Here is a 139,973-nt window from a genome sequence, read left to right on the forward strand (position 1 = left end):
CTCTATTACTTCTTTCTTTGCATTTATGGAAGTATTATATTAGGGTTACAAAAGAAAAGTCATTGATTTGACCAGGAAATATGCAAACGTCTATCTGAGAGAACATGAGCGGTTGAGTCAGCCACGCGCAGGGCACACCGACTCTGAGGCGCCGGCCGGGGCGGGGTGAGGAGAGCTCCGTGCTCAAGTGGACCTGGCGTTCGGTCACTTTCTAGCCTTGTGATTTGGGGGAATTACATAATCCCATCTTGGCTTCTCCTCCTTCAAATGATTCCTTTTGCCAAAGTCAGCATATTTCAAAGACTTTAAGTAACAAAACTTTGTTTTTATTAAAGGCAAATTTTTTTAGATATTTGCAATGAAAATAGCCAGCAGGTCTCAAGAGAAAGGTTCTACACGTCATAATGGGGGAAAATACAGCAACACTGTCTTAACACCTTTCATACAGAAATCCGATGCCTTCACTGTGGAGGAAAAGATGATCACATGTACCGTGTGCAAAGCACTCCTCTGAAGGGCCAGTTTGTCCCTGGAAGTCAACCTCCCAAGGCGTTCCCAGTACACAGTCAGGAAGCAGAGCAAGCCCTTGAGAAAAAAGCAAAAATGCCAAAATCTTCTCCAACCACAATTACTTTTAATCTACGACAACAGAATTTCTGTACAAGATAGGCCATTTCAGAGGGTGGCATGTACCAGGACGTGCTCTGCTGTCCGGGACTGCAATCAGAGGGAAGTGGGCCGGCTACTGTTTCAGAGTTGAAGAAGTACCATCATTAAGACAGGGGGGAGAAGGACTTGTACCCGCCCTTCGGGGACAGGGAAGGGGAGAGCGCGGTCTCACAGCTGGAGAACCTGGGGACGCTGCTGGAGGAGCCTGAGATGCGCTCTAGCAGGCGCGTGATCCCTCTTCCCCGAACACTGCTGTTAGGGCCTGAAATCTTCACCCCAGAAGGGTAGTCACCTAAGACGTTGAAAATGCAAGAAAGAAAAGGCACTTTACAGTTTTATCACAGGGAGATCCCTCCACCGCCTCACACTGCAGTGCAGGCTCCCTGGGCCTGGCGGGCTGGGGATGCCTGAGAGCCCAGTGGAGGCAGAGGCTCAACAGTGCCACCTGTTTGTTTTCAGCCCTGGAAACCGAGACGGAAGCTCTCCGGGCACCACCTGAACTTCACTAGGTATTTAACTTTCCCATGTCCCAAAGCCACCATTATATCAAAACTAGAAAACTACAGCTGCCACAGAACAACGGGCTTTATTCTGAATGCCCTGAACAAGTCTGAAGGATGAGTTCAAGTGTCTGAGTGATACAAAACACACCATCCCAACTGCCTCAGGCGCTAGTGGCTAATCAAACTCCCAGCTCATCCAGCCCCTGTGCCCTAAAGCCCAGGCCGAGCACATTTCAGCGCCACACGCCAGGCTCTCTAACAAACTGAGGCCCCCAGCCCTCCATATACATTCCTATCAAATACAACATGCTTACCAGTGGGTGTGTTTGATCTTGGTTCCTGATTAGAATAGTTGAAATGAGAGAATCCCGAGTTCTCAAACCTTAGCTTCTATAAAAACAGAAAGAAAAAAAATACCAGCGGGAGTGGGTAATTCTTATCAAATATTGCATCTACTACAATTTCAAATTACTCTTTAAAAAAGACAACTAACCTCCATTTTCCCAATGTCTGACCAACTTTTAAAGAGAAATGCTGTGGAGGGGAGTGTTTGGAGGGGAACTGGGCCTGCAGGGAGCACAGCCTGGAACGGAACGGGAATCCCAGCCGCAGTCCTGACAGCTGTGCTCCAGCTGAGCCGGCCTCCTTGTGAGCAAGGATGCAGCAGGGGGCAGGGAGATTAGACAGCCTTTAATCAAACCCTGACTCCAGCATCAGACATCTTTGAAGTAAAGATTTTAAATAGCTACTAGCATATTACCTACATTCAGATATGTAAGTTTGGAATACATGTTTGGACGTGGTTTGTATAATTTTAATTTTCTTAACACACTGTCAATGAGAGTGGGAAATGTACCAGGAAGGCAAAGGGTTTGTGCAGGAGCCACCTGAGTGAGAACGGCTCCACACGCCATGGAGATTTTAGGAACTTGAACGGGAGAGAGACCCAAAGGCCTGACCTGCTGCTGGCCAGGACCACACCGAGGACATGAGAAGAGACAGGCGCTCCAAAGTCAGCCCTTACCTGGTACCGCCCTGCATCCAATATGACCATTTTGGGTGTCACCCTGTTGCTGGCCTCATAATCCTGCAAGGGCACGTGGGCCTCTGTGAGCTGGATTCCAAAGAGCGTGGCCAGAGAATTGCTGATGCAGTACCTTCAGAGGGAAGGAAAGGTCACCACCAGGTCTTGCCCAGCCCCCCTTACAAGCACTCACCCTTCAAACATCTATATAATAAAGAGGTATTATGCTAATTGGTCCTGATGGTGTCCCAGTCACGACCGGTCAACAGGCTGCACGTGCACAGAGCTGGTGGGCGGGGACAGGGGCGGGGACTTCCGCCCCCAGCGGAGGTGCATGCAGTGGAGGCGCACGCAGGCTCCAGCACTAACATCACGCTGCCTCGGAGGCGGAGGCCACTCCTGACGGAGGCATGCGCAGGCCTGCCGTGCCGCCGGCCCGGAGGCAGGCATCAGGACGGGCCGCAGTGGCCCCCCAGCAGAGGTGCACGCAGGCCTGCCCAGCACTAATGTCACGCTGCCTCTGAGGTGGAGGCCGCTCCCAACGGAGGCACGTGCAGGCCCGCCGCACCGCCGGCCTGGAGGGGGGCATCGGGACGGGCCGCGGCAACCCCCCAGCGGAGGTGCACGCAGGTGTGCTGTGCCGCGGGCCTGGAGGGGGAGTGTGGGGGGGGGGGGCCTCGGCGGAGAGTTTTCAGCACTCCTGCCCCGGGGTCTGAAGGCGTGGAGAGGAAGGGAGAGCAGATGGGCAGTTAGGGGGTTTAGGCCAGGAGGGAACAGCAGATAGGCAGTTAGGGGGATCAGGCCGGCAGGGTTAAGCAGTTAGACAGTTAGGGGGATCAGGCCAGGAGGGGAGAGCAGTTAGGGGGATCAGGCCGGCAGGGTTAAGCAGTTAGGCAGTTAGGGGGATCAGGCCAGGAGGGGAGAGCAGTTAGGGGGATCAGGCCGGCAGGGTTAAGCAGTTAGGCAGTTAGGGGGATCAGGCCAGGAGGGGAGAGCAGTTAGGACCATCAGACCAGCAGAGGAGCAGTTAGGAGCATCAGGCAGGCAGGCGGGTGAACGCTTAGGAGCCAGTGGTTCTGAATAGCGAGAGGTATCCCAGATTGGAGAGGGTGCAGACCAGGCTGAGGGACCCCGCCCCATGCATGAATTTTGTGCACCGGGCCTCTAGTCTATATATATAAAAACCTAAGTGACCAAACGACCGAACGACCATTTGACCAGTGGCTATGGTGTGCACTGACCACCAGGGGGCAGACGCTCAATGCAGGAGCTGCCCCCTGATGGTCAGTGCGCTCCCACAGTGGGAGCGCCGCTCAGCTGATGAGCACCAGATGCTGGGCTCATGGCTGGCGAGCGAGCCTCTCCTGCCTCTGAGGCAGTACGCTACCAAGTGGAGGCAGCAGAGGCAGGCACAGCGGGGCCAGGCTCCTCCCCAGCCACCTGTCACTTAGCGCACTACTACATCCCTTGGGGGATGTCGGACTGCCAGTTTTGCCCCTGGGCCTGTGGGGATCGAGCCAAAACTGGCAGTCCGACATCCCCCAAGGGGTCCCAGATTGCGAGAGGGTGCAGGCCAGGCCGAGGGACCCCCACCAGTGCACGAATCCATGCACCGGGCCTCTAGTCCTATCTAGTAAAAGCCTAATATGCTAAGTGTCCAGTCGGCTGTTCAACCAATCAAAGTGTAATATGCTAATGATATGCTAAGGCCGCTCAACCACTTGCTATGATGTGCACTGACCACCAGGGGGCAGACGCTCCAACCTGTAGGTTAGCTTACTGCTGGGGTCCGGCCAATTGGGACTGAGCTAGATGGGCCAGACATGCCCTGGAGCACTCCCACAGTCACTCCCCAGCTGGCCAACCTCCCACATCTCTCCCTGGCCCCAATCGTGTACCAGTGGGGTCTCTTGGCCTGGCGTGTGCCCTCTTGCAATCTGGGACCCCTCGGGGGATGTCGGAGAGCCGGTTTCAGCCTGATCCCGCAGGCCAGGATGCAGGACCCCACTGGTGCACGAATTTGTGCACCGGGCCTCTAGTTTCTCCCATAAAACATGGCTGGCAGGGACACTGCTCTAAACTGGCAAAAAGAAATGCAGCAATTCTGAGAAGGAACAGGAATGGTAGCAACATGTATAAAACTGGCCACTACTGGTATTTTAAAGTATTTTCACCTATTTTTAACCCTCAATATTCTGATTATCAGATAAAATTTCAGGTTCATTATAAGAGAATATGAATGAGGATAAAGATCACTAGAATTCTCAAATAAGGCAAGGAGAGGGCACCAGAAACAAGGCTGCAATTTGAAAACACTCATCTCTCCTCAGATCCACCTACTTCAGTGTGCAAGGGACCCCAGAGCCCCCAGAGCTAAGAAGGAAAAGTGGGTCTGTGTTTCCAGCACCTTCACAAGGGAGCACGGCCCTCATGGCCACAGGACCTCCTCCTGCAGGAGCCTCGGGGGAAGACTCCAGTAAGTGCTGACGAAGGTTTGCCCCAATCGCTCAGGTGGTAACTATGCCAGACAAGTAGGGACGAGGGTGGAATAATAAAAGAAACAGAAAGGAAAAACCCACTTTGCTTTGAAAAAGAATTGTGGAAGTAGAGGCAAACAGCCATTCTCCCCAAATGCAACCACCAGGGCCAGCCCAACACTAAGACTTCCATGGCGAACCCACATGAGAGGAGCCTTCTTTCTCCAACTTACGCAATTTTCTTGCAAACAGCTAAAGCGCAGAAGAGAATGTCATTTTCCTCGTGCCACTTGCACCTGTATAAAAAAAAGGACTTTAATCTCCTGATCTTATGAGACAGCACCACTTCAGGGTTTTTGCATGCCAGACTTGTAATTTACCTCGTTGAAATCATTCAAGGAAAACTGACACTATTACTTAAAGATTAAGGTTCCTAATTTAACACAAAAAGTAGATTTTTAAAAAACAGATCTTTTTATGTTACCTCCTCTGATGCAAACTCATGACGCTATGCAAGCCCCTCAGAACCACAACAGGCCAATCGTACCTTGAACTCACACAAGCGCTCCAGACACACAGCAGTGCCCATGGTAAATATGCACCTGCTCAGCAAACATCTGCTGAGTGCAAACTGTTAAAAACTATGAGGGACTGACTACCACTTGGAAGACTTTCAAATGCACTAGGTGACCTAGGTACAAGGAGCCATTTCCTAGGGAAGGCCCGACGGCCACAGCTGGTCCCGGGAAAGTCAGCAAGCCCGATAAAGCGCGTTTCTCTAGAAGCAGGGCCTTCCTCCCAGAAACGCATGACCTGCACAAGAAAAACGCTCAAACAGACTTGAAAGACCCCCAAAATAGATTTGAACCAAATTTCATCAAAAGACAACTCTTGTTCTTTGGATGGAATTTAACTTTATAAAGACTTCATTCTCCCAAGTTAATTTATACATTTAATGCAATTCAAGGAGCTTTTTTTATGGAACTAGACTGAAGTGAGTGATTCTTCTGAATACACGTTTTTGTTTGAATCATGCTAGTGCACTACACTTTCAAAAGATAAAAGCAAGGATGTGAGAAAACAAGAAATAGAATAAAACTAGCAAATGGACTTAACTATATTTCAAATGAGTAATTTAACCACTCTGATAGGGAAAAAACCCCCCAAATAACTTTTGAACAAACTACTTTCTATTACCTTCAGACTGAAAAACAGCTGAAAAAAACCCCAGTCAGTGTGTCTATCTCCTGACGGGTGCCACTGAACAATCCTGGACAACTTCTAACATGCTCTAGGCATGAACACACACACAGACCCCGGAGCCAGGCTCTCCCGCAGAGAAGGGAAATGCAAAAGCAGAAGCGTGGCCACCAGGAACCCCACATGGAGGACTGCAGCTGCAGGGTTAGTACAAACTCACGGTGAGACGAGCGAGCTACGTTACACGTGTGCAGAGGTTGTGTACACGGACACGCCTGAGCTCTCCACGGAGCACACCCAGTCAGTGTGCTCCAGGAGAATGAGCACCCCTAGCACCCAGAGCCTGTTCCTAATTCTGTCCTGGCTGGCAGGCGCCGGGGCTCCAGAAGAAGCACTGACCCAAGCCGCGGCAGGGCACGTTGCAGGCAAGCCAGGCCTACAGGGGCCAGAAGGCAAAGCAGCACAGATGGCCAACCTGGACCCTACTTCGAAGGGTGCCCTGGCCATGAGAGTAGTTAACAGATCACAGGAACATCACAGCCCCTGGATAAAGGGGAGTCCATGAGTCCACACTCATGAAGTGCATTACAAATGCATGCGCAAAGGGGAAAGCACTTTCCTCCAGTGGACAATGGGATTAGAAAATCACTATTTCACAAACACAGCAGTAACAGTTTCAGGTGAAAATCATTCACAGATGCCAAAACCAATAGATTTCAGGCACAGAATCTCAAAGTCCCCCCCACAAAACATGATAAGGGGAAAAATCCAACTCTTCAGTGGAGAAATCTGGCGGACACTGTCTTAAGCAGGTGATCAGCAGTGTCATCGGTCCCTGGGCAAACACGCGTCTCCTGGTATGAGACGATGGAGACAGCGCTCTGTGCTGTTCCTCAGTCTAACGAGAAAATGCAGGCGACTCCAAGTGAGCATGTGCCTTACACCGTCACTGGCTGCACCCTCCACACGCCAAGCCATGGAAGTCACAGAGAGGGACCATCCCCGATGAAAGGAGCCTCAGGAGACACAATAACTAAACGCAACCCGTGATCCTGGAATGAACCCTAGTCTAGAAGTTGTTGTTGTTTTGCTGAAAAAGATATTATTGAACCAACCAGCAAAATGTGAGCGTGGCCTCTGGGCGGCCGTCCTGGGCCGGGCAGCCCCGCCTCTGACCATCACACCGGGGTAAGACGCAGAAATGTGCTTGTTCTCACAAAAACACTTCCCGACTGAGGGTAAAAAGGCAGCATGACCACAGCCGACTCTCAAGTGGTATATAAATGCTGAGAGACAGTTATAAAGGAAACTAGAGGCCCAGTGCATGATTGAATCATGCACGTGTAGGGTCCCCTACACGCTTTCACTTTTCGCGGGGGAGCTGAGTGCCTGTCCGCTGGTGCACCAGGCCTTTCAGAAGCCTCCGGCTCGGCGGAGGCTTCTGAAAGGCCTGGTGCCAGAGCAGACAGGCACCCAGGTCCCCCACTTTTGTTTTTTTTGTTTTTGTTTTTGTTTTTGCTGTGAAAGAGCTCATTGGGGTGGTGGACTCAGTGGATCCAAAGTGGAGAGCTGGTGAAGGGATCGGTGGCTTCCAGTTTCAAGCGCTGGTTCTCAGTCCTGTGGCACCTGTTTATGGATCGCTTCGGCGAGCCTGGGCCAGGTCAGGGCCGCACGCACTTTGGCATCCGGGCCAGGGATGCTCTCCAGGCCCCACAGGGTGAAGCGGCTGAAACTGGCGGAGGCACGAATAAAGTGGTCGAAGTCCCGCTCCAGCGCCTCCGGGGGTTCCACCAGCTCCTGCTCGTCCTTGTCGGATCCCACTGAAAAGTCCTGCTTCCCCATCGACTTCTCTTCCATCACCATCACGTATCCCAGCAGGCCAGGCGGCACCTCCACCTCCTCACCCCTCAGACTGCGGCCCCGAAACGACACTTGGAGTCCATCGGGACCCTGACGGATAGCCGGGGTGAAAAAGCGCCCCATAGGGGCAGGCCGGTTAACCCGGACTTCACAGGGCAGGAGGTGCAGCGTGTGCGCAGAGTGACGGGGCGTAGGTGGATGCGGTGCTTCTCCATGTCTTCCTCGTCGCTGCTCTCCATCCTCTGCCGGGTTTCCGTGGCTCACTGACTGAGGCCAGAGCTTGCTCCCCCACTTTTGATGGTGGCCTATCCGGCCATTGAGAGGCACGGATCCGCTGCCACTGGGGGGGGGCTACCCTGCTGTTGAGAGGCGCAGGGGGCGGGACCCCCTCACCGGCCCCGGATCTGGCCGTTGAGAGGCACAGGGGGCGGGAGTCCTGCCCCCTGCACCTCTCAACAGCAGCGTAGCCCCGCTCAGTGGCAGCGGATCCGTGCCTCTCAATGGCCGGATAGGCCACCCCGAGTCCCGCCCCCCAGCCTCCCGCCGCCCAATCGTGGGCGTAGCAGAGTGATGGTAATTTACATGGTACTCTATTATTAGATAGGATGTACTAAAACATTGAGTGAATCTGAGAAAATGGCATATATGACTTCTTTGTACTATTCTTGCATCTTTTCTCTAAACCTGAAATTACTTCAAAGAAAAAAAAATACTTCTGCCGATATATTTCCCTTACATATTTCTTACATGTAAGTATAAGAATGCTATGTAGTAAAACACTTTAATTGGCAGTTTTGGGTTGTTTTTAGTAGTAGACAAAGTAACAATGTATCTCACTATCAATGGAATCTTATATTCAAGGAAATGCAAGGATTCCAGGGTTTGATAGGAAAATATGGCCTAGAAAGGCAAAAACTAATCCTACCATATTTTCTCCGTTCAGGAAAGAAATCAAAATCACTATCATAAAACCACTAAATACCTTGTGTTGCTAGAATAATCCCACATGGCCACATCGAGGAGGCTCCGAACCCAGGTCTTGGAGGGCTCCTTGAGAAACTTTTGCTGGTAGATCCCCACTACAAGATCCTCAACAGTGAGAAGTTCCAGATTTTGCCTGATTTCTTTCATTGGTGAACAGAAAAACAGACAGGATTAGTGACTTCAGGTACGGAGAGATGCACACCAAAATGGAAACAAACGCAGCCATCACTGTCCCCGGAGCAGGGGCTCAGGGCTACTCACCTGACCCCTTCTCCATGTGCTTCAGACACCAGTTGACTCTGGCTCTATCATCAGACTGCAGGAGAGAACAAAGGACTTGTCTTTTCTCCTGCCCGAGTTACTTTTTATTAATGCTCTCCTCTCAAACTGGGCGGGGGGAGGGGGGAGGGGGCAGAAGAGGGTGGTGGGAAGGGAGGGACTGGAGAGTCTGTGTCAACTAGATGAGAACTATAGCAAAGAGCACCATGTATCAGAAAAGACCACTACTATTAATAACCAGCTATATTCATAAAATATTTTATGAAAAGCTAGTGAGACTTAGGGTAGACAAATGAAGAACCCAATGTTCAGAAAAAGATAATCTATTCATGGTTATGCTAGTAAATAGTGAGGTTAAAGCCAATTCTTCAGCTCCTAGCCTAGAAGAACTTAGACCCAGCAATGAACAAATGAACTCTAGAGAATAAGAAAGAGTGTCAAGGGATTGGTGCAGGACCATTTGATAAAACGGTAATCTTGTTTAGACGGATGGGTCTGTGGACTAAAACATCCAGCTTCAGGGTAAAAGGATATTGAAGGGATTTCAGGAGGAGGAAGTAAAAACGAGATCTATCAAAGCCGCCTTTAGTACAAGAGAAGTTTAGAAGAAAAGGCATCACACCTAATTACACTGAAAATGACTCACAGTGAGTCACACACACAGTGAGTCACACACACAGTAAGTCACACACACAGTGAGTCACACACAAGCTAACACACACACACAGCTAACACACACACAGCTAACACACACACAGCTCACACAGCTAACACACACACACAGCTAACACACACACACACACACAGCTAACACACACAGCTAACACACACACACAGCTAACACACACACACACAGCGCTCACACACACACAGCTAACACACACACACACACAGCTAACACACACACACAGCTAACACACACACACACAGCGCTCACACACACACAGCTAACACACACACACACACAGCTAACACACACACACACACAGCTAACACACACACAGCTAACACACACAGCTAACACACACACACACAGCTAACACACACACACACAGCTAACACACACACACACACAGCTAACACACAGGCAAAGGGTCTTTCTCTGGGGCCCTTCCGTGGATCTTGGTCACCTAAGGCGATGCCTTACAGAAATGCCCCCGCGGACTTTACCTTACAGTAGATGGGTGGCCACTTCCCTGGGTTCGGATGAATGAACCTATAAAGGTTTTGCAGCACAGTTGCTTGGTCACATCCAGATTCAAAGTTTGAAATAGGAATCTTGTGACTAGAATCACCTGAAGGAAATAAGGAGAAGGCAGGAGTTCAAAACTGGACTCAGACAAATGTTACGAAGCAGGCGTGAAAGCAGGAAGAAAGGAGAGCAGTGGGTGCTTGCTGAGCACTGAGCCAGCCTGGTCAGGTCAGGGACTTTAACTGTCTTACCGGCACCTTCTCAGGAGGGGATACACACAGAGAAGGGACAGCTGCGGTCACAGACGAAAGCACCACAGCGCCCCTTTACCCAGTTTGCTTTCCGCAGTTTGTTACCTGCTTCAACTGTGATCTGAAAATATTTAATTCAACATTGCCTCAAAAACAATTCTTTAAGCTTTAAACTGAGCACCATTCTGAATAGTGTTATGAAAATCACAATGTCCCTCTCTGTTCCACCCAGGACGTGAGCCATCCCTTTGTCCTGGGTCTCCATGCTGTAGACGTAACTACCTCTTCTCACTTAGTAGTCCAAGTTAGCCGATCGACGGCCCAGTGCCACAGTGCCTGTGTTCAAGTCCCTGTTCACTGAAGAACAGCCCCATAGCACAAGGGCAGTGGCGCTGCGACTCGGATCTGCCACAGAGAAGCCGGAAAGGCTTCCTTTATGTGAAAAGGTACAAGTTCCTGACTAGATAAGAAAAACAATTGTATGCTAAGGTTGCCAAGATCCTAAGAATGAATCTTCTATCCATGAAATTGCAAAGAAAAAAATCATGAAGAAGGCTAAGCCAGTACAGTAAGATATTCTGAGATAGACACATTCACATAACTTGTTTTATTATTACTGTTATTAATCTCTTAGTGTGCCTAATTGATGTTACACTTTATCCCAGGTTTGTCTGTAGAGAAGAACACAGTATCCATAGGGCTTAGGACTGCAGTTTCAGGCATCCACGGGGGGTCAGACAGGTCCCCTGTGGATAAGGGGGGACGACTGTGTTAACAGTTGGCAGTGGAGTGAGAACTGAAACACAGGTTTGTGAAGTGACTGAGCCTCAGTGTCGTCACTATTTCATTAATCTGTTTGTTAATAAGATTTAACAATAATGAATAACAATAACCACAGAACTTAACAATAATGACCACTTTTTCAAAGTTGTAAGAAGAAGAGTTCCACTTCCAGCAAAAAATGGACCAAGTAACTCAGACCATCCTTGCCACAAAAATGCAACGTGCTTGGAGACACCAAGAGCACGTCCAGTGGCAAGGAATTACCAGAGGAGGTGGAAGTGAACACAGACTCCAGGAGCAGACCCTCGCTGTGGGGCAGTGGCCCCTGGAGTCGTGTGCCAATTCCAGAAGAGGGAGGTGACTGGTGGGAAGTGCGAGTTCACTGCTTTGGGGGCCTGGCGAGCTAGTGAGGCCCCAGGAGTCTAGAAAAAGCAAACAGAAATCCTCTTCGAAGAAAAGGAACATCATTATAAGCCTCAAATTACTTTAAAATCATTTTTTCAACACTTTATACAAACTACCAAGTACACAAAGAAACAAGAATCAGAACCAAAACAGAGTGGTAGAAAGAGACCCAAAAATAATCCAGATTCTGAAGTGATTGGACAGATTTTAAACAATCATGTTTATATCTGAGATCAAATTACAAATTCAGCATAAAACTGGAAACTACAAAAAGGATACGGGAGTTCAACTTCTGATAACAGCAAAGTGGGGGAAAACTAAACCAGTAAGATACCTGCTTGAAAGCCCGGAGAGGTACAAATTGGGTGAGGAAAGACGGGCCCAAAGCCTCAGAAGAAATCCTGGAACTGAACCTGGTAACTTGGCATTTACCAATTCTGGAAGAGGAGGGTCAGAGGCTGGGAAACTGAGTTGTTGACAGACCCAGAGCTAGTAAGAATTAAAAGTAATACTCCAGTGTTACCGTGTTTATAAAGTATCCTATATAATAAAGAGCTAATATGCTAATTAGACCAAACAACCGAATGACTGTCCAGACGACCTTCCCAACAAAGCCGGGGCTGCAAGGGCCAGCTGAGGCTGCAAGGGCAGAGCCCCTTGCACGAATTCCGTGCATCGGGCCTCTAGTTTGTAATAAATATACTCAATTATCTTCTGGCTTCCATTGTTTACGCTGTAAAGTCAATTATAAATTTCACTGATGATCTTTAGATGGTAATCTGTCCACCTTCCCCCCTTTTTAGTAAAGATCAACTAGAAATAGACTGACTCTCATAAGGTCTGAACCCAGTTTTAATCCTGAAATTGGATTAAGGCCATCAGGTTAAGACCAGCCTTGGGACAGAAGCAACATCATCTTTGGGGAGAAAAAAAAAAAAAACATGATACATACTGTCCAGCACTCAATGAAAAATAACCAGACACATGAAGAGATACGATAACTTGATTGAACATCAAGGTAACCAACAGACTATTAAAATAGACCCAAAAAGAAAAAAATCTCTGTAGCATGGTTATCAGACATAAGACATTAAAATAATGAGGCTTATTATAATCAGGAAATAAAAAATAATTTCAGCAGAACCATTAACAAGAACCAAATGTGAATTCAAAGATTGGAAACACATTCCTTAGGACTAGAGAATAACCTTAAATAACAAAATCAGGTAAATTAATCTCTACCTTTAACGTGAATGTACAAAGGTCACGAATAAAACTTTCTGGTAAAGTTTTATTTTTATATCCAGTTTTTACTCCACCTGGAATCAACTTGTTTATGGCGTGAGGTAGAGATTCGGTTTATCCCCCGCCCCACCATGTGGATAATCAGTTATCTCAGCCCTCATTATTGAATAATCCATTTACTCTCAGTCATGCAGTACCACCTGTACCACACACAAGTCTTTTTGGTATTTCATTCTGCTCTCTTGGTCTGCTTGTTTTTTGGTGTTCATATCATACTGTTATTGAAAAAACTCAAAGGGCACAACCAAAAGTGAATCTAAAACACTCATTTACCTTTATAAGTATTACAAAATAGCCGATTACAGCAGATTTGAAAAACATTTTCTAATTTTAAACACTTTCAAATATAAATTTTAAAATAAATCTATTATCACAATTTTTATTCTAATCAAACAGGAACCTGGTTAAATCTAGTTTCTAGAAGAGTTCAAGAGCTGAGGTATATACAGTCATGTCCTTTGGCTGCTGAAAACTTGAAAATAAGAACCTGATTTCCTCATCTAAAAGTTAATTCAGAGCTCCTTTGTATGTTTAACACTGTCATTCTGTCGTTTTTGAAGCACCATCTTTTTTCCTGACTCTGAAAGGTCTCCCCGTAAATTCCCATAAACCTAAATAATCTGATACCTCCTAAAAGACTTATCTATATATCTGGCCAGTAAAAGCAGCCAATGTCAAAGCCAAAGGCTATGTGCAGGAAATAAAAACACAACCCCCATAACGGAAAAGAGGTATTACACTACAAAGTGTATGTAATTTTAAAGTTTTTAAGGATCATATATACATCGACCACTTCTATGAAGAGTCTACAACAGCTAACTTAGGGTTATTTTCCAACTGACATTTCATGTGTCTGGTAAAAGCAGTAAGTCTCAGCCAGGTACACACACACATTCATGTACCCCACTCTTTCATACTTACTTGCAGCCTGACAATGAAACCGAAATCCTCGTGGAATTTCACCTGTAATACAAAATGTTTTGCTGAGAGGAGCAGAAATCTGGCAGCTCTGTGGTTATCCTACAGCAATAATATTCCACATGACAACCAAGTCATAAGATAGGTGGGTAACTGTTACTGCTATGTGAAAATACAAGACAGTAAACCTATTTCATCGTGCGTTTTTTAACCAAAGGTATGATGACTATCAAAACTTTTTGTATTTTTGTCAAGCCACTTCAAAAGGCAAATTATTCCTTACCAAGAAAGAAATCTTAGGTAAAGAACACTTGGCCCTGGCCAGTATGGCTCAGTTGGTTGAGTGTCACCCTGTGCACGGGAAGGTGACTGGTTTGATTCCCAGTCAGGGCACATGCCCAGGTTCCAGGCTTGATCCCAGGTTGGGGTGTGTGTGGGAGGCAGCCAATCAATGTTTCTCTCCCCCTCTCCCTTTCCTCTCTAAAATCAATAAAAACAGATATTTTTTTAGAAAGAACACTTGTGCTAAAGGGTCTGAGCTCAGGGTCCAGGAATGGGCCTCGGGGTTCATGAGGTCCTTGACAGTTTAGGTTCTCTGAGGAAAGGTCTCCAAGCTCTAGCTTCCTCATGTTTTGCAACCATGTAAGAAAGTAGTCATTTGGCTTGTCCTGAGCAGCAACTCTCAGTATGAGCAGGATTCGGTTTTCTGTCATCTAGAAACAAGAAAACGTGCTGGGCATCTTAATGAACTTAAAAGCAACTGACAAAACCGAGGAAGTTCTTCTTTCCCCGACCTCTTCTCCTTTACACTTTCCATACAAAGAAGTTATATTTCTCCTGCTTACCTTTAAAGGTAGAGTATCCCCTATCTCAGTGGTTCCCAACCTGGGGCACACGCCCCACAGGGGGCGATTTGATTTTTAGGGGGGGGGGGGCAATTCAAGAATGAGTTATCAAAAGTGAATTTTTTGCATTTCTTATGGTTCTAGGGTCCTCATATAAAGTAAGTAAAATATAGATGGTGACATATTTATGTATTTCAGTTCTCTATTATATGTTTTAAAACTTTATTTGATATTTCTTCATATCACTTCATGTTTTTTTTTAACAATTTCTTAGTGATTTCTTCCTCAGTACTTCAACTGTCCCTTCATTCTTTTATTTTTCTCTTTCATGGATGCCATGTTGTTTGGAAGCTTGTTTAGACCAAGTTAATGGCCTTTTAGGCTTCTTCCATGTGAATAGGAGTTCACCTTTTGAATAATAAAAATTCTATGTCACGGGGGAGAGGGGACTTCAGGATTTGAGAGATGCTTAGGTGGGGCATGGTCAGTAAAAGGTTGGGAACCACTGGTCCATCCTCTTGAGAACCAAACCAAATCCCATGCCTTTGTAATGAACTGCTTTGATGAGGTGGAACAGTGAGAAGAAGAGATACTAAGAACATCTGAGAGCCTGCAACTACGAGGCTCTTTCCACACTTTCTCACTATTCCTTAGAGCCGCTCTCTAATAGGTTCAGGATGGTTAAGGACTTTGCTCAAAGTTACAAAGCAATAAATAGTTAACAACTGGTGACAGCTGTGGTGAAGGATGGTGTAAAGAAACCCTTGAGAGGAGCCACAGTATAAAAAGCTTTTAGAAAATTCCCCAGCAGGTGAATTTAGAGCAGCAGGTGAGCACAGAGCAGGTGAGCACAGAGCAGGCTACACGATTCCAGGCATTCCATCCATCCAACTCTGATGCTTACCTGAAGTTAAAAGCCTAAACCAAAAACATGTGTCAACACCTAATTCTTAACAGTTTTTCAACCAAGTATTATGAAGTCTTGTTACAGTTTAAGCACTCAGTTGCACATCAGCTTTTAAGAAAACAAATAGTGTATCAAATGAGTTCAAGATAAAACCCATACTTTTAAAGATCTAGGCCCGCTCCAACTGGCTACTCACCAGGACTGATGAAACTGTGGAAGTCCTCTATGATACCGTCTTGGAGAGAATATTTCACACAGCCTATTTCACAAGGGAGAAAGCGCTGTTCACAGTGAGGAGGCAACTCGCCATGGCTAAAAATGTTCAAAAAATAAAAAATGCCTCCAAGGAGAGCTAAAAAAAAAAAAAAAATCACAGACAACATGAACAGATGAGCATCTCAAACTTACCCTTCTACAAAAGCAAAACTCTAGAGCCATTTTCCTTTTGTTCCTATATTCTGAAAGGAGCTGGGAAAGAGAACGAATCAGCTACACGGGATAAATGAATCAAAAGCTTTCCAATGGCACTTATCACGGGGTAAAGCAGTAACCAGTCTGCATGAAGCAACAAGATAATTCAAACTTGCAGCGACTCTATATAATTTAGCAAAATATAAGCCCTGAATCTCAGGAATGACCCATAGTCAACAAGTATAAGGGTTTGGGAAATGAGTCCGAATTCGTGTAGAAAAATTCGTGTAGAATTTCTGATATAAACTATGGACGATTTAGTTCACCCTTTCCTGGTTACCAATATACACAAGACCATCTATACATTATCTTAAGGCAGAAGAAAATGTGAGGATGGTCTTATTATCAGGACTGACCACCTCTAAGACTGTTGAAAGCTTATGAATCTTCAACAAAGTCAGACCACAGTTAATAAAAACAGCCACACCAGTGGTTGAGCTTCAACCTATGAACCAGAAGGTCACAGTTCAGTTTCCGGTCAGGGCACATGCCTGATCCCCACTGTGGGGCATGCAGGGGGCAGCCAATTAATGATTCTCTCTCATCAATGATATTTCTATCTCATTCTCTTCCTCTCTGAAATCAATAAAAATAAATATATCAAAAAATAAGCCAGAAGGGAATGGCAAGGACTCTTATTAGCTCTGTTCTTTTCTGGGCTAGATCAATAATTCAACTTTACCTTTATAGCACAAATGTGTCCCTATTTACTTAAGTGTCTAGCTATCAACACTAATGTATAAAGTATGTTTGATAATACATGAACTGGTAGAAACCAAGAGAACAGATTTTTGTAAAACAAAACTCTCCAGTGTTACTTCAACAAATGCAAATTACCTGATCTCTTACCACGTTAGCGCCATCATTCGTGAACATCTGTAATCGATTACTTTAAAATGCAGGTTCAAAATAAACAGAACACGCACTTACTGACCAACATATTAGTGTCTTGAGCACCCAAATTTAACTAAACAAAACATGTTAGGATTACTCTACCTTGATCATTTTTTAGAGACAAGCTTGACATATCCGGCGGTGAAACATTCTGCTTTGGAACAAGCATGCCTGGCTTCCTCAGTGGGGTGCAAACAGGTTTCTAAAGAGGAAGAGAATGATTGACCGCATACTTACTCTTGCTTGGCACTTTATACCACAAACTTAAATTTAGCAAAATAGCTGGAAAACAGCCCACAGATTACTTCAGTAACCTCTCCAGGCCAATGAGCCCAATGGGTAAATACATACACGCTTGTCAATGACAACAAGGGGAAAGGCAGACAATGATATAAATATCCCGAATCAAAGGTGAGTGGTAAATAACTTAAATTCAATCATTGCTGAAAACTACTTGCCTATTACTGATAATCTAAACTATTCCTACTGAGTCATAATATGTGCCCGTCCAGTGGCCAAAGGGACATCATTTGAAAAATACTAATACTGTTTGCTTTTCAAAAAACTAAAATAAAGATCATGCTGACTCCCAGTGTTAATGAGATGTATAGACAATACAGCTTACTTTCTAATGGGAAACATCTTATAACACACTGTAGTAAAAAGAATGGGAGGAAATCAAGGCTCGCAAGTATAAATAAGTACAAATTGAAGTGATTAGAGCTTCTACCCAAACATAAATCCCCCAAATAAAAATCTCGCAAACCTAAAACATAGCAAAGCTCTCTGGAGTTTTAATCCAATGTTGGCAGTTGAGAGGAAGAATGGAACTATGTAAGAATGGAAAGAACACAGGAGTGGGAAACGCAATTACCCGGCACTTTGATATAAATCAAGAAAACAATCTTACTTGGTATTTTTACGTTCTCCTTACACAGAAATTTACCAAATTCACCGTCTTCAATGCTTACCTGTACGGCAGGAAACATTTGCCAACTCCTGCAGGTCTCCTTATGTCAGTATTTTACATAGGGCAGCTGGCCTGGTTCATTTAAGAAGAGATACTGGCCCAAACTACTTTAAAATATCCAAAAAAGCGTTCTTTAACCGTGAGAGGGCCCCTCAGAGGCCCGGTGGTACAGGCCCTGAATGCCACAGCTCGCACTGCTTCAGGGTCCACGGGCTGCAGGTTCCCTCAGGGGATTTCCCTGGTCTTCGCTGCCAAAGGGTACCAACCTGTGCCCCAGCAGGACAGCCTGCTGGGTCAATAACAGGCATTCTGACACCAGGGAGGAAAATTAAAACCTTCTAACCCCAACGCCCAGCCATCTGCCCTGACATGCCCCCGTTCACTCATCCAGCACCTACTCAACGGGCCCGGATGCCAGGCAGGTAGCTGCTCATCTCAGGCGACCTTTACCTGCTTCTCTGAAGGTCCCGAGTCCTTTCCCTGGGCGGCTCTCCATGCTCGAGCCATGTCTGCGTACTTCTCCTTTTCGTCCTGGCTCAGGAGCTGGGGGACATTGCAGGGAAGACACGGAGAGAAACAGCAGTGAGGCCCGAGCGCCCTGGCCCCGCAGGCGGATGCCTGGACTTCGAGGGGCTGCGGTTCAGGCGTCCGTTTGCCCGGGCGGGCGTAGGGGGTTCCCCTCCCCCTGGCACAGGGTCGCTGTCCTCCTCGAGGCCTCCTTCCCTCCGGCCTCGTCCTCCGGCCTTGCCCTCCGGCTTGCCCAACTGCCCGGCCCGCTGACCCCTCCAGCCTTACCGCCCAATCAGCAGAGCAGTGGGGGATGGCGTCCGCCACGCGAGCCACGGGCAGGCCTCGCCGCCGCAGTTCAGGGATCTTTTCCTGCACGAAGAAATAGTAGGCATTCCGGGTGGCCTTGCGGTTCGGCATGGCGAACGCGGCCAGGCTTCGAGGGACCTGAGACAGCACCAGCCACCGGCGCCCTCGCCGGGCTCCCGCCCTTAGTAACCGAGGCTGCGCCTGCGCGCCCAGCTCCACAGCTCTTGGCCAATCAGGGCGCGGCGCGCAGCCGCATTGGCCAAGCTGGTGGAAAAAGAAGTGTGAGACGTAAGATCCCTCCGCGAGCGGCGGCGGGGGCGGAGCGTGGGCGCGGGCGCGAAGCATTCTGATTGGCTGGGATGTTGTCACGGGGAAGGCACGGAGCATTCTGATTGGCGGGGTGTTGTCACGGGGAAGGCGCGGAGCAATGTCTGGGCATTATTGCGTAATATGGGTATGGAACCCAGCAGGGAGAGAAAAGAGGGCCAGCGGGTGCCCTAGTCCCCCCATGTTTTGCGACTATAAGGGCCAACTGTGCCAAGCACTGTGAAAGGTATCTGTAGGGGACGGAGTGAGTGAGGACCCTTACAACCAAAATCTTTGCCCCCAAGAAACTTACAGGGCATCGCTTCTCGGCCTTTTGGCTACGATCAAGTGTATCTGTTCTTACAGTTTAATGTCTGATACGTCCTCTTTCCGAGGACAATATATTAAGTGGATTTTTGGAGCAGGAAGGTGGAATAGGAGCTTGCTCTGTCCACTTGGCGCATCGACCCAGTATTGCAGTACCTCCGGGAACGGTACACACACGTAAAAAAGATGAAAGAAAAAAAGAAGAAATTTACAATGTAAGGGGGGAGGGGCAGAGAGAGATGACAAAACGAATATTGTTTTGTTTTTCACCTTAAGTAATGTCTATTATGTCTATTATTGTTGCAAAGAATATGTGTTTTTTTAAATGCAGCTTTTAGTAAGTGTTAGGGAGGAAAGACAGTAAGAGGCTGAGATTTAAAATAATATCCTTGAATACAGTTTTATAGATTTCCTCATAAAGGCCTGGTTCGTTTTTTTAGTTTTGTGCCTAAAGTATATTTGTTCTTAGTTTTTCATAGTATACGACTATGAACACTTTCTTGTTTCCATTATATTTTCTAATTGGTTACTGCAGGTGTGTAGAGAAGGTATTGATTTTACTGTTAATTTTGTGTATTTAGTCACCCTGCTGAACCCTTCCGCTGGTTTCCAGTAATACAGTCTATTTTGCTTCAGTCAGTGCCTATGCATACATTTTTAAGATACTTGTTTTAAAACATTTTTATAACAAGCTATGCAGGTAAGACGTATCCATACCCCACTCTTTCCAAATAGATAAGCAGCTTAGAAAATTATTGCTTCTCCACACTTGGTCTCCCAACCTGCAGCAGGCAGTTAGGTATGAGCAGAGTAGGAACCTTAGGCCAGGTGCAGAGGTTCACCAGGGTGGAGAGCCCTGGGTGATTAGCAACCAGCAAAACTACAAGCCCTTGCAGGACCACTCCCCTGTGTGTTAACCCCTGGAAGATGACATCTAGGCTTCAGCTGTGTTTCAGCTCCCATCCAAGCCCAGAGAAGCAGCAAAATCGGAGGGAGTGACACAGGGCTGACATCAGGACCAGCTGCATTGACTAATGACCCCCTGGTGCTGGCTAATCAGTAGACCACAAGGGGGGCACACCAGGGGAGCTCATGAATGTTCTACTGGGATCCTCCCTGAGGCCTCCAGATAAAAGCCCTTGGTTCAGGGACAAAGTGCAGCTCTTTCTATGGAGCACACCCTGGCCTTTCCCAACCCCCTTCTCCCAGAGGCCTTTTCCTTTCCTCTCTCTTTCTCTAAAGCTCCAAGGCCTTTCTTTTGCCTCTGGAACTTGTTGCCTGAGCCCGTTTCTTCTATGGATCACTTCTACCTCTGTGATTTTCTAAATAAACTTGCTCTTATAGTTTGAGTCTTGTCTCTGAATTCTTTCTTAGCCAAAACTCAACTACTGAGGTTGCTGAACTCCACTGAGGTCTAACACCTGGTGCTGTTCAGCCTCCCACAAACCCACTTGTCCACCACCCCACTTCCATTTCCAACATTGTTTTAGTTCCACATCGCTTTCTTATAACAGTGTTGTGACACAATTGAAGTACAATAAATTGAATATATCTAAAGCATACAATTTAAGGCTTAACATACATGTGCAACTATGAAACCATCACCCACCAAAGTTTTCTCATCACCCCCTTAGGCTTCTTGAAGTTGCCCTCAGTTTACTGATGTTCTGTTTATTTTTTCCTTCAGTCTCTTTTCTCTGTTTCATTTTACAGTTCCTATAGCTATTTTTCATGTTTACTAATCTTTCTGCCATCTCTAATCTATTAATCCCATCTAGTGTATTTTTTTGTATCAGATCATTCAATTTTCATCTCTTGAATTTCATTTTAGCCTTTTTATATCTTTCATATTTTTACTTAAATGGTCTATATTTCCTCTACTTTAACATGGTTAGAATAGTATATAACATAGTTGTAATATGGAGTAGAGTTATAATTATTCAATGTTCTTGTCTACTCATTCCACCATCTGTATAATTTCTGGGTCTGTTTCTACTGATTAATTTTTCTCCTTATTATGGGTTGTATATTGTCCAGCTTTTTTACAAGCTTGGTAATATTTGATTGGGTGACCAAAATAAAATTTACCATGTTGAGTGCTGCATATTTTTGTACTCTCCTTAGTATTCTTGTGCTTGGTTCTGTGACAGAGGTATGTTATCTAGAAACAGTCTGAGTCTGGATTTTCCTTCTTTTGTGGCTAGCTTTTATGCTTTATTGTTTGGAATCAGAGCAACCTTTAGGACTAACGTTCTCCTCTGCTGATATAGCACCCTTCTGGGTACTGTGTGTGACAACCCATAAGTTTGGAGATGTTCCTACTTTGGCTGATGGAAAAAAAAACAAAAACTACTAGTATTGATAGCCCTGGGTGAATTTCAAGGATTGTTCCTTCTAACCCTTTCAGGTTTTCTTTCCACGGCACTGTGTGGTTTCCTCCCACATATTCAGCTGGAGGTCCAGGGAAGAGCCTCCCTTGGTGTCCAGAGCGTTTTCTTTGTGCTTCTCTCTCTCTTCTGGCACCCTACCCTGCAAACGCTGGCCACTGTGGCTGCATAGACACCCAACGCCACTTCCTCATCCCAGAAAGACCTAGGAGCTCTGTCTAACTTACCCCTCTTGATGCTGCCTTCTGGATACTGTCTTCAGGTAGCAACCTGGGGCAATCGCTGGGCTCACCATTGTTTATTTCTGTTCTTTCAGGGATTCCTCACCTCTGCTACCTCATTCCCAATGTCTGAAAACATTGTTTCATATATTTTGACCCGTTTTTAGTGGTTTCAGGCTGCTGGATAAATTCATTTGAAACGGAGCTAGTCATGAGAAGAAATGAAAGAAGAGCGTATGTTAAGGACTGAGACAATAAAGAGTTGGTGTGTCCTGAGAACAGACAGAAGACTGGTTTGTGTCCAGTCAGTGGAGAATGATACGTGCTGAGGTGGAGTGATCAGCAGGTCTTTGGGCCTGGCAGTGTCAGGGGCTTAGTACATGGGTGGTCATTTAAGGGTTTTTAAAAAACACGTGCTATGGTTCACAGTTTAAGAAGATCAGTCTTGAGGCTATAGGTGCAAAGCTGCATGAATAGACATGGGGACATGAGGTAAGAAGCTCTTTCGGGAGTCCAGTGAGAGATGATGGTGACCAAACAGAGAAGAAGCAGTAGATGTGGAAAGAAGAGGGTGGCTTCAAATTGTGCTTTGTGGGAGAACAGAAGATGCTGATGGATTGGAGGTGGATGTGAGAAAAAGTAGGAATCCTAGGGTTTTGGTTTGAGTAACTTAGTGGTGCCTTTTTCTAAGAGAGTGATAACTGGGGGAGAGAGGACAGTGCTAGCGAAGAAGAGTGTCCAACACTCCCAGTGATACATACCTACGACCTGCTCCTCTCACTCTTTGATAAGACTGACTTTTTTCAGCCTTCCTTAAATAAAGTCCTCCATAAACAGAACAGTTTCCCCCTTGTTTCAGCCAGATCAGTCTTCCTGTTCAGGAATGCTGGAGGGTTGCAGGTTTTCTTTTGGTGTGCATAGCAGGAGTAGGGGGAGCGGGATCCAGAATTCACTTATGAACATGCTAATTTTGAAATACCTATTATGCAGTCCAGTGGCTATCTGTGTCTGGAGTTCTGGGCTAGAGATAGATCTTGGAAGTAAGCCATATAAAGACGGTAAAGTCGTAGAAATGGATGAGATCATGTAGGGTGAGGGTAAAGAGAGCAGGGGAAAGGATCCAAGATGGAGCCCTGAGGAACACAGCATTGAGAAGCCACTTAGAAGAGGGTTACCCAGTAAAGGTGACTAAGAAGGAATGTCTGAAGAAGCAGGGAGAGCCCGGCTGGAGGGGCTCCGTTGGTTGAACATCAACCATCATCAAAAGGTTGCCAGTTTGATTCCCAATCAGAGCACATACCTGGGTTGTGGGTTTGATCCCCAGTCAGAGCATGTGCAGAAGGCAACCAATGTCTCTCTCACATCGATTTCTCCCTCCCTCCCTCCTTCCCTCCCTCCCTCCCTCCCTTCTCCCTCTCTCTAAGTATGTCCTTGGGTGAGGATTAAAAGAAGAAGAAGAAGAAGCAGGGACAAAACCAGGAAAACAAGAGAACGGAGCGTCTCCAGGAGGCAGCACTTCCTTCATTCAATAGGTATTGATTATTAAGCGTCTACTGAGCACCAGACTCTTTTTTAGGCATAATAATAAGTTGAGTAGAACAAAACTTATAGTGTGGAAGGAAGGCAATAAAGAAATAAACAATTATGTATAGAAGACATCTGAACATCTTATTGGACAATAAGTCCAGTGAAGAAAAATGGTGCAGAATAAGGGAACAGGGACCAATGGAAGGTGTAATTGTAGGGTGGTCAGAAGTGGCCCTATTTGAGGAAATGGAATTTGAGCAAACAACAGAAGGAAGTGAGGAAGCAAAACAGGAAGATGTCAGGCAAAGAGCATGCCAGTCAGAGGGAACAGCAAGTGCAAAGACCACGGTGGGCTCGTGTCGAGTATGTTTCGGGAACAGCAAAGCATGCCTGTGGCTGGCGTGAAGCAAGTGAGGGGGAAAGTAGAGAGGATATTAGAGAGGGAGCTAGCACCAGATCATGTGGCACTTGCAAGGCCACTGTAAGGACTTAGGACTTGAATCTAAATGGGTGACAAGCCATTGGAGCTAGGATGGCTTCTGCTTTATTTATTTTTTATGAAGGCGTGATTTTCAGCTGAATGAGTGTTGTGAAAACCACCCAAGAAGACCCAGCATTGTAGGAAAACATTTTTCCTAATGCTAGTTTTTTCCTGATGCTAGTTTAAATGAAGGCCCTGACATTATTCAGAATGCGCCCTCCCACCTGAGCTGTAACCGTCATGGAACGCCACTGTGTCCGACTGCTAAATGTGGCACCAGGGTTATCATCTCTCCTCCTAACAACAAGCCCCTAGAATAGATTAATAGACACCCCCATTTTGCAGAATGCAATATTGAGACTTAGAGTGGGGAAGTGCCTTCCCTGGACCACACAGCCTGGGGGTGGCTCTTTATCGCTCTCATTCCAAACTGTTCACTAGCAATGCTCAGGGTGCTTTGCCAAAGCAAAAGGGGGGGGGGGTTTCCAAGTCCCCCACCATCTCTAGATGTGGCCTGAATGCACAACCACATCGGTGCGTGACTCAGCCTGAATCTGGTCGATTCCCCCTGCGTGCTCCGTCTACACACCTGTGGCCTCACGCCAGGTCGTGCGGATCCTGCCTCTGTGTCTCCCTTAGTGTGTCTCTCACTTGCCGTCTGCCTCCCATTCCTGCTGCTGCATCATCTAGTTTGCGTGCTTGTTCCTTCTTGTGCTCTTGTCTTGAGCTCTCACCTGGAAAAGGCCTCTACTTGCGTCTCTTCCCACCAACCTATCCTCCACCCTGTGGCCAGAATAACTTGGCTGAAACGCAGGTCTGATCTTGTTCTTCCGCTTGATATCCATATGGGTGGTCTGTTGTCTGGAGAATTAAGTCCAGACTCGGTGGCCTGGCTCCCTACAGCCTGACGTCAGCCTACCTTTCTGGCCTTGTTGCTGACTCTGCCCTTCGTGAAGCCACATTCCCGCAGAGACCCCGCTCACCTCTGCCTGCTGCCTGCTGCCTACGCATCTGCGCCACCTCTGGTCCATTTCTGCTGTTAGAAATTCTGCCCGGACCATGTTGAAGACTTAGCTCAGCAGCCACATTTTCATGAAGACATCTCTGACCAGCATTCCTGATGGGTAACTGCCCCCTCTCCCTCTGCTCCCCCACCATTCCTGGTCCATGTCCTAAGGTGACCCTGCTCCATTGTCACATTGGAAGACCACATGCCTGTCTCTCCTCCCTCACACACGTGGCTGCCACTCAACCGTACGCGCTGTGACTTACTCATCCTTAAATTCCTATTCATCTTGAATTTCTAGACAGCATAGTTTCTAAACGATAGTAGGTGTTCACTAAATATGAATAGAATGATGAATTCAGGGAAGACAGAAGAGATGATGAGGAAAAAGCAAGAATACCCTTTATATAATTTCTTGAACAGTTTGTAATTCATTAGACAAATCCCTACAGACCATCTCTGTGGGGCAGGCACCCACTCAGAACTGGGGTCGGGGTACAGAATTAGCTGGTGAGAGCCTTGCCCCTCGGCTCCAGCACAACGGCCAAGGCTGCTGTTCTTGAACTCTAGCTGGAGAGCCCACCAGACCCTTCTCCGGTTTGAGCTGCTTCCTTTCTGATGCTCCGCGTCCTGGCCCATTTTCTGGGGGTGAGGTCATCGGATGACATACTTGCTCTGGCTCACTTCCCGCCCGCCCCCCCCCCCCAAGGTTCTGTCTTTGACCTGTGCCGGGCAGAGGCCTCGAGGAGAATGCTTGGGGCTGAGATGCAATCTTCTGGCTGAATCACTCCCCTCGCACCTCAGGCCTTGACGACATGCAGGGAGACAGACCACCGTTCACCTTTCCCCTCTGGGCTGAAGGATGCGGCTTGACCCCTGGAGTCTGCTCTCTTGCTCATTTGGAGGCTGTCAGTGCTGTTCTGGTCCCCAAAGGATGCTAAGTTGAAACGAAAACAGAAACAAAAGCAAAACCTGCAGACGGGGCTCCTAAAAGAGAGGCAGGCTTACTCTTCTCTGGCCCTGTAACTCACAGTGGAATGACAGGCTGAGCCACCAGGCAGTCAGGACGCCCAGGGCTACAACTGCGCAGAAGGAACTTGATAACTGCTGACGATCAAGGCAGACGAGAGCAGGTGGCTTTGTATCTGGCTAGAGATACGGGCCTGAAAAAACACCCGTTGCCCTCTCTCCTTCCTCCAGGGGCGTCCCAGAGCACACTGTGACAGCTTCTGTCCAGCACCTTTTCCTGCATCACAGAAATATCAGAGAACGTACACAATTATAAAGAAGAAAATACGAGGGAACTGCAACCCTACCCAGCATAACCACTGCCACTCTTCCATTGTTCCTGTTGCCACTTTAGAATGCATTTCCCATCATGGAGACCCCGGTCTAAATAGAATTTGATGTTCTGCTACAATTTTATGCTCTGTTTTCTGCACAGTCTCCTTGACTGGACTGCTGTGGGGACAGCATGATCAGAGAGCTCACGAGGGGGAGGCTGCCCCTGTTGGGGAGTGGCCTCCGGGCGGACAAGCAGGCACCACGAATTCAGCACTCGGTGCCACCGCAGCTTGATCTGAAGCCTGAGACAGCAGGTACTTCAAATCTGCTTCGAGACGTGGAATTTTCAGCACAGTCTCCCAATCTTCTACTTATTATACACTTCCCACTGTTCTTGGCGGACAGCTTGGGAAATGTTTGGCATCCTATCCTTCCATTTGCATTTCCTTTCTGCAAGGCATGTTCTTAATGGAGCCTGTTCCCCAATAGGAAAAGGCTTCCAGGTTGAAAATGGCTCCAGTTCTCAGTACAGGTGCCCAGAGTCTCGATATTTTGTTGTTGTTGTTTAGTTTCTTGCTTTAATTTAAATGTTTTAAAACTTACACTTCATTTAAGGCGGTTTTGAAGATACAGGGAATGGGGAAGATAACAAACCTAGCAGGTAGCACAAGGGAAAGGAAGATGAACAAAACTTAGATAAGAAACTTAAAAAAATAACATGGTACAGAAATTCTGAACATATTTAAAACCATTGAATTGTACACTTTTAATGGGTGAATTGCATGATATGTGAATTAACCTCTTTAAAATTGAGAGAGAGAGAGAGAGAGAGAGAGAGAGAGACATTGATTTTTTTTTTTTGTTCCACTTATTCATGCATTAATTGGTTGATTCTTGTATGTGCCCTGACCAGGATCAAACCCATAATCTTGGTGTATTGGGAAAACCCTCTAACCAACTGAGCTACCCGGCCAGCGCCTCAATAAACCTTTTTCAATGGTACAGAAAGGAGGGGGAGAAACATGGTATCTGTGTTGGAGTCAAGGTCACAGAAGAGAAGAGGAAAGGCGATGTTACCTGTGTGCTTTAAGAACACCAATGTAAGCGATTCGTGTGCCTGCACGCCTGGGCCTGCAATGAAGCCATGTTTGGGAGGGCTCAGCTGGTTATATTTATAGCCATGTGGTTGCTACCGGCAGCCAGCAGGTCTCACTTCTCTTTTCTCCACGTCCTAATTCTGTTCTAAAATGCTGCTCTGATGGCAAGGCCTGTGAGTCCACGCACCTACGCGTCACAGGGGCTTCCTGGGTCTGCTCTGATCCCACACAGGCCTGTGCCCTGACCTGTCTCTGGTTGCAGCACGAAGTCTGAAGGCCTGGGGATCCAGACCCTCCCTGGCCATGAAGATTAACCTCTACTTGGGGTGGTGCTATGTTCCCGTGGGTTTCAGAAGCACTTGAGGAAGGCAGTTAAAATGCACATCTCCAGGGCACACCCAGAGCTGCTGATCTCATCGTTCCTAGCGGAGCCCGGGGATCTGCCTTTTGGGCAACCGCTGGTGCGATTCTGATGCTAAAAGTTCAAAAACCACACTTGGAAGAGCACCCCGATTCTGGTGTCACCCAGCCATCACCACCAATGCAGCAAAAGAATGCCCTGTCTTACCCTGACTGGTTTGGCTCAGAGGATAGAGCATCGGCCTGCGGACTGAAGGATCCCAGGTTTGATTCCCGTCAAGGGCATGTACCTTGGTTGCAGGCACATCCCTAGTAGGAGGTGTGCAGGAGGCAGCTGATCGATGTTTCTCTCACATCGATGTTTCTGGCTCTCTAACCCTCTCCCTTCCTCTCTGTGAAAAATCAATAAAATATATTTTTTTAAAAAAAAGAATGCCCTGTCTCCCCTCCGGTCTCCATTGCGTCTCCATCGCTTAGGCTTCATGTCCGGATTATTAGATGGACTCTGCACGTTCCCCTTAGCCAGCCTTGGCGACAGCATGTGCGCTGAGAGGGGCTCGCACTGAGACTCAGTCGGTGCAGCCGCTCCTGGGGACCGCCCACTCGGGAGGGACAGGCAGACCCACTGCACCTCCTCGCTGGAAGACACGGGTGCTCTGCAGGGACGAAGCTGATGGGGGGCAGGCCCTGGCTCCAGGGCTCCCTCTGGCACAGCTCTCCCCCGGCTCCGAGTCCTCTGTGACCCACCACAGGCACACCCTCCGAGCACAGTGTCACAGCTCGCGTCTCCTGTGGGCATCACTGCCCACTTCCTGCACAGCCAGTCCCCCATTGCCCAGCTCTTATGCCCAAGTTTTGTATAAAGTACCATTGTTATGTATGCTTAGATCCTAAAGACTTTGGTGCAGGGCACAATACCGATACATCACCATATTAACCTCTGGTCTACAGGTGCCTTTTATGATGCAAAGGGCATATGCTTCAGAGTTTAAAGACCTCAGTTCAAATCCTACCTCAGCGCCTTCCTACTTACCTGGCCTTAGGACAGTTAGTCCCGGTCCCTGGGCCTGAGTTTCCTCATTGGAATGAAAAGTGAACGCTGGTGAAGCATCTAGGACTGTGCCTGGAACCCGATAGGAAACCCACGAGTGGTAGGTAATTCTTTTAGTTTTATGTTCTATTTTTATTTTATTTTTTCGTATCTGAAAGGAAACAGGCCTCCCAATGTCTCTCACAGGGCATATTAGTCAGGCTCTTAATTGCAAGCATCAGAAGCCATCTCTGGCCTGAACCAGCGGAGAGGGGATTGATGCGAGGCGGTGGGGAGCTCACAGAGCTGCCAGGAGGCTGAGGAGCCAGTTGCAGAAAGTGGGCTGGAACCGAGAAGCTCACCCAAGACCACGGCCAGACTGCGCCTCCAGGCAGCCTGGTGCCTGACCTCCCCACCGCTGCCCTGAGCCCTGGATGCGCTGCCGCTCGAGGCAAAACCAATTCTCTGCCGACTCTGCTTCTTGCATCGCTTGCTCTGGAACTCAAAAAGCTCAGAGAGCGGGACCCAGGCCATCAGGGGCCGGGCTGTCCTCCGGCTGCAGTGGTCGGGATGGCTCTAGACGTCTTGGCTTCCATAGCTGGCATTCCTCAGAACTCAGGGCATTCATCCAGAGGTCAGGCAGCCGGACAAGACCACTGTGCATAGCGGATGCTCACCTCCTCTGGTGCTCAGATCTCATCCGCATTTCACACACAGTCATTCTTCAGTTCCCAGGGCACTTTCTCCATATCTCCAGGATCGCATCTGCCCTGTTTTCCTACCAATGAGTGATGTGTTTAAAGGACCACGGTGGGCCCTTGACCGCGGGAAGTCTGTCTCGCTCATCCTTGTAGCCCAGGTTCTTAGCACCTAGTAGATGCTTAATTATCTTTAGGAACATGCCTTTCTGCGTTGTGTCTCAACACACGGGCTCTTTCCCTACACACACACACACACACACACACACACGACACAGATCTGTTTACAACATGGAAATAAGCCGTGTGAATGTGTCCTGCATACTATGAAGTGTTGGGCAAATGCGCCTGATCTTAGCCGAAAGGCTGAGAAGCGGTAAATGTTGGGACAAATGAAAGCCGTCATATTGTTTATTTCATTCTCCTTTGACTTTCTGGTGAAGAGCTGCGTGCCCTCAGTAATGTTTCAACAGGAGGAAGTTAGGGCGCGGGATTCCCGTCCACCTTTTCCAATTCTGCGGAGCATCTTGGCTCACTGCGCGTCAGAAAGCGACCCAGCCCGGCCCCAGCACCCCCTGGCCCGGGGGACTTGCTGAAAAGCTGCCCCAAGTGCTGGCGGGTCCGACCTGGCCGCCCCGCCCCTCTCCCGCAGCGCAGGTTGGCAGGGGCCACACGCACGCACCGCCGCCCCCGCGCGCCCTCCCCGGCTCCCCTGGTGCACTTGGCCGCTGGGTGCTGCCCGCGGGGCCAGCACGTGACCCAGAAACTTTGGAGGCCTCGGGGCGGGCCGCGGGCGGCGCTGCGGGGCGGGGGATCGCCGCCGGGAGCCTGGCGTGCGGGAGCGGGAGCGGGAGCGGGAGCGGGAGCGGAGCGGAGTCGGAGCCGAGCGGCAGCGCGCCGGGGCAGTCCGCGCTGTCCGCCCGGGGAGGCGCCCGGGGACGCGGACACCCGCTCGCGCCCGCCGCCGCCTCTGCCTCTGGTCGCGCAGACAGAGCCCGCGCCCGCGCCGCTCCCCACTTGGCTGCTCCCTCCCTCCCCTGGATGGGAAGTTGGGGGAGATGGACAGGGTCTCGCTGGCGTGGATGGCTCTCTTCGGGCTGACAGGTAAGCGGCGTTTGCCACCGACGCGGGGAACTTTATATATATTCTTGCAGTGGGGGTTCATCCGTCCGCCACCCCACGCCCCGGTTGTGCTTAAGCTGTGAGCAGGCTGGGTACGTGGGGGAGGGGCTGCGTGTTAGGTTGATGGGGTGGGGGAGACCTCCGAGTGCAAGTGAGCCGATGGAGAGGCAGGTGTCTGACCCACTCGTGGCGAGATTGTTCTGTGGAGCCGGCATTCCCCTTCCAGACAGCCTTCTGCCTGTGGTACCCCGAGGGCAATGCTGGGGGGAGCCTGGCGGGACGAAGCGGGAAGCTCCGAGGAGGCTGATTAATTAAGGAAACGCGTTCTGGGGATGGGGTGGGGGTGGAGGAGTGTCTCCTTAATTCCTTCCCTGGAGAAGCGGGACCCAGGGGCATTCTCAGGCAGGGGGTGAGGAGGGAGGGGTGGAGGTTCCATTGGTTGTGGAATTTAGGGCCCTGCTGTCTCTTGTACCTTTTGGGGAGTGGTCCCACCGAGAGAGAGGACCCTTCCTCTCCCTGCAAGTAAACAGGTCCCGTCCCCCCAGTAAAGATAATCGGCAGAGATGCTCAGAAGGTAGGGCTTCTCCCAGCGTGCCACTTCCTCCAGGTGGGCCCTCCAGGCTTCCCTTCCTTTCCCTGAACTTCTCCCACCCTCCTGGGGCCTGCAGAGGCTTTTGTTTCGGACACTTTACACCCCCACCCCCATGACTCTGTGTGTTTGAGGGACAGGTGGCCAGGCAGGGTGGCCAGCCCAGTCACACAGTAGCCCTGCTTGGGGCAGGGTGCTCGGAAAGTTGGGGGGTTTGGACAGGTCTGAGGCAATGACCGTGGAGACCGAGTGATGGAGGAAAGGAACAGGGATCAGAAAGGTTGTGAGGATAGAATGTGGCAGGGAAAGGCAGGAGAGAAAATGCACAGTAGCACCCCAAAATGAAGTCTTGTCCGCTCCAGGGGCACCAACCAGAAGGCTTGGGAGAATGAAGTCCGTGGGAAAGGGGAACACATTTAACTCACGGCAAGTAGGTGAGAGGGTAAACTACACGTAAGAAAGGCGGCCCCTGCCCCTCCGCTTCAGAGTGAGAGTCCTGACTCCTCGGCTTCGTCCTGTTCCCAGGGAAGGGCCCTAACTGGCTCCTGAGCCCCATGGTCCCGGTGGGGGCACGGCGCTGAGTTAGCCTCTCCTGCCTGCTCTGAGTGTCTCCCTCCCACACTGTTCAAATGTGAATCATCTGTAATTTCAGGGTTTGGCTGATCCATGCCTCCCCCTCCCCTGGCCTGCCACCTCTCCCCGCCCCCCTCGCTGATCCTCAATGTCCTCAATTTGCCTCCTCTTCTCTGTTATCTTGTCCTGGGAACTTGGGCTCTGAGCCTGCATCGCACCCTCCCTGAAGTCAGCTGGGCACCTGGGAGGGTCCCTGAGTCAGAGTGCCCGGAGCCGGAGCAAGGGAGACACCCTGGCCGGGGGGCTCACGGCTTCTGTGGCAATGGAATCAGGTCGCTGGCAGGGGCCCAGGCAGCCTCGGCCGTGACAGAAAGGAGGCCCACAGGACAAGCACCAGCAAATGTGCGATGGAGCAGAGACTGGAGCCCAGTGCTCTCAAACCAGCGCCCGGGGGCTGGCTCTCTCCTAAGCTGCCTCTGAGGTTCTCATTGTAGGGTTTTGTTTTGTTTGTGCTGGGAAGGGTGGGCTGCTTTCTTCCTTCTGCCCCCAGAGAGGCTGCCCTCGCCCGGAAGCAGGCAACAGGTTAGTGAGCAGGGCCCTCGCTCTCAGAGCCGGGCCTCTGTGCTCTGCAGGTGAGGCCTGGGTCCCCTGAGCACCTGCTGGCATCCCCTGATCCCAGCTTCACTCCGGCCTCGCCCCCCAGTGCCTGACAAGCTGCTCTCACCCTGAGCAAGGTGGAGGCGACCATGGCGGAGGGGGAGGGAGGGGAGAAGAGCAGTGACGGGGACGTGGATCCAGGCTCATCCTTCACAGGGAAGCCAGGGGAGGAGAGGTAAGACAGTGCAGTCCGGCCCAATCAATGGATTCTCTCTTGAGGGGGTGGTGGGAGCGAGGGAGGAAGGGAGGAAAGGACAGATTAGAAATGAGTCAGAGCGCCAGGAAAAAACACTCACTGTCCTCTCCCCCACTCCCCCTCTCCCCCTGCTTTTCTCTCTCCCCTCCCCTCCCCTCCCCCGTTTCTGTAACGCAGGCTGAGCAATTTCTAATCAACACGCCACTGTTTTGCTGGGGCTCCAGCAGCTCCGTGCTTGTCTTTCTTTCTGGATCCGCACAGCTGTAGATGGAGCCTGGTGGCTTCTTATTGTCGCTGGAATGTCGCTTCCTGTCATAGATTGTGTTCTGTTGTTGTCCTCGTTTCAAACAAAACAAAATGCTCAGGGCTGGGCTGCAGCAACAGGTGCCACAGCAGGAAGCCTGGAGGCTTCGCTCTTTGTTCCCAAATGTGGATGTGGATGTGGATGTGGATGGCGTGGCTGGGGGTCCTCTCCTGCGGCCTGCGGGGCGGGGCTGGGGAGAGGGGGGACGGCGGGGTGGGGGGGGACGACACTCTGGAGACTGGGGTTTCTGTCATGAAGACTGCTTGCTCTGATAGCGTTTCTTTTGGTTCCCCTTTGGTTTGGTTCATTCACTTGTTCATTCATTCTACAAGCGTGTGTTCAATTCCTGGGTGTGTAAGTATTGTGATAGGTGCTGAGAATAAAGAGACAAAGATAGTCCTTGTGCCCTGGCTGGTGAGTTCAGTGGTTAGAGCGTCGGCCCGCACACCGAGGACTGGAGGGTTTGATTCCTGGTCAAGGGCACGTACCTGGGTTTCAGGTTCGCTCCCGGGCCTTGGTCAGGGCGCATGCAGGAGGCAACCAGTCGATGTGTCTCTCTCATATCCATGCTTCTCTCTCTCTCTCTCTCCCCCTCCCTCCCTCCCGTCCACTCTCTCTGTAAAGCAATGGGGAAAAATATCCTCAGGTGAGAATTAACAACAACAAAAGACAGTCCCTGCCCTCAAAGAGTTGTCAGCCTACACAGTGACTCAAATGAGTCTTCGGGGCATTTTGATAAGGAGAGAGCACACGTGTGACGGAGCGTGGGGGAGGCATGTCCAGCCCGAACCCGGGGTTGGGCGGAGCAGCTCTGAGGTGGCCGCAGAGGAGGTGATGGCCCAGGTGAGACATTTATGCCCACCGTCAGCTGCTGAGTTCTGCCGTGTCCAGGCGTGTGTAGGGTCAGCGGACGAAGAGGCACAGCCCCTGCCTCAGGGAGCGCTCGGCCTGGAAGCGGCACGCAGCGATGGGATGACAGAAGCAGTGGGGCCTGCACCAGGCGCCGTGGGCTTCCCGGCTCCTGGCCCAGCCTGAGCGGGAAGGGCGGTCTCCAGGTTGTTGCCTGGTCTGGTTGGCATTCGGGTGGATGCCTGGTGACCGTGGGAGGACAGGCCTGGGTGTGGAGAGGTCAAGTGCATGCGGCTTGGAGAAGGAAGGGCCGCGTTGAGAGACTGCTGACCCCTCCCTTCCGTGAGCTCCTTTCCTGTCCTGCTTGCCTTTCCTCTTCTCTCCCTGCTCCTGTCCCCTGGGAGACACCGTATTCACCCCAGAGCACCTTCTTTCCACTCCCCACAGCTCTCCCTCCCTCCTTCCCCCCCCTCCCCCCCCCGCCCACCAGCTGATGCTTCTCTCTGGACCGGGAGAGGGACTTCTTTCCGTCTCCCCATCACTCCTTAGGTTCTAGGCTCACGTGACTCTGCAGGCTGGCCAGTGCGCACAGACCCGGGGAGCAGCCATGGGTCTTACTGCGGGCGGTGAGCGTCCTGGTGCAGGTCCTTCGTGCCCGTCCAGTGTTCACAGTATCAGTGCCAGGACGTGCTTAGTGGAAGGGACCCCGGCTGGGAGCTGACGCTCTGCCCTCATCTCCTCGACAGATGAACTGCCCAGCCATGGGATCTGGCTCTTAGAATCTGTTGAATGAGATGGTTTCTAAGGTCCCTTTCAGCTCTAAGAGTCTGGTTCTGAACTTTTCTCCAATTTGGGGGGAGTTAGAAATCAGAGCCACTTTCCTCCAATTTGGGGGGAGTTAGAAATCAGAGCCACTTTTCTCCAATTTGGGGGGAGTTATGACTCCCGCAGTGAGGAGCCAGTGCCCTGCAGCCTTGCCCTGGCCGGGAACGACTGGCAGGAGAAACGCCAGCTGGGAAGGGAGAGCTCTTGTTAGGTCTCTCGGAGGGACAGACAGGGTAGCACCCAGTGCTTGGCGGACAGAGCAGGGTCAGTTGGAACGATAGAACGTGTTCGTGTCCAGGACTGGTGGAGTGAGCGGGGCAAGCTTTGGCCCAGGCAGGACTCTGACCAGCATGGCCCTAGAATGCCCCTGCCAGTCTAACGTTCTCTTCCTGGACTCACCTCTTCATCCTTCCAACTGCGTTAGCTCTTAAGTCTCTCTGTCCCGAGTCAGGACTATAAAGGAAGGTACGACGTGGCGGTTGTTCTTGCGCATTTCTGTGCCCTAGTGCTTTTCTCTGTTAACTGGCTCGCATGTGCATTATCCCTCTGATCCCTCTAAGAGGGCGTGGCTGGTGTCACCTCCAGTGCTTGAGAAAACCAAGGCTCAGAGGTGGCTCACCTGAGGCCGGGATATCTCATTGATGAAAAGGATATGAAACGGCGTCACCGGCTTAATAAGGCTTGTTTCAAGGGCCTGGGTCCAAAGGAAACAGTCTTCCCCGGGCACACCTGGTGTCTATTATGGGCCTTGGGGAGTGAGGCTCGGCGTCCAGAGCACCCAGGGAAACGCTGCCAGGACAGTGAGAAAGAAAAGCATTTAGCATTTCAGACCAAACCCTGAGAGGTACAGAGAAGGAGGGGAGCAGCACGGGAGAGCAGAGGTGACCCGTGACAGAGGCGCTGCTGCGTGTCAGAGCCCCTGGGGACGGGCTGGCGCTGTGTGCCCAGGAGGCCCACAGGGTGTAGCTGTGGCATCTATACCCTCGAGGTCTTAGTCTTCAAGATAATTTGGCTCTTTGAAAAGGAAAGAAGACATTTTGGATCGCTAGGGTTCTTTATTGGCCAGGAGACAAGGAGGACCCCAGAACAGGGCGCCTCCCGCCTCCATACCGTCCGTGGCATCGGGGCCCCGCAGGGCTGTTGCCCATTCAGCTTGGGGTCCTGCCCTCCCCCTCCATGCGCGTGGCTCATCTGGAGGCGGCCTGAGAGGCAGTGGGAGACAGGGGTTAGGCTCCAGCTGACCTTTGACTACTAGCTTAATATTTTACCTTAATTTCTTTGGCTTTAAAATGAGAGGGTTGTTGTGATCGTTGAAATTATGTGAAACTCCTAGCACCACCTTTGGCACATAGTAGGCCCTCATACTCCTTAGAAACCCCAAACAGGCATGTTATTCAGCACTTTGATGAAGCAACAAGCAACTCCCAAATCGGAACAGCTCACCGCAGCGAACATTTAGGGCGGCGTGGCTGCCGGTCAGCCGGGACTTGGCCGGAATTGGTGGACCGGGCTCAGTTCTGAATGTCTTCCTACTCCAAGACCCAGGCGGAGGGAGCAGCCGCTATCTGGGCATGCTGTTCTCTTACCGCGGAGGGCTCAAGGGAACCTGGGAAAGGGGTGGAACCAAACCATGCGAATGTCTTTCCAACTTCTGCTTGGACATGCCTCCTGGCACATGAGCTCACATCTGATTGGCCAAAGCAAGACACAGGGTCAAGCCCACAGTCTGTGAGGTGGTTAGTGTACTCCACCCACAGGGAACATACAAGAGAGGGGAGGGAAAAATAATTGGGAACAAATAATGTAATCCACCAGGTCAGATTGTTGACAAATGTTTCGAGTACCTACTATGCAGTAGAGTCTTACAAAAAGATGGAAGGGGGAGTTTGTTATCAATGGAGGAGACAGGTGACCAAATAGGTGATGTGGTTCTGTAGAGCACGATGACCACAGTAAGAGCAAGAAGCAGCCTCTAAAGGAAGTGATAGCTGAGCAAGTCCGGAAGCATCAGTAGAAGTTACGAGGGGAGCGGGATAGAGGAAGGGACATTTACAGAGGGAGCAGCATACGCAAGGACCAAGAATCAGGGAGGACATGATGTTTTCTGAAATTCATAAATATTTCAGTGTGGTGGGAGAATTTACTGCTTCAGGGGGATGGAGGAGAGCGGCCCCATCTGGAACGAGTCCCTATGCTCCCGAAGTGGCCAGAGGGTCAGAGCCAGGGCCGCCACAGTCAGATGTGCATTTCTGGAATATCAGTTGGGCCTCAGTGTGGGGAGTGTGTTAGATGTGGTGAGACGTGCAGCAGAAACCCACTAGGAGACCCTGCAGAGAGAAGCGGGACATGCGATCCTGAGCTCACCTGGGGCAGCGGGGATGCGAGAAGTGGACAGAGGCGCAGAGAGAGAGAGGACAAGGCACGGGCTTGGTTGGATGTGGAGGTGGGAGGGGAGGGAATGTTAAAGGTGCCTCCAGGCTTCTGGCTTGGGGTTGCCGGGGATGCCACCCATGGACATGAACGAGTATAGGAGGAGAAACATCTTAACCCTTTGCACTTGCTTGCTTTTTTCTCGATTCCTTTATTCTAATGCTAACTGTGTCGAGTCACATTCGACATCCGAGTGCAAAAGGTTCAGGGTGGTAAAGCTTCAAGCTTTTGCGTTATAGTAAAGTACTACAGTCTAAGCTACTGTCACAAAGAAATCCTAAAGTATAGTAACTCACACAAAATAATTTTCTTCTCTCCTGTAACTATCCAGACCCAGTAGGGGTGAGTCTCCCATTCCAAACATACGGCTCCCAAGAGCATGTCCCAGCCAGCAGGAGCGAAGGACACAGAGGGCCAGGGCAGGCAGCCCACCTTTAGAGAGGGGACCCAGAAGTCGCACATGTCACTTGTCCTCACATACCTTTGTCCTCACCTAGTCATGCGGCCACAATTAGCTGCAAGAGAGTCTAGTACTTGGCTGGCCGGATTAAAACCTGGGAAGTTCTGTTCCTAACAGAAGGGGACAGTTAGCATCTCCTTCCATAGAGTGATGCGTTTGGAGTGCTTGTGTAACATCCAGATAGAGAATAAAAAGAAGTCATGTGCTGGGGTCTGGAGCTCAGGTGAGAAAGCTAGCCTGGAAACACCGCTAAGTTGATAAAGATCGATGAGAGCTTTCTTACTGGAGTTTTCTCTGTGCAAGTGGCTGGTGCATCCTAGAAAGCGGCCCCCTGAATGAACCCGGGGTTCCTGTGAGGTGGACGCTGCCCTCTTTAGTGTGGCTTTGGTCCCATTGGAACAGCAGGTAAGCCCTCCAGGCACTAGCTCACTTCAGATGTCTGGAGACGAGGCAAATGAGACAGGAAGGAGACAGGCTCCTGGCTCTCATCCTCACTGTGGTGACAAGAACAGGACAGCATGGCTCCACTGGACACACGGAGCATGTGCTTAACGAGTGGCACTCTCTGTGTGCAGAGTGCCAGTGCTGGCAGCAAATTCTAATCAGGCCATGAGCCAAGCCCACGTGGGCAAGGGCAGGACTGGTGTTTACCACAGCCCCATGGAGAGGGGGAGAGACTGCGGCCTTTGGGGACTTTTGGGGAGAAGACATAAAAGAAGGCTTTCATGGTTTCTTAAATCTCAACATGGTACATCTGGTCGCTCTCATCCTGAAATGGATCAAGCAATCAGGTATCATGGTAGCAAACAGGAGAACTTAAGCAGGAAAGGAATTTATTGGAAGTTGATTAACTCACAGAACCAATGGGGCAGCTGGAGAATCAGGTTTAGATATTAGGCAGACACTAAGGGGATGGCTACTATTCTTTGTCAACTCTTTTTTACTTCATTTTATTTTATAATTTTGTTGTTGTTAATCCTCACCTAAGGATATTATTTTCATTGAATTTTAGAGAGAGGGAAAGCGAGGGAGGGAAGGAGAGAGAAACATCAATTGGTTGCCTCCCACATGTGCCTCCCTCCCCCAACCAGGGCTGGAGATCGAATCTGCACCCCAGGTACGTGCCCTTGACCAGGAATTGAATCAAACCCGAGACCCTTCAATCCCCAGGCCGACACTGTAATCACCTAGCAACACCAGCCAGGGTCCTTTTTTATTTTATTTTTTTTAGCCCATGTATATAGCAAGAAGATGAATGGTTCTATTTGGGGAGGGATTCAAGCTGCATTTTCTTTGCCTTAAAATCTTGATCCTAGAGGTCAACATCCCTTTGCTCCTTCCCTGCACAATGCTGCCAAGGGATGGACAGCTTTCTCTCCTTGTTTGGACTCTGGACAAACCTGGAGCAGATGTTTGGACACACCTTACTCATCTGACACGTAGAAAACCTGCCCCTCAGTGTCCCTACAACAGTCTTGGGAAATTGGGACACATTGCAAATGTGAAGACAGAAGATGAATCTCTTAAAGAAGATGTAACTCGGAGGCAGGAAAGGAAGGTTTGTGTTGTCATAGTGTACAGAGGAAAATCTTAGACGGCGAAGGCCGAGGCATGCTGGGGTGGGGCAGTTCTGAGGTCAGATCCTACTTCTGGGGCTTGAAGAGTTCGGGCTGGGTGAGCTGCAGATAGTTTCTGAAGACGCCTGTCGCTAACAGTGCTAATTTTCCGTGACCTTTTCCAGCAAGCGCTGCCTCTCTACAGCGGGGCTGGGCTCACAGATCTGCCTCACAAAGATGCTGCCAGGAATAGCTTACTACTCGCGGGGAAAAGGAACTTGCTTTGAAAAAAATGAAAGCGCTAAAATAAGAACAGCCTTGCTTCAGACCCCGCTTTTGTTAATCTCTCAAGTACATAGTCCTTTTCCGTGTGAGAATTGGGCCAGGGCCTTATTTTGCCCTCCGGGGAGGCACTGTCTTCGCCGGGAGCTGATCTTCCCGGCCTGGTGAGGAGGTGCCTGGGGTGGCTCGCTGAGATGGGGCTGCTGCTCGGAGCCGCCACTCACCCCTTTCCGAGGCAGCCTTCCCAGGCACTGGCCAGAATGCATTTTCTGCACTGGGGCCTGCTGAGAAAGGCCCTTCAGATCAGCCCTCACTGGTTCTGTCATTCACTGATGCACCCCACATCGCGTGAGCTTCAGCGACTCTGCGGCTGGGCTGTGTACTGAGTACTGTCAACCAAATCCTGGTCCCTGCCCTCGGGGACCATAGAGTTAGAAACCAAGTTTATCTTGAATTTCTCAAGATCAAGGGCTGGTCTTTTAGACCTTCTTGGACCCAGAGCCCCGCAGCGTGCACACACCTACTCGTGTGCGTGCACGACTATGCTCAGGGCTTCTCTCCATCTGTGCCAGGAACTCCTCCAGTTACACGTCACTGCGTCCCCCGCGGGAAGGAATAAGTATTTATAGTTGAAGAGTGAGAAATATCTTCGTATGCCCAGAGCGTGCCTGGAGCCGGATGGTGGGGAAGACCTTATGTGCCATGTCCAGGCATTTGAGTTTCATCCTGAAGGAATGGGGACCGAACGGAGGCCTGAAAGCAGGGAACAAGGGTTAGCTGTGTCTGGGGAGAGGAAACGTGGAGAGCATATCAGGCGGGAAGTAGGGCCTCACGGAAGAGGCTGCTATAGAACCGGACAGCGTGAGGTCCTGTGGGACGTGGTGGTTAGGAACTGTGGAGCCAGTCAGCCTGGGTTCAAGCTGACCATCACTTGCTAACTCTGAGATGTTGGGAAGATACTGACATTCTCTAAGAATCAGTTTTTTCATCCATAAAATGGGGTATAATAATAATAATAATAATAACAACAACAATAATAATATCCACTCTATAGGGTTTTTGAGAGAATTCACTAAGGTACTACATGACTAGTGTTGGACACAATTTCTCACGTGGGAAGCATTTTGTAACTATTTTGGAGTAACAGTGATAGATATCTGACTTAGGGGATGACAGTGGGAATGGAGAAGGGTCAAATTTGAGAGCTTAGCCTTAGCGACCAACCGAGTGTAGTCAGGGCCAGAGAGGAGATTACCGGAATTATGATTTCTTTCTGAGGCAGTAGGTTGGGGGTAGACTGGCAAAGAGCTGGGAGAGGAAGAACCAGCAAAGGGTAGAAGCAGAGGCGATGAGAGATGAGGTGTAGACAGACTTCATTTGAAGTACCTGTTAAACATGCAGATGAGGCTTGAGGGAGGTGAGGCCTTAAGTAGTTGGAACTAAGGGAGAGAGTGACCCTTAGCTTGGATGCACAGATGAATAAATACTGCAAGAGGCTGAGAGGTCTGCACTTAGCTACCTGGCATTCAAAGACGTTCTGCTTTGCCCGTGTAGACTCCAGCACAACAAGGGTAGAGCTTGGATTCTAGTTTAGGACTGACTACAAGATCCACGCCTTAGCTATCCGGCTGTAACAAGGCAGATGATTCCGAGAATGTTTTCCTTCTCTGGGGCAGGAGTTTATGTCCATGTCATAGCAGGAGCTGAGAACTGAGTGACCCCTGTTAATAATTACAGGGGCCCAACAGCTTGGTCTCTCTTTCTGAGCGAACAGAGCGGGGAAGGAGGTTATTCTTAGTAATCATCTGATGAACAGACGCCATACCTGACACTCTGATAAAACAACCCCCAACGCTCCTGGCTGCACCTGCTCCTTTGCTGGTTTTATTTATGCGAGAAAGGCTAGGAAATGTGATTCCCCAAGTTCGCCTGAATAGGTAGCAGAGCCGACAGTGGTGGGGTCAAGTACACAGCCCGTGCAGGAAACTGTGCCCATCCCTGGTTACCCAACTGTGGCCACGGCTAACTGAAGTCACTTCACCCCTCTGTCCCATTTGGGGTACCTGGAAAATTGGGAGGTGAATAGGACTGGAAGAAGAATCATGCGGTTAGAGCAGTGCAGTGGAATTTAAGGAGGAACTGTAAAGAATGTTCCTAATCCAGCTGTGTGAGTCAGGGAGAAGGGTATTAGCCCATCAGCACCGGGAGTGGGGGAGGCGGGGGGAGGGCAGCAGTGGAGCCTGGGAGCTGGGGCTCTCAGGTGAACTCCCGGGTGGGAACTCTTCGCACCTGGATGGAGCTGGTCTACACAGTCCGGCTGTAGTCAGACCTACTGATGCTGGGTGGTCATCAAGATGTGGGAACCTCAGAATTGCAGGAAGGGAAGGATGAGTATTTGAGAACTACCCTCTATAGGCCATGGTCACAGGGCTCTGCATGGTCCGCTCTCTGCAGGGGACCCAGGAGGTGACAATGGTTAACAGCCCAGTGAGTGGGAATTCTGAGGCTCATTTTACAGGTAGGGATTGCCCGGGGCCTTACCGCTACTCTACGGCCAGATAAGGTTCCAAGCCCTGTCTTTTGGTGCCAATGCTATGTTGCTGGACCATGCATGCCATCCAGGGCTCATTTAAGCAGTTTCCCCTGCAGAGTCCTAGGAATTCCCATGTGAATCCTCATTCACTTGCTCTTCCAGCTCTTCAGTTATCCCATCGGCAGCTGTTAAGCGCTTGGTAGGTTCAAAGCACTTGAAGATTTCCTAAATCCCAAGTACTGTGTTGTGTCCACTTCCCAGTTCCAAGGAGAGCAGAGCCCCTTTCTCCTCACAGGGATTAGAAGCTAGTGTCTCCCGTGCATTCACATAGGCCCTCCTGGATGGAGATCTGGAGACATCGGCCCAAATGCCATATCTTGCCCTCGTCAAAGGTATTTCTATAAACACCTCCTCGATAGTGTATGGCTGAGCTGGAGAGTGGCTTTGCTTTGCAGAGTCACAGTGAACGTTGGCAGCAATAAAGGACAGAAGGCACCCGTGCGTGAAACTAGGCTTTCCTGCGTGGCTCAAGTCCACCTGTAATTCGAGGGTGAAATTGCCCCAAGCGACCGGAAGCTGATTGGCAGACTTCTGGCTTCATTTCTGAACCTCTTTCTATTCATGTCTTTGCACTAATTTTCCTTTTTTTCTGCTTCTAATCATAATTCTATATCTGCTTCTAACCTCACATTGAGCTAGAAACTCTTGATTGTCCTCCTATTCACCAGAGGAAGTGATGTCCTCTTTGCTTGGCATTTCTAGATCTTACCATTGAGTTCATAGAGGCCCTCTGCCTCCCAAACGCTCCCCTGGTCTTTCATTCACGGAAATTGCCCTCCTTCTTGGACACCAAGCCTCGGTTTTCATCTTTTCACCACTTCTCATCTGCTTTCTCCCCTCCCCCCCACCCCCACTTTGGATCATCCTTCAGAGCTTTTGAACTTAGTCTGCTGCTTCTGATCTGAAATTCTCCATTTCTCTCAAAGCCTTCGTTCCCCTTCATCTCTGACCCCTTTGCTTGGTCACTGGCTGGCAGGGAAGTCACTTCCCCCTGAAGCACACTTCCTGTCTTCACTGGCCTCCTTTATCAGAGTGTGCTGAGTGCCTATGGGCTTCACAGGCCCGGGCAGCAGGGGAAGCCTGACGGCGTGGCAGGCATGGAAACAGGTCCTTGCAAAGGAACCATAATAAATGTCTACAGGAGAGCGCGGGGGAGACTGACGGCCAGGGAGGAAGTGACCGATGCACTGAGTGGTCACAGGCGGCTTTTGAACTGGGTTTTGAAAAATGGAAGGAAGTTTCCAGGGAAAGAAGTGAGGCAAAAGCATCCCAGAAACAAGGAGAACAGGTGTGAAATGGCTCAGAGGTGCTGCAGGAAGTGAAGGAGGGAGGAGGGACTGGGTGATGGAGGGAGAGCCCAGAATGCCTTGCCAAGAATTCTGAAGGCCATGGAGGAGGAGTGAAGGGTTTTGAGGAGAACCCTACCAGTCAGATGTAAAAAGTTCACCTGAACTAAAGAGGAGGCACTGCCTGTGAGCAGCTGCAGCAGGGGACAGACAAGAGATTATTGCAATAGTACACGCAAGAGCAGAGGAGGGCATTTAAGAAGTGGGTTAGAAGGCAGGAAGGGCCCTAACCGGTTTGGCTCAGTGGATAGAGCGTCGGCCTGTGGACTCAAGGGTCCCAGGTTCGATTCCGGTCAAGGGCATGTACCTTGGTTGCGGGCACATACCCAGTAGGCAGTGTGCAGGAGGCAGCTGATCGATGTTTCTCTCTCATCGATGTTTCTAACTCTCTATCCCTTTCCCTTCCTCTCTGTAAAAAATCAATAAAATATAGTTTAAAAAAATGTTTAGAAGGCGGGAAGGGTAGTAAGGATGCTGAGATCACATTGACGTGACTCAGTGACTGGTTGGGTATTGGGAGCGATGGCAGGTTTCTGAACAAGGCGACCGGATGGAGACTGATGCCATTAACTTGAAGGAGAAAACAGGTGGGGGGTGAGGGGGTAGGGGAGGGAGGGGAGGCAGGAGGGCACGCCCACGTGCTGTGCGCGACGTTCTGCGCACGGGTGCTGTATGGACATTTCCCTCTGTGTTGCAGCCCTGGCGGGTGGTCTCCAGGTCACAGTGCCCGACAAGAAGAAGGTGGCCATGCTCTTCCAGCCCACGCTGCTCCGCTGCCACTTCTCCACGTCCTCCCGCCAGCCCGCCGTCGTGCAGTGGAAGTTCAAGTCCTACTGCCAGGATCGCATGGGGGAGTCCCTGGGCATGGCCTCTCCCCGGGCCCAGTCTCTCAGCAAGAGAAACCTGGAGTGGGACCCCTACCTGGACTGCTTGGACAGCAGGAGGACCGTTCGAGTGGTCGCTTCAAAACAGGGCTCGACCGTCACCCTGGGCGACTTCTACAGGGGCAGAGAGGTCACCATCGTCCACGGTAATCAAGCCTCTGCTTTGAATTAGGATGGGAGGGACCTTAGTTCCAGTCTCCCATGACCCAGGGATGCTGGCCTCTCAGCCTCTCAGCCCCCCAAGACTGATTTTCTGGGACAGGGGAGCAGCAAGAACCCCATTGACCTGCTTTAATGGGCTCGCGGGGGGAGCATGTGACAGCCAGAGCAGACGGAGCTGAGCTTGGGGAGCGTCCTTCCTGCCCTGCCCTCCAGTTGGAGGGCCTTGCTGTCAGAACCGAGATTAAATAGGTTCTAGCAAAAGAACTGCCTCGGTCAGACACCTTGACGTCAGTCTGCAGGGCCTTTCCTGACTCAGAAAGCAGACTCCTCCCTGGGGGAAGGGTGCACGCCTGCGGGGTCCTGAGCCAGGTGGCCTCCATGCCCACGCCCCACATGGTGTTCTCTCTCTTCCACCCTTGCTCCTGCTCCCTACAGCTTTGGACAAGAAAGGGGCCTAAGAGTCTGATTTGACCCATTGGGTTATTTGCATTTTGAAGAACTGCTGTGAAGCCAGCTCCTTTGCAGTAGTCCAGGTAATTCTAGAATGTACCTGGCTCTCAGGTCCTCTGCGCCCGCTTGGTTGCTTGGTCTTCTGTTCCTGGCCCAGACCTGGAACAAGACCGATTCTGCCGGGGCTCCCGGTCTCTGGCCTCAGGGACGCTGGGTTTTTATTTTGCATGTTTGTTTAGATAAGTCAAACACCTTGTCGGCCACCATCCAGGTAGACCGGACACTGCGGACACGCCCCAAGGGCCCCCTCAGCCCCACGTTGTTTATTGCTCTTCTCAGAGGCCAGGTGTAGGATTGGGTTCTTCTTTCTGTGATGACAGATGCAGACCTTCAAATTGGAAAACTCATGTGGGGAGACAGTGGACTCTATTACTGTATCATCACCACCCCCGATGACCTGGAGGGCAAAAACGAGGACTCGGTGGAGCTGCTGGTGTTGGGTGAGTGGAGACGCGAGCATCTTAGCTGCTGGCCAGTTCCTCCTCTCGGTCCTTGCCCCTGCACACGGCCCTTATCCTCTACACCCTGACAAAGCACTTCGGGTGTCCGGCATTTCTCCCATCTCGTTTCTTGGTGGCTATGGCCCGCTACTTAGCAATGTCCTGAATGTTTCTTTTGCTCTGTTAGGTTTTTGTTTTTTTCCTTTTCCTTCCTTTCATTTGCATCATTAACCCAGCTTTCTCTCGCTCCAAGCTTTACTTATCTTTATATGCTAACCGTGAAGGAACCGCCTGAGGCCCCTGAAGAGGGTAGAGACCCAGGAGAGCTGGGAAATCACTGGTGAGTCAGGCCTCTGAGAATCAGGAATCCTTCCCATTCATTAGCTCCACTTAGGACAATTACGGGAGAGATGGCTGAGAACCGGAGAGTTTCATGCTGAATGGTGCCATTGCAAAGAGCTTCTGGGGAATGTGGCAGCGTTTAATTGGAAGGCCAATTTCTTGAGACCTAGAAGTGTCTGAGTTCTTCTCAAAGCAAATATATATCTAATCCTTATTAATAGCAATTTCTCCATAAATGCCAACTCATTACTTTGGGTTACTGCTCCTCTTTCGTGGAGTGGAGGGATGTCAGTGGGGTGACCTCCTATGAACTTAAAATGGAGCACATATTTCGTGCTCCATAAGTGTTGGTTGAACAAGGAAATTGGAATAAAACATAGGAATGAAAAAGAGAAACTACATGAATTGTAGGGAAAAAGGTAAACACTCGATGCCAGTTTTTAAAAGAAATTATGTTTTTTTGTAGCTTTCAAGAAACCACGTGATAACAATTTGGGGGAATATTTAAGGTTTAAAGGCAAATGAGATTATAGGTTAATTTTCACCCTCCCTGGGGAACTTAGTCCCCAGGGACAACTTGAATGGGCTACTTAGGATTTCGTTTCACTCAATCATGACTGTGATTTTGGCAAATCAATGGTTCCGCTGCCTTAACTTTGTAACTTACAGAATGGATGAAGTAATAATTATTAAAAATCAACTCTTTATTGTGAATAATCAACCTTTATTGGAGGGTTGACTTAATTCAAGTGCATATACCTTGGGCCAGTGCATCATACAGCCACACTGCTGTGGTCCGGGAAGGAATGGGAGCGGATTGGAAAGGAAATAAAGGAATGAACAGCTTCTGTGGGTTTTGTGAAAGGACCCAGGGAAACCAGATGGGGGTCGGCTGGGTTTTGGTGACTCAGAAGGAGGAAGAGATAAATGTCTGCATAATCACACACCACTAGCGGCCAGGTCAGAAACCAGCAGCTCGGTGAGCCTGCAGTTAGCTGACTGGACGGTTATCTGGCCAGTGCCGCCTTCATGGGGAAGTGGTTGCCTATGCAGGGGAAGCGGCCAGGTAGAAACCACTCTCAGTAGTCCGGCCCCGGTTCCACGCGTGGGGAAGGAGAGAGGCGGTGCTGTGTGTTTGAAGGGGGTCAGAGAGCCTATAAATAACCTGGGCAAAGATGCGGTCCCCGGGACAAAAAGGTGGAGAAAGGAAGGCTCAGATGGAAAAGGTCGCCCACGATGGGCAAAAAGTTGGAGAGCAGAAATCAGTGCTACTTAAAGCGAAGCAGAAAGGAAAACAGGGGCCCTAGCCGGTTTGGCTCAGTGGATAGAGTGTCGGCCTGCAGACTGAAGGGTCCAGGGTTTGATTCCCATCAAGGGCACATGCCCGGTTGTGGACTCAATCCCCAGGAGGGGGCATGCAGGAGGCAGCCAATCAGTGATTCTCTCTCATCGTTGATGATTCTATGTCTTTCTCTCCCTTCCTCTCTGAAATCAATAAAACCATACACACACACACACACACACGCACACACACACACACACACACTGGGGAGGCCACAACCCAGCCCATCACAGCAGAGGTGGCATGTCTCGCAATTCCACTGTGTTCCACGGGAATTAGAAACATGCAGAGCCCAATACATTTGCCATGTAAACTTTTTAGGGCAACTCTAGATGTGTAGTTATCTAAAGGGGTTACTTTGACATCTACAGGAATATTCTGGGTGCCGTAAAGGACTGTATTTACTTTCCAAATGCAAAATTCTGAGTATTCGTGCCTTGACTCCCTTTATAATAGAGTTTTTCAAAATACTGTCAGTTTCTAGAAGCCCGGTTATTTGGTGCTGTACCCTGCAGGCCCATCTGTTAGGTGTTCTTTTCAGGTGAGACCAGGAGAGCATCCTGATTTGTGAGGTCGGCCTCGAGGAGCTGAAGGCCTCCGTGGGAAGGAGACAGGCCCACAATCTGCTTATTTCAGTCCCATGAGCCACCGGCTCGGGCACTGAACTTGACATGAGGAGGGGTTGGAGGACCTGGTGCAGGGGAAGAGGACGTGGAGCAGGAGCCTGGGACGTGTCTCCGGAGGGACTGGAAGCTTGCTGTGTGGCCGGATAAAATGAGAGCCAGGAGTGGACGTCACAGGCTGGGGAGTGCATTTCCGTGCAGAGCAGGAGCTGCTGACAGCTGGAGACATGGGAAGACGGACAGTCTTCTCCGGAGCAGTGACTCCCATGTCCATAGGGGGTTGGAAACTTTCTTATGAGTTACATCAAGCGTTTACGCTTAGGAAACGGTGCTTAACTAAGTTACTTCTGAGCTTTATTTCAATTCTAAAATTCTAAAATCTCACATTAAAGTGTAGATGAACGTGAGTGATGCGACTACCTTGAGAAAATGACCTCCTGGAAATTCGTGGCAGAGATGAAAGGGTTACAGGTTGGTTATAAGGACACGCAGGGTGATGCTCGTTCACAAAGAAGCCAGGGGGGATGAAGGGTGGCCTTCTGCAGACAGGCCAGGGCTAACAGCGGTGGTCCCACCGGAATGAGAAGACTCTTGATGGTGATTGAAGGAGCTGAAATGTTAGCTCTTCTTGGAGTTTATCACAAAATGGGCAGCAGAAGACTGGTTGGAATTTCAGAGGACCAATCAGTAAAGATAGGCGAATTAGAGCAAAGATCAGAAGAATTTAGTTTTCTGTTTATACTCACGAAGGTGAACATGGAGAAGTGGCTGGAGCAAGATTGTGAAGCGTCTTATACGTAGGACTGAGAAGTTTGAACTTCATCTTGAAGACCATGGGGAGCCGGTGAAGAAACTTTAGCAGAAGAATGAAACTAGATCTCAGGGTGGGAGTATTGATTAGCAGCAGGGTAGACAATGCACTGGGGACGATGTGCTGGGAGAGGGGTCAGTCAGGGGGCTGCTGGAGAGCACAGAGGGGTGGATTGACAAAAGACAGCGTAGAAACATTTCTGAGGTCACTGGACTCCTAGTTCGCTGGGTAGCCAACTGTTCCACCAACTCAGAGAGAGGACACAGGGTGGAGAGCAGGTTGGGGGGCAGGAGAATGAGTTTGGTTCTCGATGTGTTGAATATGAGAGGCCTGTGGGGCACCCAGGCGGTGTCCCAATTAGAAATATAGGCCTGGAACTCAGTGGAGAAGCGAGGATGAGAGACAATAGATTAGAGAACCATGAGTGATAGTCAGAACCATGAAAGAATAGATGAGTCAGCCAGGAAGATTATATAAAGTGAAGAGGGCCAAGGACGGAACCCATCAGGCATATGTCCTACTTTCACTTCAGGAGAGTGGTAGCCTGGCCACTGCCCATGGGCGTGTCTTGATTTCCCCACAAAGCAGGGAGCTCTCCAACAGCGTGGGCCGAGGGTCTGCAGAGGCGCGGACCACTCTCGTCTGTGTTTGCATCTGCGCTGCCTGACAGAGGGTCTGCAGTAAGGAAGCTTGAGGGCATGTTTTTTCCCTCAAATGATAAATGGGCAGAATCTGTAATTAATACTTACTTTGTTCCTCTTAAATGTTAGCGCTGAGCATTTATTTGTTAACTGATAGAGTGTCAATAAAATAAACATCTACAGTCTCCAGAGAGAGCATGCTTTAATCTCCTTAGTCCTAATTCTCCAGCTGGGTATTTACATTATTACTTGTGGTCGATCCATCGGGGACTGTGGTGGAAAGCAACAGAATTACATGCTGGGGAGCAGAAAGGAATTCATTGGAAGGAAATTGCAAGGAAGACAGGAAAGTCAGTCTCTGAAAAGGATAGTAGTACATTAGGGTAACGCTTGTTAACTTCTGTAAAAGCAATGCCCAAATCTCAATGACTTACCACCATGGAAGTTGGTTACTTCATCTGGTCATAGATAAAGGTAGGAGGCTCACCCAATCGCTCCCTTCCAGGTGGTGGTATAAGGGATCTGGCTGCTCCATTGTTCAACTCTGCTGCATGGGAGACTGTTGGTCCCAGCCGCACAGAAAGATAGAATGAGGCAGGTCGGATGGGACTTTTTAGAGACCAGGTCTGGGTCACTTCTGTTTTGTATGTGCCCAGGAAGAGAGTTAGACTGTGTAGATGAACTGCCTAATCCCTGCCCTGCCAGAGATGCCCCGGGGTCTGTGTAGCAAGAATTGGTAGGCAATGTGTTGAGGGTTCCATAGCCAGAAAAAATCAGTTCAACTGTTATATTTTCTGCTCTTGCATTTTCCCACCCAAGAATCAGTCTCAGGAGAGAGTCCCGTTGGCCCAGTTTGGACAGGTGTCCACGGCTTAGCCTTGGGTGATCAGGGGCTCCTGGGTGGCCAGTCTCTCAAGATATGAAAGAGAATTGATTTCCCAAGTAAACTTTGGAGCATGATGACAAAAAAGGAAGACAGGACATGAGATGCCCCCAAAGCAATATGTGTGCACCAAAGTGATGCCATCACTGCGTCTGTTATTACTGTTAATGTACACAGGTAATAATGTGTGGTTCATAAAACTCTCCTATGATAACCTGGTCAGGTAGGAGAGCAGGCATTATTGTCCTCATTGCCCAAGTGAAGAGCTTCATGCTCATTATCCTGGTGCACAGACACCCAAGGACGTTGGTTCCCATCCCCACCTCTTCCCACACAGGCCCGACCTGTCCATCTTAAGTGGCTGTAAAACGTGACTGTTGCTTGAGGCCCAGGGAACGATTTTTACTTGTCCCAGGTTGGCTTTGGAGTTTCATTTTATTTCTTAGTAAAACTGCCCTTAACCACTGACCGAGGCCCTCACTTCAAAGGCATAGCTGTTCTTGTCTAGGTGGCCCCTCCCCATTGCGCCTGGGTCTCCTTTCCCCAAACGTCCGAAGCATCTACAAACCTCCATGGATGCTCCTTCCGGAGGGTTCAGAAATGTCCGAAGACAGTAAGTGACTCGGGAAATGAGAGGACCTCCGCGGACTCACTGTAAGCATGACAACTGAGCCCCTTGCGTATCTCTCTGATGCTGGAGAAGGCAAAGCCGTTCTGGAGTCGGATGTGCTCATGGTGTTTGGGTGCCTCGAGTTGACACTGGCTGGTACCTTAGAAATGGTTAGACGGACGTTTGGGGTTGTGGGGCCGGACCTGCCCAGTCCCGAAAGGTGTGGGAGTGTCCAGAAGTCCACCACCTGGGATTAGACCTGGGTGTAGGGTCTCTGGCAAGGACAGGGTCTGGGACCTGGAGCCCGGCCACTGCTGGGGCAGGAACAAAGGCCGGGCAGCCCGGCTGGCAGGAAAGGACTCCGCTGGTCAGGAAGGTGCCCGCGGGGAGGCTGTTATTTAAAAATCTAAAAGCAGCTCGCTTTGCTCTGCCCGCTTCTGTGCACAATGTGAGGGCCTGGCCTCTTCCTTCTGAGGCCCCACGTGGCCGCTTGTTTGTTAAGGGCCTTCAAGCAGAAAAAGGAGGGGAGGGGCCGGGCAGAAGTAGGGCGGGATGCGTATTCGTGCCTGTGGCCGAGAACAGACCAGGAGGCCATGGACCAGGGCGTGTTCAGATGGAAGCTAGAGAAGCCTTCCCCATGGGAAAGGGCAGTTCTTGGAAACGGTGGTGAGTGAGGGGGAGCGTAGGCGCTGCCCCTTGGTGAGGGGAGGCAGGCCCTCGCCCAGGGTCTGAGTGAGCATGCCCAAGACGGGGTTCAGAGCCCTCCCTGTGCCCGTGGCTCCATCTCCCAGTCCACAGTTCGCAGGGTTAATTCTCCGTGCAGGCCTGGGACAGACGCCTCAGACGCTGCGGTCTTGTTCTGTGTTCATACTGTTAGTTGGAGGGGAGAATAATGCAGGTTTCTTGACAAATTTTCAAACAAAGTAGGAAAGCACAAAAGGAGAAAATATCTCCTGAACTTTGGCCACGCAGAGCTGACAGGCTGCTCTCCAGAACTCCCGCTGCACGGGCAGCCCTAGTCTAGGACCGCGTCCAGGGGTGTTCCCCGCGTCAGGCCTGGCTGTGCCAGTGTGGGGCGGGCCAGAGAGCCGCCTCCTGCCAGTGTGGGGGTCAGAGAGCCTCCTCCTGCCAGGGTGGGGGCCAGAGAGCCGCCTCCTGCCAGTGTGGGGGGTCAGAGGGCTCCTCCTGCCAGTGTGGGGGCCAGAGAGCCTCCTCCTGCCAGGGTGGGGGCCAGAGAGCCGCCTCCTGCCAGTGTGGGGGGTCAGAGGGCTCCTCCTGCCAGTGTGGGGGGTCAGAGGGCCTCCTCCTGCCAGTGTGGGGGGTCAGAGGGCTCCTCCTGCCAGTGTGGGGGTCAGAGGGCCTCCTCCTGCCAGTGTGGGGGTCAGAGGGCCTCCTCCTGCCAGTGTGGGGGTCAGAGGGCCTCCTCCTGCCAGTGTGGGGGTCAGAGGGCCTCCTCCTGCCAGTGTGGGGGTCAGAGAGCCTCTCCTCCTGCCAGTGTGGGGGTCAGAGGGCCTCCTCCTGCCAGTGTGGGGGGTCAGAGGGCCTCCTCCTGCCAGTGTGGGGGGTCAGAGGGCCTCCTCCTGCCAGTGTGGGGGTCAGAGGGTCTCCTCCTGCCAGTGTGGGGGGTCAGAGGGCCTCCTCCTGCCAGTGTGGGGGTCAGAGGGCCTCCTCCTGCCAGTGTGGGGGGTCAGAGGGCCTCCTCCTGCCAGTGTGGGGGTCAGAGGGCCTCCTCTTGCCAGTGTGGGGGTCAGAGGGCCTCCTCCTGCCAATGTGGGGGTCAGAGAGCCTCCTCCTGTCCATGTGGGGGTCAGAGAGCCTCCTCCTGCCAGTGTGGGGGGTCAGAGGGCCTCCTCCTGTCCATGTGGGGGTCAGAGGGCCTCCTCCTGTCCATGTGGGGGTCAGAGGGCCTCCTCCTGCCAGTGTGGGGGTCAGAGGGCCTCCTCCTGCCAGTGTGGGGGCCCCTCCTCCGTGCCAGCTGCTCCCGCACGGGCTCCCTCCAGCAGGTTCGGCTTCCCGGACTTGAACCCCTCCTACCTCGGGTGGAGTATAAAGTACTTTTCTCCTTAGTTTCAGCAAAAGTCCTGTTGCTGGGGATGGGCCACCGTTTCCAAAAGAAGAAGAGAACGCCAGGCAGGCAGAAGCAAACACTGCCAACTGCCAACTGCCCGCATGTTGTGGCTTCATCGGCTTCTGCGTCTTCCCTGGCCAAACGCAGTGCTACTCCAGGGGCAGGTTTGCCTCCGCAGGTCCTGGCGAGGAGGTGCTAAGTTGGGGTTCACTCTGCTCCTGCTTCCTTCCCCCTCCCCCTGTCCTTTCCCAGGCGAATGCATATACCACCTAGGAACAGGTGTGTGTGAACTTTTTAAAATATGTATTTTTAATCCTCACCTGAGGATATGTTTATTGGTTTTAGAGAGAGAGGGAGGGGGGGGGGGAGAGAGAGAGAGAGAGAGAGAGAGAGAGAGAGAGAGAGAAACATGGATTGCTTGCCTCTCATCTGTGCCCTGACCCAGGGCTCAAACCCTCTACCTAGGCGTGTGCCTGACTAGGACGCCATCCTGCAACCTTGTTTAGGGATTAAAAAATGTTTGTGTGTTTGTTAGTGACCATTAACACACACTATTGTATTAGTTTCGTGTACAGCATAGTGATTAGACATTTATATTCCGTATGAGGTGATCACCCCGTCCGTCTGGTACTCGCCTGGCTCCACGCGTCATTATTAAGTTATTACAACAGCACTGGCTGTATTTGCTTGAGGGTGTTATGGGCGCGTCTCTCAGGCTGTGCAGCGATCCCTGCACTCACCCAGCATCTGCGCCTACACTTGAGCCCCCCCCCCCCCCCCCCCGCCCCCAGGACATTCCTCTGGCTCGTTAGAAAGGCTACCTGTTGCCAAGGCTCCCCTCCCTGCTCTCGGCCTCTTTGCCAGCCCAGCGGCTCCTAACTGAGGAGATTTGCCAATTAAAAGGGCTGCAGCTCCCAAGTTCCCATGGCAACAGCCTCCTTGGAGGTCTTTTTGGCCTGCTCAAACTTTGATCTCTGAGAGTGGCTGCTCTGGCTTCTCGGGAAGGTTTACAAACAGAAAGAGGGAAAAGGAATTGGAGGGGCAGAAAGAAAACGCTCCTCCTGCCGAAGGGAGACAGGGAGACGGCGTTAATTACAGCCACACTCTGGGTGTAAATCTGGGGGTGACGCCTGAGGAACACCCTCGGATTTGGGCTGAGCCCACATTTTCACTTGTCGAATCAACTGCCCTTCAGAGGGTGGCCCCACACGAAAGACCGAAAGCGGAGTTGATTCTGGAGGCGGGTGGAAGCGCCCTGTCTGTCCTCAGTAGCCACTGGAGCCTTCCGATTTCTAGAGGAGCTGAGACAGGTGTTCTGGCTCCCGACGGGAGAGGGAGAAGACTAAAGAGGAGTGACCTTCAGCCTCAGCCTTGCCCTTCCTCCCAGCCCGCTGCCCCATGCTGGCCTTCCGCCCTGAGCTCACTAGGTGCCTCTGTTGGTCTTGGTTTTGAGAGGAACCAGGAAAATGGGTTGAAGGGATGGAGGAGAAGGAAGAGCTGGGAAAGTTAGCCAGGTGCCAATCAACCAAAACCTGATTCTGGCTCATGATTGTCAACAAGCCTCCCCCGCATTCGGAGTGCACTGGGGGCCGTGGAGCCTCCAAGACCCCCGCCAGGCCTCTCTCTCTTTGCAGGAGGTGGGGGGTCAGTGGGGGGAGGGGCGGTCTCAGACTCTCCTGCATCCTTGCCACCTTGCTCTTGGGAAGGTACCATGGAGTGCAGTCAGTTTTGCTTCAAATGTGATTTTTATCAAAATTATTATTTAAATGTAATCAGTATTTTTGCATACTAAGTGCCTAGCACAGTGAGGACTCAAAATGACAATCTATGACACAGTCTTGTCCCTATAAAAAATCACTGTCTTTTGGTAAAGATAAAAATTATGTATTTGAAGCAATTAGAGAACAACACAAGAAAAGATTAAACTTGTGTTTGATATGAAATATCCAGGCTGCTGATGCTCAGGAGGGGCTGCTTTGCCCCAGGAGACAGTGGGCAATGTCTGGAAACGCTGTTGGTTGGCATACACGTGGGGTGCTAGAGTCTAAGGAGGCTGTTCCAATCCTGCATGCACAGGACAGACAGCCTCCTACACCCTGCATGCACAGGACAGACAGCCTTCTACACCCTGCATGCACAGGACAGACATCTCCTACACCCTGCATGCACAGGACAGACATCTCCCACACCCTGCATGCACAGGACAGACATCTCCCACACCCTGCATGCACCGGACAGACAGCCTCCTACACCCTGCATGCACAGGACAGACAGCCTCCTACACCCTGCATGCACAGGACAGACATCTCCCACACCCTGCATGCACAGGACAGACAGCCTCCTACACCCTGCATGCGCAGGACAGACAGCCTCCTACACCCTGCATGCGCAGGACAGACAGCCTCCTACACCCAGCATGCACAGGACAGACAGCCTCCTACACCCTGCATGCGCAGGACAGACAGCCTCCTACACCCTGCATGCATAGGACAGACAGCCTCCTACACCCTGCATGCATAGTTCAGACAGCCTCCTACACCCAGCATGCATAGGACAGACAGCCTCCTACACCCTGCATGCATAGGACAGCCTCCTACACCCTGCATGCATAGGACAGACAGCCTCCTACACCCAGCATGCATAGGACAGACATCTCCTACACCCTGCATGCATAGGACAGCCTCCTACACCCTGCATGCATAGGACAGACAGCCTCCTACACCCTGCATGCATAGTTCAGACAGCCTCCTACACCCAGTATGCATAGGACAGACAGCCTCCTACACCCTGCATGCGCGGGACAGATAGCCTCCTACACCCTGCATGCATAGGACAAACTGAGAATGTCTAGGAAAAGGGACAAGAGAGTCACACCCAGCAAAGAAGATCCGGCCCTAAGTGTCAATAGCCAGGTTGCAAAATCCTGATCTGACCACAGGTCAGCCTGGGGACTGGAGAAGGTCACTGCCAAGAGCATGGCTGTGGGGTCATAGTCCCTGGACTCGGTGCACCAGTGGAGCTTGGACAGGCCAGTGTTGCTGCGCCTGATGTCCTTATCTGTAAAAGCGGAGGAGGAGGAATAAAATTTCCTGGAAAAACTGTTGTGAGGCACATGATCAGGACCAGCAGTATGAGTTCCCTTCCACCCTGCCATCCCCGCATCTCTTTGCCAGCCTGTCACCCCTGGTCTGAGGGACTGCGCAGGGAATTCTTCGTTGTGGGACTCCTGCTAGAGGGCCGACTTTACTCTAGCCTGTTCCACAGACAGACTTTGAGCCACTGTGAATTGGCATCCTATTTCTAACAGCCACGTTTTCGCGGTGACATCTGTGCAGTGCCCTGCGGAGGTGACCTCTGCAGCCCTGTGGGAACCTCCTTCCAGGGGGCTTTTGGACATTCCATCCCAGCGTGCTGTCTTTTGGTTGCCCCCAATTCTCAGTGGATGGCCCTTAGGTAATTACAGGGTGTTGACCACCTATACAAGGATTAGGTGCCACAGGGCCCTCGGTGACATCTGGAAGGCTTTGGGGAGCACCTGGGGCTTTGATGAGAATATTCGTGGTCCTGGAAAGTCTAGATAGGGTGACTTTATAATTTATGGTCCAAACTAAGAGACTCCCAGAGTGAGAAGGAGAGCCTGCTAAGCTATGTCAGGACAACAGGCAGAAACTGAGAATGTCTAGGCAAAGTGGCAAGAGGGTCACACCATCTTTAGAGATGACCCCCCCTGAAGGTCCTCCTCTCAACTGACAGGAAGTGAAGTTCCAGAGGAGCTGGGGGCAACCTGGTGTCAGCTCAGCTGCACCTAGGAGCCCTGGCTGCAGCTGGCATTTCATTCATGAGCACCTACTATGTACACATCTCCAAGCAAAGGGCCCATACAACAGATGGTGGTTTGCATAGTATCTTCTAACTGAAAAATTGGCGCTAAGATTTCCTCAGGATAAGGAGTTCAATTTAGGCTCTTCCAGTCCGGGGTTGTTAAGAGAACAAAGCAGGTCTTGGAGGCGGGGGTTGGCCCCGCCCCAGCCCCAGCCCCAGGCCTTGCTGCAGTGTGCTCCCTGCCCCCCCTCCACACACACACACACACACACACACACACACACACACACACACACACACACTCCCACCCTCTTCCACAGCCTCCTCCCAGCTCACTTGTTGCTCTTGGAGGTGGGAGGAAACTGGCCTTCAATTAGTGCGCATTCTTCCAGCCCCGGTTGCCCGTTGCTGTGGTGACGGGGGTGGGGTTTTGGGGGGGCGGGGGGCGGGGAGCAGCTGGGTCCGCAGCCAGCCTCATTGTAGTCAGTGGAAAGGCTGCAGGCCTGTGCCTGTGCGCGGGAGAGGGGGTGTCACCGGAGAGTCGGCTCAGCCCTGCACAGAAAGAATGGCAGCCCTTGGAAGCCGGTCAGGAGACAGTCACCCCATTTTTCTCCAAAGCCAGCTGCCGCTATTCAAGTGCGCAGGGTTGCGTTCACACGGAGAGGGGCTGGCCTGGGAGAGGGCAGGAACTCTGACATCCCAGGGCTGCGGGGGCGTGCCCCCCTGCGTGCCCCAGACTCCCGGGCTGTTTCGGTTAAGGAGAGGAGCTGTTCTTGGTATCTTTGTAGCTAAGGGGCCTGGGCCAGTCTGATGCAAGGAGCCCCGCAGCTCAGGAAATGCCCTGGAATCACACCAAGAAACTCAGCATCTTCTGTCCATGAGCCCCCCTCCTCACAGCATTCTGGAGGCAATTGTGGCCGCCCTCTGCCTGTCATCTCAGGCCACCTGGAGCACCTTACATGACTGATCACATTTTACACCTGTGCACTCTCTGGGGCCCGGGCTTGGCTCACTAGCACTTTTGGAAGACCGAGAACTTTGCAGTTGGTGTTGATTGGGTCCAAGCCCCTCTGCCAGGGACTAAACCTCCTGGGACGCCGGGTATTCGATGGAGAAGCCATGAGAAGTTGTAGATAAGTAAGAGAGTCTTTATTGTAGCCCAAGTAGCCATTGCTAACAAGGAGCCACCAGACAAAACAGTTCTTCGAAGTAAAGTCCCATACAGTAGCCTCTGTACCTGCAGCAGCAGCCTGGTGGGCATTAACATAATTTAATACCAACTCAGACAAAAGAGGCTTCTTTCCAAAATACTGACCTCACTATGTTGGGTTATAGACGGGCACGTTTGCCCAGTGTACATAGTCAGACTATTGTGGCCTTACTGTGCACCTGCGTATACTATCTTAGCCTTGAACATTCTGATTAAGAGTCCCGCGCTCAGAGTGGCCTTGCACATCCGGCGTACTCTGACCAGGTCCCCGTGGTGTTATCATTCTTTATTTGTTTGTAGCAGCATGGTGAATGCCCTTTCATTAGATCATAGGGTCACGACTACTCAGTAATCATTTTCTGGCTGCAACTTTAAAAGGTGCTGAAATTTTTAACCACCTCTAACATTTCTTACATCCAAAAATTACACTTTAATTATTTAAATAGGGCAATGATGCCACAAACACATTTGAGGGTCCCTCGCTGCAAATACCAGGAGATGAGGAAGCAGTTAAATTTAAGGACAAGCAAATCTGGAGAGGGAGTGAGGTATTGGCAAAAAATAAATCTATACATATAAAGAGGTAATATGCTAATTTGTCTGTACGGTGGGTGTCCCAGTTACGACCAGTCTGTGGGCGGGGACAGGGGTGGGGACTTCGGGCCTCAGCACTGACTCAGGCTGCCTGCCTGCATCCCCGGCTACCAATGTGACACTGCCTGTGTGCATCTCCATTCAGTGCTGACGTGAAGCTGCGGGGGGGGGGGGGGGGGGGAGGGGGAGGGCGGGGGGGGGGAGGCGAGGCCTGGGCTTGACAGGGCACCTCAGGCCACACCCCCTGCCCCAGTGCCAGGCCTGGAGACCTCAGGCCACATCCCCCGCCCTGCAAGGCTTAACAGGGGACCTTAGGCCACGCCCCCCACCCCAGAGCCAGGCCAGGGGACCTAAGGCTGCGCCCCCCAACCCGAAGGGGCTTGATGGGGGTGGGGCCGGCCAGATCTGGGTCTCACCCAATGGGGGTGGGGCCGGCCAGGTCTGGGTCTCCTGCGTTTTCGAAGTGGATGTGGGTGGTGGGCAGGGACTTGACTCTAGGTCCCGCGGCACACCCCAGACTCTGACAGGAGGGATATTTTATATATATTTTGCTAATTTTCTTTAATCTCTGACACTTCTATTATAGAGAAAGGGCAAATAGCAATATTAAAATATTTATTCTAATTAATTCCCTTTTAATGTGCACAAATTTCGTGCACTGGGCCACTAATAAAAAATAAATACCGGAATGGGACAAGTAGATCTAGGTTCTACTCTTGGTTTGATCGTTAGTCATCTGTGTGACTTTAGTAAAATTTGTAACCTCTCTGAGCCTCAGGTTCCTAAAAACATGGGTGGGTTACAGATTAGATGACCTCCAAGATCTTTTCTAGTTATCAAGTCTGACTTCTGTGTGAATAGAAGTCAGTGATTTAGACTAACCTTACAATCACTGCCAAAAAGCCCAAAGCATTTATGAGAAGTTAATTGCAGATGGTCTAATACTAGTCATTATTAGTACTGGAGAGACTCCAATGTCAGCATTATTCAATATGGTTTAAAGTGAACCAAAATGTAAAGGACACAAAAAGAAAGCGTTCACGTATGAAAGGCTTGCATACGTGGTCTATAAATATGTATAAAGAGAGGGAGGCCAGCTCCAAATTCGTGATGGGTAGCCATAAAGTCACTGAATGCGTGGTTGCCGGGGGGATACGGAATAAAAGCAGGGATGTGTGTGCCCTTGGGAAATTTCCTATCTATTTGGGATTCCAAATAGCCATAGAAACAAGTTTACACTTCAAAGAGCCAGAGAAAGGCATCTTCTCCTCAAAGACTGGAAAGGAAACATTTGAGAGGGTTAGGAGCTGAGGTACAGGGTGGGTACTTGTGCATCCCTGAGAACTGACCCAGGGTCTGAGGAAGGCCTGGCCGTGGGAGGAAGCCCACCTGTGCGTGAGGCAGAGGAAGGAGAGGGAACCTCGAGGGCGGGAAGCAAGCACCAGCGGGTCCTTTGTGTAGTGTGCTGGCGAGGCTCAGGAGGACTCCACGTGAATCAGCTCAGTGCAGTGAACGGAGATGGCCGCGCTGTCTGCAGCGGCAGCCTCGCCAGGACAAAGGAAGCGCGGTTAACCTTTGCACTCTGAGGGCTTGGATGTAAGTTTCAAGAGTAGAGACAAAAACACTCTTTTTGGCTAAGTTCGTAAGCACATTGTATCTCTGTAATGGCTGCCTTAAAAAATACCCAGCCTGGTGGTTTACAACTTGTGGGGTGCGAGGTGGGGCAGTCCTTCAGTCCCCCGATGGTAAGATGACCTTTTGGGATGTTTCGGTGCATCCTCAAGGGATGCTCCTACCATTGAGCCCCCCGAGTCCAGGGTGCTCCCCCTTCTCCAGCACATGGACCAGGGCTCGGTGAACGAAGGCTCCCTTCCTGTGCTGATGAAGAGCCAGTGTCCATCTGAGATGGACAAGGGCGCCCTTGTGAGCAGCCAATCAGAAGCCAGCATACCCCACAGGGGATTTGCTACTGGAAACACTTCACGGTCCAGAGGGTGAGGTGCCTCCTCTTGCGGGGCTGCTGCGGACGTCAGCACAGAGCGCAGGCCCTGCCGGGAGGGTTTCCTCCTCAGTGCAGTACTCCTTGCAGCCGGGAGACCAGCTCTAAGGCAGGGTGACCCCGGTGTCCTCTGAGCCTGGCGCACCCACCTTCTCAGCGCAGCTTCCTTACGGGCTGTCAGAATCCACATTGGAGGCGGGGAGGCTGTGTGGGGTGAGGACTCACACAAGCAAGGACAGTGAGGAGTGAGGAGCTGTTACCTTAGGAAAGAAGGGAAGGAAGTCCATGGAAGGGCCTGGCCTACCGTGAAAGGAGCACTCGAGTCTCGGGGAAGTGTCACAGGACAGGGTTTGTTGGGACTATAATGCCGTGGCTCTGGGGAAGGCCTCAGGACCAGGTGGAACCCGATGTTAAAAGGCAAGGAAGGCTGATGAACCATTGCATGGGCAGGAGGAAGGTGCCTGACCTCAGTTAAGTCCTGTGACGCTGAAGCAGGTCCCAACACCGAGCTCTTACACCGCTGGACAAGCTGCAGGCGAGACCGTGAGCCGCGAGAGTGCAGGAATCTCGTCTAGTTCCCCTCTGCATCTCCACCTGGCGCCATATACATTTCTTGATGCATGAATGAGTGAATGAATGAATGGGAGACACTCAGAAGTAATGGGTCCGAGGAATAGTACAAAGCGCTCAGGGGTAACTTCAAGGTGTCTGTGGCAAACAACGGCGGCCGTGGGGATTGTGCAGGGACGATACGTGAGTTGTTTTGTCCACTGTGCACGCTGCTGCTGCCATGATCATTCAACCCCAGGTATGCGAGGATTTGGGGCTGCGACATGCGTGATGCTTTGGTGTGAAACTGGTGTTCATGTGTGTGCTGGAGCTAATGATTTGTGTGCTGAGTGGTGGGGTTGACTCCTGTGGAAATGGCTTTAAGGTGATGGATTCTGCCAAGTTCGGGGACACCGAGCGCCTCATGAACAGTTTTCTATAACAGCTTGAATGATGTTTGAAAAGAGAAAACGGCCTTCTGTTTGCAATGTCACCTCTCCATCCTTTTCTCAGACATTCGGTGACGTGTAACTGCTGCTCTTACGCCGAACCCTGGAGGACGAGCGAGGTCCCGGCTGGGACAGGCCTCTGAAAGCAGGGCGTTTGCTGCAGTTGTGTGGACTCCCGGTCAGGCCTGCATTGGACATGACGGGTTAGGAAGGAAAGATACAGCATTTCCAACTGGCGAAGGCCGTTCTCAGGAATTGCTAGGCGAGAGGATGGAAGCAAAATGCTTTTCAGAAATATAGGGTCCCAGTGTATACCCACTTTTCAAAGTGCTTTTAATCCAATAAAATAAGGCACGGTGTGCGAGCCAGTGATGGGTGGCACTGTCCGCTGTCCCCTGACTCCGGCTGTCCTAAGGCGGAAGCCCTGTCATGTTCCCCCCTGGACTTTGAGAGGGTACCACCCGGCCAGGGGCCACCACACCGTGCTCGTGGGAAGCTGTCCCGGCCTCAGGAGCATCAGCTCTGGGCTGTGGCTCCAGGGAGAATGAGAAGCGGGACGCCTGTCCTTCTGTCTGAGTGACAAGCTTTGTGAAGCCCTGTCCACATTTCTGACCCCACCTCTCCTTATTTCCTTTTTTTTTTCAATTACAAATGTGAAAAACATGTGAAAAATGGAAGGCCTTCAGTGTTCTTCCCTGATGCCCCTCCCAGCTCCCAGAAGTAGGAGAGCTAACAGTGTGGTGTGTGATACTTGCAGATCCGAACCCAGGCGCCTACAGCCTGTGTTCCCTGACGTTCTGGGTAGAGAAGCAAGGTCAGACCACCATCAAGGTCACCCAAGAGCCTGTGGAGAGATCCAGCTTGTGTGTTTCACGTGCCCATAAACATATCTCTGTGTATACACCCTATTTTGTATGCTTATCTGGTGCTCTTTAAAACTGTGCATCAGTTGCCAATGTTCACACATCAGGATTTTTCACGTAAAAAATCTGAGGTCTGGTTAATCTTAAGAAACAGGAAGACGTGCAAACACGCAGGCACATTTTTTTGGGGGGCAACAACTGGCCAGATGTGGGGAGAAACAGCCCCCATGGACACACAGCCTGCTGTTTGCCACCCCCCTGCCCCCAGATTGGTCTGGCTGCACATAAATTTGCACTCCTGCTGGTCCCTGTAGGCAGATAGTTGCTTTTGCAACTCTGTTCACTGCGTATCAGCTTTAAGAATGAAAAATGTTATAGACAGGGCGACCTACAATGAACTGTCCAAACGGGGGCACTGGGAGTGAGAAGAGGCGCTCTGAATCATGACACCAGGGCAATGGTAGCCTAAACCAAGACCGTCACAGACCAGCCAGGCCAGGTGGCCTCCTTTATAGAGCACTTCGTTGACTGAGGAAAAAACAGAGACCAGAGGAGGCCGCGATTTGCCTGCATAATCACCAGCAAACTCGGGGCGGCGCCGCCCTAGCTCCCAGTCGGCTGCTGCCTCCATGGAACATGCCCTATGTGATATGTATGCGCACCTCCCCCCTTGCATGGCTGGGCTTTTTACAGTTAATAGTCACCACAGAGCTAATTCCCTGTGAGAGCGCACAACTGGTAGCTTATATCAGCAGTAATTTCTATTATGAATGTAATGACTTGAGCCATCACACGTCTAGAGATGTTTAAACACTGGTCGGCTTGAGAACCAGAGAGAAAATGCAAGGGAAGCTCCTCATTGTACTCGCTGCAATCTGAGGCACATTTAGAAGTGCTAATCGTTCTCATTGTTAAAGTAAGTCTCCGATAACTGGCTTACTAAAAACACTATGTATTGGTTTCTTGATCGTTGACTATTGGCTGGTAATTAATAGCAATTATGTCTTTAAGAGATGTCCCAGATCCCAAGTTCCCAAATCCTTAGCCGGCTGTCTGTTGCCTTGTTGAGTTTCCAAGAGATACTTGTACAGAGAGCGCGCCAGGTGAGACCAGCCGGTGCTCTTAGCCACGCCCTCAGACTTTGGCCCCAAGCCCCAGTCCGGCCTCCCATCCCAGAAAACTGGACTGGACCACGTGTGAGCGTAGAGGCACCGCCTAGCCGGTCATGGAGGCTTAGGCTAAAGACGGGCTGGGGACTCTCTGGAGGGTGCCTTTCCCAATACCTTGCATGGCTCGCACGTGTCCTTCCGAGACCCTGCAGGCAGCAGACCCTTCTGAGCAGGTAAGTTGCACAAATGGAGGACAGACAGAGGAGGCTCTGCTTGCCCCAACCAAGCCAGAGCTGGCCTATGCCACCCTCCAAGCTGCCTAGCCCTTGGAATGGGCTCTGGTCCCAGTGAGCTTTTTACGTGTCGGGCCATCACCCACGCAGGTGACACGGCCAGGTCACTGTCTCCACACTGGCCTTGCGAGTCGAGAAGAGCCAAGAAAAGCACAGTGAGCCAAGATCCCTTCCCGCCCGCTAACGCTGCGCCCCCCGGACAGCGTCCTCCCCGCGGCCTGGGCGCGCGCCTTTTCCTTGACCTCTGGCGGAGCTGCTTTTCCGGGGGGTGGCTTGAGGAAGGAGAGGCCAGTGTCCAGCCGTGCCTTTCGACTCAAAATGTAGACCACACGCGTGAGTGACTTTCTCTCGACTCCGCCTCTAGAAACTTGAACAGGAAGGGCTGTTTCTGAACGAACCAAGTCCACGTGCATGAAACAGACCCCCCGCGGAGGTGATGTACGGGGCCTGGGAAATATTGGTGTAAGTAAAAATAGCCATTAATTTCAGTCTTTATACTCGTTTTAAATTTTTAATTGATTGATTTTAGAGAGGAAGAGAGAAACATTGATTTGTTGTTCCACTCATTTGTGCATTCATTGGTTGCTTCTTGTATGTGGCCTGAGGATCGAGCCCACATTCTTGGTATGTCAGGGTGATATGCTAACCAACTGAGCTGCCCGGGGGGGGGGCCTCTTTTTGCTCTTTTAACGTGATTACTAGAAACCTTACAGTGACCCGCTGCTCACATTACATTTGCACTGGACAGAGCTGTTCTAGGTGCATTGTCACACACGTAAATGAAGCAGCATTCAGGTGCCAGGGCGACCCTTTGCCATCCCAAGCCTGACAGGAGGCGGCTTGCGAGCTGTTTCCCAGCGCACCTCCTTGATCAGCAAGACCCCAGTGCGGCCGGGCGGCCGGCGCGGGGAAGTCCCAGCAGGGCCTTTCCGCCGACTGTGACAGGAGAACGTGGTGCGAGCGCTCGGCACCTCTTCCTGTAAAGGAGGCTGGTTTGTAGAAGGACTGACCTCCTTCCCCACATCTTCAGAGGCTCCCTTCCTGCAAGCTCCTTGCCAACCGAGCCTCGAGGGGCACCTGCTTGCTCCGACACCAGCCCTTACGCTTCTCTGCCACGTCACGTGGAAGGCAGGTGGGTCCATGCAACGCCAGCTGTGGGTGCCATATGGGAAAGCCATACCGTGCAGAGCTTTTCCGAAGCCGGGGGAGAGGAGCGTGTAACCCATCTAGCTTATCTCTTCTTTGCCTTTGAAATGTTAATCATTGAAATATCTCCAGGCTGTAATTAGAATTATATATGGAGATCATTCCGAGTTAAAACTAAATATGCACTTTGTTTTTCATGGGTGTGGGGATGCGTGTGGATGTGTGGGAATGCAGGTTGACTGTCTGGACACGGACACGTGGACCCTCCAGTAAAAGGTGCGAGAAGGACGCACACGTGAGTGGATGGCGCGTGTCTGTCGGCTGGTCAGGGCCCTTCGTGGGTGAGGCAGGCACTCCCCCCTCCTGCACGTGGTTGGAGGGGAAGTTCTGTTTCTGATGTAGGTGCAGAGGTCACTAACGTAGCCGCCAGAGGTCGATGGGGAAGGCCATTCTCTGGTCCGAGCCCCACCGCTGGGTGTGCCTCGCGTACCACGAAGAGCCTGGGCCAGGCCCCGTGCGGGCGGCACCGGCCAGCCAGGCCCCAGGCTGTGTTTTCCCGTGGAGTAACCTCTTTCCTTCTTCTTCCCCTTCTACCTCTTCTAGGCAGGACAGGGCTGCTTGCTGACCTCTTGCCCAGTTTTGCTGTGGAGATTATGCCAGGTATTCAGTCATTTAACTCCTCATTTGCTTAATTTGCTGTCATTCCATCTGTCTGGCTTCTGCATTAGTCACTAATTGCTCCTTTAGTATATCTGCACATTTGTCTGTATGTGTCTGTGGTCTTTTCCAGGATGAACTAAGCCCATTGGGAGAGCCTTTAAATTGTATTTCTTCTGTTACTAGACCCTAAAAAAAGTAATGACAATTAAAAATGGCTGAGATGGGTACCCAGTCCTGACCACACATGCCAGGCATGCAGGCTCCCTGGCCACCTCCATGCCCAGTGTCTCAGCTGCACCCACCTAGCACTAAGTATCCTTAACAGAGTCATTACTTGTCTGCGTTCCTTAGGCCCTAAGTTATATGTGTATCCATTCATAGTGTGCAGCCATGTTACTCGGAACTTCCCTTATAACTTTATGGGAACTTTTTTCGTCGAACTTAATGAGAGCTATGCACCCCTCCTCCCTTGAAGAGCGCGCATCTACATACCTCCTCTGCTGTGTGTACAACTTCAGCGCCTTCTGGGGCCCCTCAGTCCTAGGGGGCTGTGGACTGTCTCAAGGACACCTGTCCTGCTTTTTGTGTAGCTTAAGTTGAACGCAGCAGCCTAGACAAGCCACTGTCAGCTGGTGCCGCCTGTAGTCCATAAGGAGGAGGCTCGGACCGAACAGGAATGGACCATGGGGGGCACAGCCAGACTCGGGGTGGGAAGGGGTGCCCTCCTGCTTTGGAGGGTTTCTCCCACGGCTGCCGAGCTGCCTAAGGTTGCCAGCAGCAGTGAGATACACGGCCGTTGGTTTTGATTTGATTCAAGGCTTCGTAAACACCCAGTCTTCCCAGTAGAGCGTCCCTCATTATTCTCCCGTGAATTCCCTGGCTCTTTCCCAATAGCTGACGAGCCCAATACAGACATTCTTCCTGTGCATCCAAGGTCTCACAGAGCTGTCTCTTTGTGATCCCCCTTATCCAGAACTGTGTCAGTTTGTGCGTCAGAGAAACAGTGTTACATTGCATCGCTTCTTCACATTAGAGATTATTTCCCCCAAGAAAGAGTTGCTGTACTTTTCGTCTCTGCTCCTGGATGCCCCTCCCTTTTGGCTGCAAGAATCCTTTCTGGGATAACAGTGTTTCTTCAAGGGCACTGCAGTCTTTTCTCCTTGACGGCCTGACCCGCCTTGTGGCCACCTCGACACACACCTCATCGACTCCTCAGGGCTCACAACTACCTCAGGGCACGTGACGTTACGTTATTCCTAAGGCCCAGGCCAAGGCCCTCAGCCAGCCAGTGCCTCAGCAGGAATGCTGTCCGGGCCGCACTAGTGACGAGGTCTCTCTCTCTTCTCTGCAGAGCGGGGACCTGGCCGCTTCGAACCTGTTTCAGGGGGATGCGGGCAGGGACAGTCAGGAAGCAGGAGCTGTCTTCTCTCTGAGGAAATCTGTCTGAACAAAGATCAATAGCTTTACCATGATCACAAACCTATGCAACAACAGCTTTGCCATGATCACAAACCTACCCAACAAAAATGCCACGTTTTCAAGCTCTCACTGAATGGGCACTTACCCAAAGGAGTATTAAATACCCCAAATTTAAGAAAATAACGCGTGAAGTCCATGGTAAAGGGATTTTGGTAGATGATTTTCAATCAGAACTGCTGTAGTCTTTTAGCTTTGAAGGGAAAGCGCGCTCACTCGGCCTCCCGTGCCTCCAGTGGGGAGTTGGACCCTACAGCCAGTCGGCCGCGGGGGCGGGGACAGTGTCTTCTCTGGGGCTCTCTGTCCTGGTCTCTGGTCGTGGTTCGTTGCACAGGTATCAGCCCCGATGCTGAGTTCAGGAAAGGTGTCCGGGGCGATGGGCAGGGAAACGGATGGAGACGTCAGGACACGGACCACCTAAACACGTTCTGGTTTGGACCCGTAGACATGGAGAAGTGTCTCAGGGCTTACACTTCCAGCCACAAGATTAACGACTCCCCAAGATGCGTACTCACAGAGCCCACGTTCTAGCTCAGCAGACCCGTCCCCTCCCAGGCACCAGTCTCTGTGCTCCGGTCCCACACCCGTCCTGACACTGCAGTCAACGTGGTAAACCCGCTCCCCGGGGCGGGCCCTGAGCCACCGTGGCTCGTGCTGGGCATTACGTGCTCATAGGACCTGGTGACCATCCCTGTTCACGCCCCGGCCCTGGGGGGGTCTGCACTTCTCACTTTCCCAGTGCCTCCCGAGTTTGGGGGCTCTGTGCCCTCTGTCCCAGGCCCCCCGTCTGCCTCTTCATGGGAGACGCCAGCGAGCGGGCCCTCCTGACGCAGTTTCTCTGTGCGTCCTTCCAGAGTGGGTGTTTGTCGGGCTGGTGATCCTGGGCGTCTTCCTCTTCTTCGTCCTGGTGGGCATCTGCTGGTGCCAGTGCTGCCCGCACAGCTGCTGCTGCTACATCCGCTGCCCGTGCTGCCCGGACTCCTGCTGCTGCCCTCAGGCCTGTGAGTAAAGGGCTGGGCGGGGGGCAGCCCTCGAGGATCCGTGACCCACTGGGCGGCTGTGTGCCCGACTTCCTTCTCCACCTCCTTTCCTTCCGCCCGAAGTGTCGCTCATCCCATGCTCCCTTCCCGCGGGAGCCCCGCTTCCAGAGCCGACACCCTTGTGTGCCGTCTCACTCCCCTCACCCCTCCATGCTTGTCCACGCCCGTCACCAGCATGTGCCGTCCTCGCTCAGACTGGGATGCAGGAAGGGCAGGTGCAGGAGGCTGAGGCTGTGGGAGAGGCGTTCAGACTCGAGGAGCCTTCTCTGGCCACCCCTCTCACGGCAGAGAACCCCGCTTTGACGAGCGGAGTGTGCAGACCACAGGCTTGGGTTCCGTCCAGCCACTGGCGGGCTTTATGTGCTCCCATGACCAAAGGGTCCGCAGAAGAACGAGTCCTCCTTTGGGGATCCCCAGGTGCCAGGCCCAGGTAGGCATCACGTTTGGAACCCCTGCTGTCAACCAGACACGGCGCGCCGGAGAGAGACGGCGCTGTGGTTAGTACCCTCGGGAGCAGCGCACTTCCGGGAGGCAGGGCATCTGCTCTGCTTTGGGCTCACAAGCAGCCCCTGGCTTTGCCGCTAGAAGAGGCTCCGGCTGCCCTGGAAGCTGCCCTGGGCAGCCCCGGGGCTGGGCCGCCTACAGTGTGGCTAAGAGTGGGCTGCTGCTTCACGGAGCCGCTCAGTGACTCAGTTGCCAGGTGCCAAACACTGCACTTCCTGATGCCGTCCGCTGACGGAGCCGGAGGAGTCCACGGCAGTGGGGAGAGGGCTTCCAGTCGAGTGGCTCAGGCCTAGGAGAACACACACATGCATGCACACATAGGCACATGCACACACACGCAGATAAGCACACACATGCATACATACACATGCATACATAAGCACCCCCACACACAAATATGCACACACAACATATACGCGTGCATGCGTTAACACATGTGTACACACACATCGTACACATATGCACCTGAACACAACATGCACCTGCGCATGTAAGCACACACATGCATGTGTGTGCACATATAGGCACACACAGGCACACACCCAGGAGGTCCCTAAAGTGCATCCTCAGGGACGTGAGGTGTGAGGGTTGTGAGGGTGGGACCATATAATCTCTTGCTCTTCATCTCCCTCCACAGTGTATGAAGCAGGGAAAGCAGCAAAGGCCGGGTACCCTCCCTCTGTGTCCTGTGTCCCCGGCCCCTACTCCATCCCCTCTGTCCCCTTGGGAGGACCCCCCTCATCGGGCATGCTGATGGACAAGCCGCATCCACCTCCCCTGGCTCCAAGCGACTCCACTGGAGGAAGCCGCAGTGGTAAATGTGGTTCCATTCCGCCCGGCCCGCGCTCCTCGGCTTCCACGCGGGGACTAGCTGATGGCGACGTCAGCTCAGGACGCTCCTTTGGGAAATGGTTATCTCCATCCCAGAAGCTAGTCAGTAGTTTGCTCCTCCCTCCCTAGTGCGCAGGACTAGCCGGCCAGTGCTGAGTACCAAGACGTGTGGGACGTGGTTGTGGCCAGGCCGTGTGCTCCAGCCGCAGAAAGACGCCTTATCAGGCATGTGGGTGCTAAAGAGTGTGGGACCGGGGGACTGTAGGAGAGAGCTGGCTGCCAAGTCTTCCGGGAAGAGGTGAGGTCTGAGCTGAGCCTGCAGGAATGAGAGGACTGGGGGAGCAGAGTGGGGGGTCACTGGGCACCCCCAGGAGCAGCAGGTGAAGCCCGAGCAGGGAGAACACAGTGTGTTTGATGGTGTCCAGCTCACCGGTCTGGCTCCCAGAAGAGCTGGGGCTCGGTGCTGTATCGAGAGTCACGGCAGCAGAGTCCTGAGCGGAGCGGTGACGTGCTGACCGGCACGTGGTTCACGGGGGAGAGTGAGTCAGACCCTGAGCTGAGATGCAGCTGAAGTCGTTCAGGGGACACGTGAGCATCTGGGTGGAGATCATGAGCTGAAGTGAGGGCAGTCAGACAGGTGCTTGGAGAGGAGCCCATCAGGCAGCAAGTGGCGGTAACGGTGGTGCGCGTCACAGCCCGCAGTGAACTCATTGGTCCGAGGCCTGTTCAGATGAGATTGGCCCACCTAGGGATGATGAGTCATGGTTATGGCCCGGGCGGAGGGGGGGTGGGTAGCGCGTTAAGGTGTCGCTCTCCTGGAGGCCTTGACCCGGGCCACAGCGCAGGAAGGTTGAACTGTGTGTGGGAGACTTAGCAGGTGATTTGTAAATCCCGGGGTGAGTGAGCCACGGGGGTGGGGAAAGCAGGCGTTTCTGCTCGGGGGGTGGGGGCATCTGGACAGGGACCAGGGCCTCGCCCAGCGGTGAACTGTCGGTACCGACCGTGGACAGAGCAGACGGCCTCAGTGAGTAATCGGCGTTTGTGTTTTTCTCTCCCTCGAACTATTCACAGAACCCTGTCACAGGCAGGGAAGTGGAAGTTAATGATCAAAGACGCAGGGAATTAGAGAGAGAGGCAGCCACTGCCCAGGGGGTGGGGGGCCAGGAGCCATCCAGGGAACTTGTTCCCTTTCCTCCAATTCCTCTCCTTCCTGCCTTCCCACCAGAACCCTCCCCCATACTTTTAAATCAACGAGTCTCATAATAAAATGATTCGTGTTCCTAGAATGGCAAGGACTTCCTCTCTCCTGCTTCCAGCCTCCCCAGCCCCTGCTGGTGGCAGTTCCGCCGTTTCGGCCTGGCTGCCGTAGTAACCAGTGTAGTTAGAAATGGCTGGGAACGAGGACAATGTCTTATTTCACGTGGTGAGAAGCCCCTGGGGTTGGCTGGTGGAACAGCTCATGGCATCACGGAAGGGCTGTTCTTTCCGCTTGCTCTGTCCTCCTGGCGCTCCCTGGTTCTCCCGCGATGGCCGCCATCGTCCCGGAAACTGCATTCTGAGGCAGGAAGCAGACATGCTTCCTCCCTGCGCCGCTTTGTCCAGTGACAGGCCTTTGCCAGAAGCCCCTCCTCCCGTCGACATCTGCAGTCTTAGTGGCGAGCACTGTGCCCCAGGCCCCTTCCTAAACCTGATTGGCTTTGACTAGTCAAGACCCATCTCTTGCCCTGGCTGGCTTGGCTCAGTGGATAGAGCGTCAGCCTGTGGACTGAAGGGTCCCGGGTTCAATTCCGGTCAAGGGCACATGCCTTGGTTGTGGGCTCCATCCCCAGTGTGGGGTGTGCAGGAGGCAGCCAACTGACGATTCTCTCTCATCATTGATGTTTCCATCTCTCTCTCCTTTTCTGAAATCAATCTATCTATAATAATAAAAGGGTAATATGCTAATTAGACCAGACGTCTTCCAGACATCATTCCAGACTTCCTTCCTGACAAAGCCAGGGCCTGAGGGAAGCCAGCCCGGGTCCTGGGTGCCAGAGGGAAGCTGGTGCCGGCAACCAGGGGAAGGAAGGCGTACTCTTGCATAAATTTTCATGCATTGGGCCTCTAGTGTATATATATATATGACTCATCTCTTAGACCAAAGCACTTATTGACCTTGGAAATGAACAAAACCAGGGCTCTGTGACGGGAAAGGGGATGTCACACCAGCCTGGCCGTGTGGGTGTCCCCGCTGGGCACATTTCTGTCCTCCTGGTCCCACGACGAGAATTACTGATGATGCCAACGTTCCGTGTAGATTATTCTCTCAAGCATGTTAGACATGTTAAGAAAGGCCGTTTTATAAAGATGTAAATTTAGCTTATTTTATATTTACATGCCACCTCAATTTTGGGGTAGTCACCTAGCAACGGTAACTTTTCAGATTCTGTTTGTACACAATACTCTTTTGCACACTGGGTGGTTGCAAAGGCAGCTTGAGGAGCTGCGTGTAGAATAGCCGGTTAGCTCCCGCGTGGGAGACGGGAGAGGCACCCGATTCCTTCTCCCGCCCTTCATGGCGGCTGGTGGGGACCTCCTACAATGAAAGATGGCTGCCTCCTCCTCCCCTGCCTGGACCCACCCCTCAGCTCTGTTTCTCTTCAGTGGACATCCACACTGTGCCTGTCTGCCTCACGTCTCCAACCTGCCTTCTCCAGGCCTCCTCCTGTCGGCCTTGGAAACCTTCCGTTACAGACAACACCCTCTGACACCACCCCCACCCCCCTGCCCGCAGCCCTCTGAGGTCACATCCCACCCCTTGTCGCCTCTTCACTGCCAGACTCCCCGGGAGAGTTTTGAACATTTCATGTCTGCGTGTCCCCTGCTCTCATCAACTCCCCAAACGTCCATCTTGCTCTTGCCATCACTCCAGAAGCCAGCCCGCCAGGCCGCCTCTTGCTAAGGCTGGTGGGTCCTCCTCCATCCTGGCTCCCCGAGCTACCAGGGGACCTGCACCCTCACCCACTCTTGGCTTTGCCTTCCTCCTCGTGGTGTTCTGTGACAGTTCCTACCTGCCGGCTGTCCCTTTGTGTGTGGCCCAGAGGCCAGTGTTCCTGCCCCTCCCCGCCCCCGCCCCAGCCCCTCCAGGGAAATCAACTCACTCCCAGGCTGTAGCCATGGTCTGTACGCCGATGCCTCCGACCTCTCTGATCCCCAGTCCCCTGTCCGACTGCCTTCCTCACACCTCCGCTGGATGCCTGCAGGCTTTTCAATCCCAGCCTCTGGGAAATGGTATTAATCTGCTGTTTGTCTACTTCAACTTGGCTGTTTGTTATTTCAGTGGCTGGCATTGTCCCTACTAGCCAAAAGCTGGGACTTCACCCTCCTCTCATCCTCGCCCTCACTTCCCGCATCCAGTTGGTCAGCAAGTCCTTCAGACTGTAGCTCAGAATAACCTCGAACCAGTTTTCTGCCCTCCATCTCCATCCCAGCCTGGTCCCTCCATCTCCATCCCAGCCTGGTCCCTCCATCTCCATCTCAGCCCTGGTCCCCCCATCTCCATCCCAGCCCTGGTCCCTCCATCTCCATCCCAGCCTGGTCCCTCCATCTCCATCCCAGCCTGGTCCCTCCATCTCCATCTCAGCCCTGGCCCCCCCATCTCCATCCCAGCCCTGGTCCCCCCATCTCCATCCCAGCCTGGTCCCTCCATCTCCATCCCAGCCTGGTCCCTCCATCTCCATCCCAGCCTGGTCCCTCCATCTCCATCCCAGCCCTGGCCCCTCCATCTCCATCCCAGCCTGGTCCCTCCATCTCCATCTCAGCCCTGGCCCCCCCATCTCCATCCCAGCCCTGGTCCCCCCATCTCCATCCCAGCCTGGTCCCTCCATCTCCATCCCAGCCTGGTCCCTCCATCTCCATCCCAGCCTGGTCCCTCCATCTCCATCCCAGCCCTGGCCCCTCCATCTCCATCCCAGCCTGGTCCCTCCATCTCCATCCCAGCCTGGTCCCCCCATCTCCATCCCAGCCCTGGTCCCTCCATCTCCATCCCAGCCTGGTCCCCCCATCTCCATCCCAGCCCTGGTCCCTCCATCTCCATCTCAGCCCTGGTCCCTCCATCTCCATCTCAGCCCTGGTCCCTCCATCTCCATCCCAGCCTGGTCCCCCCATCTCCATCCCAGCCCTGGTCCCTCCATCTCCATCTCAGCCCTGGTCCCTCCATCTCCATCTCAGCCTGGTCCCTCCATCTCCATCCCAGCCTGGTCCCCCCATCTCCATCTCAGCCTGGTCCCCCCATCTCCATCCCAGCCCTGGTCCCTCCATCTCCATCCCAGCCTGGTCCCTCCATCTCCATCCCAGCCCTGGTCCCTCCATCTCCATCCCAGCCTGGTCCCTCCATCTCCATCCCAGCCCTGGTCCCTCCATCTCCATCCCAGCCCTGGTCCCTCCATCTCCATCCCAGCCTGGTCCCTCCATCTCCATCTCAGCCTGGTCCCTCCATCTCCATCCCAGCCTGGTCCCTCCATCTCCATCTCAGCCTGGTCCCTCCATCTCCATCCCAGCCTGGTCCCTCCATCTCCATCTCAGCCTGGTCCCTCCATCTCCATCCCAGCCCTGGTCCCTCCATCTCCATCCCAGCCCTGGTCCCTCCATCTCCATCCCAGCCCTGGTCCCTCCATCTCCATCCCAGCCCTGGTCCCCCCATCTCCATCCCAGCCTGGTCCCTCCATCTCCATCCCAGCCTGGTCCCCCCATCTCCATCCCAGCCCTGGTCCCTCCATCTCCATCCCAGCCCTGGTCCCCCCATCTCCATCCCAGCCCTGGTCCCTCCATCTCCATCCCAGCCCTGGTCCCTCCATCTCCATCCCAGCCTGGTCCCTCCATCTCCATCTCAGCCTGGTCCCTCCATCTCCATCCCAGCCTGGTCCCCCCATCTCCATCCCAGCCTGGTCCCCCCATCTCCATCTCAGCCCTGGTCCCCCCATCTCCATCTCAGCCTGGTCCCCCCATCTCCATCTCAGCCCTGGTCCCCCCATCTCCATCTCAGCCCTGGTCCCTCCATCTCCATCCCAGCCCTGGTCCCTCCATCTCCATCCCAGCCTGGTCCCTCCATCTCCATCCCAGCCCTGGTCCCCCCATCTCCATCCCAGCCTGGTCCCTCCATCTCCATCCCAGCCTGGTCCCTCCATCTCCATCTCAGCCCTGGTCCCCCCATCTCCATCCCAGCCCTGGTCCCCCCATCTCCATCCCAGCCTGGTCCCTCCATCTCCATCCCAGCCCTGGTCCCTGCTGCCACCACCTCCCACCTGCTCGAGTGGAATGATCTACCTGCTCTTTCCGCATCCACTTTTCCCTCACTCTAATCCACTTCCTCGTCACATCTACCTGCCTCCCCTCACCCTTCTAGCAAAAGAATTGAGTAGGCAGGTAGGGTTTGGAAATGTCATTTTCAAAACTAATGAGGATGTGTCTCTACGCCCGCTGTGTGCACACAGAGAACACGCACATTTCCAGCACCGCCTCCCCACAGCTGATGCTGTCATCTGGGGGTGGCATCTGGCAGCTGCTCCATCATCCCCAGAGCCTCACTCAGCTCAGGAAGTTGGCACTCCTGAGACCAGGGCCACGGCCATGGGCCTGCCTTAGGGATGGGCGTCTTTTGCAAGTTTTTAAGTTTCATTTGGCTGCAAAGGGGAAATTAACTGAAAAGTAGTTGAGCCTCAATGGGGACAAAAGTACTAGCCCAAATCTTTAACAATAATGTTTCAAAATTATAGTGTGGCATGAAAACGAGTATCCTAATATTCCCCCTCCAGTGAAAGCAGAGTTGGCAAGGCTAATAAGTTAGAGAAGCTGGTGCAGAAGCCACGCCAACCAAAGGCCTTGAACCCGACTGAACCTGAAGAGAGAAATGAACCACCCACCTAAACTGGAACATCACTGGGAACACACTCCTTTTCCGCAAAGTGTTGGGCTTTGGCCACCGGTCTGGGACAATTCTTATTGAAATAGCACCACCCAGCATAGTTCTCTGGTCTTCAGACTCAGTACAGACAAAAACCAACCAGACAACATCCTATTTATCTTCAAATCAATAAAGATTTCATAAATTGCCCCTCAAGGAATGCATGGTCTAGGCCAGTGATGGGCAACCTTTTGAGCTTGGTGTGTCAAACTTCGCCAAACAACTGAGCATAACTCGGTTAGTGTGTCACTTTGAGGAAAAAATTAACTCCAAGACTCTAGTCGCAAATGTTTCATCCTCATGAGCAGCAAATGTTTCATCCTTGGCATGCGGCTGCGTGTCATCAGAAATGGCTACGCGTGTCAGTGCTGACACGCGTGTCATAGGTTCGCCATCACTGGTCTAGGCAGTGGTCGGCAAACCACAGCTCGCGAGCCACATGTTTGCCGCTCTGTTGACTAATGAGTTTGCCGACCACTGTTCTAGGGGAGTGGCTGTGGGGCTAGCAAATGGGAATAAATTGAGTGAAGACTGCAAAGCAGTGTTTGATCAGGCCGTTCTCTCGGGCCGTCCAGAGAAAACAACCTCATCGAGTCGGGGGCGGGGGGAGGGAGTCCAGGAAAGGCCTGGTTTTATGCTCCTGAGCCCCCAGGGGACACGGTGGCTCCTCGCAGCACGAGGGGAGAGCCCCAGTGTGCCGCGCCATGGCACTGAGCTGACAGTGAAAAAGCCTTTAAAGGGAGGACTGCCTAGTGTTTTAGCTCCTGGAACCACGGGGTGACGCCTCCAAAGTCTCAGGATCAATGGTTCGCCTCTGTCCTTTGTGACAGTGAGGAGTTCAATTTCTGGGGTCACGAGCCTGCAGGTAGCGGCGCGGGCGTCCGCGCAACGGGGACGGAGGCACGCCGCTGCCTTCTCGCGGCTGGAACGGCTCCTGTAACACACGCCCAGGAGCGTGTCTGTTGTGTGACAGAACATGCGCTCCAGTCTGGTGAGCATGTCTGTTGTGTGAAAGAACATGTGCTCCAGTCCGCGTGGCAAGCAGCCCAGGTTTCCAGCGGTTGTCAGGGGCCCGCCTCGCCGCCAGGGGGCAGTACCTGGGCACAGCCCAGCTCGGTCTTCACGGCTGGAAGTTCACATGGGGCTCCTCACACACTCAGAACACGCAGACGAAGCCACAGCGAAGGCGGGGCAGCCCCTTCCCCACGCCCGCAAACACGCTGGTCTTCTTACCGAGGGGATCACCATCAACAACAATAACAACAAAGCAAAACCTACCAAGCCCGCTCCCTCCAGCTACCACTGGAGGCTTCTCACACGTTCGGGATGTCTGCCAGGTGCTGGCGCTCTGCTAGGTGCTGGGTGAGAGAGAAACAGAACCGGTCCTGTCTGCCCTCGGGAAGTTGACCGTCTAGAGGGAAAGTACTGAAAATACTCCTCAGGAAACCGGGAACCCCACTGCACCCTGCTGGCAGCAGCTCCGCTCACACGCCCTCAGTAAGCGCCTGCTCTGGGTACAGCAAGGCCCTGAGTGTTTTCACACAAAGTGACAAGGACGCCTGTCCCTGCAGAATCTGGGGAGATTACGCATTTCTACAAATAACTTGAAACAAACTAGAATATATCAAGGGCCGTGATGAAAGTTCAAACTAAATGACTTGTAAGTTAGAGTGAGACAGAGGAGATAGAACTTCTCGAGTGACGAGAAGCAAAGCCTGTGAGAGGTGGCGACATTTGAGCTGCCCCTACTGATTACAGAGAGCTCGACGGTTCCGTGGCTTTGGCCTGTGGTGTCGTCTCTTCTTTATGAGGTTATTTAAAGGGTGGGAACTGAGAGTTGCCTTTTTTGGGGGGGGAGGGGGGTAATCCTCACCTGAGGATATTTTTCCATTGATTTTTAGGGAGAGTGGAAGAGAGAGGGGAAGACGGAGAAAAGCACATGGATTGGTTGCCTCCTGCAACCAGGTCCCGGGCCAGGGAGGCACCTGCAACCAAGGAACGTGCCCTTGACAGGAATCGAACCTGGGACCCTTTGGTCTGCGGGCTGACGCTCTATCCACTGAGCCAAACCAGCTAGGGGCTGAGTTACCTTTTACAGACATGAAAACAGAGGGACCATTTATTTGGGGTCCCTCTATAAACCAGGGGCATGTCCACAGGGTGCCCAGTCCCCACCCCAGCCCTGTATTCACCCATCAGACGGAACTGCCTCGAACAGACAGAGCAGCTGGTGGGATGATTGCGTTTTAATTGAACTGTCTGTACTACTCTGCAAACGCCTCTGCGAGGTGGGAGACCGTGCGGCTTGATACGTAAAACCATTTCTTCCAATAATTGCTTCTGCGAAAGGATTATGGATCTGACCTCTGGGAGGAGTCACTAAACAGCGCGTGGAGATTTTCTTAAAGTAACGCCACAATCTGATGGCCGTGGACTGCCCGGCACGCGCTCACGTACAACAGCAGCGCCTGCCAGGGGGCGTGTGGGCGCCGTGTCCACCCACGTGCCAGGCTGTGGCCCGGGTGCTGGGGAACAGCCTATTACAGTCTCCCATGTACAAGGCTGTGGGGGCTTTGTCCACCGTAACGTGACCAGAGGTCCGGAGGCACGCGGCTTCTGTATGGCGTCTGCCTCGCTGTGGGAGCAGGATGTTGGCGCTGGGTCCCCTGCTTCCACCTCAGGGTACAGTCCTGCCGGGCGGAGACAGGACCACGCCTCAGAGCACAGCGCCCTGGCCGCCTAAGGCCTTCCTGCCCTGGGCTCCTCTTCCTCATCCTCTTCGTCTCTCCTTCCTACTGTGACCCTAGACTCCAAGCTGCCAGTGATTCTGGGGCAAAGTTAGGAAACTCCTTGGAGCCAAAGTTTTCTCAACCACAAACTGGCTAAGAACAGCACCTTCCTTGGGTGGCGTGAGGGCCAATGGCCAAGCACGTAGCGAGTACCCAGCACATGCTGTCTGTGGCCATCATTGTTCTGTTCCCATCCCATGCCCTCCCTGCTCTCCTCTCCTCTCTTATCTGTGTCGGTTAGACCTCCCATTGGGGCTGGTGTTGGACTAGAGTGATACTTAGGGGGTGTGGGGCTCAAACAGCTTTTGTCCCTGACAATATGAGTGATGGGAATGTAGGAGGTGGGATTATGTCTGGTGCTTTAATTTTGTTATTAAGCCCTGAAAATAACACCTGCTTGTAACACACAGCAAGCAGCAGTTTGAATTGCTCGTGTCTAAAAATAAGGATAATCACGTATTTTACATCTTATTTTGCACTGATGCCTACACAGCCTGTACTCTAACATTAGCTCCCATGCACCACGCAGGGGTGGAGTTTTTACACCATCTCCCAGGCCACTAGAGGCTTCCGGCCACCTCTGTCAAGGCCCCTCATGTTGAGGTGTCTGTTTTGAAGTTACAGGAACTCCCACCGAGTGGCGGTGTGAGCCGCAGGCTGTAGAGCAATCTGTCTCGGTCTGGAAAGGGGTCTGTGCTCAGTGAGGACTTAGGTCAGCGTCCTGGGCTTTGAGAGGAGGAGCTGTGTGTGGAGCTGCCGGGGGTGGGACAGGAAGCAGCGGTGACCACATGACTAACACGTACCAGAACAGAACTCTGTTTCGACCTGCTGGTCCCCCGTTCCGAGGGCACCTGTGATTAACGGGTCTTGAGTGTATAAATATAGATGTCTGGGGACTCCGAAGGGAGCTGCTACACGTGGGGACGTGGTTTCTACCTGGGAAAATACGCGAGGCCCCATCTCCTGAGTTCCCCAGCTCACCCGCGTGTCCTCTTCTCCACAGTTCGCAAAGGTTACCGGATCCAGGCGGACAAAGAGCGGGACTCCATGAAGGTCCTGTACTACGTGGAGAAGGAGCTGGCTCAGTTTGACCCGGCCCGGAGGCTGAGGGGCCACTGTGAGCATCTGTGTTGTATGTGACCGGGCCTTCCCTCGTGTAGGAATTCACAGCTAAAGGGGACTTGGAGGAGGGGGGGGGTCCCCGAACTTGGGCAGCTTTTGACTTTCAGGGTCAGAACCAGCAGGTGCTGGCGACAGCATCCTGAAGAAAGGGCCCTGGAGGTGCAGCAGGGAGGGACACGGGGCTTCTGTGTGAAGAACAGAGACGTGTCCAGAGGGTTCAGGTTCCGCATCTGTGGACAGGGAGTGTCGCTGGGCTGTGCGCTGGGGTGGAAATGTCTTACGCAAACAGTCCCCTCCGCTGCCCCTTTAAGTATATCCAGGACAGACTTCCATGTGGAAGCTGGGGTTCAGTCTTTCCAACACGAGAGGCCCTCGCATTGAACAACAGCCGACCCCTGGCCGCATGGAGGCCTGCGCGCGAGAGAACAACTGCTGATGCGTGTCGTACGAAGAGGCCTTCGTGCCGCTGAGATGCCCGACAGCAGAAATGAACGGGCAAGCCAGGAGGCTGCCCCTTGTCAGAGGACTTTGGAGTCATGGAGTCTGTGGGGCAGGGCCCCACCCCTTCACTCATCCCGGTCCTTGGGGACTTGGCGGCCGACACAGCCCACGCTTCCCCATGACCAGCTCTGGGGAGAGGCAGCCCGGGCGGGTGTGCCGGGACGGGTGCAGCGCCGAGCGTGCCGCAGGCAGGGCACCGAGGGCTCCACGCTCTGTCTGTGAACCCTCCTCACCCTGGAACCTGCCAGGGACGCGATGGGATTGTTGGGCCGCCGTGAACGCAGCCGAGAGGAGCTCCGTGCGGACGAAGGACAACCGGTTCCTCCACGTTTGCGGCTCTGAGTTCCTCCCGTGGAGCTGCATTCACAGCAGCATCCTCCCACCACCGACTATAAAAAGCCCGTCTCCAGATTGGGGTGTCAGGGATGCAGATGTCACCGCACTTGACAAGCTAGTTGTAACCATGTTGTCATGGATCCCTGGAAGGGGACAGAGTCGGTGATCCAGGAGAGGAGCCCCGGGAATCTCGGCTCGGAGACGAGTTAGGCTGGTTTAGGTGGCACGTCCTGTCTACCTGGATGAAAATGGTCCCCAGGGCCTGGCAGGTCACAAGGTCATGGCCTCTTGGTGCCCACGGGGACCTTGGAGATGGCCGGGAACCACCTGTGCGGTGTGAAGACGAGGACACGGAAGCCGGAGGGTGCAAGTGACAGAATCAGACTGGAACCCAGCCCTCCTGACTCTCCGCCCTGTGCTCTTCGCTCAGAAACCTGTGAGCAGGCTGGGTGGCTCCGTGGCTGCTGTGGCCACAGCCTTCCAGCTCGCAGGACTTGAGGGAGTCACACCTGGAAGAGGCGGAGGTGCCGAGTCTCCCTCCTTACTTTGCAGAGGAGGGGAGGGAGGCAGTGGGAGGTCACCAGTGCCAGGTCTTGGCACCGACGCCAGAACTGGAACCCGGTGTCCTGGAAGCTGCCGGTTGACATTGCGATAAAGGCACAGAGATGAGGCGGAAAGCAGTTCACGGGGCTTGGAGAGGTTCTGTCCCTGAAGGCAGAGAACCCTGGGGTGGGCCACGGGAGTGCGACCGCCTTGAAGGTCTCTTCTCAGAGTGGATCCGTAGGCGCAGGTTGCAACAAGGGAGGCATCCACCCTGTGAGCCTTGGTATTCCAGGTCCACCAGCCATGTGACCCTCACTTGCCCTTGGGATGCCTTGAGTCTGGAATCCCAGTGCAGGGAGCAGCAAACGACAGTTCCCAGGGCACCCATGTCCCGCCTCCTGTTCTGGTGAATAAATTCTATTGGAGCACAGCCATGCCAAGTCACGTCTATATTAGCTATGACACCTTTCACGCTGCAATGGCAGGGTTGAACAGTCCTGACAGTATGGCTGGCAAATCCTAAAATACTTACTACGTGGCCCTTTACAGAAGTTTGCCTGTCCCGTCCCTGAGTTACAGGTGTCCATAAAGCGGAGGAGGGTGGTGGTCATGTTCAATGGGCAGGAACTTTAGAGCAGGCAACCTGGCCCACCCGTCCGCTGAATGGGGAAACAGAGACGGCCCCCCTGACCTGGAGACAGGAAAGATTGCTGCTGCTGCAGCCTGAGGGCAGTTCTGGGACAACAATGCGATTTCTCAGTCGTCACACGTGACTGCTGACAATCCTCACCCTCGGTGCGTTTTAAGGTTCTCTCCTGTGTGCTTCCTGGGAGATGGTTCGTCACTAAGCTCCTGAGAAAGGAAGGTTCTAGATTTCATTCCTCAAGAGGCTCTGAGTTATTGTCGTTTAAATACACACTAGTCCATTTTCCTTCGGAGGAAGAAAGGTTTAAAATTAGATTATAATTCAAAACCACTGACCACCAAAACCAATTGATGACCAGCTACCCGGTGCTCCTGGTCAGCCCGTGTCCTGGAGGAGGAGAGGCGGCACGTGCCGCTGTGGGAAGGACCACCCTCCCTTCGTGGGGCAGCAGCAGTTCACAGGGACACAGGGGAGAAGACGCAGAGGGAACTCAGGCCCACATTTGTGCCTCCCACATCCCATCTTGGCTTACCTCTCGCTCAGCAGCCAGACCTTCCATGTTGTAAATGTTGACTTTGATAATATTTTGAAGTTCTAACCAAAGGATTTTAGAAAACAAATGGCTTGAATTACAGTACAAATAGATTAAGTAGATTTATTTTCTTAAGGAAAATGACATTCGATCCATTTCAAAGTTCTATAAATAAATAGGCGTGTATTTTTCTTTCCGGATTGCAATGCTGGTCTTTTTCATAAGTGCTGTTGCAAATAGCTCCCGCGGCCACCTGAGGAAATGAGAAAGCTGTACCCAGCCCCCTCCCCCTTCTCACAATGTGGGGCTGGGGCTAGACCACACGTGGAGGCTTAGACCCTGGTGCAGCGGCCCCTGTCCTGCCTGCACCTCCAAACAGCTGTCCTGGCCACCAGGCCACGTACACCTAGAATACTCTTTCGGGAGGGGAAGAGTCCACCTTGGCCCTGGAAATGGACTTGGAGCCATCTGGCGAGGGTATTCCAGGTTCCTAGATGAGCTTCCAGTAGGAGGTAGGAGGTGGGCGGTCAGACACGAGGTGTGCATGCCCCCTTGGCCCTGTGGACGCCTTGCTCTGGGATGGGCACGGCTGCAGGAGGCTGGCATGGGTGCTTCGCTGCTGGGGCGGTACTCGCCCTGAAGGCCCCGCCTCGGGACGCGGCCAACAGTAGGGAAGATACTGTGATCTGGGGCTTCTCTCTCCTTTACCCCTTTTGGCTCAACATGCCGGGGGTCGTCACAGCTCATCACAGAATCACGCAAGAAGACACATGTTTGAACAAGATGATGATGTCCTAGGAGGAGACAGCTGCGGGCCCATTGCTGGGGAGCCTGCCTTAGGTGGAGCAATGACGATTGTTTTCCGAGTCCAAGAACAGAAGCCTCCCACTCCAGGCAAGTGAGCTTCGAGCTGGACCCAGCGCCCGCCGAGCTAAGGAAACAAACAGGCTAGTTCAGGACTTCGCCGCCCTGGACAGACGGGGCTGAGCGCTGGGTGGGGTTCCCCGAGGCTCCTGGTCTCGCTCTGGCCAGCGGTCCTGTCCTGGCCAGCACGTAGAATGCTGTCCTACCTCGTTTCGTCCCTGCAGATAACAACACCATCTCGGAACTCAGCTCCCTACACGAGGAGGATGGCAGTTTCCGCCAGTCTTACCATCAGATGCGCAGCAAGCAGCTCCCTGTGTCCCGGGACTTGGAGAGCAATGCTGACTACTGGCCGGGCGTCATGGGAGGCAGCAGTGGGACGAGCCGGGGGCCCTCGGCCGTGGAGTACAACCGAGAGAACCGGGGCAGCTTCAGGCACAGGTGAAGGGGTGGCGGGGCAGCTCGGGGTGGGTGTGAGGGCAGGAGCACACGGCAGGGTGGATCCGAGGCTGTTCTTACCCGGTCGCACCTCTGCCTGCCATTCTAGGTTTCCTGTCACATTCTCTCTCTATGAGAACACCCCTCCCCACACTTACTAAGCAACGTGACACGTGCAGTCATCCTTCCAGGCGCTGTGACATGGGTCCTCCAGTCCTCTTAGTGAACCCTGTTAGCCCTTCCCTGCCTTCTCATATATTTATCCCGTGGCCTCCACATACCCCACCCATCAGCGCATCCTTTCTGCTCATTTGTTATGTGAAAGGTAAAATGCCAAACACAACATACTGTTGCATCTGATTGTCATAGCTCTACAGGCAGGTCCCCGTTTTAACTTGCAGACGCTGAAACCCACAGGGAGGCGAAGGACTCGCCCCGGGTCACACAGCAGTGAATGCAGGAGGCCAGGGTGTGGGGCCACTCTTGTGTGGCCACTGCCCACGGGGGCGCCTTCCTCACTCACCTGCCTCTCCCTTGAAGGGCAGCCCTTTCTCCCTCCCCCTGTCCATGTGGGCCCCTCGGGCCTGCGCCCAAGAGGAGACCTGTCAGTCCGTTGGAGGGAGGACAAGGCCTGTTTGTCACCAAGTCCCACAGGGCTCCGTGGGCCGCAGCTGGGTGAACTGCCAGCCGCACCTGTGCCCGGGGAGCTGAGGTGTGAGCAGTGGCACAGGCTGCCCGCCCGAGGTCACGTGATAATGCTCGGGAGGCCCCGCCCTCTGGATCCCAAAGTTCCACCCACTGGGCCCCATGGTGATGCTCCGCACTGACCCTGCGGGACAGGTTGCCTCCCCTTCCCTGTGGAGAACCTGCCTGAGCGGTGCGGCCGGCTCCGGCCAGGTCCCCAGACCCGGGCAGACACGTGTCCCTCGCGTTCCGGGCCGCCTGACCGGTGTCCCCTCTCCCGCAGCCAACAGCGCTCCAAGTCCGAGATGCTGTCGCGCAAGAGCTTCGCCCCGGGGGTGCCGGCCGTGTCCATGGACGAGCTGGCCGCCTTCGCCGACTCCTACGCGCGGTCCCGCCGGGCGGCCGAAGACAGCCTGGACGCCAGGGCGGGGGGCCGCTTCGAGCGCACGGAGACGCGGGCGCGCGGGGGTCTCTTTGGGGACGGCCCCCCCGAGGGGTACCCCCCCGAGGGCTACTCACCGGAGCGGTACTTCGGGGCACGGAGCCACAGCCGCGAGCCCCCCGCCGAGGCCGAGCGCGCCTGGACCCCCGAGGACGCCGCGCTGCCCCGGCTGGTGAGCCTGCCGGCCGCCTGCGAGCGCCCGGGCCGCGGGGGCAGCCTGGAGACCCCGGCCCGGCGCGGCGCCCCCTACTACGCCTGGTCGCCGCCGGCCACCTACCGGGCACGCGCTCCGCGGGGCAGCGACGAGGGGGACTCGGCCGAGGACACGCTGCCGCCCTACAGTGAGCTCGAGCTGAGCCGGGCGCCGTCCCACCGCGGCCGCGACCTGTCGGCCCACGGCTCCTCGGAAAAGAGGCGGAAGAAGGAGCCCCCCAAGAAGCCGGTGAGGCCGCGGCTGCCTGGGCAGGGCCTGTCCCGGCTGGGGGGGCCCGAGGAGGGGGCAGAGCAGGTGGCCCAGAGACTACGGAGGGGCTGGTGGAGGAGGGGGCCGCTGCAGGGAACTTGGGTGCCGGCTGGTCCCCCCCACCTCCCTCTCCCGGCGACAGGTGGGGTGAGGAGGCAGGGGGCCTGGGGAGCTGGCAAGGCAGGCGCGCAGGTGTGTGGAAGGAGAGGTAGGCTCATTAGTGACCATCTCTAACAAGCAGCGTCAGGGATTCTGGGTGCCATCGAGGTGCCTTACATGGGCTGGGAGGCCTGCGTGCAGAAAGAACTTCCTGCACACGCGTGTGTGCACACCCCTCCCCATCCTGTGAGTGCTTCCCTCGGGGGTGTGGGTGCCAGGCCCGGGCCACGCTGTGGACTGTGCCCGCAGCACCACCTGTGGCGCTGGTTCTCTAAGCCGTGTGTGGTCTCATGCCGGGCTCTTTCTGCTCTTCTCCAGAATGACTTTCCAACCAGGATGTCCCTTGTGGTCTGATGTTTGTTCGAGACTTCTCTCTGAATGACAAGACTCAGAAGTGGACAATGGGGACAAGGCACAAATCCAGGAGCCAGCAGGCCGGGACCTTCTCCGGCCGCCACCTTGGAAGGTTTGCTGATCTTTGCCTTGGCCAGGGATGGGGGAAGCCTGAGCGAGGCTGATTCCAAACCTCAGTGCCATCTGACTGGTTTGAGAAATCCGCCATGGAAGTGACTGCACGCAGGAACCTTCCCCACGCGCATTTCTCGCCCGCCCGGTCTCCTTAGCCGAACCAGGATTCTTTCCAAGTCTGACAGGAGTGAGCTGGGCACGGCTGATCTCCAGGAATGCCGCTGCCTCCAGCACGCATTTCCGTGCCCCTGGCTGTGCCGAGAGGCAGAACTCCTCACTGCTATCCGAAGGCCTCCTGGCCACGGGAGAGAGCTTCAGGCTGAGTACACCTGTTACTCCATCTCCTCCGTCACTGCTCAACCACTGCGTCACACGGAAGTCAGAAGCTGTCAGCTCATGACCGTGACCTGCTGGACAGTCACAGAAATGACTTCAATTTGCTGTTCCGAAGGACAGTTCTTGAGTGGCCGGCACAACACGGAAGAGAGTGTATACCTGTTTGAAAAGCTGTCTAAGTGGATTCCTTTTCCGTTCTGAGAACGTAAGCTGCGTTTTCTCTCTCTGCTGCACACGCCTGAGTCTTGGGCAAGGGCTGGGGCCACACAGAGCCCGCCTCCCTCCACAGGCCGACAGGCTTTGTGGTAAATGCTCCAAGTCCGCACGTGCAGGAGAAGCGGGAGCGAAAGGAGAGGATGCAGTAATGGCGTGAAAAGAATACATGTTCTCGTATTTGGACTATGGGCCATTTCCCCCACGGACTCCCGTGATCTCCCTGGGTTTGTACTGCGTTTGCCACGCGTAGTTCCTGCCGCAGCAGCTCCGCTGTTCCCGGACCCGGAGACGTGCCCACGCACCCTGGCCTCGCTGTGTGGCCACGCCAGGCGCCTGGGAGACAAGGGGGTGCGGCTCCCAGAGGAGCGCTTCCTGTGCCCACCGCTGCCGAAATGACGGCTTTGCCTCCCAAAGCTGGATCACTCTGGATTTTGTCATTTGTGTAAATTGCAAAAAAAGGGCCACACTTTCCTTCTCACTGAGAAGTGAAGCCTGTCTCTCCATCCTCGAGTCTGGCATGGCCAGGTGATTAGATTGGGCTGGTGGCCCAGTGACAAATGTGGCACAAGCCGAGACGGAAAATCCCTGAGCATGGGACTGCCCTCTCTTGCTCCTCTTGGGCACCTGGCAGTTACCACCAGGGGAATGAGCCGGGCTGTCCCGCTGCATGATGGGAGAAAGGGCCCAGTTCCCCCTCCCCCTCTCTGACAGCCTGTCAACTCTCAGCTGATTGCAGACATGAGGGAGCCCAGCTGCCCAACGGAAGAACCGCCAGTAAGCGAGCCCACATCGCTGACTCCTACTCAAGGCATAAGACGTTGCTCTCTTTACACGTGCATCCTCTTCTTGCTTCACTGTCCAGCCCTGAACCCCTGACTCCATCCAGTCCCTGACTCCACAGCCTCCACTTTCTTGGACAGACTTTGGCCAAAGCCTTTCTCCCCAGGCTGTTTGGCGGGACTCGTGGTTGAATCCAATCCCTGGAGGGTGCATGCCTGCCACACGGGTCCATCCTCTCCCTGTGGCTCCCTGGACAGCTTCCTTCCTCAGCATCTCCTTGGGCTTCTCTAGGGCCACCTGCCTGGAGCTAGGCCTCATTCTTGGAGGACCATTCCATTTACATCAGGTATTGCCAAAACAGTCGTACGTGTGCAATGAAACGAACAAGTGGCTGGGTGAGGGCCAGTGGCTGGGTTGATATCATTGCTTGGAGAACTGGGCTGCCAAGGACTCCACGGTGGCTCTGGCCTGTCCGGGAGGACCCAGGCGGACAGTTCAGCCCAGTGCTGGCACTTCCAAGGGCTGGAAGACATGAGCCATAACCCTGGTGCTGAGTCTTAGACGTGCTGCTGTCCCTGGCCTCCAAAAGCCTAGGTCTAGTCTGTCCATTTGGGCCCTGGTTCAGGTGGGAAAGACGATTAAAACACCCTTTCTTAGTCACCAGCTTTGGAGTCCGACTTGCTCAGGCAGTCTTGGAGAACATAGGTAGCTGCAGGCGCTATCATCTCTTCATCCGCACCCTGAATCGGGCTTCTCGCCACCAGAGAGCCCCCCACGCCCGCCGCAGAGCCCCCACTGCTCCGAGACGCGCACTCTGGTGTGGGTGACTGGAGGAGGCAGTGGGAAAGGACTAAAATTGGAAACCTGCCATTCCAAGGACAACGCAAGTACAGACAGTGACAGACAGGAAGTAGCCTGGGGCTGGGCCAGCTTGTCCGCTGTGGAGGGACTGAGACGACGAGGCCTGCAGTGAAGAGAGAAGACGGTCGCTTCTGGGTACGTGGGCAGGAGGTGAGGCTGACGGACAAGGGAAGGCAGAGGTGCCCTCAGCGCCCCGGCTTTCCTGGACCCCCTGGTCCTGCTCTCCTGAGTCGTGTGTCCTCAGAGGAAGGGCTTGCCCAGCCTCCCTCCCGGGTTTCCTGGGGCACAAAGCCAGTCTGGTGTGAGGCTGGCCTCTGTCCCCTGGGACCTGGGGGAGCAGGACATGCCCAAGAAAGCATTGGGAGGTTTCATGCATCATGTGAAGCGCTGCGATGGATAGTGACAGCAGACCCGGAGATTAAAGTGTGTGTGTGCTATTTAAATGGGTATATTTTGATATTTTAGTATTGTGTGCGTGTCCATCCATCTTAGTTCATGATATTCTCAGTGATCGGGAAAGCCGATGTTAATAAAGAAAGGTGACCTGGGAGAGGGAGGGGGCGGCGGAGGGCCCAGGGGATGAGGTGTGAGCTGCTGTGTTTGCCTGTGAGTCACAGTGAGTCAGGGACGTGTTGAGGGCACGTGGATGCCGGTGGCCGAGTGTCCCCTGGTAGGTGAACTGCGTCTCTGGGCCGTGCATAGACTCATTAGGAAGCCGGGGACGTCTGTCACGGAGCTGACAGTGCATGCCAGCTGTCCTGCCCACCGTGCTCACAGGAGCGCTGTCCTGGCTGCTCCGGGCTCCGTGCCCAGCCTCCAGTGCTGCCGGCCACCCTCCCGACACAGAACGTCTTACCGAGAAGACGGGCCTCATCTCCTGAGCCTCACTCTGCCCCTGGCACGGGAGTGGGAGGGGGCTGCCACTCACCCCCAGGCACTCCGTGCTCACAGCACCTCGCCACGCCTGACAGTGCTCCTCGTCGTCTCCAAGACTCACACGGCTCCTGGACTGGACTCAGGCAGCCTCTGCCGGAGGCCGCAGCCGTGGCTTTAGCGATGGAGAGGTACTCCGTCACCCGTTGGTGAAGTCACACACGGAATTTGGTCTCCGGACTCCAAGCCTTAGGTCTTTTCTGCTGGATCCGTGATTCCCCAAATCGCCTGACCACACAGAAGACTCGACTGCCGCATGTGGGGTGGGCAAGAAGAATCAAATCTACGTGACCCATCCTCCCAACCCAGGTCCCAGCGCTGCCTGAACCTGACAGGAGTTTGAAAGTGACTTGGGTGTAGGGATCCAACCAACATGGGGTCCAGGTGCTTCAGGGGCCTAGCTTTTCCTGCCAGGATCCACCTCCGACCTCCCGGGAAGCTGATCCGTGATGCTCGGAGTTGGGGCTCTGGACATCCGAGTGGGCGAGGACGCCCGTGAGCTGCTGCAAGCAGCCGCCTGGGCCCCGCTGCCGGGGCGGTGAGAAGGTGGCGCTCTCTGCCTGATGTTCAGGGTGCTGCTGTTTACAGGCCACTCCCACGTGCCCTGTTTCATTGCGTCTGTGGGGGGGGGTGGGGGGGGCGGGTGCTGGAGTCCCATCAAACAAAGTGAAAGAGGTTGAAAAGGAGCTTTTAAAAACCCAGAGCCAGGCCTACGGACTGTCTGTCTAGGGTTCTTTCCAGTTCCTGGATTCCTGAGGGCCTGGGGTCTGGCCGACCCTCCGTACCGCCCAGCACGGTGGCAGGAGTCCTGCACTCGAGGCCCACGAGTGGAAGCTGTGAGCACAGACACGCTGCCCGTCCTACAGGGCACTGCCCAGCGCCTGCTGATGTGCCGGGGACTCGGCCTCACCCAGTGCTGGGGGCGCCTTGATAACTGTGTTACAGATTTTAGACTCCTCCTTGAAGAGGAATTTCTGAGCCAAAGTACAAATTCATCGAGACTCAGAATCCCAGGCCTTGGGGGTGACCTGCTTAGGGTCTAACTGTCTGCCACTTCCCTGCATTCGGGGATTTTGCGTAGAACGAAGAGGGCAGATACCGCGGGAGGCAGAGGCGGTTACTCTACGCTGTGTTCGCTGGCTGGTGGGGCTGGACCTGCTCCCTGGAAGGCTGAACGAGGGGAGCCCCTCCCCGTGGCTTCCAGGGAGCACCGCTGTGTGGGCGAAGGGATACACTCGGGCACCTGCGGGAGGACGGAAAAGGGACACGGAGGCTGGGGAAGGTGCTGCCCGCGTCACCTGCCCGTTCGTTTTTGTGCCTCGTCTGTGCCATCGAAACTGAACTGTCTGTATGTCTGTTGCCCGGGACTGCTTTTCAGTGTCAAATATACAGAGCGAATTTGCATTGTGATGTTTTAAACTGAAATAAAGCATTTTTCACCTCCATGTGTGGTCAAGTCTCATGATGAACACAACTACGTCTGATCATGACCTGACAGTCAGAGACCCAGCAGGAAAAACTCACGCTCGGCGCTGCGCAGGTCGCGTTAAGCCCCGGGACAGCAGAATAAGCCGCGGCTGTGGGCCTGAGGACGCACCGCGTGTTGCACAGGTTTGGACGAGCATCGCCGTGGCTCTGCGCAGACCGCCGCCTCGGGAGAGGGCAGCTGGGAGGCTGCACGGTGGGTGGCGCCCAGCTCGTTGCCAGAAGGGCCACCTGCGAGAAATGGCACTTGGGAAGTGAGGAAGGAAGCAGTTCCTGGGAGGGCATGTTCCGAAGGGATCTGGAAAACTCCACGGCACCCTAATGCAGAGGAGGCGTCTGAACAGCCGTTAGCAAAAGAAGGGAACCGCTGACCCTCCTCCTGCCAGGCTCCGGCGGTGCAGATCCCGGGTCCCGGGTGAACAGAAAGCCTGTCCTTGCGTGAAGCATCTGGGCTCAGTTCTTTTCTATTAAGCAGTTAACTTTATAGTGTCCACCCGCAGATTTGCCTAAAGATAGACGCAAATGGTGTTGCACTCCGATGCCCTCCTCCGGACTTCCTGCTGTTTGGTCCGTTATTTTAATCCCATCTTGCTCTTTCGCTTTATAGAATAGTGGTTTGATTTAGAAAGTGTTTTAGAATCACCTGCGTGTTGTTGTACGCGTCATTTCTTCCTGCGTTTCGTATCTTCTTTTGAGGTTTTCCCCCTTCTTTCTGAAGGAAGTCTTCTTTAGTGATGGTCTAAGGGTACCATACTCGACTAGTTCTTGTTTATCAGAAAACCCAAGTTTTTATGCCATTCTTGTTCTTGAAAGATAATTTCACTGAATATACAACTTTAGATTAATAGTTACCTCCTGTCCACACTCTCAAGACATCACTCCACTCCCTCTGACTTTTGTGGTTGGTTATTTTGAGAAGTCAGTTACCAACCGAATTATCCTTGCTTTGTAAGTGATCTGTCTTGTCTCTCTGGCTGTTTTTCAGATTTTCTTTTTGTCTCCAGTGTTCTTTGGTTTAAATAACATGTGACCAGGTGTGAATTTTTTAAAAATTTATTCAGATTGGGATTTGTTGTGCTTCCTAAATCAGTATTTTCCATCAGTTACTGAAAACTCTCAGCTACTAACATATCAAATATTTCTTCTCTTTAAACTCTTTTGAGAATTGCAGTTAAATGTACTCAGACCTTTTCATTCTATGCTACGTGTTGCTTAACCTACCTTTTGCATTCCCATCTCTTTGTCTATCTTTACTGCGTTCTTCAGGTTCATCTTCCAGTTCCCTACTTCTCTCTTCAGTTGGCTCTAATCTCCTTACAGTTCTATTTTTAATTATACAACTTTATGTTTTTCATTTTTAAAAGTTCAATTTAGGTCTTTTTTAAACTTGCATGGTCATTGTTGAGAGCATCTTGCTCTTTACTCCTGTATAAAATTCTTATTTCTTTGAATATATTAAACACACAAATTTTATATTTTACTAGAGGCCCAATGCATGAAATTTGTGCAAGAGTAGGTCTTCAACGCCCCCCCCCACCCCCCTGCTGCCGGCACCGGCTTCCCTCTGGCACCTGGCACCTGGGCTTCCCTCCAGCTGCGGGCACGCACCCAGGACCTGCCCTCAGAGCCCTGGCTTTGTCTGGAAGGTTGTCAGGAAAGTCGTCTGGTCTAATTAGCATATTACACTTTTACTAGTATTACTCTAGATACTCAGTGGTGCCAAAATCAGCAGTGTTTATGGGTGTAAGCTTGAAGTTCATTACTTCTGCTGTCACTCATGCTTTCTTGTTTCCTTATGTGTTTTATATCTTTTTGTTTGTTTTTTTCCATTGCTTTATAGAGAGAGTGGAAGGGAGGGCTGAAGGAGGAGGGAGGAGAGAGAGAAACATCAACATGAGACATTGACTGGTTGCCTCCTGCACGCGCCCTGACTGGGGCTGGGGATCGACTCTGCAACTGAGTTATGTGCCCTTGACTGGAAATTGAACCGGAAGCCCTTCGGTGCACAGGCCATGCTCTAACCACTGAGCAACGCTGCCAGGGCTGTTTTATAGGTTTGACTGTGAACTCGTGTTTGGTAGAATGCCATTTTACATTGGTGCCAACCAGGAAAGACGTTCTTGCTCCTGAGCTGTCCTCCTTCTCTCCATGATGACGCCACAAAATGTAGCTACCCTCAGGGGCCGAGAGGAATGAGTGACTGAGCGAAGAAGGAGTGGGAAAGCTAAAGGGGGGGGGGGAGGATCTAGAAGGTACATGCATTTCTCTCCAATGCAAGCCTCTAGAGGAGGGGTGGGGAACATCTGGCCCGCAGGCCATGTAAGGCCTGTGAAATCATTGGGTCTGGCCCTGCCAAGGCATTTTGGGTGAGTTAATTAAATGTTGGACAAATAGAGCAGGCCAATTTTTAAGTTGATAATTCTGTATGGCCCGAGAATGATGTTATAAATATGCAAACGGCCCTTGGCAGGAAAAAGGTCCCCACCCCTGCCCTTGACTAACATGAGCCCGAGATAGGGGAGAACAAGGAGGTTTAACTTCACAAGTTGTTCAGTGTTTGATGGTTATAAAAGAATCACTATTCTAACTACAGAAATAAGACAATTTGGGGGGTTAGAAGTAAATAGAAGGCCATTGATTATTCAAGAGCAACCAGAGACATTATGGATCTAGGTATCATTCAAGAAGCAAAGAAGGGCTAGACCCATTGGACGGATTAGAATTAGGCAACTGTGGGGACAAAAACCATTATTTTATGTCTACACCCTGTTCACTTCCATATGATTAGTGTAAAAGACCTATTTTCATATACATTTAAGAACTAAAGAAATAGGCTGATTTCAGGTTCTGAAAAATCTTGGCAGAGACATCCTGATAATAGGCATCACGCCACTGAGGTGATATGGTATTTTCTGCTGAACTTGTTTTAAGCATTTCCTGAATGCTTATCAGGTGGCCTGCGATGACCACCTCATAAGGCAGGGGGTGTAGGGATAGCGAGGCAGCCAGCAGCTCGGAGAAGGGGCGTGAGTTAGCCTGCTGCGCCACCTACTGGCGCCCCTCGAAGGCCACGCCTCTGGGGCGAACTTGCCAGGACTCAGGTTTTGCGTTGAATTAAAAAGTCTTGCATGCATTCACTTTTGACAAATCAAATAAGTGCATTGCACGTTCTTTATTTAGAAGGCTGGGTTCCCCTGTGTTCTGAAGCTTTAGACCTTGCCACGTATGTCTTCAAGGCAGATTCCTGTGGAGATCCACGTGTTTCTTGCTTGGAACCAAGTGGGAACGAGGCACACACCTCCTCCCTTGACTTAAAGCTGTTTTAAAATGTGCTTTTGACGTCATTAGATACAAGCACTTTGTGAAGGCAGTCCAGACTCTGATGCCACAGAATTATCAGGAAGCGAGTTTCTCGTTAACAAGTAAAACTTACATCATTGAACTGTGCGACCCAAGGCCTCAGTAGCCCAGTCCCCGGCCTCTCGTAAAAAGAGGAATCCAGTCTCCCTCTCTGGTTCTCACTCTCGTTGTCTCTAAAATGCAAGCAGAGAAGAGTCCGTCCTCTCTGGTATTAAAACACTTTTTAAAACACAATCCTTGCTTTTGGGAGATGTTTCCTTACATTTGTTCACATGTCTGTGCAGCACCAAAGTGCTCCCTGGCCCATACTCTCCCTGGGGAGAGTTTGCCGACTTCTGTTTAGCGCCGTTCGTATAAAAGCCCTTTGCTCGACTGAATGGAATGGGATGCTGGGCAGACAGCAGGCATCCATCCCTGCATCCCAGAGCTTCTTACCCAGTAATTAAAGGGCCCTGCGCCCCTCAGGCAGTCTCCCAATCTGGGGCACCCGGAGGCTGTTTTCCCGGCCATCTGTGGAAAACCCGCAGAGCCTTCCACGTTCCAGGGCATCGCCGTGGTGACACGCCGATCATTCTGAATTTAGAAATCCATCTCCCATCTCCGTCACCACCTGAGTCAGGACTTTGATCTCTTTCCTGCGTTCTCCTAATGCCCTCCCTTCTCCTCCACCCCCCTCCAGGCTCGTCCCTAATAATTCCTTCCACTTTGTGGCCACAGTTCTCGCTAGTTTCAAGAAAAACACTCCATGTTGGGCAAGGTGCCTTCTCCTTTTGGAAGTTCATAGACCTGGGGACTTCTGGCCTGCCTCTCCGCCTCTTCATTCTTCGTCTTTTTTTAAAAAAAAAAAAATGTTTTTATTGATTTTAGAGAGGAAGGGAGAGGGATGGAGAGAGAGAAACTTCAATGAATGAGAAGCATCATTGGTTGGCTGCTTCCTGCATGTCCCCTCCCTCCCCCCGACTGGGGATCGAGCCAGAAACCCTTGTATGTGCCCTGACCGGGAACCAAACCAATGACCTCTTGGTTCATGGGCTGACACTCAACCACTGGGCCACACGGGCCGGGCCGCCTCTGCAGTCTTTTCTGTGCAAGCAGGACAGGAGAACTGGCTGGACGCACTGGGCTGCGCCCCGTGGAAGGTGAGTGCTCAGGCACCTTACAGCGTCCCTTCTGGTCCCATGACCTCTGTCCTTCCTGTTCTCGGGACAGTCAGCACCTTTGCGCTTCCTTCTCTCCTGGGAGGGCGCACGTGGGTGGCGCTGTCCCTATGTCTCTGGCGTCAGGCCAAAGCTGCATTCTCTCCCAAGGTTCCTGAAAACCCTGCGTTTGGGAGTGATCTGCCCCTCACAGCCCTCATTTGACTCATGATCTCTACAATGTCGGGTATGGGGCGTCGGTCACAGGAGACCAGACGGTGTCTCCTTAAACCACTATGCTTGCCAAGATGTTTGTTGACCTCAAAATACTTGTACATGCTCTGGAAAGGATACATATATATGATTCTTACATCATATATATGTGTATATTTATTTACATCATATGGCAGTGGCAAGGAGGGGGAGGATTGATGGAAGTGTTTTAGCTCACAGAATGGTCACCATGGCAACAGGAGCCTGAATCATCTCTATGGCGACACAGTGCTTGAAATTATGCCTAGCGGGACCGTGTGCGTTGGCTGGGGAGGGTCTGGAGGACGGTAAAGGGCTACATTACAGATGTTTCAAAACGACGCTGGTTCTTGCTCAGGGGAGGTCACTGCCTCGCGTGTCCCAGGTTCTGCCTCAGGAGGGCTGCAGCCAACAGTCCCAAACAGCACAGACGCAGACACCCACAGCGGCTTTGGCTCGTGAGTGCACTAGCCAGGGAAGAGCCTTGTACTCAAAGCGCCGCCACCCAGGACGACATGCACCGAGGATACAGCGCCCGGCCCTCCGGCCCGGCTGCTGGCTGTCGGGAGCGTCTGCTCGGACACTGACCGCCCTGCGGCATCACGGCTCCGCTCCACGCGGAGGGCCATAGACACCGGGGCTGCTTTAAGGGAAACCTGACCAGGGCTTGAGCTCTACATACGCTTGCACTAAAGCAGGGCTTCAGATAACGTTGTTTCATTCAACATCGTTTTGCCATAAGATGCCGTCAGAACTTAACTCCTGTGTATATCAATTAGCCTTGGCAACCTTGGTTTCTGTAGCCCTCGTTTCGCCGCAGTTCCAGGAACCTATGGACAAGGTTCAGTGAGGAGGGACTGATTTGATTGTAGCCAGTGTGGGGTGCTCCTCAGTACAGCTGAGGGGACACTGATCTCGATGCCCAGTGAATAATGCCTCTCCCCCTCCCTCCTCCCTCCCCACAGAACCTCCAGCCTCGCTTTCAGGGGGCCTGGGGCCTTGGGCAGTCTTGGGGAGAGACTCACAGAGGTTCCAAGTCACTGTGACTCCACGCATTTCTGTCACTAGCTGGCTCTGGCCGCGGCTCCTTGCTCTGTCTGTGGTCACTGCCCACGCCACGCTGACCCCGCCTGCTGTGCCCAGCCACCACGTCAGCCTAAACAAGGCCACTGTTCCTCTCTACCTGCCCACGGGGTCTTCCTGAGCCCGCAGCACAGCTCAAACCAGGTTCACCTTTGGGTGTGAATTTTCTTTTTTTTTTTTTTTTTTTTATATTTTATTGATTTTTTACAGAGAGGAAGAGAGAGGGATAGAGAGTTAGAAACATCGATGAGAGAGAAACATCGATCAGCTGCCTCTTGCACACCCCCCACTGGGGATGTGCCCGTAACCAAGGTACATGCCCTTGACCGGAATCGAACCTGGGACCCTTCAGTCCGCAGGCCGACGCTCTATCCACTGAGCCAAACCGGTTTCGGCTGGGTGTGAATTTTCTTAAAGCGCAAGGATAACCAATGGGGCAGGTCACCAGATGAGACCGGTCCTCATATGGGACACTCTGGGGCCCAAGGCCCAGGCTCAGCCCCCTCCACGTGACAGAGGCCAGTTTACCTCCCTCCTGGAATGCCCTCAACACGCCTGTATTCCTTTTTATAAAGCAAACCTGTGACATCGATTTCTGCTGTGAGTCGCCAAACTCCTTGGAACGTGCCCTCTAATCCCATCAGGCCAACAGCCGAGCCCCTGTGTGGGGCTCCCAGCCCCGGCCCCTGCACGTGCAGCACCTGCCGGGTTAGGGGAAATTCCAAGGAATGGCTGCACCTTGGAGTCACTGGCAGGGCTTTGAGAGACACCGAGACCTGGGCTTCGTTCCCCAGACGTTCTGACTTAGGCTGGAGTGTGGCCTGGGCACGGCGTTCAAACTTCCCCAGGTGACGCTAACGCCAACGCGGAGATACTGCTCTTATCAAAGTTACAATGGGACAAACTGAACAGAAAGTGTTCTCCAGTACAGCAACAAAGCGCAGTCATCGTTGGCCACATCAGGTTCCAGAAATGGAGAGGAGACACCCTTCGGGTCTTGCAAAGGCCCCGGGCCCCCGGCCACCAGCCTGGGGGAGCTCTGACCTTGCTGGGGGGACTCCAGGGGGTGCAGTGGGCGCTCACCCAGCTGCCATCATTGGCTGGGCCTGACGTGAAGGCGACCTCCTGCTCTCTCAGGGTTGGCAAGCTCTGCCTTCCCCACACATGGCTCTGATGCCCCTTTGGTCCCGAGCTCCCAGGCTGTTCCCCAAGATGGCGATTCATCGCTTTCCTCCTGCAGGTGACAACTGGAGCGTGGCAATGATTTTGAGGCCTCCGCTGCCAGGCCCTTAGGGTGGCCTCATGTCCCCTGGTGTGACGCTCCTCCGACATTCCCAGAGGGCCTGAGAGCTCTCACCATTGGACCGCCTGGCAGTGTGCATCCGAAGGCCAGGATTCTTCCGGCCCCTTCTAATCCACTGGAGGAATGCGCACGGGGCACCCCCGCACCCCAGACCCTGGCGTCCTAGATGCAGGATGAGGGCGCATCGCCCCCTGGTGGCGGTCGAGCAAACAGCAGGGGGCGAGGCGGAGCAGGGCGCCCCGGGCCGCCTCTCCCTCCAGGTGCTGCGGTGACCTGGGCATCCTCGCTTTGCTCTGCAGAGACAGCTGCTCAGGTGCTGTGCGCCTGCCCCACAGCGATTCCGTCCCCAAAGCCGTCTCCCCGCCCTTTCCGGCATTTGCAACCCAGGGACCCTGATCTCCCCGGAGCCGCCCCGGGAGTCGGGCGCGGAGCCCAGGTCGCACGTGGGTCGCCGCCGCCGTGAGATTCCCCCAGAGCAGCGCTGGGCCGAGGCTCCGGACTCCGGCACCCGGTCGCCGCTTCCCCGGGAGGGGGTCCGCTGTCTCCCGCAGACATGACTCTGGGCCGCCCTGGAGCGCCTCGGCGGCCACAGCTTAGGGGCCAGGAGACAGCTAGGCTGCCCGAAGGAGGCGGCCAGGCACCCACACTGGTTTGCAATGCAAGAACTTACTAGTAAACTGCCTCTCTAGAAAGCGGTGGCAGGAGGGCTGGGACCCCAAATTACAGAACCCAGTTTTCCTTCACCACGTGACCTTCCGGGGTTTTCTTTTGAATTAAATCGCTGCAACTTAGGCCCACAGTGGGGGCCATTCACGAAATTGTGTGCTGAGTCCACAGACATGCAAAGAAGCGGGGTGCTGTTAATCCAGGGGACCATCCACCCAGAGCCCGTCCTGACCAGCAAAACCAGCGGCAACACTGAGCTTTAAAACTTCGAGGAGCCCTAACCGGTTTGGCTCAGAGGATAGAGCGACAGCCTGCGGACTGAAGGGTCCCAGGTTCGATTCCGGTCAAGGGCATGTACCTCGGTTGCGGGCACATCCCCAGTAGGAGGTGTGCAGGAGGCAGCTGATCGATGTTTCTCTCTCATCGATGTTTCTAACTCTCTATCCCTCTCCCTTCCTCTCTGTAAAAAATCAATAAAATGTACTTTAAAAAAATAAAACTTCGAGGAAATGGAAACGTACACAGAAAAACACACCAATGAACAAAACAACAAGAAAAATAAGACACCAAATGACCAGGGAATTGAATCGGGAATTTTAAAAGCCTGTCCTCTCCACCAGAGCCGGCTCGCAGGGATTCGTGGAGGGTCTGTCGAACTTTCAAAGGACAAAGAAGCCCTCTCTCTCCCTTTTCGACATTGTTTCCGGGGATGGAAAAGGGGGGAAGCTCCCAACTCCTTTCACGATGCAATATTTCTACCCGGACAAGGGCGCACTCAAAAGTTTTGCATTAACATTATTAATGGCCATAGATGCAAAAACCCTAAACATGATATCAAATCACATACAGCAGTGTATTTAAAATGCATCTGAATCGAGGAGGATTTATCCCAGGAATACAAGAGCGTTTAACATCAGAAAAATATCTATCGTCGTTATTCAACACATGGAAAAAGTAAAGGAAAAAACCAGACCATGCTCTGATAGACACAGAAACGCATTTGCACTTCTGGTGAGAATTCACGGTGAAACTTCAGCAGACCAGGGGTACAGGGTATCTTTCCGAGTGTCGGCCACATCGTACCTACTAGTGAAATGTGAGGAGTGCGTGGAAGTCAGGGCGAAGGCAAAGGAGCCCCGCCCTGTAATGGAGGGTCTGACCTTGAGATGTTCAATCTGGCGCCACCAGCCACTACCACATGTCTGTGGACACAGGTGGGTTTTCAAGTTTAAATCGTATTAAAGATTCAGTTCCTGAGTCTCACAAGCTGTATCTCAAGCACTAAGCAGCCAACTGTGGCGACCACAGTGCTAAGTGCCTGCACGGGGCCAAGGGCGCTCATGTACTCTTCCGCGTTACAATTCAATTCTTCCGACAACAGCAAGAACTGGCGTGAGCCCCACCCTGCAGATGTGACACTGAGGCAGAGTGATCAAGTGACTTGCCCAGAGCCGTGGAGCCAGGACAGGAAAAGCCAGGATGCAAACCGCGGGCCACTGGCTCGAGCTTGCCCTTTGACACGATGCTCTTTTGCCTCGTTACCCCTTCAGTGCACCAACAAAACAAATTGGATAACATTACGGGGGGTGGGGAGGAACAGACCAAAAAAGATGTCTTTACAACAGCAAGACAATTTTAAAAATATATATATTTTGTTGATTTTTTACAAAGAGGAAGGGAAAGGGATAGAGAGTTAGAAACATCGATCAGCTGCTTCCTACACACTCCCCACTGGGTATATGCTTGCAACCAAGGTACATGCCCTTGACCGGAATCGAACCTGGGACCCTTCAGTCTGCAGGCCGATGCTCTATCCACTGAGCTAAACCGGTCAGGGCAAGACACTTTATAAAAAAACAATGAGGCACGAAGCAAACAAAAGACATGCAAGACAGCTCCTTACCTGGGAGGAAGTCCTGGCTCCCAGTCCCTCGCTCTGTCTGGCCAGGGTAGGGTGGCCGCAGGCTCCCGCAGGTGGCCGGGAGGCACTGTTCGGCACAACTGCAGCCGGTACCCCAGGCAGTGAATCACCTCCTGGATTTCAAGCAAGGACCCCTGGCGGAACCTTCCAAAATTCGCTTGTGGCTTCCCCTCCTTCCAGGGGGTGACCTGTGGAGCCTCATCTCCTCCCAGCAGGATCTCCCTCTGCCAACAGCAACCTCGGTGACGGTGCTTGTCTCTAATCTCTACCTGCCCCAAGCGCCAAAGGTCTCTCCGTGCTGGACCTCCATCAGGACACAGACACAGTTTTCAGCACCTTGGAGAAGCTCTTCGCATTCTGAGCAGGGGCCAAAGGCTTCAGCCAAGCTTTCCAGCTTCCCGTTGGGCTCGCTGCTTCCGGGGGGGTTGAAAGAAGTCTTTCCAGCGTGTGCAGTGGAATGGCTTGTGTTTTGAGAAGTTTAAAGGATGGTCCCACAATACCTCTGGGACGATGCCCAGGGCTAACGTCATCCTTAATGGGAGCTCCTTGCGCCATCTGCTCTGTCTCATTACAGACTGTCCAGTGCTCTCACTAGGCACAGAGCCAAGGGGGCGTCACCGTCGGGCTCCAGAGTAAGAAGAGGCAACAGAATGTGAGGAGCTACTTCTGGGATTCCCTTCAGGGCACTAAACGCCCTGGGGGGCCCACGGGCTGTGCCCACGGCTGTGCCTCTTCGTGTCCTCAAGCTCATTAGTGGTCCCGCTCTGCCGCCTATTCTCCCCTCAGAGCTGAACAGTAACCCGTACAGCACCTCCAGTCTGTTGATCGTTCTAACGCTAAAGCTCGCAGTTGCAACAATACTTAAACCTACTCCTCTAACTGGGGAAAGGAAAATGAAATTGCTATAGGATCATTTTAAAAATATATTTAAAGAACTAGATGAGTTAATCTCTGTGGAGTTATTTGCATTGTATAAGTAAAGTCCAAGTAGGTGCAGTTGCTAGCTTCTGATTATCTCCCATCCCCGTTACAGTTCCCCCCGTAAACGTTTGTTCCTCAATTGGAAGACTCACAGATCCAGGAAAAATGTTCTGATCCCATTAATTACAACCAGGAGGGTATCGAAACATGGTCAAGACCGTGCTCACTTGTCAGTGTTCTTGGGTTGCTTAGTTATCTTCCATTCACCAGGATCCCTACGTGCCTTCCATTTCTCAGGGTCCTAGAACTTCAACCACCAAGAAAGAGGGATACAGTTAACTCATGTGGACTGTTATGGACTGAAGGTGTGCCCCCCCCCAATTTGTATGTTATTAACCCCCAGTGTGGCTGTGTTTAGCATATTTGGATATGGGGCTTCTGAGGAAGTAATCAAGGTTAAATGAAGTCATAAGGGTGGGGCCCTGGTCCTACAGGATTAGTGTCCTTCCAAGCAGACACTTTAGTGAGCCCCCCTCACCCCCGCACTGAGGAAAGACCAAGTGAGGGTAGAGATGTGATTGTCTATAATCCAGAAAGAGAGGCCTTCAGAAACCAAATTTGCTACCACCTTAATCTCAGACTTCCAGCCTCCAGAATTGTGAGCAAATAAATTTAATGTTGTTTAAGCCATCTAGACTGTGGAACTTTGTTATAGCATCCTGAGCAAAATAAATAGAGCCGACTCTAGACACCATGGGGTTAGGGACACTCCCTCCTCGTGCAGTCAAAAATCTGTGTTTAAAATTTGACTCTACACTCAGCCCTTCAAATACCCGGATTCAACCAACTGCAGATTGAAACAGCATTTGGGAATTGGCAGTTGGGAATGTGGAAATACTGTTTTCCAGCCGTGATCGGTTGAATCTGCAGATGTGACACCTGTGGATACAAAAGGTCAGCTGATTTACTGAAAAGAACCTGTGTAGACGTGGACATGCAGTTCAAAACCATGCTGTTTGAGGGTCAACTGCACGTATAAAGCTTCAGAGGGTTTAAGCTGGGCCCACGGATAGAGCTGTGTTTCAGTCAGACTTTTCAATGTAATCCTATGTAGTTTATACTTTAGAAACATTATTCTGAGAAGGGCTGCAAAGCTTCATCAAACTGCCAACAAGGTCCCATAAATAAGGCACAAAAAAATATTAAGAACCAATTTACCTCCTCTGGTGGTCATAAAATAAACCCGTGTGGTCTCGGGGTGACAGGCCTCTCCAATCGTTTTCAACCATAAGTCTTACTATTTTCTAGTACATTTTGCTCTATACCCTTTAACTATATTAAAACCTGTACATCAATACAGATACAGGTGAGAAAGAACATTATATAGTATTGTCTGAAATTTTTAATTCTAGCAGACACATACACTTTGAGTGTGAGACACTATGTAACATAGTATAACCATATATATATACCAAATGTACCACATAATAAGATTACAAATTACAGTGAACAGCATAATGATAAGTTCAACAGGGCAACCAGAAGGATCAATGTTTGAAAGCTGGACTGTAAGAAACCCTTCAGGAAAGCAGAGCCGCTGAGTCTGACAAGGAAACAGCTCACATGTTTGCTGCCAGGGCTCAGGGAAGGAGGCTAACCGGCTGCTGCTAATGAGTGGAGTAAGTCAACCAACGCATTTCTGCTGTTAGGCAGTGGTTTATAACTAGGTCTAAAGAACCTAAATATCCTATCTGGGAGAAATAATCATCATCATAATAACCACCACCAAACTGAGATATCTCACAACTCCATCAATACCCAATCCTACTGCCCCAAACACCAGTGCTTTATAAATACAGAATTGGGAAGAATTCATCAATGTGGGGGGGGGGGGGGGAAGGCAAGCTTTTAGGGGACATATAAGTAAAATAGCCATGTGAAAATAAACATTTGGGATGGCTTTCCTTTGTATAGTATTTGTACAGGATTATATTTATAATCCTAAAAGAGGCCAAGCTTTATGCACAAAGTTCATTACTGTTGCTTCTAACATAGGATGAAAGCAATCTAGCAACCAGGAATCCGGTTACTGTGCACATTCTATCCGTGGGGTATTTAACACGCTGGCATTAGAATTAGGATTAAAGGGACAATGCAATACCAGAGGAAAATACTTATGTTATTATGTTATGTTAAAAACCCACCAACACTCAAAACTGAAGAGAGAGTATGATTCTAAATTATGGGCGTGGGGGAGAAATCTCAGTTAAAGAGTTTGGTAAAAGACTTTTCCTTTCTTTCCCTCTTATCCTAGGTGTATTTTCTCCATTTCTCACCATCATTTCATTCGCTCAGCCAAGTTGGTTAGTGCAGGCACTGCCCTGGGGCAGAGCAAACAGCTTGGGGTAAAAGGTCCGGTGCTCAGGGAACCGCCTCTCAGTTAGAGAGGGCGCAAACTTAGCGAGATAATCCAGCTAGATGGCACATCAGATGACTGGTGTTCGGCGAAAACTGAAGCACAGAGAGAAAAGAAAATTGATGCTGCCGTTCCTGTGTGACGTGGGCGGGGCGGGGATAAGGCGCCCCGGTGACAGGACTCGGGCCGGGCGGCTCACGGAACGCGCGGGACGCGCCAGCCCGGCAGGCGGCGCTGCAGCCGCGCCGTGCGGAGGGGTCACGTGACCCGGGGGCGGAGCAGGAGCGCCGAGCGGACCGCGGACTTGGCTCCGCCCTTTCCCTGCAGACCGGCGGGCAGGCGGGCGGAGCCGACAACCAAGCCGACGTCTTCCGAGCGTCGGGGGGCGGGGCGGGCGGGAGCGAGCTGGGCCTCCGGCGCGAGGTCTGCGCCGCGTTGGTTCTTCGGTTGCGCGGCGCGGCTGCCGGGCGTGCGGTCGGGCCGGAGCTGGGAGCAATGGCGACCTTTGTGAGCGAGCTGGAGGCGGCCAAGAAGAACCTGAGCGAGGCGCTGGGGGACAACGTGAAACAGTAAGCGGCGCGGCCTGCGTTCTCCGCGCGGGCCCCGGCCCCGGCCGCCCGCAGACGCCCCCGCCGCCCGGGCCTGGGCAGCCGGCGTCGCGGGCGGCGGGGCCTCTGCGCCGGGCGGGCCGCCGGGCCTCTCGCGCTGCAGGCCGCCTCCCCGCCTCCCCGCCTCCCCGGGCACCGGGACTGCCCTGGGCGGAGCGGGAGAAGCGCGCTTCACGCCCTGGCCTACTGCGCGGGTGCGGCCCGGTGCGGGGCGCCCCAGGAGGGCTTCCTGGAGGCGGAGGCTCTGAGCTGGTGAGGGGCCGGCGCTTAAGGACGGCCGTTTCGGACCCTCCGGTAGAATAGTAGTAGTGGGCACTTACGGAACACCTTCCAAGCGCTCGAGTCTAAGGTACTGCCTCGTGTAACCTCTCAGCAGAGATGGGAGCCAGGTGCGGTTATTCCCGCTTGATAGGTGAGAAGATGGCGATCCAGAGAGTAAGTCACTGCAGGATTGGGACCCCCCTGGCCCTGATACCTGACGGGTTGGTTGCAAAGGGCCCATGTGCCCAGCCACACCTTCCCCTGGTTACAGCAGGGGACCGAGGACGCTGTTGGGTCAGATGCTGAATGGGCGAGTGTAGTATCCATCGTTCAATCAAGGCCCAGGCCCAATAACATGGTAGGAGCAACCTCTGAGATGCTGTGTATAGTCCCCCCATGGAGTGTCCTGTTCAAACAGGTGCTTAATGTTTTGGGTGACTTGGTCATGTGTTACTGCTTTTCTCCAGGTGTCTCCAGTGCTTCCTAGTCTGACCCACATACACGCCTCGCCTTCACAGGCTGACTGGCTTGGTCTTGGTCTTGGTCTTGTTGAGGAAAACAGCCGTTTGGCTGTGGGTATACAGTAAGTCAGCATAGGGACCAAGGCTAGAGTCAGTCTTCCAGCCTTTGATAGCCAGGGCTGCCTGTTTGGGCACAAAGTTTGCCCACAGGTAGACAGCACCGTGTTGGAACAGCTTCCCTGCAGAGCCTCGTCTCAGCTCTGAATCAGCTCACACGCTCCAGACATGCATCTGTGTGCATCTTTCTTGTAAACTAGTGATGCAAGTTTCTTGTGTTACTGACCTCTTGTTGGATAGAAGAGGACGGGAAAAGAGCTCTATTTCACTTCCTAATTGTTCCTGTCCTTTAAAAACAAGAAGGCCTCTAAACGTCCACTGTTGGGAAGTTATCAGTACTGAGCGTGTGACACGTGGTGGCAAGCTCTGGAACTAAACATGTTTGGCTGTTGAAAGTCTTAGGTGACTTTAAGATTCCATTAAGGCTGCGTGTTTTCTCCTGGAAAAAAAGTTTTTTCACTTGAACCCAGAGCTTTGTCTGCAATTTCATTCATCCATGGCCAGTTCCATGCAGAGACCATGGCCAGTCCCATGCAGAGATCATAGCCAGTTCCATGCAGAGATCATGGCCAGGTACATACAGAGATCGTGGCCAGTTCCATGCAGAGATCACGGCCAGGTACATACAGAGATCATGGCCAGGTACATGACAGATCATGGCCAGTTCAATGCAGAGATCATGGCCAGGTCCATGCACATATCATGGCCAGGTCCATGCAGAGATCATGGCCAGTTCCATGCACAGATCATGGCCAGGTCCATGCACAGATCATGGCCAGGTCCATGCAGAGATCATGGCCAGTTCCATGCACAGATCATGGCCAGGTACGTGACAGATCATGACTAGGTATGTGCAGAGATCATGCTGAGGCGCCCAGAAGCAATCGGTGAACAGGAGAGGCCCTGCTTGGGGCATATGGCAGTGAGGGCATTAAACCATCTGGCAGAGAAATCTCTGCTTTTTTTCTTTTCCTGTTTGGAACTCAGATGAGCATTAGAAAGTAAACAAGTGTGAACTGAAAGTGATTATGAGACATGTACTAATTTATTAATCTTGTTTGATGAACAGGGAGCAGCTTCCTTAAGCACTGAAACAAGAGGTGTGGATGTAAAAACTCATATTTTACTCATTTCAGGTGGTGGTATGTTAGAAAAGGTTGGATCTTTTCTTTTCTACCAGTCAACTAGTTATTTTTATGATTAGCGGTTGCTTTTCACTTTAAAAACCACTAAGTTTCTGACATCTATGGGTGTTTTCTTGGTGGTGAGCCGTTTTAGAAACGAATTACTTCAGCCAGTTAGATTGAAACTGGACTGTATTTGAAAGGAAAGAGGTCAGCCAGAAACAGTATTAATGACCACTCCCCAGCCCATAAAACACACACATTTTAATAATATATACATCTATTTTGAAATTGAATTCTAGTTTTGGATGTACAACAGAATGATTTCTTATTTGTAAATATTGCAAAATGATCACCACAGTAAGTCTCCTTACCATCATTACCATACACTAAATATGTTGCCCTGGCTGGTGTACTGTGTGGTTAGAGCGGCAGCTCACACATCAAAGGGTCATGGGTTCGAGTCCCAGTCAAGGTTACATACCTGGGTTGCAGGTTTCATCCCCAGTCCCGGTTGGGAGGCAACCAATTGATGTGTCTCTTTCACATCAATGCTTTTTTCTCTCTCTCTCCTCCTCTTCCTCCCCTCTCCCTTCCACTCCAAAAATCAATGGGAAAAAATTTCTTCAGGTGAAGAGTAACACAAAAAAACACACAAAGTTTTTTTTCTTGTGATAAGACCTTTTAAGATCTCTCGTAGCAGCTCTCAAATATGCAGCACAGCATTATTAACTAGAGCCAGTAATACTTGAACTGCGAATATTGAATGCAGGTTTCTGAAGAGCAGTAGCCTCTGAGAAGGCGACAGTGAGGAAGGAAAGGGACAGCTGTGCTTTTGGCCACTTGGCTCACGAGTCCGACTCTGACTGCCTGTCAGCCCCTTTCACGGAGGACTTTCCTCCCTTGCCCTCCCGTTGGTATTCTGATTGCCAGGTGTGCTAGTCTGGGGGGTGGCCATAACAATGCCACGGACTGGGGGACCTAAGCGGGCATGTATTTCCCACCGTCTGGAGGCTGGAAGTCTGACATCCAGGGTCAGCAGGGCCCGTTTCTTCTGAGGCCTCTCCCCTGGGCTTGGCGACGGCCATTGTCTCGTGTCTCTCTCTGACCTGTCTCATAAGGACACCAGTCACAGTGGGTCAGGGTCCACCCTGACACCCCCATGGGAACTGAGCACCTCTCGAAAGGCCCTGTCTCCAAGTAGTCACATTCTGGGTGGAGATCAGGGCACTCACCCTCACACTAGGCAGTAGAAACTGTCCTCGGGGTGGTGAACGCGGGGAAGAAACAGCCTGTGGTTCTTCATACCGTTCCTGCCCCTGCAGGTACTGGGCCAACCTGAAGCTGTGGTTCAAGCAGAAGATCAGCAAAGAGGAGTTTGACCTGGAAGCTCATAGACTTCTCACACAGGATAATGGTAAAATAGCTGCCCACCTGGGGGGTTTCCCAGGTTTGCAATAAATTAGTCTTTTCACTTAAAAAAAAAAAAAAGTTTGATTTTGGTGGTATATAAGGTTGTTTTCATAATGTGGATATTTAAGATTAAGTGTAAAGAACGGCAGAACGGGGGATATCCAAAATCCTTAAAAGCTACACGGAAGTAGTGGTTTCCTTGGTTGTAAATACGGTGTATTTGACTCAGGCACTCCTCCCTTTTACAGTGCATTCTCACAACGAGTTCCTCCTGGCCATTCTCACGCGGTGCCAGATTTTGGTGTCTACCCCAGGTAAGGGAGCCGCAATACGCCCAAGACACTGGCCTCAGCTTCCAGAAACAGACACGTGTGTCTGCAAGCGAAATGTCCTTTGAAGGGCTGAGAAGGGGGGGGGGGGGGGGGGTGCTGGTGCAGATTCCTTTATGCTCATGTTAAAGCAGGGCTCTCCCTAGACTCACGGCGCCTTTGGTCATGACTCCCCACCCCGCTGGACTTCACACACTGAAGTTGGGCAAAGTGGGGAAGGGCTGGGTGGCCAGGATGAGGAAGTGAAGGCCAGAGCAGGGAGGGCAGCGGGGGTTTGCATAGATGGAGGGAGTGGGGATTACAACCTGTGGGAACCCTGGGCTTCCACTTGTGAGATACTGGCACCTGGCAGGTAGGTTAGAGCTTCCACGTGTGTGTTTGACTGATTATTGGTGAAAAACAAAAGGTCCTAGACAGCAGCCTATTGGGAGGTTGAACTAAACAGGTGTTGATAGAAACACACCCCCCTCCCCCCCGTGTCCCTAATTGCTTGGAGCTTAAGTGGTACAAGCCACCTCTTTCAGCCATCTTGTTTTAATCAATTAGTCCAAAACAAATAATTGATTACATGCAAAATTTGCCCCATGATAAAACTTAGCCTGGGCTCTTGTTAAAAAGTGCATTCTTAGGTACCTCCTACTGTCGATTAAGTTGAATTTTTTTAAAAAGGGCTATGGAGATGCTGATGATCATGTATGAAAAGCCCATATTTATCTAGAAATGGCCAGTGTTTTGTATCATCCATCCCTGTGCCAACGCCTATTGTGTGATAAAGAATTCAGAAAAGGTCTCCTGGAGCCCAGTTCCTCCTCCAAGAAGTCCCCATTGGGTGCGTCCCTAACCCTCACCTGCCCTCACTGCACGGGCTCACACGTGTCAGGTTTCTGTGTTCTGTTCAGCTTAGAGTGGACTTTGGCCAGGTGGATCATAGAGGTAATCCACTTCATTGTGAAAAGCTGATTTGATCGGAGAACCAGCACCGTGAGGATCACATCTTACTTTTGAGGCAGATCTTACTTTTGAGCATACTGTGAGGCACCACACGCCCAAGAGATAAGTGATCTGAAATAAAAACCCTGGTTGAGTGGAGCCCTGGGTACAGGTTTAGCTTAGAGAAAGGAGTTAATTATTGGATGGTCTTAGCTTTAATTTGTAAAATAGAGAGAGTGATGTCGAACCTACGGAATAATAAATAAATAAATAAATAAATAAGCAGCCCTAGCCGGTGGCTCAGTGGATAGAGTGTCGGCCTGCGGACTGAAAGGTCCCAAGTTCGATTCCAGTCAAGGGCACGTGCCCAGGTTTCGGGCTTGATCCCCAGTGGGGGGCGTGCAGGAGGCAGCCAATCAGTGATTCTCTCATTATTGATGTTTCTATCTCTCTCCCTCTCCCTTCCTCTCTGAAATCAATAAAAATATATTTAAATAAATAAATAAGCAGATGAAATGACAAGTAAAAAGGTGCTTTTAAAAATACAAAATGCCTGTGCCCTAGCCAGTTTGGCACAGTGGATAGTGTCTGCTTGCGGACCAAAGGGTTCCGGGTTCAATTCCGGTCAGGGGCACATACTTTGGTTGTAGGCCTGGGCCCTGGTCCGGGCTCGTGCAGGAAACAACCAATCGATGTGTTTCTCTCACATTGATGTTTCTGTCTTTTCCTCTCTCTTCCACTCTCCCTAAAAATCAATGGAAAAATATCCTTGGGTAAGGATTAATACACAAAAACCCACAAAAATGCTTAGCAAATATGGAGAGTTATTAATAAGTATAGCTGGTTGACCTGAATTAAATAAAACCTTTGATATTCTTGAATGTTTATTTTTTTAAATTATTTTTTATTTTAAATATATTTTATTGATTTTTCACAGAGAGGAAGGGAGAGGGATAGAGAGCTAGAAACATCGATGAGAGAGAGACATCGACCAGCTGCCTCCCGCACAACCCGCACTGGGGGATGTGCCCGCAACCAATGTACATGCCCTTGACTGGAATCGAACCTGGGACCTTCCAGTCCGCAGACCAACGCTCTATCCACTGAGCCAAACCGGTTTCGGCTTGAATGTTTATTATTGGCTATCCTATCTAATAATCTAATAAAAGAGTAATATGCAAATTGACCGTCACTCCAAGACACAAGATGGCCGCCCCCATGTAATCAAAGGTGGCTGCCCCTATGTGGACACAAGATGGCTGCCACAAGATGGCCTGCAGGGGAGGGCAGTTGTGGGCAGTTAGGGGTGACCAGGCCAGCAGAGGAGGGCAGTTGGGGGGGGACCCAGGCCTGCAGGGGAGGGCAGTTGGGGGAGATCAGGCCAGCAGGGGAGGACAGTTAGGGGCAACCGGGCCTGCAGGGGAGGGCAGTTGGGGGGACCAGGCCAGCAAGGGAGGGCAGTTGGGGGGGACCCAGGCCTACAGGGGAGGGCAGTTGGGGGGGGCCAGGCCTGCAGGGGAGGGCAGTTGGGGGGGACCAGGCCTGCAGGGGAGGGCAGTTGGGGGGGACCAGGCCTGCAGGGGAGGGCAGTTGGAGGGGGCCAAGCCTGCAGGAGAGGGCAGTTGGGGGGGACCAGGCCTGTAGGGGAGGACAGTTAGGGGTGACCAGGCCTGCAGGGGAGGACAGTTAGGGGCAACCAGACTGGCAGGGGAGGGCAGTTAAGGGGTGACCAGGACGGCAGGGAAGGGCAGTTAGGGGCAATCGGGCCGGCCGGGGAGCAGTTAGGCATCGATCAGGCTGGCAGGGGAGTGGTTAGGGGGTGATCAGGCTGGCAGGCAGAAGCGGATAGGGGCAATCAGGCAGAGGCAGGAGAGCGGTTGGGAACTGGGATCGGGCCTAAACGGGCGGTCGGACATCCCTCAAGGGATTCCAGATTGGAGAGGGTGCAGGCTGGGCTGAGGGACACCACCCCCCCATGCACGAATTTCATGCACCGGGCCTCTAGTTTTTAGATAAGTGAAGAAACATTTGGAATCTGACAGATTATTTCTCCATCAACACCCAAAATATATTTTCTCGAAATGAAATTATTTAATATTGGCTAGCAACAAAGAGAAGATTTCTCTTACAAGTAAAATATAGAAATGTGGGTCTGAACTGACAGCCCTTGCAGGTGGTGGTCTGTATCCTGGTTGGGCAGGAAAAGTCATTTAATAACTATGTATAGAGTGGCTGCAGTGGGCTGGACATTCATGTGCGTCACGTTAATCCCCACAGCAACTTGCTAGGGGCATTTGAGCCTCTTTTTATAGATTAGGAAACAGACCTCAGAACAGAAGAAAATTAGCTCCCAAGGCCCCACCCAAGAGACGTGTGAGTGGCTCCAGCTGCCGCCCCGAAGTTCCTGTCCTTGCCGTCTGTCCTCATCATGCTTGGCTTCCTCACCCAGAGCATCTGGCCACAGGACAGCAGCGTCACCTGAGGTCCAGGTTGGCTGACCTACCCAAGTGAGGTCTGGGTGCCGAGATACCTGGAGCGATGACTTCCCAAACAGTTCTTTCTAAACCAAGGAAGTGGGAGGATTTTTTTTTTCAAAGCTTTAAAAACTCATCCTTCCTTCCCAGCTGGTGTGGCTCAATGGTTGAGCATCAGCCCATGAACCAAGAGATCACTGGTCAGGGCACATTGTCTGGGTTGCAGGCTCCATCCCCAGTAGGGGGCATGCAGGAGGCAGCCGATCAATGTATCTCATCAATGTTTCTATCGCTCTATCCCTCTCCCTTCCTCTCTCTCTAAAATCAATAAAAACATATTTTTAAAAATAAAGTAAAAACGGAAAACTAAAAACTCATCCTTCCAAATACATCAAATGGAAATAATGTTTTGCTAGGATGATGGGTGATTTTATTTTTCTCTTAAAAAATTTGGAGGGTATTTTTTTCAAGTGAATTACAATGAGCTTGTATTACTTTGACTGTTTTTCATTAACACTGAACAATATGTTGATGGCTAAAGAGAATAGTGCAGAAGGTCTTACAATGAAAAGCTTCTTCCCACCCTCGCCCTGTTCTCAGAGACAGCTACGCGTGTTTTCTGTTCTGGGCCCTCAGTAGCTCCTCATATAGATGCTTCATTCTCTCTAGATATACTGATTTTAGACGTGTGTTTCATCATCTTACTGCTCTGTGTTTTGTGAGATTTCCTCAACTCCTTTTTCAGCCTTTCTGTCTCATGCATCCTTTAATTCAGCATTTCCATAGAATCTTCTTTTGTTTTATGGCTATGTGACTTCTCAGACTTCTCTGAGGACACCAGCTAGGAGTGACTTGAGTCCTCTGTGTAGCCTGGATCCTTTACCTCTCGAACCTCTATTTTCGTTTGCTTAACTTGGTCTTTCTTAAGGTGCTTCGGGTGGATTATTGTCAGATGCCTGGGGCTTCATATTTAAGCATGGGCTTCTTCCTTGGAGGCCAGCATGCAGCCCAGCTACCTTAGTAAACCCGGAGGTGCTGTCCCTGTAACCTGAGCCCTCCGTGCTCTCCCCACCTGTGTTAGTACCGCGTGGATGGCAGTGAGCAGGGCTGGCCTCAGGGCAGTGACTGCCCCGGAACTCAGACAGCCCCGCACGGGGCTAGGCAGCTGTCTGAACAGGGCACCCTGCATTTCTGCCCTGTACGGAGCCCGGCTGGGAGGGAAGCGGTTTGTGTGGATGACCTTTGCCTGTAGACCTTCCACAGATGATATTACGGGTCCCTCCTGGTGCCTGCTGCACTTACCTTCTCCGAATCCAGATCCTTTCGGTTTCTCCTGGGCAGGTTGACTCCCGCCTCATTGCCCCGCCTGGGATGAGGTGCATGGCGTTGGTTTGCTAGCTGGTCATGGCCACCTCGTGTCTGCTCTGTAAGCCAGCACCTTCAGCCCACTGTGCAAATCTGTGCAGATCTCATCTTGTCCCTCCTCATTGTCCTCTTCGTCTGCTATGTGGGCGGGCCCCTTCCTTTCCTCGGTTGCCATTTTTAGCAGGTCCTGAAGGAGAGCAGGTTAGCACACATGCTTGGTTCCCCGTCCTGAGCTAGAAAACCCTGCTCTGCTTCTGTGATAGGCTGCAGGGACAGCAGCTGACGGTCCTCCCTCTGTGACACGGCTGCAGGGACAGCAGCTGACGGTCCTCCCTCTGTGACACGGTCCTCCCTCTGTGACACGGCTGCAGGGACAGCAGCTGATGGTGTGGAAAACCAGGCTGTCGTCCTGAGAGTAATTTTGGTTACAGCTAAAAAAGGAAGTGGAGGGAATTGATGATTTTGTTTAGAGAAGCAGAAAAAGAAGATGTGAATTTATTTTTTATTTATTTATATTATTTGAGCATTCCATACTTTTTTTTAGCCCCAAATGAAAACACTTCGCAGTTTCCGACTCGTTACTTTCTCTCACGGTCCTTGCTTCCTGTCTCCTAGAGGGTGCCGGGTCCTTGCCCTGGACAGGTGGCTCCGCAGCCAAGCCCGGGAAGCCGAAGGGAAGGAAGAAGATGTCTTCTGTGCGCCAGAAGTTTGATGTAGGTTGTTCGTCAGTAGGTCTGGGTTTTTAAATGAATATGAAGTTGCTGGTGATCGAGTGGGAAAAAGGGGGCGTCCTGTGGGGGAAGGGTGTTACCGTTTGTGAAGTTGGTGCCTGCATTTTCTGATTCTGGTTTGTTATTGCATGAACATTAACGTTCTCAATAGTATCCGCGATTTCTCAGGGATTTGGAAGCTGTGCCTGCGTTCTTCCTCCTCTGCAGTGTTTCCCTGCAGGGACTTGTGTCCCACGGTGCCGGAGGCCTGGGCCGCAGGGCAGGGGCCTGGCACGCCCAGCAGCCCGAGCTGTGGGTCAGCCGAGAAGGCTCAGGGGCGTTTGGCTGTAGAATTGGTACAGTTTCAGAGTAACTGGCTTTTCCTGAGGGAACAACGTTTCCTAAGAGTCTCCCTGCTCCGGGTGTTGACTGGGAAGCGATAGCTCTGGATTAGCACCACAAGCATCGATCCCGCCTCGGCAGCATTCAACCTGGGGGCATCGGACCCGGGGAGGCCTCCTTGTTCACACACATGCTTGATGTAAAATGCAGTGTTTCCCCTGGAAAATGGGAAAAACAAGTGCTGCTCTTCTAATACAAACTTCAAACGTAGTAGCTACGAAGTGTGGTATGTTGGGCTTAAACACAAGCTGCCAGGGGCCTGTCTCTGGATGATGACGGAGAATATAAAGGGGCTCTCGGCGTCTCCCAGAGCACGGCTGAAGTCTTATGAGCAGAAAAAAGATTGAGAAAAACGATTTTCAATGATGAGTGTGGCGACGTCTTGTTGGGAATTGCAAGGAGAAGGCAGCAGGAACTAAGTTACACTGCGCTGCACAGCGTTACCAGGAGCATCGGCTGTTAGGCCTGTCCTGCTGGGAAGCACGACTTCCCAGGCTTACCGGAAGGGTGACTACGCCCTGACACTTCCAGAACCTGCCTGCTTCACGTACACTTAACGCGCGCTCGCTGTTTGAATATAGTTTTAAACCTTCTCCTTGATGGTTACTCTAGCCCAGAGCCATGTGCTCTGTGGTTACAGAGATGCTAATTATTACAACAATCGGGTATGCATGCTAGCATGCTCCCTCAAGCCACGCCTCCGTTCTTTCCAGGAAACACGTGTGAGTCTGACTATTTGTGCATGACGCGTTGCTTTTTTGGTTTTCACCTGGTGGCGTGGTCCTGGCGGCGTGGCTCTGTGGGCTCTGCAGTCCAGGACGTTGGTTACTCTTGTTGGTGTCTCGTTCCTCGCCACTGTAATGAATAACTTTGAAAGGTTTTCTTACTCAGCACAGATTCCAGCCTCAGAACCCCCTCTCGGGAGCCCAGCAGTTTGTGGCAAAGGATCCCCAAGATGACGATGACCTGAAACTGTGTTCCCACACAATGATGCTGCCCACGCGGGGTCAGCTGGAGGGGCGGATGATCGTGACGGCGTACGAGCACGGCTTGGACAACGTCACCGAGGAGGCTGTGTCGGCGGTGGTCTACGCCGTGGAGGTGGGTTTGCTGGTGGCCGAAACAGGGTTGCGTGTGATGAGCTTGTGTGTGTGGTTGGAAGTTGCTGCTGCACGAAAAGGCCCCACTTGTCACTGATCTCAGAATTGTCAGCATTCACGTAGTTTTCTTCTGAGGGAGAAACGCATTGCACCCCAGGCCAGTGCCTTTGCTTTACAGGCGAGCTTCCCGGAGGCGACTGGTGTTCGAGCCCATGTGTCACTGTCAGCAAGGGAGCAGTTTTTAAGGGGGCAAATGAGATCGTCGCTGTGTCTGGCATTAGGAGAGCTCGACGCGGCGTCTGCGCAGTGGGTTCCTGTCGCAGACGCTTCGTCATGCACTCGGTTTTTCACGTCATTACCGGAGAGTGTCCCTGGGGCCTGGCGTGCACAGGTGCTCCAGGGACACTGGGTCACCTTGCACTTCTCTGGGTCTCCCTTTCTCACCCGGACCTCGGAGATTTAAGTTACAAACATGGCAGTGAGCTCCGTGTGCGGAAATTGTAAACTGTGCCGTGAACTCCTGATGGGAGAGGATCTCACTGGTGTCACTGAAATGCCATCCCTGATCCCGATAACAAGGGCAGGCTGGGACGAGGCTCTCCCTTCGCCAGCCCTCTTACATACTTGGCTTTCATAGGTGAAGGGATGAAACCCCGAGTTTTCAATGTCCTGTGTACCTGTGTTTACATCGCTTTGAGAGCCAAGGCTCTTCAGGGGAGGGGCTCAGTGGATCGGGCACTGTAACCCAGAAATCCCAGAGCTTGAAACTTTTTAAGGCAAGTTTCAAGGTGTGTTGCCTCTTTTTAAAGAAAATGACTTATTTTTGTGCTTTTATTTAAAGCTATCTGAAAATCATTTAAAAAAATTTTTTTATTGATTTCAGGGAAGAGGGGAGAGGGAGAGAGAGATAGAAACTTCAGTGATGAGAGAGAATCATTGATCGGTTGCCTTCTGCACGCCCCTTACTGGGGATCGAGCCTGCAACCCCGGCACGTGCCCTGACCGGGAATTGAACCGTGACCTCTCCTTGTTTATAGGTCGACGCTCAACCACTGAGCCACACTGGCCAGGCTGAAAATCATTTTTGAGAGGAGCAAATTTAGAGATATGAAACCTTTTAAAGTAAATTCCATGTAGAACAAGCCCACCTGAAGTAGAACACGGTAAAACAGCCCACCTCCCTCCTCCTGGCCCCTCCGGTCTGGCTCCTTGGTGAGCCTCACATGGTCCAGCAAGGGCACCGCACCCATCCCATCGGCTGCGTCCTGTGAGTGTGAGCAGCTCAGGGGAAGTTTGAGGATTTGCTCTTAAACAGGACTTCATGCTGTTTTTCTTCTTGTTTTTACAGAATCATCTTAAGGACATACTGGCATCAGTTGTGTCAAGAAGGAAAGCATATCGATTGCGAGACGGTCACTTTAAATATGCCTTTGGAAGTAACGTGACCCCACAGCCATACCTGAGGAACAGCATCGTGGTGTACAACAGCTTAATAGAAAGGTATGTTCCTGGCGGCAACACTGCTCTGTGTATGGACCGCTGTCAGGTAACGGGTTGGTGTGGCCGTAAGTGTGAGGGACCCTGAGAGCGGAATGATTTTACTTTATTGTGTTGTTCATCCGCCACTTCCCACAAAATTCTGTCCGAATTTTAAGCCTTTGGGAAAGAAAGACACTGTTTCCTTGTGGGAACGGAAGTGACTGCATTTCTGCAAGTGCTGGGCGTGGTGCATCTGGTCATGGCGACTGAGAGATGTTTGGGAGAAAGCTGGTTGGGGAGGCGGAGCGATGCAGGCGCAGGGTGAGGAGGGAGGTGGGGCAGATGGGGAGGGAGTGAGAAGTGGGAGGAGAGACAGTGTTGGCGCCACAGGGAGGGGCTGTGCCCGCACCCGTTCCTGCCTCCGAGGACCTGGGCTCAGCTCCTCAGCCCTGCTCACGACCGGGGAGGTGCCGATCAGTTCTCGGTCTCCTGCAGGCCTGTGTTTGGGATTACTGGTTCTCATTTGTAAGTCGTTCTAGAGAAAACAAACCAGAAAGGGGGCTCCAGTGGTGAATTCTGGGGACAGCACCCCTGACCTGCCAGGCCTCTGAGCCGCCTCTCCCCGCGCAGTCACCCGGGCTCCTCAGGTGGCGTTTCCGGAACAGGGCTGCTTTGTCTGGGGCCCACGCTGTCCTCCGCGTCACCTCCTGAGTGGCTTCACGCCTGCGTGTTCTCGAATAGGGTCTGCTGTGTTCGGTGCTGAAACGATGCCCCACTTCCCACCTGTGGCGCCTGGGCCCTGGGCCCTGGGAACGGGCCGGATGGGTTAGTTTCCCCGGGGCCTGCCTTTGGCCTGTGGCCGCCCTTGTGCTGGCCACGTCTTCTGGCGGGTTCTTCCCGATCCTGTTGGTTCCAGCACATCCACCTTCTCTCCACGTCGGTGTTTTGTTTCCTCTTCTTGGATTAAGGGCTATTATGTTTTTTCAACTAGAAGCTCTTTAAGGGCAGGGAACCATCTTGGCTTTGTATCTGGAGTGTAGTAAATATTTTAATATTGTGGAGGGAGGGGGTCAATAGTTGCTCTACATTTTGTTTCCTGCGTGCCGGATGGGCTGCCTTCAAAAATGAAAATTCTGCTCTTCGAATATGCACTCACTAAAAAATAGCTGGGTTCCTGCTTCCCTTTTAGATCCTTGTATAGGTGCATTCCTGCAGCCCGTTCCTAGTCTCGCCGTTAGGTGTCTCCTCGGAGCTGTGGGTGTTTCTAACATCCTCTGTTTCAGCCCGCCAGCCCTCCCTGCCTCTTGTGTCGGCCAGAACTCAGCCGCCCACCCGCACCCCGACGACGCGGAGCAGCAGGCCGCACTCCTGCTGGCATGCTCCGGGGACACCCTCCCCGCGCCCCTGCCTCCCGTGAACATGCACGACCTTTTTGAAGCTTTGCAGGTAACTCCTGGCTCCTGAGGATTTCCTGGGTTGATGGGTGGCATGCAGGAGCTTGCCCACTTCCCGGCCTTTCGGTTTTCAGTTTGGGCTGTTTTCTGTTAAAGCCATTCATCCCCCCTCATTTCCAAGTCCTGGGCCCGAGTCCTTCCTAATTTCTCTCCCATCCCCCACACCTACCCATTGAGAGAAAGAAAAGGGGAAAAAAACACCCTTGTTCCCTTATTTCTATTTCAGAACCTTGTTATTTCCTGTTTTCTTGTTAGTTGGCTTGGGATTCGTTAGGTTCTGGCTTGAAGTTTATAAGTTGTGTGTCTTTTGTGTGAGTGTTTTGTGGATCTAAACCTTTTCCATGTTAGAAAAGTCGATGTCCTGAGTGTAACTGAGACCTGTCCTGTTTGATCCAGGTGCACAGGGAAGTCATTCCCACGCACACTGTGTACGCGCTCAACGTCGAGAGGGTCATCACGAAGCTCTGGCATCCCACCCACGAGGAGCTGCGGCAGGACCAGGTGCACAGGCAGCGCCTGGCCGCCAAGGAGGGGCTTCTGCTCTACTGAGTCACCCTCTGCTCTGCCGAGTCACGCCGCAAACACTGCTTATTGAGCACTGAATGTCTCGGGTCCACACTTCAGGACTGGAGTGGACAGTGTAAATATAGCCTTTCCTATGGAAATGGGACATTGAGTACATTTTGTGTTGCTACTGTGAAGCCGTTAGTAGAAATCTGACTTCATGAAGGACCCATATCTGTGTGTGGACGTGTCCCCGTAGGGTGGGCGCTGAGGAAGTTGCCTGCAGTGGGAAAGGCCAGGACCTGAGGTGCCGGGTCCTCTGGTCTGCGTGTCAGGTAGGTGACCTCCTAGAACAAGGACGCTCGCTGTTAGAACTTTGCCCCCGTGACCTGCAGGACACCTGTGAGTCCAGTGGCATCCTCTGCTCAGTGTCCGGCAGCCCAAGTTTCTGCCTGACTCCTGAGAGAATCGTGCTCTTGGAATTTGGTTGAAGTAACCTGCAGTGTTAAGAATCAGATACCTCCCTTAGTGACCGGTGTAATTTTCAACAGATATTCTTTAGGCAGCGCCCTACAAATCATTACCACTCCATGGACAGTATGACTCAGACAGACCGTGCTACTGGACAGAAACACCACAACAGACTCTTAGAATTAATTGGTTAACCTCATGAAATGTCTCCTCGTGACTCAAGTTCCCTCCATTTAGTTAATATTCCCGGACGCTGACTGGCAGGTTCATCTATTCATCATTCCCCTAGGATGTTGAAAGTTTACGTGAACATGTTGCATTGCTACGTGTAATTCCCCAATTCCTGTTTCTATCCTTTCACATGATAAAGTGAAAATAATTTTCATTTGGCAGTGATACTGACAACCAGGTTTGTTTTTTTAGAGATATATTGCCTTTTACTCAAGAGGTAGTGTTGGTGGATATGCAGTAGACTCCTGAACAGGGTGGGTGTTAGGGGCGCCAACCCCCAATGCAGTCAGATATTCACTTACAACTTGTGGCTTCCCAAAACTTAGCTATCCCTCAGTATCCGTGGGGGATTGGTTCCTGGACCCCCCTACTGATGCCAAAATCCTCTGATGTTCAGGTCCCTGATACCAACCACATGGTGTAGAACAATGTCTGTAGACTCCCAACCGCGATCTTAAGTAGTCCAGGTGTTCATTGAAGAAAATTCATGTATACGCGGCCCCGCAGTTTAAACCTGTGCTGTTCAGGGTCGGCTGCATTAGAATGGGTTCTGTGGTTTAGTAACATGTATAAATATGTACAAATGGGAAGCTGGCTCTGTGTGTTTCATTTTGTACCTTAAATGTGACAAATAAAACTTTTGGGAGAAAACTGTTTGTTTATTAAATAGATAAGGGACCCTGCCTTCTGCAGAAACATGAAAAGCCCTGTGGTGAGACCTTAGCAAGACGTGTCAGAAGAATGTTCTAGAGGGAAAGATTAAGGCATGCCATCTCTGCCTTCTGTGGTCTGTAGATTAAACAAGACTGAAAGGAAAGTAAACAGCCGAGTTTCAGTTGCTGGCCCAAGTCAGAAAAGCCCTTTGGACGTATAGATGAGCTAATACTGGAGTCGCGGGGTTTAGAGGAACTTGAACCAGTGTCGAACCAAACGTTTTGGACTACACACACCTGGGCTGCAACGCTACGTATGTGTTCAATTTTGTGGGTTTCCCGGGTGCAGAGGCCGCCAGGCCAGGTCTGCGGCCCATCGAGAGGGCAGGTTTCATCTCTGCTCTTGGACCTGCCTAAGTCCCTACAGTCACCTGCTCTGTGGACCAGCGGACTCCCTGTGCCTCCTGTTTGGGGCCCACTCTCTGAGGGCAGGAAGGGAGGAAGAATGGTGCTCAAGAGCCCCTGAGAAGTGTGAGCAGATGTCGCACCAGAGGCTGCCGCCACCGCGGGCCCCTGCCGCCACCGCAGGCTGCCCCGGGATCCGAGTGCTTCCTGCTAAGCATCCCCTTGAGAAATGCTTCAACAAGGAAAATGCTGAGACACGGGGTAGCTTCACACTTAGAACGAAACTTTTCCTGCATGAACCTCCACAGTCGTGTTAGCTACAGGTTCACTCAGGCCCACCCTGCTGTGACCGGCCAAGCACAGCTCTCCTCACGGCACCCATCACCTTGGCGACCGTGACGGGGCTCCAGTTACTGAGTGGTCGCTCCTGACTACAGTGAAGGCCTGTTCCCCATGGCATGGACCCCAACCGAGGTGCCTCTGGGAGATAAAATCAGGACAAGGACGCCTGGTTTCAGGGGTCATGCCTGCTGTGGCCAACAGATTGGTTCAGAACTTAACTCTGATGGCTTAAAGGGAAATGTGGTCTAGATTATTCTTGGAAAGTAGACAACTTACTCATTGAATCCATGGGCAGGGTAAATTGTCAGGACTGATTTTACTAAACACGCACCACAAAAGGGCACGTGGAGGGTTCACCATGCATTCCGTTTTAAAAGGAACGCTGTTTCTGTTGGTCAGCGTGCTGGCACGTTTTCACTCATTAAAACCCACACCCCTAACGATTGCCTGATTCTGGTAACGTACCATCCCTCACAGCCCCCAAGACAGGACTGCTTGAGGGGAAAGCTATTTATGCCAGTCCCCCCGCCCCAGTTTAAAACCACACACATTTTGCTTCCCTCTGTAAAGACACCATTACTGATACTGCCATCCCACGAACAGACCCTTTGATCCAAGGGTGTAACATTTGTTGGTACAATGGGTAAGAAAGGACGAGTGCTTGTTCGCCATGTGGCTTTTCACAATTCTAGCAGGTAAGTAATAAATAAACCATCACAGCCTGTGGTCTTTACTATCAAAGTTTATTGTGGGGCCATTTCTACCTACTGAGGAGTAAGTACATCTATGTCTCAACATGTGCTGTCGTCCCCCAGGGCCACGGCCACCCTGCAGCGAGCTGTCCTGGGCTCCGTTAGGCAGAGGCTGTCAGTGGAAGCACGAGCCCAGACACCCCGACAGCAGAGCCGTCACTCAAGGAGCGTCCCAGAGCAGCAGCCGAAAGGCACCGCCCATCAGGGTAGAGACGGCGGTATTGGCGGAATGAATCAGGAGTTGGACCCATTTTCTATGGCTCCGATGCAGGATCCCAAAATCAGGTCTATAAGCATGCCCCACGCAAGTGAAACAGCAGCGAGGGAAATGCCGGGAACCAGGAAGGTGGAGGATAAATTAAGTGGAATTGCAGGGGATGGAAAGTTCTGGAATGCAAAGTAGCTGGGTGTAGACGCCATTTGAGATGACGAAGAATTCAGCACAGTTGGCCAATGGGGCAATTCAAATATTGAAAGTTATTCCGAAACCAGAAATTAAGTGAAATTTCCCCTTTGGGAGGAAAACTGGTTTTAAGAAAAGGGGAAAGGTGTTTCATCAACAGGAAAATGAGTACCTGAGTAGAAATAGGTGGCTCAAGACGCCAAGAACAGTGTCGAATAGGAATGAGGGTGTACAGGAAGGAGATGCGGAGGCCTGTCGCAGGCCTGACATGGAATGACGTTTCTAGCAGGGGCTTTGTCTGCAAGGTGCCGGCCTATTTCCTGTAGCGCAGACAGCGTTGAAGGAATGTTTCCGTAACACTCAATTTAGGTGGGAATACAAACTACTATAGTGTGAAAACTCAGAGACCTCCCACCCCCTGCAGGGGGAACGGTTCGTCTCAAACAGCTGGGCTGAAGGCCCGCGCCCTCTCACCACCCTCGTGAAAAAATACTAAAATGAACAAAACCAACGTCAGGAGTCCATGAGCCTTGCACCATGAGCACAGCAGACAACGTCTGCCGACGTGTGCAGGCAGCCTGAGAAGCAGGAACCTGCGGACTGAATGCTGCCCTACATTACCCAGAACCATAAAGAAACCCCAAAAGCTAGCTGCCAACCTGGCTGGGAAGATTAATAAAACAGCCTAGTTTGTTTTAACCTGGATCTTCCCCACTAACCGAGTGTCTATAGAAAAGCCATCGGCTGGCACCAGGCCAGTGTGTCTGAGTGTTGTCATTAGTATCTCCTTTTCCTAAAAGAGGAAATGCGTTAAGTACAAAAACGACATGTTTCTACAGAGCCTTCTCCGCAGTCCTGACCTGCTGGCGGCAGGCCCTACGGGAAGCGTTTTTAAAGGCAGAAGAAGCGACGACGAGGTTTTTCTCCCCAGAAAGGACACAGTGGAGTGGCCGACGGGAGCCCCGTGGGCGCTGGACCACGGTCTCCTCCAGGAAATGCCTCTGCATCTTCCCGCAGGTTTCTCTGGCGGACACTGGGGTCACCTCTGTAAGAAACGGGAGAAGCAGTTTCCTTCCTGATCGTGTCTCTGACGAAACGAAGGGTCCTAGACTTCTGTGACCCCCGCGGGTGCGGGCTGTGTCCGGGCGGGATGCCCGGGCGCTGTCCAGACGGGCCCTTCGCAGCCCTGCGGCCTTGCCCGCTGTCCCCGTGTAGCCACACTTCCAGCGCTTTCCTCCTGCGTTTCTCCCCAGCGCTTCAAGCACAGTCCCGTTTGCTGGAAAAGAGAGAACCTAAGTGTGAATTAACCCGGGGACTTTGGATAGTGTGTAACTTTTAACAAGCGTAATTGTTCCATTCGTCAGATTGCTAATAGATGGGGGGCCGTGGAATGCCCACGTCTCCTGGATCCCCGCCCACTGCTGCGACTCCTCGCCTCAGGAAAGAGCCGCTGCACAGTGCCCGCATCCGGTGAGCGGGCCGGTGGTGACGCATCAGCGCCCACGTTTCTCGGGCACAAGCATCGCTCTGTTCCCTCCCCTCTTCTGGCAACTCGGACCCAGTCCTTTGGGTGGCAGTGAGCTTAGAACATAAAAAATGCACAAAAATGTTACCTAACAAGGAGAGGAAACAAGGTAAAGTGAGAAAGGGACGAACCCTCGCTAAGTCGGCGCGGGATGCAGTGGAGTGAATGGTCAGCGGAAAGGGGGGCTGAACGGGGTGGGAGGGGGACGTGAGCACAGACAGCTTTGGAGATCTCGAACGTCGTGGTGAGAGCTGGGCTGCACTGGAATTCTGGGGAGCCAGGCTGGCAGCGCGCCCCGCAACGGAGCGCCCCCGGACTTGGGGGCAGGGAGGAGACGGGTCTCCGGGCAGCTCGCAGGGCACAGCCTTCTATCAGCACTTCACGTGGAGCAGGAAGCGGACAGCGGAAACACCTCGTCACACTTTAAAGGAAGCTCGGGCAGGACCGCTCTAGGGCCCTGTCCGGTAACAGCCGCTTCACATTCAATACGCGTTGTGCTTGGAGGGACAAGTAACAGAGAACCAAGAACAGGAGGGTAAAACGAACCCTGTTCTTCTGTGTCCCTGCGTCCGCGGCTTCTCTCCAGGCGGGGCCTGGTGTTCTCTGCTAGACCCGCTTCCACCTGAGCCTTTCCCTAGACGCAGCTGTGAGCCGCAGGCCTGTTCCCCACCCTCCGCCCGTCGCCCTAGATATGCATCGTTCATTATTACCATCTTCTGATGTAAAGATTCAATTGAAAAGTATCTTCCTTCAGACAACTGAGAACTACAAGACATCAACTGCTCCCCCACGTGAAGGCCGCGATGAAGAGTGAGACATTGGCAAACACTTGGGAGAAGAAGCACTGGCGATGACTCCCACCTCCCAGGGGGCCCCACAGACCTCCCCCGCCTCCCCCCCCCCCCCCCCACCCCTGCACCGGGACTGAGCCCCGAGGCCGAGGCCGGTTCTGAAGGCACACTCGGTGCTGCCTCACGTCCTGGACCTCCTGGCCAGCAAGGAAACAAAAAGTGGGCTTTTCAGACAAAACTGGAACCCAGCGGTCAGACCATGCTCCATCAGCCCCGGCAGCCAGCAGCACAGAGCTGAGGGGGCTGTCCGCAGCTGGTCCCCGGCCCCCGGCCCCCGGTACATGATCACATGCAAGTGCTCGGGGTCCAGCACAGAGCCGAGGACACAGGAAGCCCAGCGAGACGTTTCACCCGAAGGAGTCAACGCGGGGGCCGCACCCTCAGCACTGCACGTGGGCTCTAGGGGCCTTGAGAAGGGGAAAGGCGCGGCGAGACCAGACCACCTGTGGACACAAACGTCACTGGGCCAGGCACCGAGCGCTCCCCGACGGTTACCTGAGCCTGCGGTCAGTTGCTCTCTGTCCTGCTCTCGGCGGGCAGCTCCCCTCCGCCTGGCAACTCGCCCTCGATTTCCCACAGGACGTCGTCCTCGTCCGCCAGGCTGCTGGAGATGTGGCACTTCCGGAAGCCCTGCACGATGGACTCGCTGGAGATGCTGTTCCACGCGACCATGACCCACTCCAGGAAGAGGCCGAGGGGCGGCTTCTTGGCGTTGCCGGTGGGGCTCAGCGCCAGGTTCCCCGCCAGCAGCCAGTTGGAGTACTGGGCCCGCACGCTGTCGTTGAGCGGCTTGTAGACCACCACGTCCAGCACCTGCAGCTGCGAGGTCAGGCCGCCGGGGATGATGACCATGTCGGTGTTCATGCTCTCCATGGAGCTCTTCACCGAGTCGGTGGCGTGGCCCCGGAAGCCGTTCAGGATCAGCATCCCCCGCTGCTTGGGCACGGCGCCCGTCCGCCGCCGCCACACCACCTCCAGCCAGTCCTGCATCAAGTCCTCGGTCATCCAGCCGTAGCGGTGGCAGCGGATCTCCATCCCGCTGGGGAACTTCCCGGGGGGGATGTACGTGCCCCTCAGAATGATGTAGGGCGGCAGTTTCCTGCCGTCGGCCAGGACCCCCAGCATCGCCGTGATCTTCAGCTTCTCCCTGCCCGGCGTCTTGACCAGGACGGGCTTTTCACCCTGGTTGTCAACGGTCACCCTGGAGGGCACCTCCAGGCAGATGGGCGTCTCGTCTGCATTTCCCATCTGAGCCACCTGGTAGTCGTGCGCCCTGCGCAGAGCCAGGACGCTGCGCTGGTAGGTGACGAGTTTCTCCGTCAGGTCTTCGGGCAGCTGCTGGGGCACGGGCACCTTATGCCTCAGGGACAGGTCATACCTTCGCATCATCCGGCGGCACCAGCCCAAGCTGGCCTTGAACCCTTTCTCCGGGATGTTCATCTCCTGGGCGATCTCGAGCGCTTTCAGCTGCATGGCCTCCCTGGTGATGGGGTCCCCTTTGGCCTGCATGTACCGGACATACTCGGCCACGCGCTGGTCCACCAGGGCAAAGCGCCCGTTCTTGGGGCCTCGGAATGCCCGCCGCATGGCGTGGGCGTTCTGCAGCTGCGGCTTGACCTTGCGCCAGTCTCGAACGTTCTTTTCCAGCACGCCAAACTGCTTGGCCGCCTGGCAGTTGTTGGTGCTCTCGGCAAACTCCACCACCATCAACTTGAACCCCGCGTCGTAACTGCGGCGCATGCCCCGGCTGAACTGGAACTTGGCGGCCAGGTCGTCGGCCGAGAGGTCGTACCCCGGGAAGCCCATGGCCATGTAGAAGGGGTACCCCTCGCTCCACTCGGGCAGCTCGGTGAAGTCCCGAGGCAGGCGGAGGCCAAAGCTGTCCGGGGGCTGTGGCGGGGGGAACGGGGACACGGTGTGCATCGGGCCGGCCCAGTCTGGGGGCTTGACGTCAGCTTCTTCATTTTCTGGAGACAAACAGGAAGGGGCGAAGGTAAGAGCAGTGAGCACAATGTCCACCGTGTTCCTGATTTTGAGGTGGAAATGCCAAGAATGGAAGGCAAGTGTGTCACGGCAGCTGAGCCAGAGAGGTAGAGCTGAGCTGAGCACAGGTACCTAGCTTGAGTCTCGTAATCTGGGGGCCATGTTTGGGCCAAAATGACTCCCATTTGGATGTGAAGTCAAATAGAGCCCGTACCGCCAGACCACGAGGAGTGTGGCCCTCCATGGCGGAGCCACCCCTCGATCCCAGAGGATCTGCGGCAGGAACCGCACTCAGCAGGGCTGGGCTTCTAAGGCAGCGGAGCGGCTCGCGCGCGCCAGTTGGAACCGGTTTCCTTGTTTGCGTATATGTGGAGGGAGTCAGAAAATTGAATACGATTCGGGGAAATTGCCATCTCTCACCCAACTAAGATGTCATCAGTTGCAAGAAGCATCATAATTTTAAGAGGCATTCTCAATTTCAGAGATGTTCAAGTGGCAGGGGGGGGAGATGTCTTAGAATCAATGAAATACGGCCTTTTAAACTCCTACTTACAGAGAGAAGGCAAGCAAAACCATCGTGGCTGCTGGGAGGTATTCAGCCAGCGCTACCCGGCTGCCATGTTTCTTGATGAAAGACCCTGTGCCTCTTAGACTGTTTGCTCCAAGGTGTGCTACGCCCGGCGCTGCTTGTCTACAGGTGAAGTGGACAAGGAGCCAGGGCGGTAACTGGGCGCATGCCTGCCACCTGTCTTCCCTCGTCGCCGGAGGGTACAGGGCACCACTGAGGTGGCTGCACGCACCCGGATGTTTCAATGCCATTCGGACTCCAGTTTGCTTCTCCGGCCCACAGGTGGCACTGAGCCTTCTCACCACACAGACAGGAGCACGGAGGCTCAGAGCTTAAAGAAGTTGCCTAAGGCCGCACCGCACTGGAAGGGAGATTTTCAAACTCCAAAGCCCGTCATCTCTCTGCCTGGCAGCCTGCCTCCCTCTCATGCACCCCACAGAACAAACACGGAAACGTAAAGCCCCGCTTCCCAAGCTCCCACGGGATGGGTGCGGGTCGGCTGATCGCGGTACCTGCGAAGCTTCCTCCTGGGAGCGGCCATCGGTCCGAATTCTGAGGCTCTTCCTCCCCATCCAGCCGGGAGATCATGTCTGGCTTCGGGAACGGGAACTCTGTCCAGAGGAAGTAACCGAGGTTCAGAGCACCGTCCACATCAGTCCTTTATAACCCTCACTGCCCCCTCCTCCATGTGGAGATTTATGAAAAACAGGGAAAGGGCTCAGGACCCGGGGAGAAAAGAGGATGGGGAATGGGCCCGTCCAGGGGAATTCCTGGGTCTGCTGACGCGGCCTGGCCCAGCCAACCCGGCACCCTCCAGTGGGTGCATCCTGGGACCCTGACTATCGGTGCTGGGAGGGAGCAAGGATGCTCTGGGGCATGTCCCCAGCTTCTGAGGCTGTAAGAGTGACAGCGAGCCGAGGAGCAGGTGAGCTCAGGCCCAGACCCCTGCGACACCTCTGAGGTTCTGTTTTTCTGACGGATGAGGTTCTGAGACCAGAGCAAGTTACTGGGTAAAATGACACAATATTTATATCCCTGCCTGAATCAAACACAGGAATTTAAAGGCACAGGTGTTGAGGGGACAGAGGCCAAGTTCGGAGAGAGGGTGCTGGTCCCACCACCCAGGAGACATGGACACGCTCTCTGGGCTCAGAGCTTCGGGAGGCAAAGGGACCCGCGGCGTTACCCAGCGACAGCACCGTCTCGTAGTTCATCCTCATGACCTCCCGGTACAGGGCCTTCTGTGACTCCGTCAGAACTTCCCACTCCTCGTCGGAAAAGTAGATGGCCACCTCGTCAAACAGGGCCGGCACCTGGGCAGACAGGCCTCTCTCAGTGGCCAGCGGGCACAGGCAGGTGACTCCCAGTCCATCCCTCCGGGAGGGCCCTCCCCAGGGGAACAGCGGCCTGCCCGCTCACAGGCCGCTAGAGGCAAACAGGCCCCGAGCACAGGTCCCCGCACCCTGATGGTTACCATCCCTGTCGGCTCGCAGACAAGAACAGACCTCCAGGAGAAGCCCCCAGTCCCCAATCCCCGGTGGAAGACCCTCCACAAGCCAGGGACACCCTGAGAGCGTTCCGCCCCCCAACCTCCTCCCCTTGGTCACAGACCCTCAGCGGGGGCTGGTTTGGGTGTGAGTTTGATGGATCACTGCTGTCTGGACCTCAGTGCTTTCCGGACACTGGTGTCCATTTCCCACCGGCCCTGGTGCTGGACTCTGAACCCAAAGCAGCCAGTGACCGACGGGCCAGCCTTTCCCAGGGCGCACGGGCAGGAGAGAGGGCTAATGACAGCCTGCGTTGTAATGAGACACCGGAGCAAACTGGACCAGCTCAGAGCCCTAAGGACGAGGGCTGCCCCGCTCACGTCCTCTGCTGGGAGGGGACGCCGGGCAGCTAAAGGCAGCCAAGCCACCCTCACCAACTCCTCTTGCTTATTCAGCCATTTGCTTTCATTTTTTACTACGTTTTTTCCTTTCGGTCACTCAGAACCCTACTCCAAGGTCACCACATGCAGGACCGCCTCCTTCAGGCTGGCTACCTTGACTACCACTTTCAAAGCTGTTCCCAAAGCTGGAACACGCTCGCAACACGCAGGGAGCACTCCCAGGGAAAGCCTGGGACTAACTCACTGCCCCCCCCCCCCTCTTCAAATAAACAAGGAGGAAGCAGGTTCAGAGAGGACGCGTCTCTGTCCAAAGCCACACCGCCAGTAAGCAGGACCGAGCAGTCTGACTTCCAGGCTCCAGCCGAGGGGCCCCTCGGTGCCCAGGCCTTCCCTTCCCCTGCCTCTGTGCTCAGCTGTCCCCCAGCAACTCACCTCGGCCCTGCCATGCCCCTGCACAGGGTTCTCCCTTGGCCTCCAAGGTCCCCCATTCCTGGCCTGGCCAATACCCACCCTACATCCAGGACTCAGCCTCGACGTCACATTCCCTGCCATGGCCTGGGCCCCACTCTGCAGAGGCACTTACCACCCTGCCCGCACACAGGGACATAAATATTGGCTCCCGCGCCTGCTTCTCCCATTAGAACACAAGCCCACGGAGGGCAGCGCCTGGCGCCTCCTGCTTTGTTTCCCTGATCACTTAAACGTGTTTAAGGTTTAAGCAAATACTCTCCAATTCCCTTTTGTTCCACTTGGAATAGTTGCAAATGGTTTTACCTGACACAAATCCGAACCTAGACGTTGGAGTGAGAGTGGACAAAACCCCACGTGTGAAAACCAGGAGGACCCAGTGCTGGTCCCAGCTGCCCTCCCCCTCCCCTAACCCTCCCACTCCCCAGCTTTCCCCCAGGCTCTGTGGCCTGTCCCCAGGAAATGCCAGGTCCTGGCCATACCTATTTATAGTCCCTTCCCTTTGCTGACAAAACGGATGCAGGGCTGCCTATCCTGTCACCTCCCAGGCGCACTCGATTCGTAGAAGGCAGCCGCCCTGGCCCAGTGCAAACATCCGGCACCTGAGCTGGGAGGGGCGGCTGGAGGCCGGTGCCGGCTCATCTCTTGGTTTCTATGTCCGAGCCACAGAGCAGCTTCCAACAAGCCCACATTATGCCGCAGAGGCACAGCCCGAGGCTCAGACGTCCCTCACAGCCGCCCCGTGGCACCGGGCAGGGCTGCACCAGGCCCTGGCGAGCGCCTCCCTCCTCCACAGAGCCCTTTTCTCCGGCCCAGCACAACAGAAGCAAACAGGGCGGCCGGGCAAGACTCAGGGGTCGGCAGCCCGAGGTCACCCCGATGCCCCTCCTGGTCTCCCGGGAGGGGCGCTCAGCCCTGCCCTCCTCCCTCCGCTCAGACCATCCCTGCTGCCGGCAGGCTTATCTCCAGGGTCAGTGCCTGCTGCGCCCACACACCGCCCGGCCCCAGAAAGACGGCGGGGATCTTGGAGCAGAGGGCAGTCCTGCTTCCTGTATGTTATCTCACTGAGTCCCTCACAGGACACACAGACATGGGGGTCAGCATCTGCTTTCACGGGGAGGAACAGGGCTGTTCAGTAACGTGCCCGGAGTCACGGAGGGAAGTCCGACCCAAAGCCTGTGCTTCCTCCGCTCAGGCCTCGCACGGTGGCTGAAGGGAGCCTCCCGCTTCCCTTGGAAAGATGCTTCAGGCCTGGGCCCAGAGCCACCAAGGAGAGGGCTCCAACCCCGCCAGCACACCACGCCCCCTGGCCGGGCCGGGCCCTTCTCACCCCTCATCCCCACCACGCTCTCCGTTCTGGCGTTCTGGCTCCGGGACCCGCTCCCAGCTCTTCTGCCCCAGCTTCTGATTGGACCTCCGCGCCGGGAAATGAGCCCCTCACTCCCCTTGGAGGGATCCACTGGTGACGAAGGCTGGGTTCAAAGTCCATCTCTTTGTCTCTCGACGCTGCATTTCCACCCGATTCTCCTACGGAGCATTATTCTAGCATCTAGCAGGTCTATGTCGGCAAGGTTTCCACTGATCACCCTCACACACGCTCCACAGCGAAATACACGTGTGAGAAACGGATTCTTTCCCTCCCGGGTTGAATGCCCTAAGGCAGGGTTTCGAACCTCCAACCTCAGCAGAGCCGACACTGCTGCCCAGACCATTCTCTGCAGGGAGCTGTGCTGTGCACTGAAGACGTTCAGCAGCGTCCCAGCCTCTGCCCGGAAGATGCCAGCAAGACCTCGCACCCCCTCCCCGAGTCACGATGCCCAAAGATGTCTCCAGATTTTGCCAAATTCCCCAGGAGAGGAGCCCGCTGAGCAAGCCCAGGCCCAGGCCGAGGACTGCCTTCTGCAGGAAGCCCCTTAAGTTGTCAGCCTAAGTGCGAGGCCCCCCAGGAGCTGACCTCCACTGCTGCACCCCGAATACTGTACTGTCGTTTGCTTCCTTGTCTGCCTTGCGAGACCAGCGACTCCGTGAGCCTGGAGGTCTTGTCTCAATAGCTCCAGCACCGTGTGCTCCCTACTGACTTCCTCCTTTCACAGGGGAGCATGGCCTTCACCTTGGACATGTCTCACTGTCCCGACACTCAGGCACCCACGTCCACTGCACCTGTCTCCCAGGTCCTCCACCCACCGGGATGCGGGGTGGGCTCATTTAGCCTCAAAGCCCAGGGCTCCCACGGCCTGGAGGCCTTGCGCCTGGGTCTCCTCAGCTGCAGGATCCGGCTGGGAGGACAGGTGGGCAGAAAACCCAGAAGAGACATGGGCACTGCGGCCTCCACAGCTAGACTGGCGACCAGGGCCTGGCGGTACGTTGTGTCTTTATTTTATATAGTTGCGATATGCAAAATGCGTAACTTTTAAGGGTCTAGCTCAGGAGGCATTTAAGAACCATCAGTGTCCATGTGTATCCTTGGGGCAAAGGATAACCTCCCTGCACCCCAGTTCCCTCAGGTGGGCGGGGCGCCGGATGACGGGCAGCACCATGAGTCTCCGACTACAGATCTCACTGGAAACGAAGGATGTGATGATATTGATAATGTTGACAAGCAAGGCAGACGAAGCCAAGAACAGGAATGTCAGCTTGTTGCTCACTTAAAATATTTACCATCCACATGCAACTGCCATGAAGTCCAGTAAGACCTGTGAATAACTTCCTAATATAACGCCTCCTGTTACACTGACATGTTTACAAGTTTACCAAGTTTTCTCCACTGTTCTGTTTGGATATGCTCCCCATCCAGCTGCCGAGCCCCAGCCCCTGCATCCAGGCCAGCTGGGGGTGCAGCTTTCCCTCAGCTCAGTGACCCCACGTCTCGCTGAAAGTGGTTCCCTTCAACCAGCCGCAGGTGACACCAACTCTCTCCTTCCCTGTGAGGTCCCCTCCTGCCCCCCTTGCCCAGCTCAGTGTAGAAAACCCCCCACACTCCGAATATCCCATCACCCTGACCTGCCTACAGCTGGAAGCCCTGATCCTGAGCACTTTTCCATCCACGGACCCTCCACGCTGCCTCTTGGCCGTAACCCGCCCTCCTCTTTACTGTGTTTGGTGTGGAGCCAGGACTGTGTCCCCTACTATGACACTGTGACCCCTTTCTCAGTGGTCCTGGATAGCCCCTTCTTCACGGGAACAACTGTCAGAGCATTTAACACCGGTCAGCAAACAGTGGTGTCCACCACGTGCTGGCACCGAGCAGGGTGTGGGCACCCAGGGGTGCGGAGAGACAGAAGGGCCTGCTCAGGTAACCGCTCTGTTCCCACAGCACCTTTTAAAGCCACAGCACTGTTTTCTCGGGAATGCGAACACCTGAGCGGGGCGGGGCTGTTTTTCCTTCCTCTGTCCGCGCCAGGAGGCTTCGCACAAGCCGTGTGGCCCCGAACCTTGACTTACCCACGCGCCCTCCGAGCAGATGCGGACCTTCTGCATGTCGGTGCAGCCATCCTCCAGTTCCCGGCTCTGAATCTGTTCTTCGCTTTCCTCCACTTTCAGGGTCAGATTCAGAGGGATGGCTGTGGACTCCATGTCTGCAAGCAAGACTCTTTCAGAAAAACCAGGCCAGTGTGAACTCTCATGGCCTGAAAGGGGGGGGGGGGGGGGGGGGGCAGCTCCGCCTACACAACCTCTTAGCCCCAAGCTCTGCTGGACTGGAAGGAAGGGAACAGTCAGGCCTGGGGAGGAAGGGGGCACCAGGAGGCTGGAAGGAGGGGCTGCAAGCAGAGCGCATACGTGGCTGCCTTCAAACATTTACAAAGCTCTGCGGGCCCTGGCTGGGTGCTCAGTTGGTTGCGCAGTGGTCGGCAAACTCATTAGTCAACAGAGCCAAATATCAACAGTACAACGATTGAAATTTCTTTTGAGAGTCAAATTTTTTTAAAACTTAAACTATATAAGTAGGTACATTGTTATTAACTTAATTAGGGTACATGGTATTTTGTGGAAGAGCCACACTCAAGGGGCCAAAGAGCCGCATGTGGCTCGCAAGCCGCGGTTTGCCGACCACTGGGTTAGAGCATCCTTCCCATTCGCCAAGGTTGCAGGTTCAATCCCAGGTCAGGACACATACAAGAATCAACCAATTAACGCATAAGTAAGTGGAACAACAAATCGATGTTTCTCTTTCTCGCTCCCTTCCGCTCCGCTCTAAACTCAATCAATAAACAATTTAAAAAGCTCTCTGTGGAGGAGACCAGCCTGGTTCTGTAGGGACCCAAGGGCAGAACCCGCGGAGGGGTAAACATTCATTCCGGAAGAGAGCAGGGAAGGGCAGAGCTCACGGACTCAGCCCAGGGGTGTCAGCTTCCTATCCGGGGGCTCTGAGGGCGGACAGGACACTTGCTCCGCTGGGTGTTCCTACAGGCCAGCCAGGCAGCAGGAGGTTGTGTGGCTCAGAATCGCCATCATCTGGGTTTTCCAGGTTCAGAGGCTCTGTCCCAGAGCAGCCTCCGAAAGCAATCGCTGAGCCAGTGACACAGGGAGCAGAGAGCCGGGGAGCCAGCAAGGTGCACAAATCTGCCAGGCCCGGCCCGGGCCCAGCCCCGCGAGCTGCCGCGCTGTCGCCGGCACAAGTGCCCAGTCAGGGGAGCTCGGGGGCGGTACAAAGGGCCGCGCTGCTGCCCTCTGGGGCGGGCTGAGTCCCCAGGTGGGCAGCGAGGGCGCATCTTGGGGGCCCCAACCTCCCGGGTGGCCGGGGAAAACATCGCTCCCGAGTTCAAAGTCGGCTTCTTCCCTATTTCCTTAAAGGACGGGCGAATGCAGCTGAGAAGGGTCTGGGGTACGCGGAACAGGCTTCAGATCCTGGAGCGGGGGCCCCAACTTGGCTGCGGCCTCCCCGCCGGCTCCTGGGCAGCAGGTCGGGGGTGGGAGGCGGGGTGCCCGCGGCCTGGCCGCCGCCTGCGCCGGGGCCGCTCGGGTCTCTCCAGCCATCTTGTCCCAGTTCCCGTCTCCGCGCCACGGGAGGCCCGGCCTGGTCCGGCCCCGCGCACCTGCCGAGCGCCAGCGCCGATCGCCTCCCGCCGGCCCGCAACAAAGGCGGCGCCGGTGCAGCTGCAGCCCGGCCCCCGCCCCGCGCCCCGGCCCCCGGCCCGGGACGATCCCGCCCCGGCCCCCGCCCCGCCCGCGCGCTCCCCGCCGCCGCGCGCACTCACCGCCGGGCCGACCGCCAGGGCGCAGGGACGCCGAGAGCTCGGGCCCGGCTGTCACTGCGCCATCCCAGCCGTCTCTCCGGGCCCCAGCGCACGGCCCCTCGGGAGGGAGCGCGGGGACACGTGGTGGGAGAGGGAGGGTCCGGCGCGAGCTGAGGGTGTTGGGAGGCGGGGGGCGGAGCGCGCTGATGTCAGCGGCCAGGCGCCCGGGGACGCGCCCGCGCCCACCCTCCTCCCGTGGCTTCCGGCGCCCCGCGCGCCCCTCCCGCCCGCGCGCCCCGCTGCACTCGGCCTCCTGTGCGCTGCGCGCGACCTCCGGTGGAGGCGGCAGGAACAGCCGGGAGCACGCGCCCCTGTGCTCCTGGGCGCTCACCAGTGGTTTGCACCCGGGCACTCTCTTCTGCTTCAAGGAATGCGTTGTGCAAAGCAGACCAGCTAGGGCTGCAGGGGGCGTGGTGTGTGTGTGTGTGTGTGTGTGTGTGTGTGTGTGTGTGGTCTTTGGGGTGGATCCTGCTGTATTCTAGCAGACATGTGTGCAGAACTTGTTCATATACATGGAGAAGGAACTTCCTGTTTAATCCCAAGCCTGGAATCTCATGGACAAAGTGTCTGGAAGGATCCTCCCCAAAATGTTCAAAGGAGCTGTTTGCTGGCAACTCTGTGGACAGTACAACAAGAGTGGATAAGCCAGAAGCCCTTCTTGTTCTAGAACAAGATTCTGGGTTTGGGTGTTGGGAATGCGTTCGAGAAAAAATTATTCTGGAACAATTAAAATGGAAAGGAAGTCTTTATTTGGGATTATGGAGATAGGTGTCAAGGCAAGAGGGGTGAGACATCCACGCAACTCGATCCAGCAAAGACAAGTTGGGAATTACAGCTGAAGAGAGTGAGGGGTCAGCCGGTAAGAATTTCCCAGCAGGAGGCAGGAGGGTTGAGGGATTCTTGCAGGTGGCAGACTAGATTGATCTGACAGATATCAAGGGAGGTGGGTGGGGAGGGGGTTCTCTAAAATGACAGAATTCTTGCTAAAACCAGGCTGGGAGGTCAAGGACAAGAGAGGTGTGTGTGGCCAAGGTAGAGGCCTGCTGGGAATGAGAGCCGGAGAACTTCAGTTTGGTCAAGGGGAGAGATTTGTCCACTTTTCCAGCCTGTCCCCAAGATCTCTCTCCAAGCTTTTGTGGCCATTTTGACTGTATTTACATGTGAATTTTACTTCTCTCTGATATGGGAGGGGCTACTGTGCAGCTCTTAATACACAAAATAGAGGGTAGCAGATACATCTCTGGAGTATAATTATGGTGGACAACCCAATACCAGAGAAGGTCTAATGGATGGATGGGGAACATTATTCAAATGTGGGAGGGAGAGGTGTTAGAATTTTTTTGTTTTTATGAACAGGTCTTTTTTGTGTGTAAAGATAGCGTTTTCAGAGCAAGGGTGACACCTTAGCTCACATTGATTGACATTCCCATCTTAACTCTTCTGAGGAGATGGCTGGTTGAGAGGAAAGACAGGGAGGGTGTCAGGAGATGGGTACTGGGGGCATGTGGGCAACTCACCAAAAAGTATCCTAGCTAATAAAAGAGAAACATGCAAATTGACCGTACCTTCGCTACGCCCACAGCCCATCAGAGCAAATATGCAAATTAACCCAAACAAAGATGGCACTTAATTTGCATATGCAGGCACTGAGTGGCCTGGGTCCCAGAAACATCCTCCAGACCCAGGCCGCTCCTAGCCTGTAGGCCCGCGCTTAGGTCCTGAGCGGCAGGGGTCCCAGAACGCCCCCTGGCCACTCGGAGCCTATGGGTGCAGGCGCCAAGCAAATGCTCCCACACCAAGTGGCGGTCTAGGTCCATGCCCCCAGCCCGGCGCCCACGATGGGGGGATGGCTGCTGGTCTCTGGGGTGTGCTGAGACCCTGGCGGCCACCGCTGCGTGCAGTCCAGGGTCCCTGCATGCCCCCAGCCTGGTGCCCATGGTGGGGCTGGCTGCTGGCCTCAGGGGCGTTAGGCGACGGGAATGTTCCCGCCCCGCCCCCAGCGACTTTCCGAGCTCCGGCACCAAGTGGCGGTTTGCGTCCACGCCCCCAGCCCAGCGCCCTCCACAGGGGGATGGCTGCTGGCCTCTGGGGTGTGCCGAGACCCCGGGGGCCACCACTGGGTGGCAGCGACACACCCCTAGCCCAGTGGACACAACCCAGGGGCTGCATGAGCTGCAGAGAATACACCTTTTTAAAAATATATATATTTTATTGATTTTTTTTTTACAGAGAAGAGGGGAGAGGGATAGACAGTCGGAAATATCAATGAGAGAGAAACATCCATTAGCTGCCTCCTGCACACTCCCAACTAGGGATGTGCCTCCAACCAAGGTACATGCCCTTAACAGGAATCAAACCTGGGACCCTTCAGTCTGCAGGCCCATGGTCTATCCACTGAGCCAAACCAGTTTGAGAGTAAATACCTTTTCTGACAGCTCATTGGCTAAGCTCCCTGTAGGCCGCCACTTGCAGTGTTATTGGTAATTTGGGTTATAAGAATCCAAGAAGGTAATCTAGGGTTTTTCCACCTCACTCCTGGAGGAAAAAATGAAGGTCCACTACTGGAGGGCTAAGAAATGTCATATCCTGCCCTAGCCGGTTTGACTCAGTGGTTAGAGCCTTGGCCTGCCGACCGCAGGGTCCGGGTTCGATTCTGATCAAGGGCATGTACCTAGGTTACAGGCTCCTCCCTGGCTGGGGCCCAGGTCAGGGCTCATGCAGGAGGCAACCAATCAAAGTGTCCCTCTCACATTGATGTTTCCCTCTGTCTCTCCCTCTCTCTTCCACACTCTCTAAAAATCAATGGAAACATATCCTCAGATGAGCATAAAAAAAAAAGAAATGTCATATCCTATGAAAGATACATCTTGAAAATGCCTAAAGAAAGGTGTCATTTTTTCACAGTGAAGGGACTAGAGTCCGTGTTGATGAAAACACCTTGGTGGCTGAAGTGGCTGGCAGTGGCTGCAGCAGTGGGGTGATGGGGCTGGTGCCTTCCCTTGATCAACCTGGTCGCCTGACATCCCTTGAGGGGTCCCAGATTGGAGAGGCTGCAGGCTGGGCTGAGGGACAACCCCCACATCGTGCACGAATTTTGTGCACCAGGCCTCTAGTCCTATCTAATAAAAGAGTAGTATGCAAATTAACCATCACTCCGCTACACCACCAGCCATACCCACCAGCCAATCAGGAGCAAGTATGCAAATTAGCCCAACCAAGATGGCTACAGTCACAGAGAGAGCAGGAGGAAGGCTTGGGTTGCCCCCGGCGATGGAGGAAGCCAAGCTTTCCGCACACCCTGGTGGGCCCAGGCCTCCACTCCAGGCTACAAAGTTTCGATTATAGAAGATAAATAAATTCCAACAGAAATGGCTGCGGCCACGGAGCGAGCAGGAGGCTTGGCTCTGCTCCAGGCTACAAAGTTTCAATTGTAGAAGATAAATAAATCCCAGATACCAGGGCCTACGCTTGGGTCACAGGGAGGCGTGGCCGGCCTGCAAACCACCACAGGCCGCTCACCCAGGCTGCCCTATGCCCCAAGGGAACCCCACCCTGATCCAGGACACACTTCAGGGCAAACCAGCTGGCCCCCACCCATGCACCAGGCCTCTATCCTATCTAATAAAAGAGTAATATGCAGATTGACCATCACTCCAACACACAAGATGGCTGCCCCCATGTGGTCAAAGATGACTGCCCCCATGTGGACACAAGATAGCCACCACAAGATGGCCAGCAGGGGAGGGCAATTGGGAGGGTCCAGGCCTGCAAGGGAGGGCAGTTGAGGGCGATCAAGCCTTCATGGGAGGGCAGTTAGGGGTGACCAGGCCTGCAAGGGAGGGCAGTTTGGGGCAAACAGGCTGGCAGGGAACAGTTAGACATCAATCAGGCTGGCAGGGGAGTGGTTAGGGGGTGATCACGCTGGCAGGCAGAAGTGGTTAGGGGCAATCAGGAAGGCAGGCAAGTGAGCAGTTGGGATCCAGCAGCCCTGGCAATCAGGAAGGCAGGCAAGTGAGCAGTTGGGATCCAGCAGCCCTGGATTGTGAGAGGGATGTCCGACTGCCCGTTTAGGCACGATCCCACCAGGATTGGGCCTAAACGGGCAGTCAGACATCCCTTGAGGGGTCCCAGATTGGAGAGGGTGCAGGCTGGGCTGAGGGACACCCTCCCCCACCCCCATGCATGAATTTCGTGCACCGGGCCTCTAGTTAAGACATAACGAGATAACCAAAGAGCAATAGCAGGTTAGGGTTTTAGTCTCTGAGAGCCCTAATGTTCTCAGAGAACTTCAATTAGATTTTGCCTGGGAAAAGGCCAATCAGCGGAGACCCACCTGAATTCTTGACTTTGAGCCCCCTGGTCTCAGTTGTAGTCTTGGGGCTCACCTTTGTACTAGTCCATAACTGCCAACAAGACCTGCTCGTAGGGACAGAGTGCTGGAGTAGGGACAAGACACTGCGGACGTCCATGTGTAAGTCAGGTCACTGGTCTCCGTCCACCCTGTCATTTAGAGATTCCATTCTCAGTAAGACAAGACTTCGTCTTGGTCTGAATGGGGAGTGACTGAAGCTAGTCCTTGAGGCTGTGCATGGCTGTGGCAATCCTGTAGGATGGAATTCTGTTGGTGGGTGGTTAATAAACATGAGGCCAAGAACGGAATCAACATGACAGTTCTTTATTGGTGCTAAGGGTCTGACTCCATCTTCCCTCTTGAGTCATCGCAGTGCACAGCCATGGGGATTGAGAGAAGCCACGTTGCCCCAAATACTCCTAGTGAACTGACCTTCCGCAGAGCTCCTGGCCCCCATGCTCCAACCTTGGGGAACGTGGCAGATTGGACGATCGGTCCTGTCCTTCGGTCCCTACACAGCACCCCCCGCTGTTAAACAGCACACCCTATAGGTCTCCTGTGTACAGAGTGTGCTCCAGTGACCCGTCCCTTGGCCCGGCCACGTGACGTGCGTTGGCCAGTGGAATGAGGGTGGGAGTGGCTACGTGTAAATCCCGAGCACAGGTCATGAAAGGTGTCACAGGTTTCCACCTCACCGCTGGGAGCTTTTGTCCTCTGCCATGACAAAAACATGTCGAGGCACGCACGCCCCTCCAGCCTGGGCTCCAGAATGAGACCTGTGCTGCGTGGCCATCCTGTGAACATGAGCTATTGAGTGCTGGGGTGGCCGGCTATGTGGCATTTTTGTGGCAATGGCTGATTGACACAGTGACAACAGCAACCTGGGACTTGGTGCTCTCAACAGTGGCCCCATAGGGATGCTCCGAGGCAGGGAAAGGAGACTTGCTATTTCGTGGTGGGAATCCTCAGACGTGTGGACAAGGAAATTCTAGATTGGGGGCGGGGGGCGGGGGGAGGAGAGGAAAACAAATGAGGGGAGGAGGTGTCACTGCTGACTGTATCTTTCTCTTCCCTGGGGTGCTGGCACCTCCGAGGAAGATGAAGACATGACCTTCACTTCAGGTATTTGCCAGTAAAGCCTCAGGATATAGCTGGCAGATATTGATAGAATGGGAGAGACACCCTGTTCTGCACAGCTCTTGGGAGGGCTCAAAGGGCTCTCGGAGAGGAGGTGTGTGGTTAGTGCACCTCAGAAGGTTAAGGAACACTTAGTGTCTCGCTGGAAAGGAGAAAGAGAATTTTAATACTGAGTATAGACTAGCTACTGGAACAAACAGCCCCCAAGTGTATAAAGGCTCAAACAATCAAACTCTTTTGTTCATGTAACAGTCCTTTGTGGGTGTTCCTGGTCCACGGTGACTCTCCTCCAGGCTGTGTTTGAGGGACCCAGGTTCCTTCCGTCTTGTGACTCTGTAGTTATCTGCATTCACCAGAGTGAAGGGCGAGAGCAAAAGAGAGAAGGCACACCCTTTTCTTGGCCCCGAAGGGCCACACATTTCTTTGCCTACATGTCATTGGTTAGTATGAGTTACATGGCGGCGTTTATATGAGGGGGGCGGGGGAAGGTAGTGTGTCTGGGCAGCCACAGTCCAGTGACATCTCTACACATTGCCAAGGGAAGCCTGGGTGTCTGTCTCTGCCACAGGGATGCCTTTTCTTTCAACACTTTCCATTGTAAAATGGTGCAACTTTATTTTTCAACCCCCAATCAGAACAGCCTGGTGACAAGTCAGGAGATGACAGTAGATAAACAGAAAGGCAGTTTATTTGAAATCAAAGCTTTCAGAAAATTGTGAATGCTGTTCAGTTGGTTGGAGCATTGTCCCATGCACCAGAAGGTTGTGGGTTCAATTCAAGGTCAGGGCACATACCTGGATTTTGGGTTCAATCCCCAATTGTGGTGTGTATGGGAGGCGACCAATCAATATTTCTTCTCTCTCTCTCTCTCTCTCTCTCTCTCTCTCTCTCTCTCTCTCTCTCTCTCTCCTTCCTGTCTCTAAAAATCAATAAAACAACACACCATATCTCCACTTGAGGATTTAACAGAAACAAACAAGTCAGCAGTGTACCAAGTGCATCCCACAGCGGACGTTCAGTGCAGAAGGGAAAAGGGACAATAGGGAGGACCCAGACACAGTGAGCGTGAAAATACCTAACAACAGACGACCTTGATGGAAAGCTATATTCAACTTACAGCACTTTTATCTTAGTAACTATTTTATATATCTACTAGAGGCTCAGTGCACGGATTCATGCCCCGATGGGGTCCCTCGGCCTGGCCTGCGGGGATCAGTGGACCTCTGTGCCACCGCAGCCCGGCCTTACCCGCCAGCTCCTCGG

At 53.0% G+C, this 139,973-nt stretch overlaps 5 protein-coding genes across 17 annotated transcripts; 2 read left to right on the forward strand and 3 right to left on the reverse strand.

Annotated features, from left to right (window-relative positions):
• Positions 1 to 773: 773 nt before the first annotated feature.
• On the reverse strand, positions 774 to 18,864 carry MAEL (maelstrom spermatogenic transposon silencer; the record flags this gene model as incomplete). 3 transcript variants are annotated; one of them, XM_079761720.1, is made up of 12 exons in its annotated part: positions 774 to 961; positions 1,487 to 1,562; positions 2,197 to 2,329; positions 4,907 to 4,969; positions 8,716 to 8,857; positions 8,979 to 9,033; positions 10,167 to 10,291; positions 13,854 to 13,895; positions 15,799 to 15,954; positions 17,070 to 17,169; positions 18,388 to 18,480; positions 18,733 to 18,864. In XM_079761720.1, the coding sequence occupies 12 exons, from the start codon at positions 18,862 to 18,864 to the stop codon at positions 774 to 776; spliced, it is 1,305 nt and encodes a 434-aa protein (XP_079617846.1). The 3 variants fall into 3 exon arrangements, with proteins under 3 accessions (XP_079617846.1, XP_079617845.1, XP_079617847.1); XM_079761719.1 differs by having other exon boundaries at positions 18,721 to 18,864; XM_079761721.1 differs by lacking the exon at positions 18,388 to 18,480.
• On the reverse strand, positions 7,485 to 7,972 carry LOC307093623 (ribonuclease H2 subunit C-like; the record flags this gene model as incomplete). The annotated part of the gene is given in 2 exon segments (XM_079761869.1): positions 7,485 to 7,906; positions 7,909 to 7,972. Coding segments are annotated over 2 exon segments (486 nt in total).
• Positions 18,865 to 30,412: 11,548 nt separating the features above from the next.
• On the forward strand, positions 30,413 to 89,611 carry ILDR2 (immunoglobulin like domain containing receptor 2). Of its 6 annotated transcripts, none has more exons than XM_079760849.1 (10): positions 30,413 to 30,581; positions 43,957 to 44,289; positions 45,136 to 45,255; positions 65,213 to 65,269; positions 67,600 to 67,746; positions 68,927 to 69,103; positions 78,854 to 78,982; positions 82,619 to 82,835; positions 83,800 to 84,400; positions 84,899 to 89,611. In XM_079760849.1, exons 1-10 carry the CDS (start codon positions 30,536 to 30,538, stop codon positions 84,932 to 84,934), a joined length of 1,863 nt encoding a protein of 620 aa, XP_079616975.1. In that variant the 5' UTR covers positions 30,413 to 30,535; the 3' UTR covers positions 84,935 to 89,611. The 6 variants fall into 6 exon arrangements, with proteins under 6 accessions (XP_079616975.1, XP_079616976.1, XP_079616979.1 ...); XM_079760850.1 differs by having other exon boundaries at positions 78,854 to 78,967; XM_079760853.1 differs by lacking the exon at positions 68,927 to 69,103.
• A 13,522-nt stretch (positions 89,612 to 103,133) lies between these two features.
• Positions 103,134 to 120,151, forward strand: TADA1 (transcriptional adaptor 1). 6 transcript variants are annotated; one of them, XM_079761285.1, is made up of 8 exons: positions 103,134 to 103,286; positions 106,614 to 106,705; positions 106,950 to 107,015; positions 112,415 to 112,512; positions 113,803 to 114,012; positions 115,360 to 115,511; positions 116,774 to 116,936; positions 117,341 to 120,151. In XM_079761285.1, exons 1-8 carry the CDS (start codon positions 103,213 to 103,215, stop codon positions 117,491 to 117,493), a joined length of 1,008 nt encoding a protein of 335 aa, XP_079617411.1. In that variant the 5' UTR covers positions 103,134 to 103,212; the 3' UTR covers positions 117,494 to 120,151. The 6 variants fall into 6 exon arrangements, with proteins under 6 accessions (XP_079617411.1, XP_079617412.1, XP_079617416.1 ...); XM_079761286.1 differs by having other exon boundaries at positions 103,240 to 103,286; positions 113,808 to 114,012; XM_079761290.1 differs by lacking the exon at positions 103,134 to 103,286 and adding an exon at positions 103,458 to 103,577 and having other exon boundaries at positions 113,808 to 114,012.
• Positions 120,152 to 120,274: 123 nt separating this feature from the next.
• Positions 120,275 to 133,382, reverse strand: POGK (pogo transposable element derived with KRAB domain). Its single transcript, XM_079761284.1, has 6 exons — positions 133,184 to 133,382; positions 131,430 to 131,563; positions 126,819 to 126,945; positions 126,145 to 126,243; positions 123,577 to 125,048; positions 120,275 to 121,981 (listed from the first exon to the last, which is right to left on the reverse strand). Exons 2-5 carry the CDS (start codon positions 131,559 to 131,561, stop codon positions 123,589 to 123,591), a joined length of 1,818 nt encoding a protein of 605 aa, XP_079617410.1. The 5' UTR covers positions 131,562 to 131,563; positions 133,184 to 133,382; the 3' UTR covers positions 120,275 to 121,981; positions 123,577 to 123,588.
• Between the last annotated feature and the right edge of the window lie 6,591 nt (positions 133,383 to 139,973).

This window comes from Cnephaeus nilssonii (genome assembly GCF_951640355.1).
Source record: "Cnephaeus nilssonii genome assembly, chromosome: 21".
NCBI classification, from domain to species: Eukaryota; Metazoa; Chordata; class Mammalia; order Chiroptera; family Vespertilionidae; genus Cnephaeus; species Cnephaeus nilssonii.

Excerpts from the sequence above, each read along its gene's own strand:
- ILDR2 (XM_079760849.1), top strand. The coding sequence starts at position 30,536 with ATGGACAGGGTCTCGCTGGCGTGGATGGCTCTCTTCGGGCTGACAG. Across the intron at positions 44,290-45,135 it reads AGAGGTCACCATCGTCCACG|ATGCAGACCTTCAAATTGGA; the intron begins GTAATCAAGCCT and ends CTGTGATGACAG. Across the intron at positions 67,747-68,926 it reads CTGCTGCTGCCCTCAGGCCT|TGTATGAAGCAGGGAAAGCA; the intron begins GTGAGTAAAGGG and ends CTCCCTCCACAG.
- TADA1 (XM_079761285.1), top strand. The coding sequence starts at position 103,213 with ATGGCGACCTTTGTGAGCGAGCTGGAGGCGGCCAAGAAGAACCTGAGC. Across the intron at positions 114,013-115,359 it reads CGGTGGTCTACGCCGTGGAG|AATCATCTTAAGGACATACT; the intron begins GTGGGTTTGCTG and ends TTGTTTTTACAG. Across the intron at positions 116,937-117,340 it reads ACCTTTTTGAAGCTTTGCAG|GTGCACAGGGAAGTCATTCC; the intron begins GTAACTCCTGGC and ends TGTTTGATCCAG.
- POGK (XM_079761284.1), bottom strand. The coding sequence starts at position 131,561 with ATGGAGTCCACAGCCATCCCTCTGAATCTGACCCTGAAAGTGGAGGAA. Across the intron at positions 126,946-131,429 it reads TCTGCTCGGAGGGCGCGTGG|GTGCCGGCCCTGTTTGACGA; the intron begins GTAAGTCAAGGT and ends CTGTCTGCCCAG. Across the intron at positions 126,244-126,818 it reads CGAGACGGTGCTGTCGCTGG|AGTTCCCGTTCCCGAAGCCA; the intron begins GTAACGCCGCGG and ends TCCTCTGGACAG.